General features: G+C 44.0%; 2 protein-coding genes across 7 annotated transcripts; one reads left to right on the forward strand and one right to left on the reverse strand.

Moving 5' to 3' along the window:
* The first annotated feature begins 12,283 nt into the window (after positions 1–12,283).
* ODC1 (ornithine decarboxylase 1) lies at positions 12,284–22,878 on the forward strand. 2 transcript variants are annotated; one of them, XM_058834808.1, is made up of 11 exons: positions 12,284–12,563; positions 15,561–15,709; positions 15,876–16,049; positions 16,215–16,387; positions 16,709–16,843; positions 17,001–17,082; positions 17,428–17,511; positions 18,789–18,951; positions 19,040–19,152; positions 19,415–19,629; positions 22,408–22,878. In XM_058834808.1, the coding sequence occupies exons 2-11, from the start codon at positions 15,608–15,610 to the stop codon at positions 22,547–22,549; spliced, it is 1,383 nt and encodes a 460-aa protein (XP_058690791.1). In that variant the 5' UTR covers positions 12,284–12,563; positions 15,561–15,607; the 3' UTR covers positions 22,550–22,878. The 2 variants fall into 2 exon arrangements, with proteins under 2 accessions (XP_058690791.1, XP_058690792.1); XM_058834809.1 differs by lacking the exon at positions 12,284–12,563 and adding an exon at positions 12,770–12,893.
* Positions 22,879–41,565: 18,687 nt separating this feature from the next.
* On the reverse strand, positions 41,566–106,675 carry HPCAL1 (hippocalcin like 1). Of its 5 annotated transcripts, none has more exons than XM_058834812.1 (6): positions 106,127–106,519; positions 90,486–90,532; positions 83,456–83,523; positions 46,983–47,385; positions 45,760–45,865; positions 41,566–42,780 (listed from the first exon to the last, which is right to left on the reverse strand). In XM_058834812.1, exons 4-6 carry the CDS (start codon positions 47,358–47,360, stop codon positions 42,683–42,685), a joined length of 582 nt encoding a protein of 193 aa, XP_058690795.1. In that variant the 5' UTR covers positions 47,361–47,385; positions 83,456–83,523; positions 90,486–90,532; positions 106,127–106,519; the 3' UTR covers positions 41,566–42,682. The 5 variants fall into 5 exon arrangements, 4 of the variants coding, with proteins under 4 accessions (XP_058690795.1, XP_058690794.1, XP_058690793.1 ...); XM_058834811.1 differs by lacking the exon at positions 83,456–83,523 and adding an exon at positions 105,429–105,676 and having other exon boundaries at positions 106,127–106,516; XM_058834810.1 differs by lacking the exon at positions 83,456–83,523 and having other exon boundaries at positions 106,127–106,515.
* Positions 106,676–144,179: the final 37,504 nt, after the last annotated feature.

Raw genomic sequence — 144,179 nt, forward strand, 5'->3', positions numbered from 1 at the left:
ACCACAACTAAGCATACTTTGTCCCTCATACATGTCATTATCTTTATTATGGCAGCATTTCATGTGGATTATAAAATGTCATAGAAACGTCATTGCTTCTTCTGCTCAAAGATATGTAACAATAATAAAAATCCCTTACAAGTTTAATTTTTTCTGTGGATGTCAGAAGCTCTTTAAAAAGGTCATCATCATTATCCTCCCTTTATGGCAGGGAAAAAAAAGACAAAGGCCAAGCTGTTCCTTCTAGCTTTAGGCGTCTAGGATCCTTCTGCCGTCAGTGAAGGAAGGCAGCAAGATAGTCATACGCAAGGAGATCTGAGTCCCTTTTTGCAAGGGACAAGTCCTCTCTGTGACTCCCTCCTACCCAGGAGTCACCTGGTGCCTGGCTGTCAGAAATCTAAAGTCTGGGGGGGTGAATTAGAGCCTGATCATTTGTGCCTGATTTCTACTCGTTCAACAACGGAGAATGAAACAGAGCCCAGCTCCTGATTCCCACCCTCGTTCTGTGTGCCCTCTCTTTCTGAAACAATGATGATGGTGTCCGTCCAGCATTACCCTGGCTGCCAGGCTAGCACAATGTGCTGCTTTTGGCTGGGGTAGAGTTAATTTTCTTTGCAGCGGCTGCAACGGGGCTATGTTTTGGATTTGTGCTGAACGCAGGGTTGATAATATAGAGATATTTTTGTTTTTGCTGAGCAGAGCTAACACAGAGGCAAGGCTTTTTCTGCTTTTCATACTGCCACAGTGGCAAGGGGAGTGGGATGGATGAGAGCTTAGGCAGAAAGACAGCCAGGACAGGTGACCCAAACTGACCAGAGGGAGAGTCCATACCATAGGACATCATGCTCAGTATATGAAGTGGGGGGAAGAAGGATGAAAGGGGAGATCTTGGAAGTGATGGTGTTTTTCTTCCCAAGACATTGTTATGTGTGAAGAGGCCCTGCTGTCCTGGAGATGGCTGAACACCAGCCTGACCTTAGGAAGTGGTGAGTTAATTCTTTGTTGCTTTGCTTTCATTCATAGCTTTTGCTTTACCCACTCAATTAACTTTATCTCAACCTGGGAGTTTTCCAGTTTTTACCTTTCTGATTCCCTCCCCAGTCCTGCTGATGGGAGAGTGAGTGAGGAGCTGTGTGGGGCTTGGCTGCTGTTGGGGGTTAGACATTGACACATAGGTCCTTGCGTAGACAAGATTTAAAGCTGGGTTAGTGGTAGAGCAGTTCTCATCTGCCCATGCCTGATGGTATAGTAGATAAATTACTGAAAGAAACATGCACTCAATGTACTCTGAAGCCCCACTTCCCCAAACATCCTAACTGTGTTAAGTACTTTATCTGAGAAACCTGAGCTCCCCATTGCTGTGTTACCTCTGGCAGTGGCTCTGTGGGGGAAGTAAGGTGGAAGCAGAGCTAACCAGCACGCTCCTGTTGCAGGTCCACAGCAGCCAGGTCATGACAAGAAATTCACCCAGCTGATAGCCTTCTCTGCTTCCACCAAGGACACTGCAAATCAGCTGCTGGTTGTGAATCATCATGAAGTGTGACTGTCTTTGGCCATGGAAATGTCCTTGAATTAATGTCTTCCGTTGTGAAAGTAATCCTAACAGCACCACATTTTAGTTAATTACTTTTTTCTTTCACAGTGGAGGGTATCAGCATTATTACCATTGATTTTACCCACAGCACAGGCTGATCTGGTGGTTTTTCCTGTGTGTTTCTGATATGGTTTTCCTTCCTGGGCCTTCATTATACTGTAATTCTCCTGATAAAATCTATCACATGTATCCTTTAAATTCTGCAACTTCCACACAGGAAATGTTTAAGAAACGTGATACTTATAATAGAGAAAATAGTGGAGTTATTCATATAATTCCACAAACAAATACTAGCATTAGTGTCAATGTGTTAATATAAATGTTAATGTAGGCAAATGTCAAATGCATAAAGGATTCTCACAACCCACCTGCAGAGAGGTGCTGTGCATTGAAGTTGCTGTGCATTTATGCACATTGAAAGGCACCCAACCTAATAAGATGCCTCCAAAGTTGGGATTTAGGTTATGAAAGCCACTTGCCTTGTAGCCAGCAATCCTGTCTGCCTGGTTTCTGTACAGGGTAACCCTACATGCAGGCAAATTCACTGGGCAGATCCATGTTCGGCCTGGCAGCTGTCTGGATGTCCATATCCAGTTTGGAGAACTCTCACTTTTTGATACTGCTAAGAGTCCATCTGTGTAGGGCACCTGAAGCCAAGATGAGTTAATTTTGGAGACTCCTCAGAAGTCAGATGGGTAGTGACAGCACAGTGTTCTCCTGCACACCAGCCAAGTGGAGCAGAATTTGTGAAGGAGGACTTCGATGCTGTGCCACAAGAGACCTCTGCTACTGCTATCTCACCTGGGAACACCCAGGTGCTGAATGAGGCTGAGTCACTGTGCGGCCAAATGTGAGAGCAGGCAAAGCAGGAAGGAGAAAGCCTGACTCTGGCCTTGTGATCAGGGCATTCCTCTGATGGTTTGGGAACAGGGAAAACTAAACCTCTAACAAAATACTCTAACACCATAGCTCAACCTACTTTGAGCAGGAGGTTGGATTGGGAAGAAAACTCTCAAAATGCTCTCAGGTTAAAAAAAAATTGAAGGTAAATCCAAGGTTTACTATATCGCAGTAATCAGTTTAATTTGTTGTTACCCATGGAAAGACAAGAAAATGACAGCAACTAGAGAACTTCAGTATGGTTTGCCTGTAGAGAACAAGCTGCTTATACTGATCAATTCTCTCATACTTCAGTACGTTAGTACTCATGGATTAACTCTCAAGGCATTTTTCCTCCTGTGCCACTCTGTGTCTGGGCTATAATCCAAGCACTTGTTAACAGCAGCATGCAGTGAAGGCCACTGCCCCAGGCCAGATGTGTGCAGCTTTACAGGGGACCACAGCACTGACCAGAAGGACTACTAGAGAAAAACCCACATGTTTCATTTTTATTCTGGTTTTTGTCTACTCTGTGCCCTTTTGTATGAAATAGCACATGAATATGAAAAGTTAAGCAACTATTGAAGGATATATAAGTCATTAAGAGTGAATATTTAGATTATTTTTCTCCTCCTGTTGAAAGACAAAACATTGTCTGAAGAGCAAGCTACAATTTGACATGGGTTAGAGTATAGTACTCAAGGTCTTCATTCCTCAGAATACAAAATACATTGGTCTCGTACTGAGGTGTAGTTCTGCTCTCTCTTGATAACAGCTTTGTAACAAGACTGATAACAACAGGCCACGTGCTGTACCTGTTGCACAGCTATAAATGCAATGAAAACAAAGGCCAAGTGTTACCAACCTTCACAAGGACAAGGTTGTTTCATCACAGTAGAAGAAAACATGTCCAGAATTTGGCTAAATGTGTGGCCTGATAACAGCCAAGTCCTGGCATTGAACTATGAACTACTGCAAAACAAACACCATTGGTCTACTGTGTTTAGTCATAAATAATTCTTATCTCTGCACCTCCGGAACTCTTTTCAATATCAATTGGTTGATCTGTGCAATCTACCAGTGGAGAAAGGGAGGCAGTGCTGCTCTGGAGTGCCCCAGGCTGACCCTGGCCAGGGGCCTGGGCTCTGCTCTGGCAGCAGACAGTGCTGCTGGCTTTGCTGAGGGCTGCTTGCATGGCCCCTGCAGTGTTCTGAGTCTGCTTGGGCCATGGGACCCACCTGCCTGCAAAAGGCAGACTGTACTTTCTTTTCCACCTCTCTTCTCCCTTCTTTGATGGATTTTTCAAAGAAGATTCATCCTCTTATCTATATCCAAAGGACTGTACCAGAAGTAGAGTCTATCTCACTCCCTATTTTGAGTAAAGTCCATTTTTTAATAAAAAATTACCACTGGATATCCCTGATGTCTCTATATCAAAAGTTTTCAACATTACAGGTACTACCTGCTGTACATTCCAACATACTCTTGAAAAATGCCTCAACAACCAGCTCATCACAGATTTTACAAAACCATTCTGAGTTATTTTCAGACTATTTTTCTTAAGTGCAACTTAAGAAGAGTCACCAAAACACAGCACCTGCTGGGCCAGGCAGTTGTGCACTGCGGACCAACACGTGGATCCCAGCTGAGAGCTGCAGCGTGGCGTGGGTATGAGTGAGTGAGTCTGAGTCATTCCTGCACACCCAGAGGTGAGGGGAAAGGTGCAGCTGGGGACCAGGACAAGGCACGGTGCTGCACAGATTGCCTCCATGGGCACAAGGTGCTCAGTGGCATTCCAGAGCAAGCACAGGGCACCTCAGCTGAGGAAGCATCCCTGGAGGCTGTACCACCCTACAAACACCTGAGTCATAATCCCCTGTCCTCCTCCTTCCTCTGGGAGTGGCAGCAATTTGCTATCCGTGTAAGCCTGCCAGAGAAAACCCCAATCAGAGGCCAAGGGACAAGCCTCCACCCTATTGTCCACCTACACTCACCCTCCTGTTTTGGAAGGAACAGGAAAGACTTTGGCTCTCTCCTCCACGCCTGGGCCCCAGGTCTGAGCAGCTCTGAGTTGTCAGGTGTGTTCTTTCCCAGGATGGTTTTCTTCCTTCTGTTTAGGTTGTTTGGGATTTGTTTTGCGTGCAGAGGAAGAATTTGTTATTGCTTTCCATCCACGTGTGGGCATGGTGCCAGACACTGGCTCTCAAGCAGATTTTGGCATCTTCTCCTTAAAGGTAACATTCCATCTACAACACCAAACAAATTCTGGGTCTGCTCATCCAGTCTTTTCCAAAAGATTTTACAGAATAACTCTCCACAGGAAGTAATATGTGGCTCCCAGTCATTTCCTCTTCATATCTGTGGATGAGTGAAGCTCCTGGTAAAGGATTCTTCCCTAAAAAAAAGCAGGTCACCCCCTGAACTCATCTAGTTCACCAGTTTTATAGATAATAGAGTGGACAATGAATGATCATTTATCACCTTGAATCTCAATTCCATCAAGTAAAGAAGAAGCATGTGTCTGTCCCAAATTCTTCATTTCCCTCCCCTCTGGACTAATGGAGTATGTGCATTAGTTCATTCAGAGATGTCTTTCTGGTTTCCCCATTTAACCTGCTTATCTTAAACTATCTTATCCTATTTGCTCCACAATTTCTAAAAAGATCCTACCCCAGGACAAGATCATTCTTGTGAAATTTTTGTGTGTCTTGGTTTAGTTTTGGCAAAGTTAGGAGGTAGTTAAAACAAGACTTATAATAGAAAGCTAGCTGCTAGCAACACTCCATAATACATGTCTACCTTGCAGGAGAGTTGTGAGGATTAATTAATTTGTGTTTGTTAAGCACTTTGAGATCCTAAGATTAAAGGTTCTATAGAAATGCAAATTGTTATTATAATGATAAATTCTTTATATGAGCTCATATGTTTTGCCTTAGAGGCACAGTCTCACCCTGAGTTGCGTAGTTATACACGTAAATCTTCAAACATTATGATGAAAATGTACCTCTGAAAGCCTGATCCTTCCTACTGTTCTACCACTTCATGCATAGAGCTGCCCTTGATTTCAGGCAGATCCCATCCATGGGACAATTGTAGGATTTAATTTGTTTAGAAGAAAAGACTGTTGTGTGCCTCCAGGCTTCACATTGAAACACATAACTTTCTGTCTCACTCCATAAAACCGCTATTGCTGTCAGTAGTTATTCCATTTTATTAATGAAAGGACTGAGCAGATTACAAAATCTGGATCTGAATTCTGACCCTTCTAAAACTCAGGTTTTCAGAGGTTTATTAAACCTGTTAGAGAACAAGGGAGGTAAAAGCCCACTAATGGATATAGGATTGAATATCATTCCTGACGCATAAGATGTGCCTGTTTGGCCCTTCCCCCATGTGATTTGGCAAGCTAAGGCTTTCAGGCACAAGTTGCCAAAGGACAACCACTAAAAGGGAGCAGGGCCACAAGCTTGGCAGACCCATGACCCCTTTCCAAAGATGGCTCTCTGCTTTTCCTTCCTCCTCTCACAGGCTTGGAGCACCACGCTGCCCATCCCCTGCCTGCAAGGGCGTTTGACCATCCTGGTCAGTGTCCTTGTTTGAAGCACTGGTCCAACACAGGAGCTGTGCAACAGACAGGAAGCAGGGTCCTGGGAGAAGTGGTCACCCATCTTCCATCACAACATGCCTCTGTGCCTTCCTTGCCACGTCTCTAGCACGCAGACACCTCAACTCACACCATTAAAGGACCCAGTCAGAAAAATGTCATGAGGTTTGTTTGCATCACCGAAGGGATTATCTGAGTGCAGAATACAGTGCCAAAAATACCAGCTGTAAAAGAAGTCTGCTGCCCAACCTCACACCCAAAGTAGGACTATCAGCAGGCACCAGATCAGGTCAGCCAAGGCATACTCCCGCTTAAGCTTGAAAATCTCCATGGATGGCCACCCCACCTCTGTCTCAGGGTTGCACTACTCTCCTGGAGTGTGTTGATGTATCTTCGATATCCAACCAGAACTGCCAGTGGCACAACTTATGGCCATTGATCTTCCCTATAATGTCTGACAATGCTGAGAATTTTGCACTATCTTTGTAGCTACCCTTGAGATAATCACCACTTAAACTGCTCTTCAGTTTGGGATTAAACAGTTCAGTTGGGATTAAATTAATCCCAAATTAAACTCCAGTCATAATCCAAAATGTGAGGCTTTCAATACGAGGTGTTGTTTCTTGGCTGTTCGCAGTGGATAGTGTGGAGGTAAGATTATAACCCATTCATTCTCTGAATATCAACTACAAATAAGGAGCTCTACCACTTCAAGTCTTGTATCATTTGTTGTGTAGTGTCAAAAGACTTCTGTCAAAAGCTTTTTCAGGAGTAGAATGTATGATATAGAAATGTATTATTCCCTTTCCTTGACATGAAAACCTTCATAAATTCTCAGTCTGGGAAGCTCTCTGCTACATGATATATATTTAGAATTATCACAGAAGAGAATGAATACTTGTTATGTTTAACAAATCCAGAATTTATAACCTCCTAAATTTTACACTTTCCTTCCCCAAATATTCTGAGCACTGTCACAGGTTTGATGCACTATTCAATATACTCACTTCTCCCATTCACATCATCAGTTCCTCCTATCAAAGGTGATAACTGAAGACTAATATTATCAGAAACCCCAGGATACCATGCTGACTTCTGATGGGCTTCTTAAAATTTCCACTGTGCTAAGAGAAAAAGATGTCCTACATGTTATTGACGCTCATCTATCTGAAGACAGTAAAAGTTGGAGGAAGGCTGTGAGAAAAACCAAGACACTGAGCTTTCCAGCCATCCTTACTTTTACTGCAAATCATTAGTGTGTACTCAGAGGTCGGCACTGGCACATACACTATGCAGAGGACAAACCTTTGTGAGCAAACGTCAACATGCACACATGAAGTCCAACAGGACTGGGCTCTGCTCACCAATACATGCTGCAGGCCACCATTGTTCCCTGTCTATTCACACCAGGCAGTGAATTCCCCACCAGCAACTGTGAGTTTGATAGAGCAGTCTGTAATCTCACTGTATTTGCACAACACCCTAAGATCTGATCCATGGGAGAGGTTTTAGGATTTAAATCTGCAAGATGTTAATTTCCGCAAATTGTGGCATATTCAGGTCCTGCTGCTGTTCTCATCAGACAGTATTCTCCTTTCTGAGTGGCTTTGCAGGATGTGCCAGAGAAGATACATACAGGGGTCAGATCCAGCACTGGCACCACCAGTGATCATCACTTGATTGTGATACTCAATGGGCATACAAGCACCGAGTGCTTCCTCACTCAAAACTGCTCAAACTTTCTGTCTGTTTCTGGAGTGAATCTTTAACAGGGTGGGCTCAGAAGCTGGATGTGGATTGTGTGGGACAGCAATGCCCCGTAGCCCCAGCAATGGCTTTGCCATGGCAGGAGACAGTCCTTCACGTGAGAGATGCAGTGGATGGGCTGAGCACCACAGTGCTGTGCCAACAGGACTGACCATTGCCTCCCCACTTGCTGGCTGCACACACAGGATCTGTCTGTCACTTCCATGGCTCCCTTTCCACTAATCCCACAGAACAGGCTGACCTCTGCTTTTCAAGCCAACGTTCAACAGCTTGCGTTCTCTTTCTTTCTGACTCTCAGAGAATTTTGACATTGTCTTTGCTGAGAGCAAGATGAGGAGTCTATTAAAATACAAAGTGCTTAAACTCTGCTATACCATTGTATATTGCCTACAGAATCCATTAATTAACTGTAACAATGCTAGAGTCAAATCTCATTATTTGGCTCACTTCTGGTGGGTGCTGAGCTCTTACAGAGGATGATGATACTCCAACACTGGATCTATCAAGTATATTTAACAACATGCATATGAGAGCACCAACTTTAAAATTTATTTTTCATATAGATCTATCTCAAATCCATAACCGTGAAGGGTTAGACAAAGCTCAGACCCAAAACTGGTGCTGTAATGTCAGAGTTATGTGCTTCACCTCATGGCATGTGAGGTTTTGGACTCGTTTTTAACCAGACAGGGCTACTAAGCCCAAAAAAGGCAAATCAAAAACAGACCCATAAGAATTTCTTGAGCTGAGCTGCTAAGCAAATTTTCCAGTCACTTCACAAGAATTTTGGTTACTTTATCTCCTTTAGTTTAGCTGCTCCAAGGAGTTATTTTACTTTGTTGTTCTGACTCAAAAGGATGCAACATCACATTTGTAGCACTGAGTTGCAAGAAACTTTATTCAAATGCCTAGAAAATGTGTGATAAAAGATGACAGAAAGTTCATCCTGGAAACATTGTTTTCTCTAATGGTCTTTATTGGATGACAGGGACAGTTTTTAGGTTTTCTCTTCTCTTCTCTGTGTCAATGAATTGAAAGGGAATGAAGAGCTGCCACCCCAAGAGAGCTGGAGGTAGCCCCATGAGATTCCCCTGTGCACATACCCTGCATCCCACAGCCCATATGGTATCTCTACCTCACATGTGCCCACATCTCAGCACACCCCTATATGGAATTTACTCTCTGCAATCCTTGGTAAGTCACTGAATCTTCCTCTGAGTCACTTTTTCATCCATAAAGTGGAGGTACTATTTACCAGCCTCCGTGAACTGTCACAGGGCTTAATTTCTTAAGAAGCGCAAAGACCCTGGATAGACTCAGAGGGAAGGAAAGCAGTTGAGAAATGCCAGGCATTACCTTGAGGTTTCCTCCAGCTGCTGTGGTGGGGCTGGCCACTTCATCTCTCTCTCACTGAGCTGCTCTCCCCACCCGGCCAAAGCTCAAGGAACCTGGGTCTTGGCTCCAGCTCCTCCTAAATTTGGGGGTAAGAGCTAGGACGCCCATCATTCAGTAGGGTGAGGGCCCACCAGGCTGCTGCTGCTGTACTGCAAGATGTAGGAGACACTGACAGCTATAGGGGAGTCAGACAGTCCTCCCCATCCCCTGTCCCTCCACAGCAGTAAGGGCCCTGTGTGGAGAGAAAGTGAGGAGCAGAAACATCAGGAAGATATGGCCACATTCTCCTACCAACAAATGCTTTTCCAGTGCCCTCTTCTGGAAAACATTTTTGGCCCAAGCAACTGTTTCATATACGGTAGTCTGAGACTGGTGGTGACTTGCCAAGATCTGCAGGAGCATCCCCCAGTTCTTCACACCCAGGAGCTGCGCTGCCCCTGAGATTGGTGGAGCTGTGCAGCTGCTTATACCCTTCAGAGCAGCTTGGCCAGACCCTCAGAGTACTGGCCAGGAAACAGGAAACAAAAGACATACCTCCTTTTTTGAACCTGACATGCCTGGAATCTTGACTGTCCTCTGGCATGGGGACCCATGGGTCCTGAGCTGGAGCACCTCCTGTAAACATTATGCTCCCCAAAGCCAGCCCTTGTCACCACCAGCTCTCAAGGATCCTCCAGAAACAAGAACTGGGAGGAGGATGAAATATTTGGTAATCCCATCCTTTCGAGGAGCTGATAAAACATTGCTATTAAGCATCTGCAAACAGCTAATGCTGCATCAATTCCTCAGGTAATTGCATCCTGTGGTTGTTTTTGTCACCTCTTTCCCTTGGAGCAGTCCAGCCTTTCCTCCCCAGCCTCGGGTACAGTTCCATTTTGTCTCACACCAGAGCAGTGCCTACCCACTGGCCCCTGGCCCAGCCAGGGTCAGTCAACTGGGACATGGCTGGGGACAGCCACAGGCTCCTCTCCAGCCCCAGCCAGAGGATGAAGAGGGAACAGCTGGTACCAGAATTGTGTGGGAGTGCTGGGAGCAGGTGATGACCATTGTCCTTATCCGGACCACAGCCCTTGCTTGTGAGCCAGCTCAGGGAGCAGCTGGCTCCTGTGGTGGTGGCACAGCCCTTCCCTCTCTGTCTGCTTTTCCAATGCTTAATTCCAACTCGGACTACTCTGTGATTCTGTGATCCCTCTTTGTTCACAGTCGGGAGAAGAAAAGTTAAACTATACCTGCTGCTCACAGAGCCAGCTCTAGAGGCATGTGAACCCCATTATTTTCCCTGTTAACTGGCAGGCGAGGGGGTGTGAAATTCCTCAGGGATTAAGATGAGTTAACTCAGCAAAGACAATGCTTGTGTGGCAGCCCTACTGCATCAGGGAATCACTGTCGAGGACAGGTAGTGTCCTGAGGATCAGCTGATGTAAGTGCTACACACTGGGATGGTTTCCCCCCACCCCTTGCTGTTATTTAGAAAACCTTCTGTAATTCATGCCTGGATGTGTGATGACATGCACACACACCAAGTATATATATATATATATATATATTTAAAGTATTTTAGGATAGGTTGTTCTTTCTTTCATTAAATTATTTTAGCCAAAACCAGCACCTCTGTCCCCTGACATTTCTTTTGGCTGTGTCCCAATCCATCTTTTGTTTATTATCTGTTTGATCTTGGTGTTTTCCTTTATGTCAATCCTTCAAGGGTTTCTTTTGCAGTCCCAGCCTGGTGCCCTTCACCCCCAAACCATCTCAAGAAGGCAGGGGCTGTGGGGTGGATGAGAACATCCCGTTTGTCTGCTTCTGCCTGAAATACAGTGGGTCTTCCAGCTGAGCTTGGTGGGAGAGGTGGGAGGATGGTACCTCTGAGGCCAGCGAACACAACCTTTGACTTTGGGTACCTCCAGAGAGCATCCCACGCCCCACAGCGTCCATTTTCCATCTCTTTTTCCCCATGTAGGACAGAGAGTTTTCTCCATCTTGCAGTGCTCGCTTTCCAGCTCTGCAGGATGGTAGGGGCTGCCCAGGTGTCTACTTTCAGAAAGCCATTAAAATAGCCTTCGGTGACCTGGAGATGGGGAGCAGGAGCACCCTGAGCTCTGTCCTGCAGCACGGGCTGCAGAAAGGTTCCTTTCCTCTCTTATAAACGCTCCAGAGGTGTAAAAAATCACCTTTTCAGCATGGCAAGGGCAGCTCCATTCTCCCACGAACATTGACAGGGCAAGGACTCAGTCCATCTACCATGGGGTGAGGCTCGAACAATTTAAAGAAAGGGGGAGAGGGGCAGAAAATGTCTGTCCTGGCAAGGGCAGAAAGCGCAGCCGTTCAGGGCTAAACCAGAAACGATTAAAAGGATCAATTGATACTGTCTTTCACCTTCCATCGACGCCCATTTTTAAAACGAGACAGCAATACAAAATAACCTTAGAGTGGAAACAGCTACCAGTGTCAGGGCAAGAGAGGATGGAAAAACCGCGGTCGGCGTTATGGGAAGTGTTTTGGATAACACCGTCGGTGGTCAGGGATGCAGTCAGGGATAGCACCGCTGAGAACAGCAGCCAGTGCCGAGCACAGGGGCTGCGAGAGCCGCACAAACTGGATGGCTCTGTCGGCCCACCGACACGCCGGCTGTGACACACTCCGGGTCCCCTGGCTCAGCAGCGCTTTCCTCCAGCATCTACAGAAGGCATCGCTTGAAGCCGCAGCCCTCCGGCCTCCTGCAGCCACTTTTTCACTGAAGTACCGAACCGGGAGTACGGACCCGGGGGTACCGAACCGGCGGCGGGGACGGCGCTGGCCATGCACCTGCTGGCAGCCGGCAGGGCTGAGGTCGCTCACATCACCCCCAGGTGGATCCCGCCCCGGGCGGCCCCAGGGGGAAAGGGCGTCGGGGGTGGGGGGCATAGCCCGCGCAGCGGCTCGGCACGGCAGGGGCAGGATCAGGGGTCGGACAGGATCAGGGGCCGGGCCGGGCCGGGCGGGCGGGGCGGGCGGGGGGCACCCGGCGCCGTGCGCATGTTCTGCCGTACGTCACAATAGCGGCGGTGGGAGCGCGCCCGGTCCCAGCCGATCGCGGCTGGTTTGAGCTGGTGCGTTGCCACAGCGACGCCGTGGCGCTATAAATAGGAGCGCGGCGGCCGTGGCGAAGCTTTGTCAGCCGCGGCGCCTCGCTCGTCCCGCCAGCCCCGCTCCTCCTCAGCCGGTCCGGCGCTCCCGCCCGGCTCCGCGCACCGCGCCCGGCTCGCAGGAGGAGGGGGAGGCGGCTCGGAGCGAGGGGATCGGCTGCCGCGGGGGCTTGACAGCAGCTCCGCTGCCCGAGGCGAGGTGAGGCGGGCGGCGGGCTGTGCCGGGGAGCGCTGCGGGCTGTGCCGGGAAGCGCTGAGGGCGGGCGGGCGGCGGGGCCGCGGCGGAAGCGGCCGGCTCGCAGCCACGTGTCTGCGGGGCCGCTGCCAAGCGGAGCGGCCCGGGCTGGGCGCCGGTGCTGCCGCCGGGCACGGGGAATCCCCGGCCGGGAGGCGGGAGGCTCCGGGAGGCTGTAAGCGGGCCAGACCGGCTCCCCGGCTTGCCTGGGGAGTATTGGCGGCAGTTCCCGGCAGCGGGGGAAGGGACGGCCCGCCGTGGCCGCCGGGCTGTTTCCGGGGTGGGGAAAGGCAGGTGCGTGGCAGGAACATGGCAGGAGCAGGGCTTGGGGCGCCCGGGCTCGCCCTGGGGCCGAGCGGCGCCGGGGCGCGGGGCGCTGCCCCCCTGCACACCCGGCGGGCACAAGCCTGGAACGGGAGCGAATCCGAGAATTACGGAGTAGTTTGGGTTGGAAGGGACCTTAAAGACCATCTAGCTCCGAGTCTGCCTGCGGCAGGGACACCTTCCGTAGCTCAGAGCCCCGTCCGATCTGGCCTTGAATACCCCCAGGGATGGGGAGGGAGCCCTTCTCCCGCGGAGCGCTGGGGTCCCGGGGTGGGGGCGCAGCCGCAGGTGATGTGAGCTGTAAGGAAGGTGCACCCCGGGGCTGACAGGCGCCTCCTCGGGGAGCCGCGGTGTCAGGCTGGGCGTGCGGTGCCCCGCTGCCGAGCCGGGCAGCGCAGCCCCAGCCTGGCTATGTCAGGCTCTGCTGCGGGACCGTGTGGCTTTGCAGGGAGAAGGGCGCAGGGCAGCCGGCCCCATCCGTGCCCACCGCAGCCCGCAGCGCTCTGCAGGCTCCGGAGGCAGCGGCGCCTCGGGCACCTTTTCTAGACGCAGCTTGGCTGTTTGAGTACAGAGCCTGCAGGCATGACTCAGCTCTGCCTAAATACAGCTGCTGAATAGGGGAATGTTCTGGAGAACAAATTCTAAATGAGCATAAATTGCCTTTCTTCTGCAAACAGGGGAGCTGCAGACACTTAGCACACGGTCCAAATAGAAACTTACTTTGGGAGGCTACAGTTAGCACCTACGTGATCGTGTTCTGTCTGTATGCTGCGTAGTTACACTGTAGTTGAAATTGTGCAACGAGGTGGAAATGGAAAGCTTGCAAGAACTTTTTAACAAAATCTGTTGTGGCCAGTAAAAGTAATTTCCCTTTTGCATGTTAAAAGGAAAAGTGCTTTTCATGCAGCGCTCTGCAGAGGGGAGGTTAAACTAAATTTTTCCTGATGCTGTTCACTTCTTTTAACCACAGCTGAAGTCCCTGAACTGCTTTCTGCAAAGCTGCAAGTCTGTGATGAGATGCAACTTCTTAGTAACAAACACCTTTCTGAAAAGTGTTTAATTTGCTGTTTCTTATGGTCCTTTCAAAGAGGCTTTTAAGAGGAGACTTTAATCCAGCTTGTGGTAGAATTATCACTGCACGTGAATGAGAGCAGAGGGAGAATAAGGCTCAGTGGATTGTTGGGTTTATTAGAATCAAAGCTTAATCTAGTTTGCATCTCAAATTTGATTTGTCTCTGATAAGTGAGATGATCAAAAGATGTGACATGGTTCTTGTTGCCATATGTTTCTGAAGGTTGAAATTAAGTATAATTGCTGATGTTTCAAAGTAATTCAATAAAATTCAATGGATTTTGTTATATACATATGGAATGAATGATTCTATTGGTTTAAGAACCTTGTTAATTTGTAACAGCTACAAAACATCATTTTTCAATTGGTTTGTAGCCAAGCTTTTTGAAAGTAGAAAACAGTAGCATAACTTAAAATTAGTGAATAATTCAGAGTTTGCATAATTTTCAGTCCTAGTCTGCATGACTAGTTTGAGTGTAAAAATTGCTGAGAGAAGGAAAAGGGCTGGACCTCGTTACATGAAACCATATCTTTCCTACAAGTGACTTGCAATGCTGAGGTCTCTGAAAGCTAGCACACACTGCTTAACAGCTTGATGGAGAACGCTGTCGTTCTGTATTTGGACTACCCAGTAACAGGGTGGCACCCATGGACTTCATGGGTGGCAGAGGAGTGTGCTTTTGCTCTTTAGTGCTAGCTTTCAAGGGAGTTTCTACTTGGCACCTAGATTTCTGCTAGCAATGAAGATTTCTAATGGACTGCTGTAAAATCCTGTTTAAAAGTGCTACTTTGGGTCACTGTTAAGACTTTGTCTGCAGGTCGGAGTTACAAACCAGTCTTAAAGTGTGTATCTGCCACTCATGGCAGCTGAGGTTTTCACGTAACTTGGAGGTCATGAGTAGAACAGGGAAGCTCTAACTTACCAACAGAGCAACTTCAAGGAAAGCCCTGTTCTCATGTGTGCTTTATGCATAATCTGAACTCTATTGGGAATCCATATATTTTCCTGGCTTGGACCTTATGAGAGTTGTTACTACTCACAAGTCAGTAGCAGTCTTGGGTTCAATTGGTAATAACAAGTAAACCCTTTCTTCTGAAACTGGTGAGCTAAAACAGTGCTTAGGAGTTGTTTTACAAAAGAAAAGTGGTAAGTAGACACTAGCCATAATATTAATAGCTCTGATGTGGAGGTAAAAAAAAAGTCAGCAGAAATTTCCAGAGAGACAGACTAATAATATTTGACAGTATTTATTTGATTGTTTTTTCTTTGCGTAGATTCAGTGCATTTTAGAGTTGTTGAGCAGAGGAGAACTTGCCTTCCAGCTATCAAGATTATTTTGGCCTGCCTCCTTGGTTGTGATTATATCTGTTCTGTCATCATGCAAATGTGTAATATATGCAGCTATTAGTGATCACTGTAGGAGCTGTATAATTGTAAATGAGACAAGCATAAAATAATGGTCATATAATGACTTTATGAATCTAAGTGAAGTATTGAATGTAAGCTATAGAAATTCAAATTAAGTAATTAATGTTGGGTTTTTTTTTGTTTGTTTGTTTTTCCAGCACTTCATACCCAAGTTCGTCCACATAAACCTGAAATCCTGGAAGTCATGAGTAACTTCAGCAAAGAAGAATTTGAGTTGACCTTCCTTGATGAAGGCTTTACTGCCAAGGATATCCTTGACCAAAAAATAAATGAAGTGTCATCTTCTGTAAGTATAATGGGAAAACCACTACATTTCATGATGCTACAAACTTATAAACTAATAGAACAAGTTGTCCTTGCAAATGATCCACAAGACAGCCCCCTCAAATGCTGACCTCTAGGCTTATCCTGTTATCTGTTGTTTGTAACGTTAAGATGTATGTTTGCTCTAGGATGATAAAGATGCCTTCTATGTTGCTGACCTTGGGGACATTGTGAAGAAGCATATACGGTGGCATAAGGCCCTTCCTCGGGTGACCCCCTTCTATGCTGTAAAATGTAACGACAGCAAAGCTGTTGTGAAGACACTTGCTGTTCTTGGGGCAGGATTTGATTGTGCCAGTAAGGTGAGATCTCAACTGTCTTCTGATCTGTGACATTAGTATCTCTTCAGCCTTACAAAACATGTTCGTATAAAATTAAGCATTACTGAGTGGTGTTGCTTTTGTTCTGATTACATTAATCATCCTTCTAGAAGTATCTTCTACAAGTGTAATCTGTTCTTTCTTCAGACGGAAATACAGCTGGTACAGAGCATTGGTGTGCCTCCTGAGCGAATAATATATGCAAATCCCTGCAAACAAGTATCTCAAATTAAACATGCTGCCAGCAGTGGTGTGCAGATGATGACATTTGATAGTGAAGTAGAACTAATGAAAGTTGCAAGGGCCCATCCAAAAGCCAAGTAAGTAACGCTAATTGTTCTATAATTCTTCCTTGGGTTCCCAAGATACAGAAATACCTGCTTTATCTGAAACTTGTTCTTCATTAATTTAAGGTAGTCTGCAAAACTGTGAAATAATAAACATACTTTTAACCAGTGAAATCTAATCTTGTAGAGTTTATTGGCACTTTAGGAAGACATACACAGAGCAGCTTGTATAATATCTTTAATATTAGTCTCAAATAAAATGTCTTTAAGCTTAGTCTCATTCTGAGATCATAGCTGCCTGATGATGATGTCTGTTATAGTGAAACTTAACTCCTCATGTTTTCCTGTTTCTAGGTTAGTGTTGCGCATTACCACTGATGACTCCAAAGCAGTCTGTCGTCTTAGTGTTAAATTTGGAGCTACACTTAAGACTAGCAGGCTTCTTCTGGAGCGTGCAAAAGAGCTTGACCTTGCCATTGTTGGAGTTAGGTGAGCTGACAGTATCAAAACGCAGTCGTATTGAATAAGTTTTCTTTAAATGGTCTGCCTGACAATAGAGATGCCTTTGCATGTGATGACATGAGTTTATACAAAACTTCTTGATTAATTTGCCAAATAGCAACTCATATTTGGTATCTTTTTGTAGTTTCCATGTTGGAAGTGGATGTACAGACCCAGAGACCTTTGTTCAAGCCATTTCTGATGCCCGCTGTGTGTTCGATATGGGAGTAAGTCTAGTTCTACTTTCTCTGGAACTACTGCTCAACTGTTGTGGCAAAACTGAATGAAGTGTACAATTGCTTTGGGGTTAAAAGCTAGCTAAGTCACTGGCTTCATGTTGTTGGAATTTTTTAGGTCTTGTTAGCTTGCTTTACCAGCTTGGCAAAACTCATCTACAGATGCAACTAAAATTGGCAGCTTAAACTCAAATGACTGTTACTTGAACATGTGTTAGCTCTGTTTCTAGTGTTAATGAAATTACTTCACATTACTTTTTAAGATAAAATGATAAATTATAAACTGATATAAATGATAAACTTTTCTTGACAGTGTTGCTTTTAATCTCATTCTAGGCTGAACTTGGCTTCAATATGTATCTGCTTGATATTGGTGGTGGCTTCCCTGGCTCGGAAGATGTCAAGCTTAAATTTGAAGAGGTATAGCTTTGCTAAGAAGTTCTCAGGTTGTGGAGTTTGCTTGAGTGTTGATCTGGATTAAATAAAATCTTGCTTTTTCTGTTTGTATGTGGCCACGTGCAAAAATGTGTCTGCTTGGTCAGAAATGTAATTAAGGAGAGGAATTAATCTGAAAATTAAAAATTAGATGACCTCATTAGATATGTAGCTAAATGACTGCACCAACATGCAGAAGTCTCAAAAAAGTAAAGCTAGTTCTAACTACAGGCTTGATTCCTGCCGGCATAGAATTCTTCCAGTCGGTGCTGTACTTCAGACTGAATAGATTGGCACCGCTCCCAAATAGGGTGAAAGGGTTGTCCTGAATCCATGTGGTCCTTAGGGGTGGCACCATATGAGAGCAGTGTCTGATTTTATTTAGAACTAGCTTTTGGATAATTTTTAAGTTGTTCAGTGTTTTCTAGTCTGCTTTACCTCAGCAATAGCTCTGCTTTCAGAAGGGTCAAGAGGGCTGAATATTTATAGGACTTCCGCTTAAAGCAGCATTGTCAGAACACCTTACCTCCTAACCCAAGGAGGTGTTAAATGTTACATATTAACACAAGGATACAGTAAGTTACATAAAAAGAGTTTTCTTATAGTAGTGTGAACTAACATTGTAGCACTTTTGGTACCTCCTAATGAAGTCTGGCTTCTCATGGTGCATGTATGGCATACATGAGGCATCAAAAGCAAATTACGTCATTGGGCTCCACGGCATGAAAGAGTCGTGTTGCAGTTAGAGGCAGCTTCAGGATAACTTCAGAACCCGGAAATAACTATGCATGAAGGCAATTGAATTTTCAAGTATAATGGTAAAACCCTCTGTATGTTTATGATACCATGAGATGACATCTTTAGGATTTAGTAAGCTGTGGAATAGTGCATAAGTAGCAGCACTACAAGTGGACTTCAAGTCAAATTTGAAGTGTGGGGACCCGCAGAGCATTAATGATGTTTTAATGAGGCTAGGAGGGGTAATTTCCTTCAGCCTCAAACATGACCTGTTTTGTTACTTAAACTTTAGGCTGCAGGTGATGTCTGCTTTTGTTGCTTTGTATAAATTTAATTGCAAACAAGATTTTGAATGAGGAAAAAAAGCAAAAGCAGTCAATAGAAATTACAGTAGATGTTAATAGATGTTACATGTTTCACTAGTGTATAATTTTGAATTTGAGCTTCTTTTTTAATCTCAGACTTTTAAAGTAATACCTGAGTAACTGCTGAAATTTTAATACTGGCATCTGATTTTTCCCTAGATCACTAGTGTAATCAACCCAGCACTGGATAAATACTTCCCTTCAGATTCTGGAATAAATATTATTGCAGAGCCAGGAAGATACTATGTTGCATCCGCATTCACACTGGCAGTCAACATCATTGCAAAGAAAATTGTGTTAAAGGAGCAAACAGGCTCTGATGGTATGTAAATTGAGACTTAGTCTTAGATCTAGCCTGCTGTGTGTTTCTTTCCAAGACTTTTTCTCACTGGTGTCACAACTTCTTCCAGATGAAGATGATGCAAATGACAAAACCCTTATGTACTATGTGAATGATGGGGTCTACGGATCATTCAACTGCATCTTGTATGATCATGCACATGTTAAGCCAGTCCTGCAAAAGGTATGCCTGTTCAAATGTATCACATATCATGGATGTAGGAAAATCCTTGTCACAGCAGTCACTTCTCAGTTCACTGCTCCCTTCATCTTGCCAGACTTTGGCATTTTAATTTATGAAGCGTGCAGTGGAATTAACTTCAGAGGTGAAGAAGAACCTGCAAGTAGCTCTTCCTTTTCTTCAGAGGTGGAATGCTACACTATGATATTACTTCTGGAACCTCTGTTTTGATAGTCAAATAATTAAACTCCTCTCTCTTCTTTAGCGGCCTAAGCCAGATGACAGCTGCTACTCCTGCAGCATTTGGGGACCAACCTGTGATGGCTTAGATCGGATTGTTGAGCGGTTTAATTTGCCAGAGCTGCAAGTTGGTGACTGGATCCTATTTGAAAACATGGGTGCCTATACTGTTGCAGCAGCTTCTACTTTCAATGGATTCCAGAGGCCAACAATTCACTATGTGATGTCCAGACCAGCATGGTTAGTATCTAAATATCTTCATCTGTCAGTACTTCTGATATCACTGTAATAAATAGCTCATATTATCAGTTGGCTATTCCTTAATGAGCAGGGGTAGTTTGGGTGCCACAGCTCTTGTAAAACCACCTGGTGTGGAAGAAGGCAGTGCCCCTGAAGGTTTTTGCTGTGTGTTTAGAAAAATGCTGGTGCTACTAATTACTTTTCTCTGTTGTACACACTTATAGGAGAGATGCTTTTAAAGGGGCAATGTTAAGAGTCTTCATTAATGTGTATTCTAGCTAGTGTTTTCACTATTGCACAGCATACAGAATCATTATGAATTCTTGACCTTTAGCTTCTGTGACTAGTAATCAGAGACCAGACAATCACAGTTATATGTATATGTCTTCTAAATTAATAGCCTGCTAAATCCTGACTGCAGGATGCAGGGGCATTCAACAGTGTTGCTTCACAGTATGATCTCTGAGAGCTATTCCTTGGTTTAGGCTGAGCTCTGGCTCAGTGCAGAGTGCTAGATCTCCATGGGAAGTTATTAAACAGATAAGCAAAGAAAGCAGGACCTTCTAAGTGCAAGGATACTGTGAAACTGCAACTTAAACAGCAGTTTAAAGTAATGGGTGCTCTGCAGTGCAGCACAGGTTAATGAATTGTGCCTTCTATAAAAGCGGGGTTTCCTGTAAGAGGAAGCTCTTACTGCTCTGCTGGTATCTGCCTGCTGAACTGGCAGAGGGCTTTTGAGCAGAAATGTTACCCTAAAGCATGATTAGCTGTGCTATTGGGTTGGTCTTGAATTTATTGAAAATCTTTTAAGTTCAGGGGAATTCCTGACATAAAAGTAAGAGGAAGCTTCCTCTGTTCCTCTGCTAACCCTGCCAGTATAAGGAGGGCTTGTGTTGTTGCTTTCCCTTAGTGAAACCTCCAGTCCATTGAAGCATTTTTAAAAACACATGAAGCTTTTAGACTTCCCTTAACACTCCAAAACTGTCTAATTGAACTAAAAATGGCTCTGTGGGAGAATAATTAGCGTTTTCACTGTATCACTAGGCTGCTGTTAAATTTTAATACTCGGTCTGAGGCATGCTGAGCTTAGTTATGCAAATATAACTCATGCAAGGCCACAGCACAGCCCTCTTTCAGCCCTACGTGTGTTTTCTGTTTTGGTAAGAGAACTCTGTGATAGAGGCTGGCCCTTAACTGAGAGGCATGTGTCAATGAGATTATGGTGCAGATCTTTCTAGGATGGGCAAGCCTTTTGTAATATCATCTACATGTTGTAAAGGTGTACAACTAAATTTGTGGCTAGAAACTGTGAAAGATAAAGGACAAGATGTGATTACATGTGTCTAAGTAAAAACTGGTAATGCATGAGGAGCCATGCAGTGGCACTACTGTTGGCCTTGCATACCTAAGATAACGAGAAGATGACACCAAGCTGAGTGTTGCTGTTGATACACCTGAGGGATGGGATGCCACCCCTCATCTGAGGGACCTGGACAGGCTTGAGAAGTGGGACCATGGGAATCTCATGAGGTCACAAGACAAAGTACAAGGTGCTGCACCTGGATGCAGGCAACCCCTGGTATCACTCCAGGCTGGGGGATGAACAGATCCAGAGCAGCCCTGCTGAGAAGGACTTCAGGGTGCTGGTGGATGAGCGGCTGGTCATGACCCAGCCATGTGCCCTTGCAGCCTGGAGAGCCAAATGTGCCCTGGGCTGCACCCAAAGCAGCGTGGGCAGCAGGAGAGGGAGGGGATTCTGCCCCTCTGCTCTGCCCTGGTGAGACCCCACCTGCAGGGCTGCATCCAGCCCTGGGGTCCCAGCACAGGAAGGACATGGAGCTGTTGGAGCGAGTCTGAAGAAGGCCACTAAGTTGATCAGAGGGATGGAGCACCTCTGCTATGAGGAAAGACTGAGAGAACTAGATCTGCTCAGCCTGGAGGTGACCTTAGGCCTTGGGGTGACCTTATTGCAGCCTTCCCTTACCTGAGAGGGACTTGGAGGAAAGATGGGGCAAGACTGTTTGCAAAAGCACATAGTGAGAGAATAAGGGGTAATGGCTTCCTACTGAAAGAGAGGTCCCATCCCTGGAAGTGTTCAAGGCCAGGCTGGATGTGTCTCTGAGCAACTTGGTCTAGTTGAAGCTGTCCCTACCCATGTCAGGGGGGTTAGAACTAAAATGTCATGGTCCTCTTCCAACCCAAACCATTCTATGAATTTTTGAACTAAGTCCAGAAACTCAAGTCAACTGAAGTTTTTCAGAGGTTGTGTTTTAGTACAGCCCTTGTCTGATTATAGAAGGAGTTGCATGGTTCTTACTGATCTGGTCAGCTCCTTTATATTCCTAGTCTGTTATCCATAATTTTTCTTGATTCAAGTTGCCCACTAATGTGAGGGAGTGGGATAAGTGACAGTCAAGTTGTCATTGATTTTCACATCTGAATTTCTGAACTGTTGAGCCCTAAGTTAGCAAATCTGTATAGCATGAGGTGTACAGATGTAGTTACAGGTATATGGGTACATCTTTGCAGACCTAAATCCTACACAGAAATGGTAAAATCAGCTTGATATTGGCACTTACCCTAAAGCCTAGCCAGCCACAGGGATCCTGCATGGATTCTGCTTTTATTTTTATTTTTTCCCCTATGATAATAATGTCTGGATTGCAGGTGATACATAGAGTTAATTTCATGCTTACTGGCAATTAAAAAAATGTACCTTATTTTAGGCAGATTGTAATGAAACTATTTATGACTCACTCTTTTTTTTTTTCTTTCTAGGCAACTAATGCAGCAGATCAAGGAGCAAGGGTTCCTAGCTGAGGTGGAGGAGCAGGATGTTGCTAGTCTGCCAGTTTCTTGTGCCTGGGAAAGCGGAATTGAATATCCAGCAACTTGTGCTTCAGCTAGTATTAATGTATAGGTAATATTTAGTAACTAAGTGCAAGGTTAGTAATTGAATTTAGGGCATTTGGGGGACTGTTAACTTAATTCTTGGTAGAATTTTTAAGTGTTTTTTTAACATTTAGGTTTGGCAAAAGACAAATGACTAGGAGATGGGTCACAATTATCTGTGTTCCTATGGAAACTATTTGAATATTGTTTTATATGGATTTTTATTCACTTTTCATGTATGCTACTAAAGACTGACCCTCAACTGTCAAACAAGTATTTGTAGCTTGTGTATGGCAGAACGGGCTAAGCTTAGTGCTTTGTGACCTACCTGTTTTAAAATAAAGTATATTGAAATAACTGGTCCTGTGGTTCGTTAATCTGTAGAAAATTAATGTGTCAGGGATGGCTCTTACAGCAACATGCTGCAAACCCCAAACTTATTAATAAATGGATCTCCCCTACCCTTTCTCTCCCAACTGAAGTGAAGGAAACCCTCAGTGGGTAGGGAAACTCAATTGTCTTTTTTCATATGTGATTAGAAGAAGGTTGACTGTCAACGAACACTGTGCGAATTCCTGTGAATTCACATTCGTTTTTCACTACTGGACATGTTTGTAAGAAATTGCATATTGCAGGTTCGGTGCAGTGCTGGTTTTCTGCAAGTTAGTCTGCAAGTGCTGTGGGCAGTGCTGATGGCTGTTTACAAACACATCTAGGCATTAATGAGAGAATACAGCACAGGCTCCACAACTGGCACACTGCTTCTGTGTGCGAGAACTGAAATATGTTACAGAAAATCCCAGGAAGCTGAAAATGTGTAGCTGACAGGCTCTCTGACCTGTGTTGCCTAGGGCTTTAGTATAAAAGAGATAAGAAACAGGACTGGACATCTTTTGTATGTGCAATACGATTAGAAGCTCTTATTTAATATTATGAAAAGATGTGCTACCCTTCTGACTTTGGATTAAATGTGATCCCTTCTGACTTTGGATTAAATGTGATAGATGACACTAAGTAGTAAGTATAAATACTAGGACCTAATACAGAGGGTGTTGGTGATAAAATAGTCTGCTTGTTGAAGCAAATCATTCTGACTTACGTTTAACCTGTGCTAGTTTGCTGCCACTTTTTGCACTAAAATTAGAAAATGTTTCTGATAAACTAATTGGTCCTAGAGCTGGATTTGATCTGTTTGCCAGAAGGTCCTGGACTGCAGGCATGCCATAGCAAACACCTGATGTATAAAGAGAAAGATCTTAATGTATCAAGAAAATAGGTAAAGCTTAAACTAACTTGGAATAAGTGTTAAAATTTGAAAGGCTGCCCAAAGGTTGGCATTCCTGACAGAAATAGTGACCAGGTGAGAAATAAAGCTGTTTTCATACAAGCAGCTCTGAAAGGCAATGTTTAACCTCCATTGTTTCCAGCAGAAGCTCTACATTAGCTGAATTAGTAGGGTAAACAAGAGTGATGGTACCTCATTAGTGAGTCTCTTGAAGCACACAAAAGTGACTTTAAAATTTGCTTTATTCCCAGCTTCAAGTTTTTGTGATTGAAATAGCACTTGCTTTTATTCTTATGCATATGGCAAACTTCAGTACATACACATAGTGGAGCCATAGCCTTAATCTCATAGAAACTCACTGCATCCAAACCAGGGTTTCCTTTGGCTTCTCCAAATTCAGCTGGAAACTTAATGATTCTTACATGTAAACAGAGATAGTAAATGGTAACCAAATCTTAATACTGTAACAATGCCACATCTAAATCTTTCTCTGTGAGAGCAGAGTGCATTTGAACAGGTATGCAGAAAATATACTCTGAGAAGCTGCAGTTGTCTAAAGGAAATGTAGCTACTTTTTCAAAGTGTGTTTTTGAATGCTGGGGCTGTTTTCAGTCAGAAGGGAGTTCAGCTGTAGTGATACCTGCACTAGCACCTCGTGTCCTGCTGGGCAAATGGCACAGTCTGCCTTCCTCTACTCGCAGCCATTGGAGACCATCTCCAGCAGGTAGTTTGAAGGCAATCACTTACAGAAACTAGTGAGTTTCACTGAGAGGAAGTTGGCAGGTTGCCAATTATTTTTTTTTCCTGCATTTAACTTGACTGGTTATTTTAGCTATTTCACTGAGTTTTGTCTCAAAAATCCAAAATTTACGTTTCTCCTGGAGGCCAGGGGTGTGGAAACATGCTAAGCAGCATTTTGATCAATATGATGCTCCCCAAAAGAGAAGTGGCTGACTGTAGTTCTTTACCTTTCTCTCCTATGGCAGGTATTCCATAGACTTGGCTGATGCACTCTAAGCCATGTCTAACAGGTGTGACAAGTGTTTAAAAAGGAGCTAATCTGAAGCATCTTCTGTGTAAAAAAAAACCCAATGGATTTTGCCAAGGGACTTTTAGTACTTTCTGAGGGTAATAAGTGTTTACAGTGGTGCTGGTGTGTCTTTAAGCAAGACATAACTTTCTCAGGTTATGCTGAACAGATGTTCTGGGCTTTGGGATACATCATCTCACAGCTGCCTGGCTCCTGGCTTCCACGGAATCTTAGTTGCCCATTTGTTAATTGATTTTAAAATACCCCAAGTGACAGCATTTGGTCATAGGGTGACTGTGGGTATTCCCTACAATACACAGTAGGGAAATTTGTTTCTTACTGGTAGCTAGAGTGAGGACCATGTAGGATAGCAAAGATGCAACAAAGTAAGCTGTGAGCTCATATGGTTTAGTTTGACCTCCCCTTGATGGCCTTTTCGGACATTAAAACCTTTGCTCTGTTTTGCTGTGTTTATTGATCAAATCCAGTTGTTCTAACTGCACATCTTAATTATTCCTCCCTGGGGCAAGGTTGTCTGATACAGGAGGAAGGGAGGAGCTGCATGCCAGAAAAATTGAGATCAACTGCATCTGTCTGATGTAATTAGCTCAAAAAATATTTAAGTTGGAGCCAAGAATAGCCTCTGCCTTTCAGTTTGTTCCTCGCTTGCCTTGCCTCTGTATGGTGCTCTGTCTGTCTCACAATGGGCTTTGCTGGCACATTAGCAGAGGCTGTGGCATCCCTGCTCCAAATGTCCCTGGTGCTCACTCCACTCGCTGGTACCAGTGCTGGTGATGTTGATTCTCGTGGGATCACACGTGTAAAAATAAAGTTATATATGAGGAAAATACCAAGACATCTGTCTGAGATGGCTTTCATCACCCCATTTCTCTTTTTTGAATAGTGAAGATGCTTGACATCTGATTTGAGATCTAGCTGAGGCCTTATGTTTAGTCCCAACACATGTAGCCAGCCACACATATTCTGTTCTGGGGTTCAGCTCACATTTGACATTCTTTGCTGCAAAGGTACTTTCATATACTAAAAAAAGCTGAGAAACATTTGTCCTCTGGAATTATATCAGATGGAAAATCAAAGGTGGAGATGTTTTAGGAGAGACTGGAGAATACTGACATAGAGTGAGAGGAAGTAAGGGACAAGGGGAAGTTGCTGATGGCAGCGTACCATGGGGCAGGTACCCCTTGTCCTACTGCAGGACCATTTCACTCATGTTTTACATTTTAAGCTGCTGTCTTCTAGGCTACCACATAGGCCTTGCAGACAAAGTGCCAGTGCACTGTTTGCTGTGGCAGAGTCAATTCTGCCACTTTCATCAGCAGAGAAACCAAGAGCTGGGAGCAGCACTGAGCAGGAACCTCATGACCACCTGCAGGAGCAGAAACAAACCTGGAGGTGGTGGAGGGAGCTCTTCTGCACAGACCTCATCCCCAGAAACTACTATCCTTTAATTTTTTCTATTTATAATATTATATTTATATTATATAATTATAATATATATTTATTTACCATATTATATTATTTTTTGTGTTTTATAGCTAAACACAGCATCAATTTGCAGTAAGATTTCCAGATCAAAACCAACCCTCTTCCACAAAAAAAAGTAAAAATATTTCATTATCCACAAATATTGCAAGAGGAGCTTAGATGAATATTATTTAATTGACAAAAAGAAAAATATCATCAATCATTGCAATAATTATTAATTTTTATTTTCTCTTGAAAGAAGCACTGATCAGTACCAAAATAAGTGAGAGTGACTTGCTTTGGATAGTGTCCCTGGTTTTGATTGCATCAGCTGATTTTCTTTACAGTTTGAAGGCAGTTGGTATCTCCATGGCCATGGTCTGGTTTCAGTACCCATGTCACAAATGCCTGCAATTCAAATTTGTCTTAAGCTTTTTAAAGTACTGTATTTTACCACCCCAAAATTCCATTGAGAATAGGGAGCATATATTGAGGCTGAGACTTGGGTTTTGGTAAGCTTTGCTCATCCTCTCCAGTTGATTTTGTAGTTCTCAGTACAGGAGGTGTTTAGAGCAACTCAACCACGGTGGTGCCACTTTTGGAAAGCTGATGATGAGCACTCAGAGGGGCACAGCCACCCCTTTGCACCCTGATGCTGCCCTTTGCAGGGTGAGTCTGAGGGTGAAGGTGAACACTGGGCATGAACAATACTGGCTCCCTGAGTCCCCTCCACTTCAGCAAGGAGAGGCCACAAGCATTACAGGGAAATCACTGGGAAGTGAAGGGAGCTCCCTCAAGGGAGCACACTGCAGTCTTATGTGTCCATGTAGCCTTGCAAGTATTGCTACAGTCCAGTAAATATTAGATGCTTTTTTGCATGTGTTTCTTGATGCTTACACAGCAGCAACAGTTTTTCTCTATGTGTTAGTCTTTGCCTGAAGACAAAAGCATTATCATGCTGAATTCAACCCTTCTTTTTGTCACTCATTTTAGGGAGCTGGTCCCAGTCTTACCTACAGTATTCCCACAAAAACTAAGTGCCTTCCAGTTATAGTCTCTTCAGTTCATGCTCTCAAAGTGCTTTGCAAAGGACTAATTGGTTCACCCTGTTTTGTGGTACAGAGCCAACTGCCACGTTCCAGTCCAGAGCCAGAAGACAGCAAGGCTGTGCAGCAATTCAGGAAGGACAGAAAGGCAAAGACACTTTCAGACAGTGATGCAGAGAGCAGTGCTCCCAGCTGGGTTGTTACCAACACCTTATCATTGCTTGGGATGAGAAGGCTCAGAGTACCTTGAGAACTCAGAAAGCTCTGAGTTTCTCAGCACGGAGCTGAGAAAGGGCAACTGTAGCAGCTCAGTACAAAGAATTCCCAAAATACAGGGAATTATTTAACCTACCCTGAGATAGCAGTTCCCTACCATATGAGAACAGGATTTGGACATTCAGTTGGCTTAAGCATCACCTTTTATATTTGGCTACTAAGCTCACTAGCTGGAAAAAATAAGATGCTGGCAATCTTACAAAGCACAGGATTGCAATGCTTGGAACAGGAAAACATGTCAGTAAGAACAGAAGTGCTGCCCTTACCGTGAGGATAAGAAGAAAATAATCTATTGCATTGTTATATTAAAAAAAAAAAATCCTGCTTAAGAACTCAGTTTACTTGCTGTTAACTATTGTTCATCAGTAGCAACAGCATTTCACTGTAACAGCTCAATAAATATTTCTCAGCAATGGTTGTCCCACTTTTCTGCATGTCACACATGCATGTCATGGTCAAGGCATGCATCAAACAATTAAATCATCTAACTGAATTGAAAAGCAAAAGAAAATCCAACTGCTAGAGACTGCTGATTTAAGGGAGGGAGATTTCTCCTGCACCCCACTGGAATGGCTCCCAAACTCCTTTTGAGTCAGGTACTATGGGACTCACCTTCTGCCATCTGGGTTTCATTCCCCAGTGGGTTATTTGGGCAGCCTGGTCTAGTGGAAAGGTGTCCCTTCCAGGGGCAGGGTGCTGGAACTAGTTGGTCTTTAAGGGTCCCTTCCAACCCAAGCCATTCTCTAACCCTGTGATTGATTCTATGATTATACCTGACCGCAAGCAAAACAGGGAGGTGTTCCTCTGACTGGAGCCAAGGGAGATCCTCCCAGAGATAAGGATGTGGTGACTAATTAGCCACAGAAAAGCCCACAAGATGGAGCTCAGCTCAAAAAAAAAATGCACAAAGAAACAGTCGGTCAGAGCCAGGGAAGGAGGAGGAAAGGAGTGAAAGGGAAAGCTTCAAATGAATCCCACACTCACGATGTTAGACTACAGCATGAATGAGATGCTACTAGAGCAAATAAATGCAAATAAGAAAGTACAAGGAAAAAGTATGTGCAAAGTAATAATTAAGCTATTGCACAGCTCAAAAATGCCGCGACTAAAGCTCTCATCCCATCAATTCACAGAGAAACAGATCATGTGAGGGTTTTATTACACAAAAAACTTCAAAAAGCACTGGAGTTCTGTCGCTCTGTTGGGAACGGCAAGAAGAACAACACAGACTCTCTTGTGGAGTTGAACTGGAGAATTTTCTCTCGGTTTATTACCTTAAGTCTTTTTTACAGACCGATGCGTGAAAAGTACAGAAAATAAAACTCTTATTGGTTAGTAAACTAACACATCACCATCATTGGTCAGTGGGGTTTACCACTCCTCAACTTTCTCTTGCAAGAAAACAAGGAACAGACAAACAGCACCTGCAAGGCTGCTTTATATCTCTGAAGATTGTTTTAATTCCTCCCTATGATTTCCCAGGCCACTTTCTCAGGCAAGACTGAGAAAGTTATGTGGCCTATTACTCTACAGGCACCTTGCTCTCTGCTTCACAGTTAGCATCCATAGAGCTCCTTTATGTTCTGTCAGCTTCCAATTTCCTGCTTGGAGCCCAGTCTGAGGCTTGGTTCTTTCAGTAGCTATTTCTGTGATTTTTTTTATTATTCTTTCTTGCTGGGGTTGATTTATGTTTGCTATTGTCAGAGTTTTTGGGGGGAGGGGTTGATTAAGTGCATGGAACTGATTTATGCTGCCTTCTCTGGAGCAGCAAGTGACAGTGGACACAAGCTGAAACCTGGGAATCAGTCTGCATGCAAGGAGAAACTGGCTTCATGGGGACAGCCAGGACTAGTGGGGTTGGCCAGGCTCCATCTCTGGAGGATTTTGAGACCTGACAGATCAAGGTGTTGAGCAGCCCTGAGCTGACCTTGCAATTAATCCTGCTTGGAGCAGGAGCCTGGGCTAGAGACCACCTGAAGTCCCTTCCAATCCTAGTGTTCTTGTCACTGCTCTTGTGACCTCCAATCCTTGGGACTTGTGACTTCCAATCCTAATGCTCTTGTCATCGCCCTGCTCCCTAGTGGGTCTGGGAGTGCCTTGGGGCTGAGCCCTTAGCTCAGTTCCCTCAATTCAGCAATGGGGTTTGCCAACACTACCAGCCCCTCTATGGGGCTCTGCTTGGTGAGGGCTTGTGCTCCAGTGCTAAAATGGATCTAAACTGGGCACCAGCCTCTGAGGAGCTGATGAAGGGAGAGGACCCAGTTCTGCCTCAAAAAAAGGAAAAAGTAGCAGGGGAGAACTGGTGATGGATGTTAAACCAAGGAAACAGTGTCACTGTTGGAACAAAGGGAAGAGTCTCATCCTGCTCCATGGCGTGAAGATTCCTCACCCACCTGACCCTTATAAGGTGGCCTCTCAGCTTCCTAAAGCAGATTTCCTGTGTCCCCAGCTGAATGTGCTGATCGCTGTTTGCTTCTCCTCCTGGGAGAGCTACAGACATTGGAGGGAGCAAATGGCTTTAAAAGCCGAGACCCATTCCCAGCCCCAGGTTTATGACGCTGATGGTGTCCTTAGGGCAGGGTCGTGGGACAGCCGCTGGATCCAATGCCCGTGGTAGCAGCAGGGCACGGGGGGTGTCCTCCCCCAGGAGAGGATCTCGGGGAGGAAGGATGTGGGGCACAGCCCCGTGGGGAGCAGGGCAGGGCTGTGACCGCCGAGCTGCCGCTACGGCTGCGCTCTTGGAAAGGGTGCACTGAACAAAGAGACCTTAAAAGATACCTTCTCTTGGTGGCTCAGAGGAGGACAGCTGCGGAAAAGCAGCAGTGTGGGCAGAACAGTGCCCAGGAAGGTGAGGGCTGAGAGGCACCGTGGCTAGATGGCAGCAGCAGCCCGCGTAGGGCCCCGCTCCTCCCGCACCCTGCTGCCTCCAGCCCCGACCTGCGGCTCTGGCTCCGCAGCAGCACAGGCCCCTCAGCTCCGGGGCCTTCCCAAGGCTCCGGTTACTGCCCGCACGCCACGTTTTTGGGAGAAGAAAGGAAATTTCTTTTTTACAAGGGAATAAATTGACAGGCACTGCTGAGGCAAGCTGAGAGGGAATCAGGACTTGCAGGTAAAACCTAACTCCTTAAACCTTTGGCTTTTGAGCTCGAGGGAAGAGTTCAGAGCAGGGAGGCCCAGCACACCCTGCCCGGGGTGCATCCCTCCAGTGGGTTACCAGCAGCTCCCAGCATTCTTCTGCTCAATGCCACCGTGTCCAGGGGTTTGTGGGACACAACAGAGACTCCCTGAAGTGTCTGCAGCCGATGAGAGATAAGGGAAGGCTGGTAGAGTGAGGGTTCCCTGGAAACCTCTGCAGGAGATGAGTCCAGCTGTGCCCAGCTCCCTGACCAAACAAGAATCCCATGGCTTAAGGAAGGCTGGAGACATATCTTACAGTGCCTCTTGTATGTGGGAGGTGGAGGCCACCCTTTATCCAGGGCTGGACAGCTTAATCTGGGTGTGCCCTTGGATGTACCCCAAGACATGCCCTGGGAGAGACCCTGAGTTTCTGTCACTGCTGTTGTCTCCTGCAGAACACCACCCTGCTTGGGCAGAGGATAGCAGTGGGACTGCAGCAAGGCAGAGCACATCCCTGCTGCCCTGGCTTATTGATACTGCCCCCAGTAATGCACAGGGACACTCTGCAACCATCCTCTGCCATCCTGCCAGCCCCTCTATTCTTCCTGAGAGCCTGTGCACTGGCAAAAAGGAAGACAGGAAAGAAAAAGTGAAAAGGGGGAAAAAAAGCTACCCTGGTCATTATTTATTACTATGAGTGTGAAGTGCTGAATTGCTGGTAGCTAATGAGTTTGTTTTCTGTCCTGAGCAATACCATGCAATAAAGTACAATTTATCTTCGGGAGAGATGGATGCAGCTGAGCCGGTACCAGACTTAGGACAAAAGAGTACTGACGTCACCCTCAGGAGTCCAGCAGCAGATGTTTAACATCGTCTCCAGCCTCAGGCCAAAGGTAAAAGCCTGGTACACAAATTACCAAGGCAGATTTGCTGGCCTGCATTAGCTGCAGGGTCAAGAGGGGCTGATCAAAATGTTCCCTGCCTGCATTAGGCAGCTGGGAAGCCTCTTGCCACTGCTCTGCACGGGTATGGCTGACACTGTACATGATTTAGCCAGGTACCAGCTGCCATGTAGAGAGTTTGAAGTTTAAATTGTCAAGGAAAGAGCTAAGGGCATAGAAACATGGGCACGCAGGCTACACAGGGGGTACATGCTCTGCCAGAGCAGGGGTGGCAGGTCCTAGAGGCCCGTGTAACCACATATAATGAGCACAGTACCCAGGGAATTGTTTTACCCAGGTCAATAACATCCTCAACTGTAAGTCTAAGTGTCTCCAAAAGGTTCTTTTTCTTGTAAGGTGAGCACTGAGCTGATATTTTCAGACCTTTACCCAAAGTGATCCCAATACCATTTAAATTTTCATCTCAAAGTATAGGTATGGTTAGAACCACTGTTTTTTAGCCTTTGTTTTTCTTTTAGTTAATATTAGATAACTAAGATTTAGTTAATGGGTAGTAGCTTTGCTGCCTCAAAATTAACATGGAGAAAAAATTCTGCAATATTTTGCCTAATCTCTAATGATCCTAAACAATCCTGTATCACTAGTGAACTTCTTTATATCTATCCATCCATCCCTTTGCAGACCATTTAAGAATGTGTTATCTCTTCATTCCTGCAGAAATCACAGATTTATCAGGCACAACTTCCATTTGTAGGAGCTCATTTTATCTCTTCCCTTTATACATCACATTTATCCTAGCATCTGTGACGCCTATACTTTACTAAAGTTTCTACTGATTTTTTCTTGTCCTTACATGGGGCTTACTGATTTGAACTTCCTTAGACCATGTCCTGGCACGATTAAAAAAAACCCAGCTAATAATTCAGTATCATGTTTGATGGAGGCTGAATTAAGGAAGAAGTTACACTCTCATCCTTCTGTTCTTTGGGTGCACTTAGGTGGCTACTACTTGATACAAGCAATTTCTTACTGTTGATTTTAGCAGGCTGCTGGAAAGCCTTTCCTTTGGCATTTTGAGTGACAGCAGCTTCTCAGCCTGGGTCACTGTCACCCATAGCAGTGGTTGTAACTTTGGTTAAGGAAAAGCAATTAAATAGCTTGGCTTCTCACTGCCATACTGGTGGCATAAAGAGTAAAATATCACTATTCTGGGGTAAAAAAAAAAAAAAAGCTTGCTATAAAATACATGGATAAAGGTAAAAACCTGCCTGGGTCAAATATATTCACTTTAGCTCTTCTCACCTCTATGAAAACCCAGTTTACCCAGATACTCACTGTGCAACTCTATCCTCTCTTCCAGGACACAACAGGGCATGCCTGTGGGCTCCAACTCATTGCAAATCACTAATTAGTCACCTGAGATGGCCAGCCAGCCTGGTAAGGCTGTGATTCATTCTCTGAAGTACCAATAGTCCTCTTAATCCCATGGGCAGAGCAAGTGAACTTTGAGCTTTGTTTCCAGATGCAAGACCACCATGCCAACCCCTGCAACCGGGTCTTAACATCTCCCAGCATCACTCTTTCTCACATTAAAAATAATTTCCCCTATTTTTAAGGTAAAGGCATGACTTGGAGGATAAATTTCATTGCTGTTCAATGATGCAGGTGGCTACATCCCATCAGTGAGAGCACATTCCCTCTCCTTTCAGGGCTTGATTAAGCACTGAAATCTCTGACTTTCAGAGGGTGCTGGGCCATCCAGAAAAATCTACCCACCCACTGTGGCCATGAACTTCTGGTGCAGGTGAAAAGAGGATGCAGACAGGGATGATGACTACAGTGCTCTGGTAGCACCCCTCCCCTAGCACTCAGAAACTCTTTCCTTCTGTGTCATTGTCGTGCACAACATGGGAATGTGCCATTTTTCCTGCTTGTGACCTTTTCCATCATACACCCACAGCAGAGAAACCAACTGATCCAAGCTTGGCAGCTGCTTCTCAAAAACCCACTCCAAACTGAACCCATTTCCTAGAAGCATGTTTCTCTTATTTAAGCTACTAATTTGTCCTTATTGCCACAAGGTGAGGAAATGACTAGTGATTGAAGGGTGATTTAAATCACATTACTGAGGAATCAACTTCAGCAGTCTAGCTTCAAAAAAAGCCTTTAAGACAGAGCTGTGCTGCTGATGGAGGTGAAAATTTTGAAGTGACTCAGACTTCAGGACAGAGGTGGGAATTGCTCATTCTAGGGAAGAGCAAGGCAACCCCAGAGGCAGGACATTTAGCTTTCTCCTTAGGAAAGTGCTTGTGAGTGTGAAGCAGCACAGCAAGGAACCGCACTGTCAGTGCCATCAGCTTTGTGCACTGCTGGTGGCGTCAGCTGATGGACATTTTCAATAAAGTCCCTTTGCCAGAGGTGGCTGCTGCCTGCCCACAAGTTCAGCTGCAAGGTGGCTTGCTGGGATTTGTGGGACACCCAAAGCAAGCAAGCATGGGCTGCTGGGGGAGTTACCGTCAATTGGTGCTGGCTCAAGCATGAAAAGGAAGTTTAAAAACACACACCACATAAGAGCACTGAAACTCGTAGCTGACTGGAAGAAGCCTAACAAAAGCAGCTGGCACAGAAGAAACTAAAATTAGAAAAATGATGGTGTAAATGCAAGAAACAGCATAAACTTTGATGTTTGATGGTAGAATCATGGAATATCCTGAGTTGGAAGGGACTCACAAGGATCCTCGAGTCTAACTCCTGGTTTTGCACAGGACCATTCCTAAGAATCACACCATGTTCTCAACAACATTGTCCAAATGCTTCTTGAACTCTGTTAGGCTTGGTGCTGTGAGCTTTGTTTTGAGAATCAACTACAGGAATATGGAAATTCATCATAATTGTCCTTCACAGTCCTCTTTGTTCATTTCCTTCTATTCTAAGTGATGCCAAATTCCACCAAAAAATGCAGGGGAACTGCAAAGCACAAGTGCTTTGAGAGTAACTTTGCCAGACAATTGCTAGAATGGAGAAGAGAAAGAGAAGACTTGGGTCCCTTCTACTGCCTTGGTTGCCAGACCATTCCATGCATGGTTGCACTCATGCTGCTGGGCAGGGAATGTTTTGTTCCTTTCAAGCGTCCTGCCCAGTGTGGATGCTGTGAGCTGTGCAGAGAAGGTAAACATTGGGGGCTGCAAAGTCACCCAAAATAGATAGTGGGGTTTCAAGTAAGTTGCTTTGATTTGAAAGAAAAAAAATAAAAATTAAACTCCTGGCTCCATTTTTTGTTTCCATAGCAACTGAGATGTCCCTGGCCTCTGCTGTGTGGAGAGCATCATCTGGATACCATGTGGTGGGCACTGGAGGGCCCACATGGAGATGCAGCTAGGGTGACCAGCATCTCCCTCACAAGCACCCCAGGAAAGCATCACACTCAAAGGAAAAAAGGGAAAATACCTTTTTTCTTGCTTTTTTTTTTTTTTTTTTTTGCTTGCCTTTTTTTCCCCCCCAGCTTCTAGTAGCAGTGCTATTCAAGGTCTGTGCAGGCTTGGAGTTGGTGAGTTTCATCAAGTGAGCAGTCCTGAAGGTTTCACCGATGTGGCCCATGATACCTTGGTTCCAAAAGACATTGGGATCCTCATGAGACAGCTGGAGTCCCACGGGGGGCTGCTTGAGGAGCCCTGCTATGCACTGCAGCTGTCAGCAGGTCCCACAGGGAACTGGTGGTGACATGCCTGATGCATCAGCAGCTCAGTGAGAAGTGGATGTGGAATTCCCTGCCAAGTAATTCAGAAGGGTTCAACAGCTGCTTAAGTCAACAGTGACTTAAGCCACTCCTGCTTAATAGCAAAGTTCTTTTACACACGATTATCTTTAGCCCCCAGGGCTATCCAGGTGGGGCACAGCAAGGCTATGAAAGCCAGCTCCCCAAAGATCACATTTCTCCAGAGTGCTCAGGGTGTCTGACAGCAGCAGGCCCCTCAGGCATCGCTGCACACAATGCTGGTGAGGTGGAGGATGGCACAGTGTGGGGTAAACCCTGGCACCTGAAACCCATTTCAAACACCAGCACTGTCCACAGCATGCAGGCAACCCTGCTCCTCTGTGTCACCACACAAGCACAGTGGCACTGCCTGTGTCCTTTAGCAGGCATCAAACCTGCTTGTCGTGAGCCTCACATGTATTAATAATTCATAAGGAAAGCAGCAAATGAGTAGCCATGGCTGTGTAACACTAACATCTAAATTAGCTGAGCTTATTTTATTTTGTCCAAGGAAAGTGTCTGTAATGTCTGTGTTTTGTTCCTGATCATTAATGGCATATTAAGGCACAGTCAGTGCACTCACCTTTTCCCTGAGGAACCAGCTGCCAGCACCGCGCCTGCTGCCCGTGGCATCCACTCAGCAGTGGAATTTGTCCTGAAAGGGTCCAGGAAAATATTGAAGAAAAGAATAAAGAGGAAAACCACATGAGTTCAGTCATTGCTGCAGCCCCAGGAGCGGGGTGTTTGCTCACACCAGCTGGGTCTGGTGGGAGGAGGGGTCTCTGCTCCCACCTCCGCTTTGCGACTGAACCTTTGTGCTGGAGAGGGGAGGCCAAAGCTCCCACACAGCAACCCAGAGGGAGCTGGAGATGGGAAGCCTGCTGCTCTTGTGAGCTGCAGCAAATGAGGTCTCAGTGTCCCCAAGAGGATGACGCTCCCAGCTTCATGCTGTGATGCTCAGCACATGGCATTTCCCCTAGCTGCTCCCAAAACACTTTAAAAACCATTCACAAAGACATCTTGCTCCCGAACAACCCAAATGGAAGACAAATTCTAGCTTCAAGCAGAGGATTGTCTGTACCAGCTCTGTTTATCCCTAACCCAGTCCTGTTTCTCCATAAGAGGGGATGGGCCAATATCCTAGTGAGTTAGCTGGCACTCTCCTCTGAGCCTGGGCATCTCAGCATTTCTTCAAACAAGCCTGATTTCACTTACTGCCCATTATTCATGTTTAGTTTAAGACCTGGGCAAGGAACACCCCAGCCTTGCTCCACAGATCTCCAGCACAGAATCTCACAGCTATGTGCAGAAAGTGTGGGATGGGCTGTCCCTGCAGCCACCGCCATGGTGAAGATACAGTAGGACTGTTCAAAGATGCAGTAGAACAGTTCTTAGAAGCAGGAACAAGGGTCCTACAGAGAGGGAAAGTAGAGGCTGCCTGCCAGATACCTCCTTTGGAGTTCATGAGTGCTGGTGCAGGCTCAGCACAGTACTGGTTACAACTCAAACCCCACATGGGAGGAGCAAGGTGTTTCTTCTTGCATGTACCCACAATGGAGACACCAGTGGGACACAGCAGTTTGCATCTTCTTGTGCAAACAAGTCAAGGGAGGATTAGAGGTGCTTAAATACATAGAGGAAATACATGGCTGCTCTTGTGAGTGAGGAAATACTGGAGCAGAATCATGCACAGCCACAGCACAGTCACAGAATTACACAATCATTTAGGTTGGAAAAGACCTGTAAAGTCGTAGAGTCCACCACTAAATGACAGCCACATCTACACATCTTTTAAATACCTCCAGGGATGATGACTCAATCACTTCCCTGGGCAGCCTGTTCCAATGCTTGATTGCCTTTTCAGTGAAGAAATTTTTCCTAATATTCTTAAGTTTCCCCTGGTGCAACTTGAGGCCATTTCCTCTCATCTTGTTACTTGTTAGTCATCCCCACCTGGCTACAGCTGCCTTTCAGGTAGTTGTAGAAAGTAATAAGGTGTCCTCCCAGGCTACTTTTCTCCACACGTTGCTGAAAAAAATCTGGATTCAATCCTGTCTCAGTGTATATATACCCACATTAGGCTTTAAGGATAATACTCGGAAACTAAAAAGCGAAATGCAAATAGTGACTGGAAAGGTGTCTGTGTCCTGACCTAGGAAAAACTGCAAGTTTATGTTGTGTGTGACTTTGACATGATGGGACCCTTAGGCAGGACTTGTCCCTGCTCCTGTTCTCTACTGCAGTGCAACCCTATCCCCAGTGCTGGGAAAGAGAAGCCACAGCCAAGTTCCAGGGAAAAACAGCTTACACTTCATTTCCTGCAGAATGGCCTGGGTGACACTGCAGAGGCAAATTTCACCCAGCATGCAATTTGCTATATTTGCTGCAATATATCTCTAACCAACTTGGATTTTAGGGTGTGACCTGCCTTCTGCACTAAGTTCCCATACCGCTGCATGGAACAGTTTATGCAAAGGTAAAAAAAACGTTAAGGCAGAAGAAGCTGCCAAAGTCCTGAGTTGCATTGCAAAGAGTTGCATTGTTTTGGAAAGGTAAAAATAATGCTGGGTTGGGTGCACTGGAAGCACAGCTGTGAGCTGGCAGTGCCCAGAGATTTAGTGATGCAGTTCCCAGTGCCAGGAACAGGGTAGAGAAGACACTAAAGATGTGTTCAAAGCTACAGTCCACAGGCAGGGAGGGCTTGAGAGAGCTGAGCATGACACACCCAGGCCCCAGCAACCAAACATCAAGGTGTGGGAATGTGCGTGGACAGGAGCAAGGAGGGGATCCTGCTTCTCACCTTCATGTGAGAGACAATTCCCTCTAGTGACAGCCCAATCAATACAGACTTTGTGATAAATTGTTCCTCCATCAGGAAGAGCCAGCTAGCTCTTAAAATAATCCACCCAACTAGTGGTTGTGACCTTGCCTGTCTGTCCCCGAAGACACCAGGCAGCTGTCATGACAGTTCCTCCTTCTGGCAGTGGTTTCTGCCTCATGTGACATGGCTGAAAGCCTGGGATTAACCTGACCCTCTGGGATGCACTGGTCACCCTTCAGCCACAGTGAACATGAGTGTTCAGAAGTGTGTCTGCATCCAAACCATCACACTGGATACACGTGGACAACAGGTAAGGTCTGCTTGCAGGCACGCTGCTCCCAGCGATGCAGGCACGTCTCCAGAGCTCCTACACAGAGAGATGCTCTGCCTCTCCCACCCTTTTCCTTCCTTTCAATAAATAAAGCATCTCTCCTCCCAAAAGAGATAACAGCAATTATCAGGTTCATCAGCACTGTATCTGCCATGGTGCAGCACAGGGAGCTCAAAATGCCACTCTGCCTACTGGACCATTAAAGTCGATGGCTGTTCCTAACCTTTAAATATGAATAGAGCCCTGCATAATGGATTGAGGACTATCCATGGAGACCATCTGCCCCGTGCTTGCAGAAACGTTCACGTTGTTCTTCACAGGAGTTTATTACTCAGAGACGAATGCTAAAAATACATTGCAAAGGGCCTGATTTAAAAACAAAGGGCCAATTCAAACTTGGCAAGGGAGACACCCAAGACTGAATCCAAGCACCTCCATCAACCACATTGGAGTTAGGCTGCAACCAGACAGACTTTATCTGAAAAGCAATGACATAATTCTAAATTAGCTTAACAAGACCTGCAATTCATACAGAAAAGCCTGAATTTATGTAGTAATTAGCCAGAGATATCAGTGTTAGGCATCTCCATGGTGAGAAAATAATCATATAGATTGTTAAAGTGAGGTAAAAATGGGCACAGTGGTGAGCTTTTCTTGTGCTAAACTACTTTTGCTAAGCTTGACTACATTTTTAACTAAAAATACAATTCACAAAAACACTTAGACCACTTAACAAGTTGAAGTTTTCTATCAATCACCTGGGCTTAATTTCCCAAATTATTAACCCCTCTACACAACAGTCCCTTTATGAAAGACATTCCTGGGAGCCCAACAAGCAGTAAATCTCTCTTATCTTTTCATTGATTTCTCCATTTGTTTTGAACTCTGCCCGGATCAACGTGCAAATGACATCCTGGAGAAGGAGCATGGAAATTGTTCTCCCGTCTGAGTCCTTGTTACCAGTCAGGAAAGCAGAGACATCCTCTGAGGAGCTGCTCAAGCACAACCAAGATGATCAAAGTGACTGTTGATGCACAACCTCAACCTCTGAAACCTGTCTGATTTTAAGAGAGCTGCTTGACAGCAGCAGATAAAACCCTTTCCAGTACTTAGCTAGCCTTTTAATTAAAACGTTCCCTGTATCAGAAGCCACCTCTGAAAAGCTCAGCCTGGTTGGGCTTCAGAGCATCTCTCATTTCCCCTGGGACTACCTTTCCTGGGCATCTTCCTTCCCGAAAGGTAAGCTGGGAACATCTTACATAATTTGTTCCAGTCCCAGTCTGAAATGAAATCATCTTGCCCTGAAAAGAAGAAACTCCTTACAAGCTATGAAAACAGTGAGGGATAACTGAAAAAACCTCTAAATCTGGGATTGGAAAGTTTAAAGAGGCAAAGGGAAAGATGGAAGAAATTGGGTCTGATGAAGCAGGACACAATCCCAGCGTCTGTACAGGGCTGTGAAGGGGCTTGTCAGACTGGCAGGCAGCAAACTCCATCCTGGATACCTTGGCCCATTTCAGAGAAAAAAATTGTGACATCAGAGAAATGGGAACTTTCTAACCTCTAAAATTTAGATTCTTTCACGTTCTTTCTGCAAAAACAAGGTCAAAATAAGCTTCTGTAAGGAGATGATTTTTTTTCCCCCAAATGAGAAGAGTTTGGGCTTTGTTAAACAACTACTTAAATTTGCTATTCACTACAGACAGCAAAGGAAACCAGAAGAACTGAGATGCCAGGAGGCAGTAATATTACCACTTAGAGGAGCAAATGAATGATGACAGAAGAACTGCTGCTTTTATGAATGCTACAGCAAAGCATTTTTCACATCTTTGGTGCCCACAATATCATGCAGTGCTTGACTGAAGATATGGCTAACTCATTTTAAGAATGCACAAAAAAGATTCAAATGTTGTGGTCTAACTCAGAGGTACCACCCCAGGACAAGGTCAGAGATATTTTTTCACACTCTCAGAATGATACAGAAATTATAAAGCCCATGGTGGCAAATTCACATCTAAAAAGCTGCTTTTGGACCCAGCCCATTCACAAAGTGAATTAGTGTAAGAACATCTGCAGCATGTCCAACACCCCAGCATCTTCTGGCAGACAGACTGACAGCGTGAACACAAGCAGGCTGGAGATGGGCTATCAGCAACCGTAGAATTGCATTTTTTTCAGTAGTTAGGCTTTTTTTGCTGGGCTCAGCCTGGGAAAACAGGCAGGCTTCTGATTAACATCCCTTTCAGGATTGCCTCATCAGCAGTGTGTTGTGGTTGAAAGGTCTGTTGGTTTAATTGCTCAAATTTGAATTTCCAGGGGAAAAAATGAACATACTCTTTTGCTTGGCAGCACTGACACAACTTTGTATTGTAGACCAAGTTCACTAAATGTATTTCCACTTGGATATTGCAAGCATTTCTCTCTTTCTTTTAATATTAAAGTATTATCATGTAACCACTACCAGAACATTCTACACAGCAAAAATCCCTTCATTACATACTCAACATTAACTTCAGGACCAATAATTTTTTGATACTTTATTTTGTAGAGAGGGTAGGCTCATGCAGCTACTTGCAGACCTGATGAATGTGGAGAAAACTGCTTCCCATGCTAACAATGTCAAATGTTAGTCTAACAGCAAGTACCTGGTACCTGACAGGAGTTTTATTTTGTAAACCTGTGGTCACATAAGACCAGCCAACAGGGCCAGCAGCTCTTTCTTCATTGCCTTGAGCTGTTCTGCATCCAGCTGAAATTGAGTTGTCACCTTCCTGCCATCTTTAGCTTGGATTCAGCTGGGATGGAACTGGATCCCACAAGCACCAACACCGCTGTGTTACCCAGCCACAACAGCCAGCTCCCAAAATCTCTATGTACTTAAAAGGCAGCGTGTCTTGGACAAGACTGGGAGATGTTGTGCAGGGAGCCATCCTTGCCCTTCCCCAAATACCTGACGCTAGGAACTTGGTGCATGGCTTAGACCAACTGACAAGGCAGTGACAAGAAAAGTAGTCTTTTATTTCAATTAATATTTCTTGGCATTAGGCAGATATTAAATAACACTGGAATGCACAAGACTATTAACATATCGACAGCAAAAGGGAGGAGGTGTAGCCAAGTCGAGAACAGCAGTGCCAGTCACGTCACCTCGGGGCACTCAAAAGCCATTTAACGCAGCAACCACCAGAAAGTAGGACTCCACTGAGAAATACAAAATGAGGATGAACTCCTTTCAGGTCTTCTGTTAATACAGTAATGCTGGAATGACTGACAGTAAAAATGAACAAATATTTGCATTCAGGAATTAAACAGAGTGAAATACCCACAAACTGCTAGTCATGCATTTCTTTTGGAACAGCAATTTGCTAATGCATAAATATCACAAAAAAACAATCTCCAAGATTTGAATAAATCACAGACGACTAGAAGAAACAAAGCTTGAATTCTATTTTATGCCTTAAATAGATGACCTAAATATTTAAAATTTTACTTCACCATATATATATAATTTATATATATATTAAAAGAAAGTAAAGACCATTAGATAAGTGCAAGCAATTTTCCTCAAAAAGAAAATTGGAACCATGCCCAGGAAAGCTGCTTTTTTTTTTTTTTCTTTTTTCTTTTTTTTAACTTTCTATTCCATTCAGTCCACTTTTTTTTTTCTTTTTTTTTTTTTTTTCAACATAGTAATTTCTGAAGCAAAATAAATTATCTACCATCTGCTACTTTGGGTAAAAGTCCTACCTAGCATCTTCTTGGGAACTACAGGACCATCACCTTTCTCACGGACTAAGTGAAGTGGTAGCTCACCAGCCATTGAACTCTCTCGTAGCTGCATGTAAACATACCTTTCAATTAATGTTTAAAATGTGCAGAGTGAATCGTAACATTACGGGGAAGCAGAAACGGAGCTGCCGCAGGAAAACTGCACTGGTGTTAGTGGGGAGAGCGAGGGCTGGTTCGCTCGGACACACACGCACACACACACACGCACAATCTGGCAACGGGATCTTATCCGCGAAGTGTGGAGGGATGGTTGAGAAGGCATCCGTTTGCGAGCAAAGCTTGAAGGACACAAGCCGAGATTCTCTGAGCACACTGTCCGCTTTTATCAGAATTGACTCGCGCTACTGGGGTCGCACTGTAACAACCGCACGATGGAGGGATCGCTCTTGGCACCTTTGATGAACTCTTCCAGCGACAGTTTACCTGACAGGGAGGAAAACCAAAATGGAAATCATTTTTTAGAAGTCAGTTGTTCCTGTCACTATGGCTGTAGCAAAAAATCTCTCCTCACCGAGGCAACATAGCATCTATTTAATCTATCGCAAAGGCAGCGAGGGGAATTTAGTGCAATGCACAGCAGCTAAATCCTACTCAAGCCTTTAAGCCCAAATGCATTTTTCTTTGCAAAACAATCCAGCATAATAATTGCTATTTTTTTAAGAATACAGTCCCAAATCTAAAAACAACTGTTCTAATACCATTTGGCAGCTTTTTGCTCAGAACCAGACTATACAAATAACATGACACATGAACACAAGGTATGGTACCTGAACACATGTATGCTTTGAAATTATGCTTGTAATACTACAGCACTTTAAACCCAAATATTCCAAATATCCCTGCTTTGTCCTCTTCTCTGTTGTGACACATAAGGCTGAGCAGTCATGGCTTCTCTGGCACCTACAAGGTTGGACCGGGGTTTGAGCAACCTGATCTAGTTCAAGATGTCCCGGCTCATTGCGGGGGTGTTGGGCTAGATGACCTTCAAAGGCCTCTTCCAACCCAAATTTATTCCATGGTTCCATGACTCTGCAAGTCACCTTCTGTGCCCTGCTGGGTGTACAGGAACAGGATGGGGTTTGTTTTTTTCTTTTTTTACAAGCAAAACCAGCCCTGGGGCACACACCTACTGCTACGTGTTGCTCCTGGGCACTTCTGGTTCATGCATCTTTAGTTTAGGCCAGAGGAACTGACTTGGATGGACCTTGGATGGACAGTCTGAGGATCTGAAAATTGATCTCTGAAGGAGCAACCACCCCAGCGTCCCCTAGCTCAAACAGTCCCATGGAATGTTTCAGCATGGAGGAAATATTCCATCTGGTCTTTCAGACCTCATCATGGGCCGACCCAGCCCCCTGGCAGGTAGCTAGCACCAATACTCCCCTGCTCCAGCACTCAGAACCAGGGCAGAAATAGGATGTGGCAATATTAATGAAAAATTAAACAGTTTTCCCTGTGAAAAGGAGACAAAAATTTGCTGCATCCCAGACATCATCATGTCTAGTGATCTCCCATTTAGCTCATGCTACCCTACGTTCACACAACAGCCCAGGGCTGTCCTTACCCACCCCAAACTGCTATGCTCAAGACAGGACCCACACACAAACATCTTGCACTTGGGAGGTACCTGCTGCCACCTTTGGCCACATGCACCCAAAGAGAGAGAGGCACCAGCTCATTGTGCCAGTCTGCACCAGCCCAATGACACTACCAGCCTGTTGTGGGCATGCAAGAGGAATGACCCTGGTGGTCAGCGCCCTAAACAGGTTGAACAGGGAGGAACTCCTCTCCCAAGTAACAAGCAATAGGGCAAGAGGAGATGGTCTCAAGTTACATCAAGGAAAGTTTAGATTGGATATTGGGAAAAATTTCTTCCCCAGATTGGTTGTCAAGCATTGGAACAGACTGCCCAAGGCATTTAAAAGACGTGTAGATGTGGCACTTAGGGACATAGATCTATGATTCCATGAATGAGCAAGTCTTCCTCTTGTAGAAATTGCAGAAGCTCAAAAACCTGTGGCACATTAACTTCCGGCTTTTAAGCTAATGTTCCCAAACCAAGTGTTTTTAACAAAAGCAGAGGTCTCCTAATTATCAGAATATTATTAGTTAGCCCCTTGCCTTGTATTACTTAAAAGCAAAGCCCAAATCAAAGTCTATTTGCAATGCCCAACAGTCAGATGGGGAAGAAACATTTTCAGCCACCAGACACACACATGCAGATGTTATTCCTTGGCACTGCATGGCTTGCAGGGCTGATATTTTACTGGGAATAGAATGATTTTATTTCATCAACAAAGTGCAACAGATGGAGGATGCATATATATAAATGATTTTGGGACTGCTACTCTGTTACACATCTGCATGCACTGCTACTTTCTGCAGACCAAAAATATTGTAATCATGTTATTTTAGGACCCTCCACACGTCAAGCCAGGGGATGAAGTGCTAGTTTTGATGAAGTCAAAGGTAAAATACTTGAGGACTTCAGCAAGACCAGGAATTTTCCCTGGGGGCTGCAGCAGCAGACACCAAAATGCAGCCATAAAATTCTCATAAATAAAACCCTTTCTGTACATATGATGGTATTTTTTCAGGTCTTCATATCTCAGTGCTAGAATCAAATATTTGCTCCCACTGAGCATATCAGTAGGACACAGCTCCTAACTTTGACGTGGGCAGTTGCCACCTCAGCCTCTGACAGGTAATTCCCAGGCAAAAGCTCCACCTCAGCTGGGAATAGAGAAAACATGTCATCAGGCTGGTGAGAAGAGGAAACTGATAATTTTTTGCCTGTATTTTTCAAGCCCATGGTAATGAGCCAGCACAGGTGGAGGGGTTGTGATGGCTACACTGCCAGATAGTTTATCAGGGAGCTTCACAGCCTGGCCTGGGAGCTGCTACATCCCCCTGATGCTCATAGTGCAACAGAGGTATGTGACCATGTATGTGTACATGCCATAAACATGCACAGAAAATAAGTGTTATGGACCATGGGGAATTTTTGCTTTCAGGTGCCCAGCCACATTCAGGGCTCATGTTACTGATGACAAGCCCAAAAGTGCAACCTTATCAAGGGGAGCAGGAGCAAAACCTTGTGCCAAGTTTGTGCTATGCCCAGAGAAAATAACACAAAGACGATGGACACAGGAATTTCAGAGGAGCCTTTGCAGAAGGGGATTCATCCATGAAATGTCAGGGAAGGACTGCTCCCCTACCAGTCCCCCAGCAGGAGAATTCACCCTATTTGTGGACCAGAGATGCTCAGTGAGGCCAGGCAGAGACCAGAGGCACCAGTGGGGACATCCCTACCACATGTCTCCAAATTCTGCCATCTACCAAGGCTGGGCTAGAAAACCTCTATTTCTAGAGCTTAGGAAGGGGTACCAGTGGCAATCCTACCGTCATTGTTCGTGTCCATCTGTCTGAAGATTTTGTCTGTTCGCTTCTCAGGAGTGGATTCATCCTCTGGCATTTTCATTACTGATGAAACCATTTTGTAAATTGCCTGAGTATTAAAAAAAAAAAGTTTAAAAAGTGATATAAGAAAAACACAACCCAAATGATAAGGCATGGGACAGAGAAAATAATTTAAGCCTATAGCAACAGAAAAAGACAGCTGACCCTGGCAGGCAGCTGCAGGACTTTATAAACCAAAATGAATAGAAATTTCTGACTGCAGCTTTTTTATTTTTTTTTCTCACATTCATTCGTGATTCAAAAGAAGCGCTGGGTCAGTTTAAATGAAAGTCAGAGTCTAGATTAATATATGAGCAGGACTGAGCTAAAATACAGGAGACAATGGTGTGCAACCCTCTCTTCTGCAGCCGGGCTAAGCCATCGCCTCTTTGTCTGGCTCTAACCCTGCACCCACTTACACATGTGCATGCAGGGTGCTACATGCACTATGGTGAATATGAATATACAGCAATAGGGGTTGTTTTTCTTTGTGGATGGGTAAGCAAATGCATCTTCAGACTTACAAGAATGTGAATAATTATAAGACCTCTTTAGAGTATCTGCCATCCAAACCTTACACCTCAGCCATGAGGACCAAGTGTCAGGCTGATGTATGACTCCCTTGCACTGCACAGGACACACATCTCAGCTGCACAGTGGGTGACAAGCAGCCACTGCCAAGGCCAAACCCCTGCCAGCATGTGGGGTAGGGGCACAGGGGACTGCACTGCCTGCCCCCAGTACAGCCTGTGGTCTATATGTCCTCTGCCTTTGGGAGACAAAGGCATGCTACAGCCTTTCATACAGAGTTCACACTGACTCAGATTTGAAGATTCAAAGCATTACTTCTGAGATTAATTGTGTCAATAGAATTTGCATCTAGGGTTTTTTGATCCCATGAACATCACACTAAGAAACCCCCAGGGAGAGCTGCAGAATTCTGGCTGTAGGCCAGCTGCACAAGTGCCTTGTTCATATCTCAGGCCCTTTCCTCATCTGCATCTCGTAGGTCCCATTGTGGGTCCCTTTGGGGACCATTGGCTCAGGAACCTCCCAGGGGCAGCAGTGACCCAGCTCAGCACATCCCTCATCTCCAGCTCCAGCTGTCTCATGGTGAAGACGTTACAGCAACACAAATAAGACGTCCAATAGAGATAATGCCTCACCTGCACTATTTCTAGCATTTCCCCACGGCTGATGTACCCGTTGCCATCCAGGTCGTACATACTAAATGCCCACTTCAGCTTCTGTTCCAGCTTGCCCCGGGAGGTGACGCTCAGGGCGATGATGAATTCCCTAAAGTCAATCGTCCCGTCGCCGTTAGTGTCAAAGGTGCGGAAGACGTGCTCCGCAAACTTCGACGCGTCGCCGTAGGGAAAAAAATTTGCATATATTTTTTTAAACTCTTCTACAGTCAAATGCCCCGTGGGGCAATCTTTTAGGAAGCCCTTGTACCACTCCTGCAGCTCGTGGTCTGTGAACTCGGTGTTCTCACGCAGGTCCTGGAGCACCTCGGGGCGCAGCTTGCTGTTCTGCTTCCCCATCCTCTTCTGGGTCCGGGTTCAGCAGCTGCAAAGCAAGAGAAAATCTGCCTGAGCTCCAGGCACACTAGGCAGAAAGGGGCTGGAGAGAGGAAGAGCCCTGTGAGAAACAGAGAATGCCTCTGGGGCAAGGGGGAAAGAGGAGAAAAAGGATGCTACAAATCCCCAGGAAAAGAGCTCATTTAATTTGGCTTCCTTTCCTCTCCTTTAGGGTCGCCCAGTGACAAATACACTGTGGAAAGGAAGGTAGTTCAGGAGGAAGTATTTGGGAAATATTAATTCTTATTATTAATCCTTAATTGATGGGAAATAACAACGCTCAGTATTTTAGTTCTCTGCTGCAATCCCACTCCTCCATCACATGGCTTGTGATGCCCAGCTCTGCATCCCTACACAGGCTGATCTGCTGCCATGGCTGAGCGGGAGCGGGCAGGGACAGCAGCAGTGATGGAAAGAAAAATTCTTCTATTCAAAAGTGAAAGTAAATGCAGCTGAACAAGAAGCAGGAAGGGCAGGTGGCTCTGTGCCAGTCACGTTTGCATTGTCCAGATGCTCTTTGAAACCCTTTGGCTTACAGAGCTTCTCCTCTCTCTCTGCATCCCTTGCCCCACAGCAGTGGGAGCTTGCCCCTGTGTGGTGGGGCTTGGTTGGTGTTCCTTGTGGCACCTGAGGGTCACAGGAGGGTGCAGCAAGGGTAAGCTCAGCACAGCCCATGCTCAACAGCAGCACCCCAAAAGACTTCTCCCTCTTTTTCTCAGCCATAGAGGCAGCATGAGCAGATGGATCACTGTGACAGCAGCACCAGCACAAGGGATTTAATCTTTTCAAGACCTCCTACAGAATCAGAGAATAAGGTTTTCTAAAGTAAAATGTTCAGCAAAACAACTCTTTCCAGGTTTACTGGGGTTTATACAATTAGAGAAGCTTATTCAGTAGATTCAATATTCCCCCACAAAGGCCAAAGCACTTTTAAATTCAAGATTTCATCAGGATATCAGGAGAGGACTGGGTCTGTCCTCTCTCTTGACAGTTCCCACGTTGTGCCACACAAGGTGAGACTGCCCAGCAACAGGAGAGCTCCTTCAGCGAAATAAAAGATGGTCAATCTGCACTTAGGCAACAACAGGAAAAAAACAAAACCTTGATAATTTCTGGCTTTTATCCCTTGCACTCTTCCATGGCTACCTAGCAATATCAAACAGCGTTGCCAAGCTAGAGGTTGAGCTGCATGCTCTTCCCCAGTTTCAAGAATTTTATTCACAAGTGTGCACAAAGTCACATCCAGACCCCAGTGACTGGTTTGCATAAATGGTATTTCTCTGCAGACTGTTGTGCCTGTTGGATTTGCTCAGAACCAATGCAGAAGACAGTTGGTTAGTAATAGGCCAACACTGCAGACTACCTGGAAACTGCAAGAGCTGAGCTGCAAAGCATGCAGAGACCAGGAAAAACAGGGGCTAAGCACTTCCCAGAGAGTAAAAATTCCAAGCATGCATAAGAACCCAAAAAAATTTAAAATGCTAAAGGTCAGCAAAAAATAAGTTGTTCTACAGCAGAATGTAAGCTTGCTTTATTTGTATTCCACTAAGTCTGTGCACTGCCTCAGCAATGTAAAAAATCCACATCCTGCTCTGTGGCTTAATGCTCAGAGACAAAACCCAGCCAGCTGCTCGTTAGTTCCATGCACCAAGCTTAAGAGACAACTATGTTATCACTAGCACTTCTGTTTCCCAGAAAAGCTGCCAAGATTTCAACTCCAAAGCTTTATTTTTGTCCCTTATATTGCAGAGTTTTCTCGACCTACCTGACATACCTCTGCTTGCTCCCAATATGCAGGGATGCTACAGCTCCTGGTCTCTGCCAGCATCACCCCTAGGGGAGCATCAGGCTGCCCTCCAGTCAAACCACTCTCAGCTACTGCCACTGCCTTTCCATCTTTGAATCTACTCTGCTCCAGATAGTCATCCTTGCAGTGCCAAGGGCATAAAATACGATATTCTAGTCTGCTGAAGTCAAATTGCAGAAAAGAGCAGCTTGGAGCAAAGGGGTCAGATGTGGTCCCTCCCTTTAAAGAGCAGAAATTGTAACAGTATGTTCCTGTCCTTACATGAGGAGGCGCCTGCAGTTTCCAGCCTTCAGTGAGGCCCTTCCCTTCATGACTCCCAGTGCTTTGTAAGAACTAGTGTCTGGGTCAAAAAGCAGCCCCTGCCTCACCAACCACTGCCTCAGAATTCCCTGGAAGAAGCGCAGGAGGAACAGTAGAGACCACTTAACAAAGGAGCTGGGCTCTGAGCAGAAACTACCTCAGCTTTATTGATTTGCAGGGTTCAGGACTGCAAAACTTTCAACTGGTAGTTAAAAGAGGTCTGAAAAAGTTTGATTTCTCCCTCTTCCTAGAATACCTTTATTATTCCTTTTCTCTTAAAAATAGAGACCCCTAGACAACAAAGAGGTACGGTAATAATTCCACTTACTAGATTTCACTACTTGTCCTAGTGCTAGATACATCCTGTTATTTGAAGAAATGCTCATTAAATATCAGCTTCAAAAGCTTTATATTCAAGCAATCTTTGCATTCAAAAGATTACAGGCCTTTTAAACCCTTCCTCCACTTCTACATCACTTTATATCAGAAGATGTGCAATGCTCTGAAGACAACCTTTTTCTGCATATGAGCTTTCTGAAAGGCTTCATAACGTGTTCAGCCCAAATGCAATCCTGCAGTTGTAACCAATTTGATGTGAATAATTAAATAACCAACATTAACATTAATTTATTAAAGCCCATCTAAAAAAAAACAGCTTTGATGTAAATTGTGTTGCAGGTAGCTCCTTCAAAATGAAATGCCTAAATATCTCATTAATCATGACAGCAACCCCTGCTGCTGGCATCCAACTGACATTTCATTCGATTGCTATAAAATGCTTTCATCAAATCACTTTCCAGAGGCTCAGCAGCTGATTTAGCCACAAGACCACTCAGAGGACGGCTGCTAATGGAAATCACAGGGAGCAAGGGGATGCTCTGGTCAGTCCTGTGATTAGGTCTGTGTTTTGTTGCTTTTTTAAAATGAGCCTTTACCAGCTAAATCACTTGTTGCAGTGGGTGTAGAAGGCAAGGCAGGAGAGACATCCTTGCACCAAACATTGCCCTGGGCTGTTAGCAGAGACCTAACTCCAGCACAGCCTGCCGTTCCTTCATTTCCCATCACACCAGGGTGAGATCCAGGGAAGCAGTGCCACATATACTGCAGTAAGGTCTGTCCCTGCATACCCTGATGAGCAGAAGCCCTCAGAGCATCTGGCACTATCATAGCAGTAAGAAAAACAATCGCAGGAATGCCCTTGAGGTGATCAGACAAGGAACAGCTTGGTAGTCTAAATGCAGAGCTGAGGGCTTAGCAAGTCAATCACTGCTCATGAGAGATGCTGGGCCATGTAAGGCTTAAATCGGGACAAATGCAGGTGCACTTTTGTTCCAGTTTCACACCAAAGTTTTTGTTAAAATTATGTGGTGCTGCTACCTGCTCTAATTAATTCTAGCCAGGCTCAAAACAGCTGCCAGAGGACTCCCACCTGAATGTAACCTCTGTCCTTCTAGGCTTACAAAAAAATCAGTAATAATCTCATAGCAAAGGCCTAGCAATGAGCAAAAACATCTTTAACTGAGACCAAAACACATGCTGGTGTCCTGGTTTCAGCCGGGGAAGTGTTCATTTTCTTCCTAGTAGCTGGCACAGGGCTGTGTTTTTGATTTAAGAATGAGAAAAATGTTGATAAAACACTGAAGTTCTAGTTGTTGCTGAGTTGTCAAAGACTTTTCAGTTTCTCATGATCTACCAGTGAGGAGGTACACAAGAAATTTGGAGGGAGCAGAGCCAGGACAGGTGACTGGAACTGAACAAAGGTATATTCCATACTATCATGGTCAGAATATAAACTGGGGGGATTGTTGGGGCAGGGGCTGGTCACCACTCAGATGTGCACAAGGCACTGGTCAGAGGGGATGAGCAGTTGTACTGTGCATCCCTTGTTTCTCTTGGATGTTACCTCTCTCTTTTTATTATCTCCCTTTTCATTACAATTTTTATCATCATCATTATAACAATATTTTATTTTATTTCAGTTATTAGACTGTTCGTATCTCAACCCACGGATTTACCTTGTTTCTCCCAGTTCTCCTCCTCCACTGGGGGCTGGGGTTTAACCACAACGTTGGGTTATGCAGCTCTGGGGTGCCTAACTGCAGCAAAGTCTGAAACAGCTAAAGTAGCAATTCTGTGTTTTTACCAACAGATGGACTGGCTGTCAGCATCCACGCACTGAAGTATTTGAAACACTTGTAACAAAGCTCAGTGCATCCCACTTTTACAAGAACTCTCTGCCAACCACCAGTTACAGCCACTAGGACCGTGCTTTGACCATGCAACCCAGAAAGCCAGAGACCAAACCAGCTTTGTACTGCAAAGCTTCTGAAAGCAAAACCGCCGTGATGGGATCATCTCAGTGAATCAGTTACGGCTACAAAAGGAGAAATAACTCCTTAGAGATGTATTTCCATGTGCAAACCCCCTTGGATACTAATTTAGTGCTAATAAAAAGAGGAAAATTGATGAAATGCCTGTCTGTAGGACAGAGGTGCTCTCCAGCTGAGAAAGACAGTGAACAGAGAAACAGAACAAATACTCTTCATATTATCTGAGCTATCTGCTTTGCGGGGGAGAAGTGTAGCACCATTTCTCTTGCAGTGCTCACATATGAAGCAGAGTAAGTGTATCAAATGTGTTACAGTCATGAAGCTGAAGCACAGCGCCTCTCAAATCGCAGGAGCTCAAAGAATATGAACCGCATAAGCTGGGCAGCAAACACTGCTCTGGGTTATTCTGAAATGCAAGAACCATTTCAACAGGGGTGGAAGATTTTTTTATTAAAATACCTAAAGCATCAGATCAGTCACCGAGGCTCTATTTTTAAAAGTTTGATCCTTGTATTAAAAAACCAACCAAACAAAAAAGCAATCAAAATCCCCAACAAAACCTCCACAAGCGAACCACAAAAGAAACCCCACAAACAAAAGCCCACAGAAAACTCCCCACAGGTAATCCAAATGTGAGCCTCAGCCCCTAAAGGTCTGTGTTGCCCCAGCTCAGGAGCACACCCTCGAGAACACATTTCATGCACCGGTAGCACCAGCTCACACCAACTCAGCCGACACACAGATGTGCTTAGGAAACCTCCAGCTCCTCTGTGCCATGCTGCAAGAGGGAGATGGGCTCCCAGACACCCCAGCTAGTGACAAATGTCTAGGTAAAAAATGATTATGCAGCAATAGGCTGCAAAACAGGATGATAACAACAGCCCCTGGAACCTGTTTCGCCGAGGGCTGGTCCGTGGTTCTGCTCTGAGCAGGGGAGGGAAATGCGCACTTACATGGGCTGGGACAGATAATGAACTCCAGAGTGAAGAGCAGATTTTGTTACATGTTTTAATGTCAGTATCCTAAGCAACGAGCGTTGCAAACAGACAGGGCACAGGATATACAAATACGTTGCTATAGATATCTGGTCCTGCCTGGTAAACTCATGTGAACTTCTTTCCTGCCCTGCGGCAAAAGCCGACACCCACATACCAGCCACTGCAGCACCTGCCTCGTTTTCCCAGGCTGCAGATACGGGGCCAAAAGTAACACCTTCTGATAAAAGTCTGAATTGCAAAAAGGAGTATCTTCACCTCTTGAAAAGCTAATAATAGAAGCAGTGAGACAAAAGAAAAACCTTAATCAATAATGCTGCAAAAAATTCAAAACCTGCAGGGTTTGAGATGCAAAAGGGTCGTGTTGAGAGGGGCTGAAGCTGCTTCTGCTGCTGATACCTGACATGTGAAAAAAAGGCCACTCTAAATAAATAAATGGTCTTTTTAATTTTTTCACTTTCAGTGACTAATTCTGCTTTTATTTATATAAGAAACATTGCTTATTTGCAACTTACTTTCAAGTTCCATCCTTTTCAGAAGTTTATTAAAAACAGTGGGTGAAGGGGAAGGACCACTCCATGTACCATCCACATTTCAGTTTCAGGAAACTCAGTAAGAATTCACATGTGCTCATTGAATGTCCTTTGAAAGGTGGAGTGAATTGATAAAGGTCTTGAAAACCTGACTCCATGTCTGGGATGAAAATCCATTATAAATAACCATCTATTCCCCACCTTGCCAATGAAGGATATAATTACAAATACTCCAACCCTGCAAATGGCTATGTGAGACAAATATTTCCAGGCTGGCATGTTCATTTCATGGAGTCAGCTGCAAAAGCTGAAACAGAATAAATTCGCTTACAGGTGTCTGGGTTGATCCCATCTATTGAAGTCACTTTATTCAGGATTATATTCCTGATTTACAAGGAAAAATCAGTTACTCACTGACATTGAGCATCAGTACATTAACCTGAGAACCATTTTACATTCGGATCACAAGTGTGTGGTGAAGAGGCATTTGCAGATCACAGCAACAGCATCTTTCCAGGTGCTGGAGTCACAGTGAGGAGCCAGGCGATGCTGACACCTGCTGCACCCATTGCTACCCACTGTGCCCACCAACACTGACCCCCACCAGCAGAGGAGAGTTTGCCATGGATGGTATAATTACAAACTACTGAAAAGAAGCAAAAGCAACACAAGCTACCCCCAAACATTCATGAAATGTTGCTAATGAGCAGTAAATGAGACCCATGTTGGGACCAGAAACATGGCAGCTCTTTGGAGAGCTCTTCATGGTGTTCTCCAGCTCAGGGAGGACTGTACTGTAAAGGGCAAATATTACCAATGCAGTGAGAAAAGCACAGAAACATTTCAAGTAAATTAGGATACTGGGTTAATTTGGGTGGGAGCAGTTTGGGCAGTAATGTAGCTTGTGATTGCAGACAGGAAAAGAAAATCATGACTGGATTTTCCTCATCTCCTCCCTTTGTCCATTTTTTTTAAACAAACCCAAGGAAGAAGCAGCCAGTCCTATTTTTTTCAGACAGTGTGCAAAGTTGGCAAGGCTTAAAATAATTAGTTTGTTTACACAATACTGCAGATCAAGGAAAACATGTCTGCACAATGTCTTTGTGCACAAGGCCTTTTTCTGAGAAGGTTGGGTTGCATGAGAAAAAACCCACATCATGTTCACTGAATATAGTATTGTAATACATAATTTAATAATAAATAAAATAATAATAAAACTGAGTGACTGCTGGCCTGCAGAATAGGGGAAGGTTCCTGATGGGAACTGGGAAATCAGAGAGAACATTTTTAGAAAAAGGGAAGAAAAGTGACAAAAATTAGCACAAGGCACTGTGTTGTTAATATAATTAAAACCACAGAAGTAGCACAGTTGGGCTGTTATGTCATCAGATTTTAGAAGTTTCCTATGATGCATTTATTTAATTGATGAAGGTAAATCACGGAAAAAATCTCTACAGAATAATCACAGCCTTGGGAGAAAGAAACCCAGATTAAATTTCAGAAGAATTAGTCAAACTCTGGCAGTAACAAGAGACAGCCAATGGCACCTGAGCAAATTCTGCAGTATCAGAGCCACTCCTGTGGAGAAGACGGAGAGTTTGGGAACAATGACAGATGATACCCAGCCCTTAGGCATGGTCTGCAAGACAATCCTCTCTGCTAATGATGCCTAAATAAAAACAAGGAAAAGAGCTGACATCCTTCCCCAGCTGCAGGGACTGTGCTGAGATACAGAGCTTGGAGGCATCAAGGGGATTTCAGGGTAGCTACTTTGAAACAGAGCAGGGAAGAGAATTGGGTTTGCCTTCAAAGAGTGAAAAAACCCTTTTTTATTTAACTTAAAAATCATTCTTTAGTGGGTGTATCCTTGGTGAAAACTATGCCTAGAGAGGCTACCTGGAACAGAGGCTAGACAGTGTTAAAGGAATAAAGTAGGTATTTATTAAAAGGCCTGCAAAGGATACACCTTGGGCAGTACAAGAGCCTGGCCAAGGCTACACCCAAGATGGATGACCAGTCACGAGTTTTCACACTTTTTTAAGTTTTGGTCCAGCTACATGTTTGGGTTAATTGTCCAATTACAGCTTCAGGATATGAAGTCCCATCCTCCCAGATTGCTCTCCTCAATTTGTTTTTGTTCATATTTTTTGGGCCTGAAGCTGCAATGGTGTCTTTGGTTCTTGGGCTGGAAAAGGATTGTTTTGTCTAACTAAACTGTTAGGAGGAGAACTTTCTAGCACCTTATATGAAGTTCAGCATTATATACTAATGCACTACAGAATATGGTTAGAATGAAAGCTAAAACTTAAGGCATCAAAAAGATGCTCCAAAATGTGGCTTTGGAGATATGCCAACCAGCTGCCTCTAACAAAAATTCAACATTGACTAAAAGTATTAAGATATACTGGGGAAAAAAAAAAAAATCAACCAGAAGAGAAAGATTCTTTGTCACAAACATGTTCAGCCTCCAAATACACAGCTATTGCTAACAATTACTACTACTACTAATACAGAGGTTGTTTTAGTTCCAGAAATATTAAATCTATATGCACCCATTTATTTTATTAATCTAGATTTCTAAAGTACCTTTTTTTTTAAATTGATCGTCACTTCAAAATAGCATAAAAGCCACTAGCTAAATTCCTTGTAAAAATACATTCCACTAAACCAAAATTTTTCTTAAAACAGTGTTCTATTTCCCCTTCAGTGGTATACACTAATAACAGTAATCAGATTATTTCACACATTTATTTTCCTGTTTGTTGAATGAAAAAACACTGAAATTTAATAGCAAACCTAGAGTTTAACTTTTCTGGATTTTTTTCCTTACAGAGATGTGAATTAAAAACTGAGAGTGAAATGAGAACAGCATCCCACCCATTAGGAAGGAACCTGGTTCTGCTGGATGCAGCAATTCAAGGAGCAGAAGACCAAATTAGCTGGTAGGAATCAGCCCCAGCTTTAGAATAGCTATTACTCAAGTTGGTATATGTGGTATATCTCAATCTCACAGAGTTTTTTAAAAATTCACATTTAGAATCAAGGAGCCAAAATTACAGTGAATCCTATGCTGTGCAGGAAAGCCATGGATCCAGGACACATCCCAGACCAAAGTGTCACACCAGGAACATGATGCAAGGTTTGTGTTCAGGTTATTATCAGGGCAGCCCTCGTGCCTCACAAACACAATGGCAAACACCTTGTGTTGGATTGTAGCAACATTTATGGTGGGATGTGGACACCCAGTTGTCCTGCAATGTCCTCCCTGGGTGGCAAGGACTGCCATGCCAAGGCACACCCAGGCTGGTGGCTCCCCACAGGCAGCCACCTGCAAGGGCACTCATGGGCGTTTGCCCAAGGCAGTGCCTTGATGGTGTGAACTCCTGACCAAATGATCACAGGGATGAGCACTGGTGTTGCTGTCAGGTGGATCCTGAGCACAATGGGCCCTTGTGACCAGCAGTGATATGACAGACCATCTCTCTGGCCATGCATGATGCTCAGGGATACAGTAATACCTTCTCTCACCTCTCACTTCAGCTTCCATCACTAAAAATGGGAGAGTTATCTCCAGAAAACAGCAAACCATATGATTTTGTGACTAGTTCTTCTAAAATACCTACAAAAATGGGCACCACCCCTTCACTGAGCTGTCAGAGACAGCACTGACTGGACTCTCCCAGCAGCCAAGAACAAGGCAAGAGGAGGCTGGTGCAGCAGCACAGCAAGACACCTCCAGTCCCAGCCCACACATTTAGTAGCTGCAACTTCCATTAGTCCTGAACACTCGAGAGTTTGATTTGCTCTTAAGTGCATTTGCTATAAATTATGCAGAAGAACAATATGACTGTCTCCAAGAAAGGGACTACTCCATATCAGAGGAGAAAAAAGAGACAGTGGTAATTTTAGGGGCACCAAGGACAGGCCTATGAAAATCCTTTCTCTCTTCTGGCATTTCTGTGTAGCATTTAACACTTCAATGCAAATCATCTTGGAAGCAAATCATGCAATCTGTACTCAAGACATCACTTTTCTCATTAACCTCCACCACAGGGCTCCATCCCCAGCAATACCCACACCAAATGTATTTTTCTAAGCACTGTGGGTGAGGGCTGCCTGGAGCTGAGCCTCTGTTAGCAGGCTGGGTAAGAAACAAATAGAAAATCAAATCACTCTGAATTTTATATTTATATCTAATTGCTGGCAGTAGTGGCCAAATGGGTGTATTTTCTTCCCTAACTGGGTATAGTAACAGGAAGGAGATGTGATAGTTTTGAAGCAGGAAGCATCCCAACAGGCGTGGGATGAGAAGAGCTGACCTCCACCTGAGACCACATATGGGGCACATCCTGTCCCACCGCCTTGGTGTCGCATCGGTGAAGGTCTCGATTGCAAAAACAGGAAATGTGCCTTCTCTCAACAGTGATGTTGAAGATGGACTCTCATGTTCACATGAGGAGAGGTGATGAGGGACTCTACTCCTGATACCCCCTTAAAACTGCACTCTCAGGTGGAAGGATCTTCATGAACTTCATTTTAGCAGATGCAAAAAGAGCACCTGAGCTGTAAGGTTTTAACGTCTCAGGCCATGGACAGACAAACTTTCCTGGGTATGGCCAGACCACGTGGTCAGGATACTGACCAGCCATTTTGTAACCTCTTAATTTATCACTCTGGTCTCTGAAAAGACCCTAAGCTACACCTGGTATCAACTACCAGTCTGCTTCACTTCTAACAGGACTAAAAAAATCCCACTAAATCAAATCCTGCAGCTTTTGCAAACCAAGATCCACACTAGATCCACACCAGGCTGGCATTTTTGGTTTTGTTTTTATTTCAGTTTCCCTTCCCCAAGGATAACATTATCTATTTCCCTGGAAGCTTTCGGCAACTTTTCTGCAGGAGGAGAAGGTATCCTGTGTGAGAGACCATGTCAACAAGATCTTCCCGTAAATGCAACATTTGCGTAAGATCAACACAATAATTTATCATTTATTTTTTCCTCTTGAAAGAAACAGGAAAAAAGTGTTTAAAGGCTGTGGCAGTGGTTAAAAGGAGGGCTCTGATGGTGGAGGATGGTGCAGGAATTGAGAGTTTCTGAAGTGATGCCTTCTCCTGGGGTGTGCACACATCTTTCAGCACACACCGGCAAGGCCACTTCCCCTTGCCTTCAAGCCTGCTAACAGCTCTTTGTTGGCACTACATGTGTTGAAAAGGGAAGGCCAGCAAATGTACCACCCTCAGGGTCAGAGGAGTCAGTTCCACAACTGATATTGGTGTTTGGAGTCACACTGGCACTGGGGGAGAGGTTTCTACCAGAGGAAGAAGCTTTATTTGCTCAGCTGAAGTGAGTCTGGACCATGGAAGAACCAGGTAAATCCTCCAACTGGCACTCTCCCCCACATGAGCCTGTCATTCAGACTCTTCTTACCCACCCCTGCAAGCACAGGCATGATCCTGCTGCTGGACTTCTCTGAGATAACTGCAGCATAACAGAAATAATCCCATATTTCCCCACCCCTGCTCTGAAAAGAGTAAGCAGTAGAACCTTAAAAGCATTTTAGGCACTCACATTCTTGTGGGTAACACTACTTTTTTAGCTTCTTGACCCACTGTTGCAGAGATCATGACTTGTCAGACCTATTTTGAGACCTTTAAGTTTCACAGCTACAACTCCACGGCAAGAACCAAATAGCCTCCCAAAGAAAGGTCAACCCTTGTATTTCCTCTGCAACTGGCATTTCCAACTGCACAAGGATGGTGGGGCAGGGTAGGCAGATGGGCGTTTATACATCCCATAGCCCAGGACAGAGCTCTTCAGCATTTTGGTGCCCAGACTCTGTGTTTTAGAAAAGGAGAGGAGCCGCAGCTAAGGATGACCCTGTGGAACAACAGCACACAGCCCTGGCGCGCTGCGTTTTGGAGCAATTCCAAGCAGGGTGGGACTGCAAGAAAGTGGACAAAAGCTTTGGATAGAGATCTACAGGGAGGAAGCGCTTCCTACTTCCTCCACAGAAAGGACCAGAGCTTTAAATAAACCTCCTCATGAACTCTGCTGAAGACCAAAAGGGTTGCTGCTGGAAGAAAGTCCTGTCTGACTGGGACCCAGCTGAAGGCTGATGGGGCTCTCCTAGGGAATTCTGCTGCTCTGCTGAAGTTTCCAACACGCTGATGGGAACTGGGGGAGGGCTGGGCTGCCCACAGTCCCATTGTGACTGGCATCAACTAGACAAAAAAGCCTATAAAACCTCAAGACAGGGCTCTCAGCCCTGCCACCCATGGTGCAGAGCCTGACTTGCGCGTCAAGCACATCTTTTGATGAAAAGGGTAAATCAAAGCATACATTTACACTTTGTAATGGCATTTCAACATCATGCCATTTCTCAGACCCATTTACCTTTTAGCCCTTTCTTGTATGGCCTATGAGGCTGCAGCAGCACCTTTATTCTGCTAAACAGAGATATTCAATCTGCTCCATCCCCCTCAGCTCCTTTCCACCCTCCCCACCCTCATGGGATCTTGCCCCCTTGCCTCCCTCCTTCGTCTCACATGGTCCCACTCACAGACCATGAACATAGGAGCCAGGGTTGGGCAACAATACTGATGAGAAAATGACTGGCACTGACAAAAAACCATCCCTTTCCTAACAAATACCAGTGGAATATTTACTTTGCTTGGATGTAACAGAATCAGACCCTAAACACAGTCATACATACTTGCAAACCATCCAGATCTTTCCTCTGTACAGTACCACATCAATTATGTCATCCATCCATTTTAGTGTACATATTCAGTTGTAATAACTCGCATCTTCCCTGTTCTCCCCCTGAGCATCAGCCCACAGCAGGAAACCTGTTTGTTGTTTCTCAACCTGTCCTTAGTCTGCTACAGCACCCATTGCTTACAATCCAAAAAAAGACTTGTGTTGTGCAAAAATTGATAAAATCTACATCTCAGATATTTCCAGTGGTCTGGAAGACTTAATAACAGAAAATAAGAGATAGAAGGAAGGAAACCACAGGTTTGAAAAATATCAGGCTAGACAGATTAAGAAGCAATGTGGAAAAAATATACTCCAAGTGATATTCTCACAACAAAAACAAAGCCATAGGTAGGTCAGAAAGCACTGAGTTGTGCACACATTTCTGCTACAGTAAGAAATGACTTTGCTCTGTAATGGGATCAAATAAGCAAATTTCACATTCCAGGAGGAAAAAATTATTTCATGAATGGCTTTGCGCAAAGCAATTATCCACCAGTTTGGAACAGACATCTGTGATACTGACCTGCTGAGACATCCATTGAAACTGCACTTGGTCCAGATTTGAGAAAGTTTTCAACTCCTGTCCTGCTTTACAAAGGAGTGAAAGATTCAAAACTACTTCTCGTAGCAATTATCTGCTAGGCTCTGGCTTCACTGGATAGCAAACTGCTCTCAATAAATGTACTGTTCTTATAAAATTCCCAGATTTTCTCTATTAATTCACACCCCATGACAATCTGGTGAACACTCCACTGGGAAGGTGACTCTGTTGGGCTGAAATAAGGCAAAGTGCAGTAAGAAGCAGCCCATGTCAACACCAAATTTGCAGCCAAGAGTGAGAGGGGCAGACCTCTTTCCATATCCCTGGAAAGGCATATCCACCACTGGCATGCACTGAAGCTGAACAAAGATGCCACTGTTCCTGCAAATTCAACATGGCTATTACAAGTCATTTCTCTATTTCTTATAATTTCCAAGCTGTCCTAATATCCTATTACCTTTGTTACTCAGCTTTGTCCTAATGGCTTCTGCACAGAGCTATGTCAGAACGGATGTATTTCAATATACTTGTACTTTAATGCAGTCAACACTCATTATTTTCAACATTCCTGAAGACGAGCTGCTCCTTTCGGTAAAACTATGTTCAGGCCCTGATATGGCAGATGTAGCATCAGTCACTGACTTTATTCCTGAACTTTATCCCAAAAGCCAGCCAGGCTTTGCTCCTACCACCCCAGTCAAGGCCTCATTCCTCTACTGGCTCAAAAGCAACTTCTAATTTGAGCTCAGATGTATTCAGTGCTGGTAACCCAACCAGACCATTTGCTCTGGTCCCAGCACCGTCTTCTCTGGAACTTCCCCTCTGCTACACATAGGGATAGAGCCATCACTCCCACATCAGCCTTGGCTTTCCTGGTTTAACTGACCAGGTTCTTCTTGCCTCCTCTCAGACACAGAGTGTCCTTTCCCTGTGTCATAGAAATCCTCCCCTACAATTAATGCAGTGACAGCCTCCTGACCCCTGGCACTGCACGCACCGTCTCAACACCAGGTTTCCTTATCTGCACTGGGAACTCCTCCAAGAAGGGGATTTGCCTTTTGACCTTAGTGCCTTGGGTCAATCTGTGTTCAGCTCTGCCTGGGCCCTTCTCCACACTTATAGTGAGCAGCTTCTCCCCTGTTCAGGGACAGACTACCCCTGTGTTTCATGCCTTTCCTGTTCCTGCCATCCTCAGGGGTACCCTGCTCTCTCATAATGACATCCTGGTCTTTTTCCAAGCTGATGGTAAATGGCAGTGTCATGGCACCAGATACATGACCTCTGCACCCCTGAATCTGAAGCTTCAAAACCCATCTGCTGAGAAGGTCTAATGGATGAGATGTAAAGCTCAGAGGAAAAATAATGCCAAGAAGTAAGTGAAAGTAAGTGATCCAGTACATTACTGGAACATTTCTACAAGTAAAACCTAGTAGTGTAAGTCATACAAGGATTTTTCCAGTTTCTTCTCTAGCTCTCAGCATCAGGTGAATGAGTAGGACCACGTTTATCCCTCATCCAGTGCATGAACAGGGAATAAATAACCTATTTGTTTTAAAAGCAAAGCAGTAGGATTGTACAAAGCCAACCAACCAACCAACTGTAACCACACCATCAGCCAAGGGAGACCACAATCACTCTCTATTTGCTGTTCAGTAGGATCTGTGTATTACACACATATATTTCTATTTTATTCAAAATAAAGGTGGTCTTTGTTCCACATAAAGGGTGAAATTCAGACCTGGCACATCAGAGGAACAGCTGAAACAAAGAGAAGGGCCACCAGGCAGTTTGCTCTGAAAATACAGTAAAAAAAATCCCCCCTTACTAAGCAGTGAAAAAGGTGACTGAAAACAACCTTGAATGCTACAAGCAGGCTGTAGCGCCCTTGGAGTGTGAGAAGCCTCAGGATCTGCTGTAGGGCCAGCAGAAGCAGCTCGGCAAATATTCCTGCACACTTACAGATCTATGGTGCTTGTATTCAATGAGTGATTTGCTGCTGAGAAAAGCACTTTTTTACCCTTTTTAAAGAAATTTTACATCAAAAGAAGTGTGTCTTTGCTGCTCAAACCCATGGGTGGGCCCACAGGGATCTAGCACAACTCTTCCCCTAGTTCCAAGCAGCAATCACACCAGAGCAACACAACGTGACCTTCTGCAAACCAGAAATTCCCTCTGGACTGGATCACTGTGCAAGCCAATGGATGGGGAGAAACTGTGCAAAAACACCCCAAATTTTACAGAACTCTGGGCTATGCCCTGATGGCATTTGGATGTACACTGGGGCACGCAGGCATCTTTGGCCAGGCACAGCTCTGCCCAGCTGGACACTCGCTCCGATGGCGCATCACTGCTGACATGTGAGGCGTGAAAAATGCTCCAGCATGCCACTGAATAAAATTTGTATGTGCAAAAATCCCCCCATCCATATTGACTTTTCCTATGGAAAGTGACTGTTTCTCCACCAGCACTGCTCTTTTCAGCAGGGAGGAAGCTGCAGCAGTGTGTTCCTCAAGGCTGCACCACAAACTCACAGGGGCTGCTGGGAGCACCTCAGGCAAAACTCACAGAGCTCCTCAAAAACAGCACCACTCTCTGCCCACAAATAACCTCACTAAAACACATCCAATTTCTTGACACTGCTGTTACTGCCAGGATTTCCAAGCCTGCAGCTTTCCAGGAGAAATCCATGGCATGCACATACTCCAGACCGTGCTACATTTGATATGAGTAGTCTGGTTTCAAGCATCCATACAAACAGTGGGAGCTTCCATTTTTTTTCCTAAGAGCACATCTTAGGCTAATACAAGTTAAAGTTAACCAGTGACAAAGCCTACTGCTGCAGCTCTGCAAGGGGGAACACCTGCCAGGGGCTGCCCCAACACGAAAACAAGATGCTGAAGGGCTCCTGCTGCGATGCAGAGAAGTGGCAGCTGAGATCTTGCTTCTACTGTGCCAGGCACCATGTACTGGGCCAAAAAGAGCTTGCTGCTGTGCCAAAAAGTGAGTAATTCAAGCTGAAAGGCAGCTGATGGGACTTCCCTGCTTTGCCAGGCAGCTGGCTGCAGAAACACATTTTGCAGCAGCAAACATCACCCTGCACTGATGAGGTGCAGAGTCCTTTCAAGTCAGTCCTTAGCAGGTCTAAAGATGGGTTAGAGATAGAGGAGTTGCCTGATAAATAGCAATGCTTGGCAAGCAAATAAAAAATATATAGGCTTCCTCTCTTCAAAAGGTTATCGTCCTTTTTCCTACTGCTTCCTCCCAGTCCATTAAATAGCATTAAATTTACCGTGACTGAAATTATTAGCAGTCTCGTGTCTTAAACTTGAACATTTTTTCCACTCAGAGGAATTTTGCTTACCTTCATCAAGCAGTAGTGCCAAGGGCTGTTAAAATACAGCACAAATATTAGCCCTTGCCAGTAAACAAATGCAAATTTTGGCACCAGATCCAACTGAAAGAATCACATCATCACAGAATGGTCTGAGTCAGAAGGGACCGTTAAAGATCATCCAGTCCAACACCCTGCCATGGTCAGGGACACCTTACACCAGGCTGCTTAAAGCTCCATCCAACCTGGTCTTGAGCACTTCATGACATGGGGCATCCCCAACTCTGGGCAACCCTCACAGTAAATTTGTTCCTTATGTCCAATCTAAACTTACCCTCTTTCAGTCTAAAACCATTGCTCCTTGTCCTGTCACTACAGGCCCCTGAAAATACCCCATCTTTCTCCATCATTTTGTAAGCCCCTTCATATTAAAAGACTGCAATGAGGTCTCCTTGGAGCCTTCTGCAGGCTGAACAGTTCTCTGAGTCTTTCCTCACAGGAGAGGAGCTCCATCCCCCTGACCATCTTCATGACCCTCCTCTGGACTCGATGCAACAAGTCCATGTCCCTGCCTGTGCTGAAGGCTCCTGAGCTGGACACAGTGCTCCAGGTGAGGTCTCTCCAGAGTAGAGGGTCAGAACCACCTCTCATTCCTGTCAACACTTCCCACGGAAAAGCCCAGCTGGAGAATACAAACAGGGATTGAGCAAACCCACCCGACAGACTGAAGAGTATATGCACAGCTACACCGAACCACAATAGTTAGAAACTCCATTTCCATGCTTTATTTATTTGTATTTAACAAACTAAAAGCCTAAGTGTCAAACTGAAGGTTCAGTGACAACTCATACTAAACAAATTAGCCACTCAGACCATTAAAACACTCGAGAGATGCTTTACTTCCTTCTGTGTATGCTCCACTAATCTTTACACTTCTCTCAGTCTGATAAAGCAATTTAAAAAATCCATTTCACTTTCAGTTTCTGAACAGAGAAAGCACCATGGGTTCACAAGCTACCAGGATTATTTTTTAAATAAGAAATGTTATTCTCCATATACTTTCAGTAAATATCCCAGTGAATTTAGGTATGAAACAGATCTGCAAAACAAAATAGGCAAGAATGTAAACTTCCTGCCTCAAAACTCTTCTAGCCTCACCTAAGGAGTGACTTAGCTGGAAAGCTATTTATTGGAACAAAGAGGCCGAGTGATGCAGGAGTGCTGAAGGCACAGCAAGGAGGGCAGGGAGTGTAATACCTAAGCCAGTTATGTAAGCAGGGAAGCACGGGGTGAAAGGACAGGAGGACTCTGCGGGACGCGTGGCAGCCAGCCTCGGAAAGCTCATAAGGAGCTTTGGCAGGACGCGGCTGTCCCGCCGCTGGGGCAGGTGACAGAAAGCAGGCTCCAGCACCCTGGCAGCAGGACCCCAGCCAGCACCCCGAGCCACAGACACAGGTGCTTTGCTGCTGGGCTTTGTGCTCATGGCCCACAAGAGTGGAGCCTGTGGGATGCTGAGGAAAACAACAAAAGGGCTTTGGTGCTTTCTCTGTCATCTATTTCAGGCTTTAATGGTGGTTTTGCTTTTCCCACCCCCTGGATTCGCTGCTGAAGTGCCCACAGACAAGGAGACTATTGAGCATTTACTACAGCGTGAGATCAGTTTGGGTTTCAGTTTCTGCTGAGCCAGCTCATTTCCTTCCACATTCTTGCAGGAACAGATGCTAAAAAATAAAAGGGCAGTCAGCATCATAAAGGCAGAAAAAGGAAAACCCTTTATACAACAGCATGAAGTTAAAAATACTTTTTCACAGCTTTAGCCAGAGCCATTAAATAGTTTGCTCTGCCATCTAATTACATTAGAGAGGCAAGAGATTATCATTTTTTCTTAAGAACAAAAAAACCACAAACACATACACACCTCAAAATAACAAAACGTCCACCAAACATCCAACAAATAAACTGGCCAGACTGGTTGGATTAAAAGAAGTGTTCAAAGAAGCTAAATAGAAAAATTATTTTTGTCACCTCCCATCATGCATGACTGCAGTGCTGCCTTCAGACATCAAATTCAATTGCTGCAGCAATTAGTCACAAAATTCAAGGTGAGCTGAAACTTCCAGATACACCAAGAGCATCCCTGTGCTAGAATCAATTTTTCCCCCACAGAGGCAAACCAAGCAGATGGACAACCTGCAGCTCATAAAAAGCCACAAGCCATCCCTGGGCTGGAACAGCAGCAAAGACAAGGTGATGGCAGCCCTGGCCAAACAAACTCCCAGGCCTTGTGCCAGCACTCCAGTCAATGCAGGAGCACCTCTTCCCTTGGAGCATCTCCTCCCTGGGTGCTTTGGTGCTCAGTGGCCACAGCCCAGAGCACCCCCACGGGGTCATGCTACAGAGGTGGAGCCACCAGGACTGGAACTTGCTTCAGGGAAATAATATGTAGAAAGAAACCCAGATTGTCCAATTGCACAAAAGTCCAAGTATGGCAAGATGCTTCTCCATGCAGCTCTGACATTCAGATGCTTTGCCAGCTAGATGGGCAACCTGCAACCCCTCCAGACATTGTTTAAAGTACCTTTTACAAACAGATGTAATATCCATTATCTTCTGATGCTTTTAAAATGCTTCTCATTAGCCACCTCAGATGTGCAACCCACTGCTTGGCAAGCCCACACCTTCCTGGTGCCACTCCACCAGCCCACAGCTGAACCTGCCAGCACCACCTCCTTCAAGCTGTGGGGAAAATACATTAATATAGGCCAGAAAACCGAGATCACAAAGGACCAAAGCCACTGATTACCCCATCAGGTTGCTTCACTGCTTGACACAATTTTTTCCAGGAGATTTCTAAACCTCTGAGCACAACCAAGCTGTGAAGTATAAACATGCAATGTAAACACAGAGACTTTGGTAGGATTAATGACATGAAATCACTGATAAAATTTAGGAGGATTTTCAGACAAATCTTTCCAAATCATTAGCTTCTGGATTTAAGACAATTGAGAAGGTTCATGGAGGTTCAAACAAAGTGGAGCAAAACAAATTTAGCTCACGTGGATAACACAAGTGTCCCTGCTGGCAGGTTGGGCCAGAACCAGGCTCCACAACACCTTACTGACTACAGCCTTGGGGAATTTCAATCCTGCTTGTAAAGAGCAGAGAACACAATACAACTTCCTATTGATCTTGTCAGCTTATTCATAAACATTTCAGTATTATGAACATTTTAATCACCTGTGCATTGCCTACACAGGGTCATTAGGTTTTCTTTCAAAACAAACAAAAAAATGTAGTATCCTTCATGCAAAAATAAACTCCCAGGGCAACACTTGACAAACACAGCTGCACCGTCCCTTCAGCCAGGAGATGCCTTTCTCCCTTCCCTGCAGCTCCCCCAGAACTGGCTCAGCAAACCACCCCAGCACCGGCTGCTCCTCCCTGGCAGGAGAGCAAAGCCCCCTGCAGCTGGCACAGCTGGCATCACGCAGCGCCCAGTGGCTCTCAGGCCCAGTTTTGGCACCAGCTACACCACCCTATCACCACACTGCTGTGTTGGCACAAGGGGCTGCCATGACATTACACATGCTTGATGGCTTCACCGTTTCTCTGCTCACTCTCTGTTTCACCTCTAAGCCATTCCACACCTCTGAACTACTCTCTGGGATTTAGGGTTTAAAGCCAATCCTTCCCCTCACTGCCAAAACATACACTTGGGACTAATGGAGGACCTAAACATTCGCCCCACAACAAATATTTATGGTTATAGAGGAACTTCATGCAGCCATCCCAAGTGGGACAAACACCAACTGACTGCAGTGCCACCCGCCAGCACCCAGAGAAGGAACAACCCCCCATCAGCAGCTCCACTCCTCACAGCCCAAGAGGGTGCTGGCTGCCCTGTACTCACCCCCTCACCTCACCTCACCCCCCCAGATACCCTGGGCTCAGGCAGGAGGGTCTCCAGGCTGGACTGGCCACTCCATCCCTTTGGCTGCTCCTTCACAGCCCTGTGTGAACCAGGAAGTGGAGGCAAGCCAGCAGTTTAACTTTTTTTTTTTCTCCCTTAAATAAAAAGCAAAACCACATGTATAAACCACATGTTCGTGCTCACTCCACCCAGTGACGGGTTTTACATTCTGCATCCTTCCAACACACAAAAATTCCTGGACAGTGATGTAGAACAGACATCACCCCACAGATTTCCATGATGCCCCTCAGTATCCCCATTCCTACACTGGCAAAAACACTGAATTGAGTCTCTCCAAGAAGCAGGCAAAGCCTGAAGAGAGAGGTCAGTGAGGTTGACTCTGCTCTCAGCTTGTCTCCCTCTTTTCCTTCTTCCCAAAAACCATCCAGGACATCTAGGAGCACTGGCAGAAGTTGCAGCTCACATTTCCAAAGCTCCACTGCAGACTCTTTGGAGAAAGAAGAGCTAGTGTGGGATTATGAGTCCCTTCCAATGAGTTCAACCACAGCTTTGAATCCCTACTAACCACAAGCTGGCTCTTGCTTCTCTTCTGCAGCTCCTCAGGTGTCAATACTTGTAACCTCTTTGAGTGTTTCAGATAAACAAGTTACAGGATCTCAAGTGACTCCTCAAACTTTAGTTTCAGAGGTACAGGCAGGTGGAAAGAGTTAAAGGGTTTCCCAGCAGCAGATAGTTTTGCAGTCCACAGGTTGCATTCTTGGAGCTAGGAGGAGACCACCCATGGGAACTTTTGGTACAGAACTTAGCTTCCCTCAAAGTTAAAATAAGAAGTTGAAAGATCCCCTGTTTTTTCCAAAATGTCTATTTTTCCAAAATGTCTATTCCTTTAAAAGAAAGGGGTGTGCTAGGTCAGTACACACATATCTACACCTTGAGCAACAACACTTCTGAATCAAAGCGACAAAAACTTTCAAGGAGCAAATGCATTAACACAAGACCCAGTTTGTGCCCACAGTCTGATGTGGCTACATTCAGGCTCTAATGGCAAAATTACCTGTTTTCAACTTCTGTTCAAAGAGAAACGCCATACCAGCAGAGTGCCACTTAGACATGAACATTATTAATACAGAAATGCCTGCTTCAGAGCTCTGAAAACACTAATTAATCACAGCACTGGCTTTATGAGTGATCATTTGCAAACACCACAGCAGCTCTGCACCACCCTAAGATTGCTGGCAATGCCTTATCCCAAGCAGAAAAATGACCTCACTGCTTTTTGAACACTATACTGCTTGGACAGCAAGTGTAAGCCATCAGTTTTGATGAAAGCAAACTTGAGAGATAAAACAAGGCACTTGAAATCATAAGAAGGCATCTGCCTCAATTTTAATATCTCCCTACTGACTTTTACCTCCAAGACAAGAAGAATTTGGTGAGTTTGCATAGCAGCTCAAGGATGGACTGGACAGCTTCAAGCATTACAAGACCTGAAGGCATAAGCTTTTCTGCACAACCTCAACAATAATAAGATGTTTGTGAATATAAAAAGGTGGAAGTTAAGACGGTTGGATCGCTCTGTCCACTGTGTTCCTCTACTCTAGGATAAAAAGTAGATTCAGTGCAGCCCTGCAGACACCTTAATTAATTCAAAAATCTACTGGAAAAGCTGGAAACCATTTTTGTGTATTTTAGGAAGCAGAGCTAAAGTGGAACATCTTCTCCCAGTCTAACCTAACAAACACATGGTAAGATGTTGGCTCTAGGACAGCAAATTATGTTAGCTAATAACCATCCCTTGCTTCACTCTTGCTCAGCCCTCTTGGCCCATCTCAACCAGCCAAACTGGGTTTTCAGAACAGCTCATTGTTGGTTGTTGCAGGTGTCATTAGCCACCTTTTCCATGCTTAATCCAATTATTTACTGTGCCCAACCAGCAGCCTCTGAAAATGCACCAAGGTGCCTGGTGCCAAGTCTAATTATCCCCTTGCTTGAGAACAAACTGCAGGTTATTTCACATGGAGCAATGGAGAGGTGTATTTGCTGGGTGAAGAGGAAGCTTTATACTGTGCCCCATTTCCTGGAGGAGACTTGAATTTAAACCTACTTAACTAAATAACTAAACGTACAGTGCAAAGAGCAGTGTGCTTATTGTTAGGATGCATCGCAGAAACACCACAGTCAGCTACAATTTCCTTGCTCTGCAGAAGCAGCATATTCCCTTTCCCACTGCCTGAGGCCCCACTTCTTCACCAATGGGGTAGATTTGAAGCTGCAGTAACACCAGCCTCCTGCTCCCCTCCTACTTAAGACCACCCTTAACAAGGCAGGGGTGGACATTGACACCCCACAGAGCAGCACCAGAGGGCTGAAACATGCTGCCAGCCCCCTCAAAGAGAGCTGGCACTGAACCCTCAGGTCAAACATCGTCAAGTTCCCAAAGAAAAAGCATTCAAGTGTCAAGAACTCTCCTTCCCAGACTCCAAAGAATCCTACAGATTCCTCCAGCAGCCCAGCTGACTGTGTTTATTGCTGCATCCTTCACTTTATAGTTCAACATATACCAGAGAGCCAGCAATTCTCAGCTAATCAGATTTCTGTGCAGACTGACAAATGGCTCCCAATAAGAACATAAAAACCCAGTAAAATCAAGAGTCTCTCCAATCAACTCACTTGATACAATGCAGTAAGCCTGCAGAAAGCTCACACACTTTGTTAACACATTGGATTGCACTTTGTAGCAGGATCTCCAGGGGCTGGCAGCAGTGGGGGGACCCCAGCCCAGGCCAGCTGCTGGAAGGAACGTGTTCCTCTTTGTTCTTTGTGCTCCACTCAATGCTATGTTATTTTGAAACTAATTCATGGTTATTCCTTGACATACCATTAGTGTGCTTGCCAAATCCCAAAGCTTAAAACTGGAGTGTGAACACACACCCATAAAAGAGGTTCTTGCTCTGCCACTGGATTATCCCAGCCTGGAAACTTCTAATAGGTGAATCCTTCCTATCTCCCCAGGCAGACCCAAAAAAAACATGAACAGACATTGCCAGTGGGGTGCAAAAATCATTTTCCTATGATGGCCAATGTTACCAACCCCACAGCTCTGCCACATTCTGTCCTTTCAACCTCCTGATCCTCCACACTTTACCCCACAAAACTCACTCATCACTGAGAAGAGCGTCCGAAACATAATGACATCACTGACATATACATGGTACCCCTCCTGTTCCCACAGCAAGGCTCATGGTGACAGCAGGGCACTGCATGCCCCAGCAGCCAAATGGCTGAAGCCAGTCAGGAGAGGAGGAGATGATGGGCAGAGAAACAGGTAGAAAATCATGGCCTCCTCGTCCACAATGGCCCTCAGCTGCTCTTAGGAGATGATGAGGATTTCCACCTAAAACGCTGGGGCTCTCAGAGGTCTGGCACCCAAGCTGCTGAGCAGGTAAAAGGGATGGCGAATCTGTCAAGGTCCCTGATTAGGTGTGAAAGGAAAGCCCTGTGCACCCAATACTCTTACTGAAGTTATAAATAGTTCCCTCTGCACCAAAGTTGTGCATACTGTATTGACACTTCTGACTTAATAGGATTTTCTAGGTAGCCTGAACCAGCTCGGGCTGCTGAGCCATTTTCACGACACATGCATTCTGCTGTGACTGGGGGGAGCATAGGGGATAATCCCACGTTTTCAGTGTCCTGATCACACTAAGGGAGGAAAAGACTCCGAAAAACTCCTAGAGGGTCGTAATGAGTTTGCATGCACAGCATAATAGGGAGAACACTCCCAGGATGGCCTTTTTGATGCAACAAGGTTATCTCCCAGCTACATATCAGAACTTACTACAAATGCAATTTTTGTCTTCTTTATATTCATCCTTTTTTCCAGTGGTAGAGAAAGATAAGAAACAATGTTCTAATAAAATATATAATGTCATTTTTATATCAAATAATGTAAAATATTATTTTCCTATTCAAATATGTAATTTCAGTTCCTGTAAGTAAATGAAACCAGTTCTCCCACTAATGGCTTATTATTGTCTTCAAATACGTAAGACAAGAATTTGAACATCTCTTATACTACTTTATTCCTTCTAAAGATATCTCATTGTTTGAGTTACAGTCTGTTAACCAAACAATCTACCATAACACTTTCACTACATCACTTTTGCCTTTGTGGTGTTTAACAGCATGCCAGTGGAGCTGGGAATCATGTCCAAGTTTTGCCCTGACCCTTTGAGCATGTGCAAGGTGTATCGCCCTGCCCTCGGTCCTGAGGATGAGCCACACTGCTGAGCTTGTGCCCGCCTTCCTGGGTACAGCCACAGTATTGCTTCACCTGCCCTGCCTCATTTCTTCCATTACCTGATAAAGCACTCCAAAATCTGTCTGCTCATGTGCTGTGGAGAATGCTGACCCTTTCATGCTCAAAAGGTGCAAGTACCAAGGGTCTGACCATAAGTACCTGACTGCAGCCAGCTACCCCACTTTGCACGGCAGCTGCAAGGGTTGGGCACCACCTGGCTGAAAACATCACTCCAACATCTTGGGACATGAGTCCCAGACTAGGAGGCAGCAATGCTGTACAGATGAAGAATAAAAAGATGTTTTCTGGTACCTCATGTCATTCCCATCATCACTGCCTCACAGACAACTTACCTCAACAAGGAATGATGTAGGACAGCTGCCTATTGTATATTCTCTGCCAGCCCCACTTTCCTTCAGCTGCTCCATCACCAAAAGCAACACAGAAACCACGCAGGGGAATTGTGCAAATCCATCCACGTGCTAAATACTGCACAACACTGACCCACCCTTCTCAAGAGGAGCTCCCAGTCGTGCCTGTTGTCCCGGGCATGCTGTGTCTCCAGGGCTTAGGGATGCAAACTCTCTGTGCAGCACTTCTGTGTTTTTCTGGAATGACATTTGGTTATCTGAAGCACTGGGAATTTGTAACACAAGAAGAAGAAATAATAAAGTTGACCTCAAGCTGGTTCAATACACTCATTCTGAAACTGAAGTAGCTAGAACATGGTGCATCATTTTTTCCTACCACAATCTTAGCTGTTATGGAAAATGCAGCAATGAAGAAAAGAGCTGGCCCATGAGCTAACATTACCTGTCTGCACCTCATCTGCTCCTTCAGTATGTTCTGTACACCACAGCAATCATACACATAGTGCTTGCATGGCTAAGAACCCCAGGCAGAAGTGATTGCAAGAGAAATGTAGTTCAAAATTTCATTAAAGAAATGGCTATAATACAATCACAAGCCACTCAATGCACTGGAGGCTGAATGTTGCTAAGGAAAATTATGAACCTCCTCCTGTAAATATCCTTATCTGCCCACAACAGAGAAAGAGCCAATAGTGTAGCAACATCTATATTCAGCACAAGGACTAGACAAGAATAAGGTGATCATTAAATAGTTTAAAACAAAAAAGATAGCAAAATGTAATGAGCCTCAACAAACCAAATGAAACAGGGCTAAGAGACTCTACCAGCTGTCTTGCACTTAGGCACCTCTTAGGAAACCTTTTGTAGGAAATGGAAGGACAATCTGCTCCCCAAGAGCTTCCACACTGAATGGATGATAGATGGGTAGCTCCTTTTGCAAAACCCATTTTTTTTATTCTGCACAGTGGATAATTCAGCTCAAGGAAAAGAGAAAAAAAAAAAAAAAGGGAGAGGGGGAGGTAGGGAAAATGCTTGAATGCTAAAAAAGGCAAATTACTGAGCTAGAAAATCTAGATTAAATCAAGCATTCCTGCAAATGTGTAATAGAGAAACAAATGGCTCCCATCTGGAAGCTCAGAAAATTAACTTGGATCCTGGTTAAGACAACAGCACCAGAGTCTGCTTCCAGAAATGTAAATATCCAGTGTGCATTTGCAATCTGATCACAGGCTAAAAATATAAGAACTTGGAGTGGAAATCCGATTTTGTGTATACCCTCTTAATGGGAAATAGAACAATAATTCTTTAGACATTACAATCTGGATTAATTTTTCCTGCTTGGACAGATGATGCAAGATGTCTTTGCACCAGGAAAAGTCTTCCAGCTGCTTCTGATTGCGAGGGTACAGCTCATGTGTTGGAGGCCTGACTCTTCTCCATCATATTCCACTTCCCCATCTCATTTTCCATTCTGTGTCTCCTGACTGCTCCACTATACTGCCCTCAGCTCTCTGTTTATTTACACCACTTCACTTGATTCTTCTTACTAAGAGTATTCTGGTTCCTTTTTTCCCCAGAGTATTATCTCTGGCCTTCCAGTAAGAGAAGGGCTCTTGGTCTCAGTGTGCAGATGGAGAACTCAACCACAGGCATGAACCAGGCTCAGGACTAAATTTAGCCCAGAAGAGGATAGTCTTTCTGCCGGTAGACCAGGAAGGCAATTTGGAGCAGAAGCCTGTTTTAGATGCTCCCTGGTGGTGTCTGTCTCTCTCTAGGCTATATAGAGAATCTGAGGAGACCAGCCTTAGACTCTGAGCATCATCCCTGAGGACCTCTTGATGCTACAAAAGGAAGGAAAAGCTATTACAAGTTAATGTCATCCATATGGTCCAAGAGCTGACACTGGAAGGGAAGTTTTAGGGTGTTCCACCAGCAGAAGGCATTAATGGAAAAAAAAGGATGCTTCTCTGTGTATGAGATGTGTCCTTCTGTGATCACAGCAGGCACAGCCAGGAGCTGTAAACTACAAAAAAACCCCACCTCTAGAGACAGGATAATCAGGAAAATCAGTTAATTCCCATATCTGGTTTTAATAAACAGATGGGGGGGATTGGTAAATGTGAACAAAAAGCACACAATACCCAAACTTAGGAGAGCAGAGAGCATATGAGCATTAATAGCAGCAGTCAGATAGGATGTTAGATAATTAGCCAGAATTCACAGATGATGAGTAAGAAACAAGAGCATGGATTAATATACTGATACCAAGAGAAAGAACACTGCAAGAGAAAACTCAGGTAGAACAATAAGAAGCTCCAGAGGACTGCAGTGATATGAGGTCAACAACATTGCTTGGAAGAAGGAGGGGTCACATCACAGGTTGTCCTACACCCTACAGAGTCTGCATGGCAGTGCAGTGCAGATTGCAAGGTTCACAGCAAGACAGAAGTGCCAACAGGGCTTATCTTACTGTGGGACTGCAACTTCCCAAAATACTCAACTGAAGAACCCACTATTAACGTAAAGAGCTGACCACAGATATTCCTGGAAGCAGAAGACAGCAACTGTAATCCTCCAGCTGCTGAACTAGAAAAGGGCAGTTCTAATTTAGACATTGCAAGTAGCTGAAAGTCCTCAATGAAAGCAACTCTGGAGGCAACTGTAATCATGGAGAGGTGATTTAGGGAAACACAAAAATTCATCTTTTCAATTTCCAATAAGATTTGAGGAACCTAAGGAGCTCAGAAGTGAACGGGACAGAAGCACTCAAGAACACATTTGTAAGAAGCTTATAACATCTGCACGGCAAAGATGAAAAAAATGTTGGCACTGAGAAACCCCAAACAAAGTAGGGGAGATATCTAGGGAATGAGTCCCTATCTAAATGGAGAAAAAAAATGTCACCAAAAAAGGGATTTTTAGGGCGAAGCAGAGTGTATGTGAGGAATGGAAAAGAAGGGCTGCTCATCAAAGACAGCTATGTCAGAGGTCAGGAAATGAAGGGGAAAAGAGAAATTGACAAAGTCAAGCTGAATTAGGTCATACAAATAAAAATAAAGAACTAGGATCAAAATGTTCTTAAATTATACAATTTTTTTTAAAAAAGTACAGAAAGTGGAAACTAGCAGCACTCGGCTGATGTATGTTAAAACAAAAGTACAAGAAGGGAGAGGAGCTTTTGTTGTTACTACGTCAGGATGGGGAACTGCAGATGGAAAAAAATTAACCCACAGCACTGACAAAAAACCTGTTCAAACTATTAAACAGCCCATGATCAAGTGTAAACTGAAAGTGTTTCTGTTCAGGGTGGAGGTGCACAGCCTATCCCCAGGGCAAGCACCCAAGAGGAGAGCAATTTGTTTGAGCTGGAGTCCACTACCTGCTCCCTACATCAACACAAGATTGGGCTTTGCAATTAACACAGCCACACGAAATCTACTATTTTGAAACATGCTGACCACAACCAGCTCACAGAGAAACTTAAACAAGAGGATGATGAGAGTGTAATGACGTGTGATGATGGGTGTGTAGAAAAATATCTTAAAAATAAGGTTAAATGGGATCAATTGCGATTTGTAGCCTCATCCCACAGCACCTAGAGGCAAAGGTGTTCTTGATGCTCTCCTTGCATCCCTTTTCTGACTTCAGCACAGGTCTTCCACACTTGGAGGTTGAGAGTAAGGGAGACTGCTTATTTATAAGCACTGGTCATTTGAATAATTTCTGATGAGGCACCAAAGCTTCCCCACCAAAACAATAATAATTTGTTGCTGGGTTGGAGCAGTCTGTCTCACCTTTACCTATTAAAATTTGGTAGCAAAGGCATTAAGACCAAAACCAAGCTTTGCTCTGAATAACCTTAACATAGCACAGATATCTCCCCAGAGCTCACTCACAAACTTTATCGTACTGAGCAAATGGAAACGACATAATTTATAAGCACTTCATGACTGTTTCTTCCACTCTATGGAATTAAAAAAGGTGATTCATGTACCTGAGAAAGCTGGGACTGTAAAAATGGGCAGTAGGAGCCAGTTGCAAAATTTTCTCATTCTCCAATGAAAGTGTCATTGTCAGAGCACAGAGTTGTCTTTAAGGGTCAAGAAAATATTTCCAAATGCAGACAAAATGTGCTATAGCTTCATCAAGTCATGGTCAATCATGCACACAGCAACTGGCTTTGTGCCTGATTATTGAGAGCTAAATGCAAAACCTCCGCAACAGAACTGGCATCACACGGGCCAGAGAAGCAAACCTATTATTGTCCAGAATTATTATTACATTGTATTATTAACCAAAACAATTTAAGGAAAAGGTTAAGAAGCTGTGAGTAACTCCATGACTTACACCCAGCTCCACTGCTGCTCATGGGCTCCAAGCTGGCTCAAGGGGGCATAGAACCAAATGTATCATTGCTATCCAGAGTAATGAGGAACAGCTTAACCTCTGACCTCAGGTCACATTTGAGGACATCTCTTTAAACAACAAGACAATTAAAACCAGAACTAGTACATAGGCATAAACAGATGTTGGAGGGTTCCACTGAGTCAGTTGTCTCAATGCAGCACAGTACAGTGTTAAGGCTTGTAGCTGTAAAATAGTTAAAAATGTACAAGTTTGTAGAACGCATGAAGAACCAAACAGGAATCTTTTCTGTGGTCTTGCCTTTTCTCTCACAAACTATTGGATTTTACAGTGTTTAGTCACATCCCCAAATTCAGCTGCAGATTCAGCTCCTTAACTAAGCATGAAAAGTTCTTCCTCTACACTACATAGCCGAAAGCAGAGACCTTCTGAGAAGAAAACCAGAATATAAGCAGAGATTCCCATTACAATGACTGCTCCAGACAATGAGAAGACCAATATGAATATTTTCACATGCTGTGCACCTACGCCACTAGCACAAAGTAAAACACTTGTGACTTCCCATCAACAAATTCTTTCAGGTACCGTTATTCACCTGGATTAAGCATGCACTTGCACTGAAGTGCACAAATAAATCTGGCAAACCCCAGACAATTTAAGCATATGCCTCAAATGAAATACAAGACTGGATGTTCTGGCTCAGGGCAGACTTCAGATCCTTTCATTACACACTTTTCAATGCAAGACAGAAGCCCAATGCTAAAGTAAAGAAAAAAGACTGAAAATGAAGCAGGCCACACATCACAATTTATTTTATGGTCAGTGTCTCATCATTAAATCTGACTTGCAGGGAAAGAACAGCAGAGAAAAGGCTTAAAAATTGGTTCAAAGACACTACTGCACTGGCTGTCTGGTAGTAGATTAATCATTTAGTTGTCAACCTTGCAATAACAATAATTGTTTTGGAAGACATTCATACTGAAAAATTGTAAGCACATATAGTAACAGCGAGTCAAGGCAAATTTAACCCTTCTTCATTTTTCATTTGCTTTAGACATGTTTTCTCCAGTACAGAAAGAACCAGCTTAAAGGGAAAAAAACCAACCCATCATGTAGATTAGAATTTATTGATTACTGAGACACTAATTCCAGCCCAGCTCTTTGAGATCTCTCCAAGGGGAAAGGAAGAGATGGTATTTACAGAAACTGCTTCTAATGAGAAAACCTTAAGGCAAGGAAGGTGAATCTGAGAGCAATGAGTACCAATTTTATAGAATATAAACAACTGTTTGCTCTTGTAATTTCATTTGCTTTTCTAACTACAGTCTCTGTTCTCTACTTTTCTCCAGAAACACCCACTACTAGGCAAGGATGGCCAAAGCTGGATTACATCACTATTGCATGTAACTGTGGGGAAAACATGCTATGATTTGCTTAAGCTCACTTTTTTTCAGGGAAAGCCTTAAGTTTATCAGTTTTTTAAAAAAAAGCTATAAAATCAGTGTCACAGAGGAACTATCGCTTTTCCTCCACTGATTTGAATGAATCTGAATGAATTTGAATCACAGTGTTGAATAGAGCTCTATGATGAAGGACTATTTTATTTCTAAAACAAAACCCAGTATCCCAAGCAGCTAAGTTTAGAGAGGGCACCAAGACTAAGGGAAAAGAAAAAGAAAAAAAAAGAAAAAAAAGAAAAAAAAAAAAGAAAAAGAAGAAAAAAGAAGAAAGGAAAAAGGAGAAAGGAGAAAAGAGAAAAAGAGAAAAAGAGAAAAAGAGAGAAAGAGAAAAAGAGAAAAAGAGAGAAAGAGAGAAAGAGAGAAAGAGAGAAAGAGAGAAAGAGAGAAAGAGAGAAAGAGAGAAAGAGAGAAAGAGAGAAAGAGAGAAAGAGAGAAAGAGAGAAAGAGAAAGAGAAAAAGAGAAAAAGAGAAAAAGAGAAAAAGAGAGAAAGAGAGAAAGAGAGAAAGAGAGAAAGAGAAAAAGAGAAAAAGAGAAAAAGAGAGAAAGAGAGAAAGAGAGAAAGAGAAAGAGAGAAAGAGAAAAAGAGAAAAAGAGAAAAAGAAAAAAGAAAAAAAGAAAAAAGAAAAAAAGAAAAAAAAAAGAAAAAAAGAAAAAAGAAAAAAGAAAAAAAGAAAAAAAGAAAAAAAGAAAAAACTACTTCTTCCAAGTCTTCTCCTGACAAGACAATTTTGTTGAAGGTAATGATGAAGTCTCCAAGTCTCCTTTGTTGACTGCAGACCTAAGCCAGCAGGACCTTCACTTGTTTTTCTGCAGGCAGAAGACACTCACTCCTGCAAAGCTAATCCCTGTTAAACTCCTGTGTAATAGCTACGGGCTGCCAAGGGCACTGAAGCTCCAACATCAGGGGTGAGCAAGGAACCCCGACCACACGACTGTCACACCTTCTCTAACAGCCCTCGGCTCTGCAAGTCCTGGGGTTGCCTGCATCAGATGTGAGGTACCTGCAGTTCCTCCACTGCTGAAGGAAGGGAGCCAAAAAATAAACCAAATGAGCATAAAGCAACTACACTTTAAAGAGTACTCTGAGCTGAGACACAGCTGGGCTTGCATGCGAAGAGATCTGGGTTTCATGGACAAGCAGCAGTGACAGGAGAGTAATCAAGTAAACAGACATTTGCAAAATACAACTTTCAAAAACAATTTGTCAGAAAATGGCAGCTTTGGTGGAGTGTAGGAATAGGATGCAATGGACATTTTCATAGCATCACATTTTTATTTAGAGAAGACAACCAAGGGAAAAAAAAATATATTTTGCAGATGGCCTGTCTCCAAGTGACCCCAATAAAAGCTGCTGTGCCCTGACTCTGGGCCAGCCACATTCCGTCTCCAACTGCATAGCCTTCAGAAGCATCAGCAGTAATTAAGAAGAGCCAACACAGTGATAAGCCAGATGTCGATAAAAAAATACATGCTGCACTGATACAGATTGATTTTTTCTTTCACTTTTTGGTGGACCAACATGGTACACTTCTTATAAAGATATTTTTCAAGTCCTTCACAATTATTCCTCCAATGTTGACTCACTGAATCCCAGATGGGACTCTTGGCATCACTCATCCCAGCAGGTCTCCAGAACAGCACCAAAGACTTTAGGTGTGGTCACCATGAAGATACTGCTCTTTCAAATTGCCACACAAGTGCCTTAAGCACAGTTCTTGGGAATTCACTGCAATTTCATAAAAAGCATTGAGAAGCACTGATCTAGTCTAACACCTTTTCATTCAAATAATTTCTCCAAGAATTTTGGCACCCAGCCACCACCCATTTGGCCTATACCACCTGTTTTCAAAAGATATGCAACCCTGACCTAAAAGCCTCCAGAGAACAAGAACCCCCCATAGCCAGAAACAATTTTCTTCAAACAGTAATGTTCTTCTACTATTAAGCAAGCAAAGGATGCACAGTTTTTGCTGTGGTAGAGGTAGGATAGGGGAATTTGGTCATTTTGTGTCATCTCTCCCTTTGTACCATATATAACTCAGTGCTCACTTGTGCAGCTCACTGAAAGATTAGTTGGCTCGTTCAGAAAGGCCAGGGTAGACTCCTAAGGCGTTTAAGTGATTTGGGGCAGGATGATCATCTGTCTCCTCCCTGCCCACAATTAACTGTTCCGTGGCCTGTCTGAGCTAGGGCTGAGCATGCTGGGGAAGTGAGAAAAACAGAAGAGCTGAGTTCCTTCTACCATGACTGGGAGCATTTCTTCTCCCTCAGCCTTCAGTGGTTTAAAGGAAGTTGTCACAAAGGGAGCCAATCCCATTGATGATCCAGGATCTTGCTTATTCAACCTAAAGCTCAGTGCTTCAAACAGCACTGAAATTAAACAAGACAAAAAGCTTTGTGGTAAGCTAATAAATCGTTGTGCATCTATGCTCAGATGGTTGTAAGGAGCATGACAAACTTGAAACAGTCTGCAAATTTCTAAAATTAAACAGTTCTTGGTGTTACAGAGGTCAGCCATCTGTTCAAATGCTCATATTTTAGTTAATATAACTCTTCTTCTTCCACTCTTCTCTCCCAACTCAAACATAGGAACAATCTTCTTCCCTAGGAAGAAGAGAGTGTAACGCCCTAGGAAGAGGAGAATAAGGCTGAAGTCACCATAACTAGACAGCCCTTCTCCTTCCAAGAAGAACTGCCCACAGAAAGCACATTTTTGGTTAGGACAGACTAGGGAGGCAAACAAGAAAAGTGGTGGAAAGAACAGTGAATTATCCAGGTCTCCCAGGAGCACCAAAGCCTGCAGAGAAACAGGATTTCTGGTGATGTTTGCACGAGAATCTGTCAGGTTCTGAAAGCTGCACTCAACATCCCCGACTTGTCAGGAGACCTCTGGCCCACCCTCCATCCCATACTTCCTAACCTCTACTCAGTCTTGCAGGGCTCCAGAAAACATCAGAGAGCACTTCAACATTCAGCTTTAAACTGCCATCTCATGACAGGGAAAAGTGAAATATGACTGCTCTCAACAGATTTCACATATGTTTGTAGTGGAACTGCTTGCTTTATAAAAAATTGGAATTATCTGGAGTTATTCAGCAAGCTAGGCCAGCCCCAGGCTGAAGCTGAATTTATAGAGCAAGAAGTGGACTCCAAGTTGTATATGGTATGAAGAGATATGATACAAAACAACCAAATTCTGCTGTTTGACATAATTTCACAGTCTGGGTTATTCTGTCCTCTCCTCTGTTCCTGGTAATAAAAAGGAGGAACAAAAAACCCATGAGTTCTGATAAAGGTGAAGAATGAGGGGACAGGAAGACAGAACCCAAACAAGCACTTTCAGGAAGAAACCAAACTTGGGCAGGGGAAAAGCAAAAGTTAAAAAGATGTGGAAGTGATTGACTGAGAATAGGTTGGTCCTCTGCATCAACCTGCTTAAAATGTGCCTTCAAGGAAACTGGCCAATGCATTTCAGATATGGGTAGCCATTGTCTGTTGGGACATCTGGCTTGAAGGAAAAGGCAAAACATGCATCTTTAAGCCTTTGGCTTTAGGCTGGGAACAATGTCCTCAAAGGAGATAAAGCAACATGATACTTTATTGTACATAATTTTAAACTAGCAGGAGTTGGAAGAGGTTATGACAAAGACATTTGGATAAAATTCTGTATAACAGAGATATTGTGCAGGACTACCCACTGGATAAAACACTAAGCTGAATTTAGATGGAGAAAAGTGTGCCCATACTCACTTCTAAACCCATCTTGGAACAGGTGTGAATCCCTGGTATTGCACCTGGCTTAATTCAGGGGAATAACAGTGAATGAATTGGTGGAAATATGGCCATTCATTATTTTCTAACACCTCCAGTTTAAAGCCTAGCAAATGCTACACAGCTTGACCTTTGGGATGAATGGAAAAGCAGTACTACAGCATGAAAACAAAATATTTTCCTGCTTTTTTTTGAAGTCAATAGGACCTGTATTATTTGAAGAATGGTAGCCTCAGGGAATCTGTTTCACTGCAAAGCCATTTAGGAAGCTGTCATTAGTTTAAAAGCCCATTTTTGTTTAATGACTGCTGTTTCACATACTCCCAATGCCATGCATCGTAACTGTCATCCCTAAACCTTAGATTTATGAAAGCATACAGCAGCAGCATTATACTCTGGGGTCTGCTGATATTCCCATTATTAAAGCACTTCTTACAAGTTTTGACTTGTGTTTAGCCATAACAAACCCTGTGTTCTGTGTGGGTGCTGTCATGGAGGTGGATGCTGCTCAATTCCCCCAGGATGCCTGGCTGTCCAGGCAGAGACATCGTCATCCCCAGCTGGGGTTGCAGAGCTTGGGAGAAGAATGTTTGAGATGCAATGAGAAATAAAAGAAACTTTTGCATTTGTTTAGATATTCTTTATTGTCATGGGAAGGATTCAGAAGGGGGGGAAGCATGATAAGGCCCACTCTCTTACTAAGTAACACTTTATCCAGGGTGCAGAGAAAACGTGGCTGGAGGGGAACACTACCACAGTGTTGTTAAACATCTGGAAACAACTGAAGAACCAGATAACCTGCAGAACTGAGACCTTTTTCCTAGAGTCCAAAGCTATGATCTTTAGAACTCACTGATTCAGGAGGACACTCTGAAGTAATTTCCCAGATACCACACAAAACACATTATTTAGTACCTGCCTGCTGTGAAATTAATTTTGCACCTGCTATCTTGTATCAGACCTCCACTCAGCTGCCACTTTGCAGGTAAACTCACCACCCACTCTTTTTATAGTGGAGAACAGGGACCATTCAATCCTCTTACCTCACTCAGTGACTGTGGGGCTGAGTCTATGAACTCTACATGGTCAAACTTAATAAAAATAACCAACCAAAACAAAAGAAAAAAGCTGTGTTCTTCAGATTCAAAACATTCAGAAAACATGAAAACTCAGGGAAGGTATTCCTGCCATATACTGAAACCAGTCAGCACAGATTTTACATTCTCAAGTTTATATTTTCAGGCACTTCTATCAACATACTTATCTATTGTGCTCCTTGTTGCAGTGTTAAAATATTTCATTATCATCCAGAGAGAAGGTATTTTTACCTAGAAAAAAAAAGGACTTATAAATAATCTGCCTTAGTGGTTCCAATATAAATTATCAGAACTAGATAATTGACTATTCTGACAAATAGGCTGTCATGGTAAATTACAAGCAATGAGACATAATATACACCCATAAGGATATATGTCTTAATATTGATGTGCCACAAAATAATTTATTGATGGTAAACACCTAAAATGAAATTTCCTCCCCAAATTACAAAAAAATAACATTTTCCTAAATTATTTTGCCTGTGTCATTTTCATAAAATGACAAATTATATTCCCTTTGAAATTCAGTGAAGGCCAAATACAATTTTTTTGGTGGAATGAAAAATTCAGTAGTTTAATCCACTTCATTTTTACTGTAACAGATTTACTACACTCAATTTACTGATGAATTCAATATTGAGATAATGAATTCTCAAGCTTTAGGGTATAGGATAGCCAGCCAGCAAGCACCTAGCAAAGAAAATCTCTCCCACCACTCCTGCATTAAAGCAGGAACACAGCTACAGCTGGGAGCTACAGCCCAGTCTTCTTAAAGCTCTCCAACCCTGTCTGCACTTGAATAGAACAAAGTAGTTCAGCTGGAAAAAGACCCAGAGTGCTCATCTAGTCCAGATGCATATCCCAATGCTTCTTTCCAGACAACAACAAAATCTAGGCAAGGGACTGATGGCCATGTCTGCTTTTCCTGAGAATTCATGTCAGGTCTCTGGAAAGGAACAACTGGGATCTTTACTGCTAAGAGACCAGATTTTATGGTAGCACAATGGTGATAATTATAAATACCAAATGCATAGGGAGAAGGAAACAAAACTGCCTGACTAAGCTGACACTCTCCTTGTTCACACAAAAAAGTTTGCACCCCATCAACCCCACCGATGCTCTGCTGGAAGTTCACCGGAACATCATGCAGGAGGAGAGCAATGTCTGGACATGTCAGCAGATGTACATGCAACACTTGGTGGTGTTGGGGGAACTCCCTTCTCCCATAAAATTCCCAAATGAAGCCTGCCAAACAAAACCATTAACAAGGCAATGTGCACCCTATGTCAAAATTATCCATATATTTTGTGAGGGCAAAATTGGCACTTTATGTTCCTCTATCCTAAATGCTGTAATGGAGACCAGACTTCACCAGCTGATTTCCACACCTACTGCAAGAGCTCGTGGTCAGCAGGGAACAGGACTGTGCAAGAACCTGGCTGTGGACCTGTGCTGGCAAACCCACAGCATCTCCTCCTCCATTCACTGGGCATGCTGTGCTGCCCACACCGAACCGTGGAGCATCCAGGGGGTTTTTCTATTTAAGGTAGTAATCAAGCAGTAATTTAATGTTATTCTGCATTCCTGGTAATTAAGAAGAGTGCTGTAAAAAACCCCATATTAAATGTCTCCTTAATTCCAAATGAAGGGCTGATGGGGATGGAAATGCTCTTTCTGTCTCTCTGTATGCTCATACACAACTGCAGACCACACTCTAGACAGCCATGGCTGCTTCCTGCTGCCTTTGGGTGCCAAAAGCCAGTTACAGCAATTAAGCTGCTCACCAGCCAGGCTGTTCCAAGATACAGAGCCCAGGAGGATGCCCACATTCAGCCTCTCTCTCAATCACCTCTCCTTCCGAATGCTGATGAAGGCCAGAAAGACTCCTAAAAACTCCCCCTCAAGAGACAGTGCTGCAGTCGCTGCCCTGGAGCAGCCCCCATCCCAGCGAATCCTGGAGGTGGGAAGTCTAGGAGTGGCAATATCCATTATATTGAGTTCCCCAGAAAGGGAGCTGCACCCAAGTAGCTTATGGGAAATATTCCCTGGGCTACTGTAAATCTGTTATGCAATTCCTAGATCACCAAAGCAATGTGGTGAAGCAGTTTTTGCACCCATCATCTTTTGCAGACCATATTGACTTTTAGTGGTAACCCCACTCAGACCCATTGCAAAGGAACTTATTTTGATCACCTTCATATTTGCCCCAGTTGAGGAAAATTACACCTCATCTCACTGCATTCCCTTTTCAAGAAAAGCCAGGATTTTTTTCCTTCCCCAGTGGCTGGCAGTCTATCCAACCTGCAGGCATGCAGCTGGACAGACATGCTGCCTGTAAATATTTCTGACTGCATCCCTTCACCAACCTCAACCCTAGGATGCATGTTTATCTTTGCCATGGTACCAAGCTGCTGAAGGGTAATGAGGAGGAGCTGAGCAAGGTAAAGATACAATCCAAATTACCATTCTTTTAAATTAAGGCTGGTGGAGCCTCATATAAGAGCCAGCAAGGTGGACAGACAGAACTGCTGATCATGGCATTTCTTGAATTAGAAGGGTCCTCAAGGATTCAGGTGGGTGAAACCCACTGTATTCCCTTGGTGACTGCCCAGGTAGCTCCACTGAGCATCCCCAAACCTTGCTCCCTCTTACACCAAAGCTTCTCCCAGCAAGTATCAAGCCCCTGACCATAAGCCAAGGCACCACCTTATTTTATTCCTAGCCTTGCCAACATGATAGAGGTCACAGGAAAATTAAAAATGTAACAGCTCACTGTAGAGGAGAGGGAGGGAAAAAAGGTGTTGAGTTCATGACTAATCTTTGCAGCTCTTGCCATGGACAGGATTTGTACAGACATGTTGATTTTTTTATAAAAATAGTAAATCGTATTACACCCATGCTGCAAGACCAAAGATTCACAACGATACCTTAATACAGCTTAAATAAAAATAGTACTACCTGAGTCAATCTGAGCATGATAATGCTTTGTAATCCCACACTCTTAGGGGATGAACTGTTGTATAGCAGTGAATCAACACGAGATACTTGCATTAGGAGTCACTCCTTTTTCATGCTGTATAGCAACATCTTTGCAAAATGGACAAGGAAGGTGCTGTTTGGGGGAGCACAATGTGGAAAACAGGCAGTTATGGAGCCCCACTATCTTCCAGCTTGGAAATCTTGGCTAGGAGTTTACTTTTTTTAGAAGGAAAGCCTGCTTTTGCTTTTCCCCCATCACAGTAAAGAATTAAGGAAAAAGTTTGAATTTTAGAAGTTTTTGAAAAGTGAGCAATCCCAAAACCTGTGAGAACTCATGCAGAAAATTCATTCATAAAACAAACACAGCTGAACAGCAGTGTTGCACAGTCATTCTGGGTTTTTTTCTTAACATCCTTGAATGAGCAAACAGTGTATATGGAAAGCAAAGTGCAGTACAACATAGAAAAGTCTCAACAGAGGACACATCAGTAAAACCTATTTATCATAAGAATGTAAAAGCCAAAGACTCAAAGAGCTATTTTTAAAGGCGGTTAAGGAAAAAATCGGAAGCTTTGATTAAAGACACGTTAAACCATAATGAATTATTTTCAATTACTTTGTTACATAAGCTACTCACAAAAGGTACTTCATTTGCTATTATGCTTCCCATTTGTTCTTTTTTAAGACACAATTTCCAGCTAATTGCACTTCCATCTCCCCTCCCTGTACCCAGGTATAGTTTTATGTATGGCAGATATGTGGCCCTCACAGCTCCCTCCAGACAGCAGGGAAAGGTAACAGGAGAAGTTAACAGAACCAAAAGGTCTCCCTTTCCCCAAGAAGACTTGAGTTTTAGTTCTGAAACAAGGCAGATTTTCAAGGCTGTAGTGCAGATGATGCCTAGGGGAAGGAGAAAACAGCCTCAAATTCCCACTTATCTTGCCTGCTTCCTTCTCCCTCTCTGCCCTGGTGCTCAGCCTGGCACTGCTGCTCGGGTTTTTTCTTCCTGCAGAGCCTGAATGATCACAGGAAGGTTGATCCCATCAGACCCCGGATATGGGGACACAGGTGGGTTATAGAGAAGGCAGGGAAATGCTGAAGGGCAGTAGAGGCAGAACCAAGCTGAAAGGCACCAGGACTCAAGGATGAGGAGATTCTAGGGAGGGGGGATGTTCTAGTGATGGTCAGAGCCAGGTCATGGGGAGATGCCCATGGCCTTGCTCTGTGCACAGAACACACAGCATATTTCCAACAAATTTCTCAACACCAATGGCAAGAACATTTCCTGATTTCCGTGTCCTGCCACAGGTGATCCTGAGATATTTTCAGAAGTTCAGCACTCCAAAATTTCTTGCAACCTCCCATTCAAGGGGACCCTCCTTCCCACAAACACAAAGGCTACAGAGGTTTCAACTCAGCTTTCAGTTTAAAAATAGAATGTATCTCAAAGCCAGTTTGGTAGGACAGATCTGTCAGTCTGGCTTCAAAAAGTTTCACTTTAATGTTGCATCAAACACACCAGTTCTGGACCAGAGAAGCGAGGAGCCTTGTTCCAGACTCAGTGCCCCATGTCCAAGCAAGCAACAGGCAGTTTCTGAAATGATGTTCACACCATCTCACATCCCATCCTCTGCCTTTCCTGGCCACAGGTCACAGCCACTTATGTGCTCTCCTAGAACAGCAATGCCACCACCACAGCCCCCCTGCACTGCACCTGGGGCAGAGACAGCCCTCCTGACCACATCCCAGCTCCAACCTCGCAGCACAGTCACCCCAGCAGCACCCTGAGACACGCCAAAGGATGGGATCCCTGACCCAGCTGTCCATTCAGGTGTCCTGTGCGGGGTGGCCTTGACGGGTGCATCTCCAATCATGTGTCTGGCTCCCTGGTGTCCCCTGCCCAGAGCTGCTTATGTGCTTACAGGCAGAAACACAGGTAAGCAGCTTGCTGCATCACACCCTGTGGTATCCCAGCAGGAGAGAATCCAAATGCCAACTGCCCCCTTCCATGGCCAGCACCCTCACTTCCAGAGAGTGTTGCTGGGATAAAATTCAAGCTACCTTCAGGCATGTCCATACACATTTTAGTTTCATACCTTGTTCTGAAGCCATCTATGTGCCACTGGCCACACTTTACATTTTGGAAAATGCCCATCAGGCTCAGCATTGGTCTGCCTTCAAGTCTGTCTCTTACTACACATTAAACATGAACTGATGCAGCCAGACCACTGTAAGGCTCCATACAGCAGCTCCAGTTACACCCTGGAGAGGTAACTTCTCCTGGTATAGATCACATAAATTCCCAAACTGAAATCATGGACACACCTGAACTTGAAAACGTGAGAAATATAGACCATTAAAGCATCAAAAAATGTGATGTACGAACACCCAACAATTTTAATCACTGTTAGCAAAAGTGCATCAGGAGCCCAAGCTCCGCCAAAAGACCATGGGAGCTTTTCAAAGCACTACCCAAAGAGACTACTCAGGGGAAAGACATATTAACAAACAGTCTAGAGTATCAACAAGTGGTTTTTCACTTATACATTGTTCAGGTGTTACCTGAAACAAGAAAACTAGAAAATCCAATTTTAAGTACAATTAAAAGAGACAGTTTAAAATTGCCTGGATTTTACACACATGGTACTACTGTCATCCATCTCATAGTCCTCTCAAAATCCTCAGAGGATTTTATTTCATTTTTCAACCTCTCAAAAAAGATCCACTGAATATTCAGGTTCCAATACAGAAATTAGCAATACAAGCCCTACAGGTTTACAATACAGATCCCATCCAAGCTGCAGGGCTGGGGAAGAGGAGGGGTTCATAAGCTACTGCTTACGGGAGCATTTTGGTGAAAGGCACATGGGATTTGTGATTTGGGCCTGTAAAACTCAAGTTTTAGGAGCATAAGCCTCAATACAGAAAATAAGGATAAGACAGCTTACTAAGAAAGGGATGATTTCATTGATGGAAGATGTAGCTGATGACATATACATTTAGGGGGTGTTAAGTAAGCCCCTTATAAATACGAAGTAACCATTTTCTAGCACAATGAACACATATTGAGGTTGACAGACACACCAAACTCCATCATCCTCCCCTGCCCTGAGAAATTAGCAGTGCAGATGGCCACATTTCACCTCTACAGACAGTGGGACCATATGTATCAAAAGGCATCTGATCTATGGGAAATACACAGATTTGGAAGACAGAGAAGTCCATTAGAGATTTGGGGCACTCCACCATAGTTCATTAGTCAGCCTGAGCACACAAGAGCTCTAATAGCTTGTATCCTGTGCACCAGGGAAATGCAACAAAAGAATTAACTTCCTGAGGAATTAATGGGTAATTATATAATTTGGTTAATCTCATGGGAAAGAAATCTAGAACTGAAAAAGGAAACAGAGTATGTATTTCTCTAGAAACAACAAAAACAAACAGCAAAGGGTGTTAGAGAGCAGAGTCTCAACTGGCACCATTGGAGAGACCAGCTCCAGCAGGGGAAAAGAGATTGCACTGATTGACATCAGCATAAGAGGTGGCTTTGCACCTGCAATGGCACCACCTCGGCAGTTCTTGGCAATCTCATCCTCCTGCAGCTCTTGACTGATTTAATGTTTCACTTACTCACAAATAAGAACCTAATGAAGTGCATACAAATGAAATACATGGAAGCCTTGGGTGCAGGCAGAACAAAATCAGTCACATGTGGCAGAGATTAGCATGGGTCGTGCAGCTCATTTAACTCTCTGGAAGTTGCATTCCTTTAGATTAACACTCTGGACAGAAAAGAAGGGGAAAAAATCCTAAGGTTTCTGTCTGACACAGAAAACACAGGCCTAGTGGGATGTGTAGGATTTTAGTGAGAAATACAACATAATTTGTACAGCTTTTCCCTAAAGTCAAGTATTTTTTAAAATGTAACAGTTCACTCATTCAACCACAGGAAATTATTTTTAGTGCAAAGGTTATTATTAAATGCAAAGCTTAACATTTTTACAACAAACCCCTGCTCAAAGATTAGCCCTGCCAGCTTTAAAATTAAAGCATGCCATTAACTCAGAAAATGCAAACTTCTGCACTCAATGCAGAACCAAAAAAATACTTTTTTGATAAAAAATCCAAAGCTTTCATTTTCTACATCTCATTTAGTTTTACCATTACTAAATTAAAGAATGCCTTGAAAGGAGCAGGCTCTGCAAAGTACTCACCACCTATTTTGGAATCTCTTATGAGAAAGTTCACAGGGCTTGATTACCTGGAAGAGAAGACACAAACCAAACATGCTTTACATTACAGCTTTTCTCTAAGTGACAATCTTCATTTTCCTGTAAAAGCTACCATTCCTAGTTTAAAAAAACCTCAGAAATAGTCTAAACATGCAAAAAACTCTCCTCCAGTTCTTATCATACAATGGGAAACAGCTTTGTTGTGCATTTGCATTTTATTATTTATCCTAAAAAAAATAAACGTTTCCATGTTGAAAAATGCACAGATTTGTCTTGAATTCAGACAGCAAATTCTTCTGATATTCAATAATCTATTGAAATCACACTTCCTACTTTAAATATTTTTTTTGTAAAATGTCATCTTTCAAAATAAGCAAGTATCAAGTTCAGATTCAGATGGTTTGCTTGACTCATACCACAGAATATTGCTACACCTAGATATAAAAAAAGGAACAAAATAAACAAAAAATGAGAGCCAGTTCCAAGTTTACTGCAGCCACTAAGCATTGCTCTGAAAGGTTAGAGATCACTTTTCTTTCACTAAGCATGTTTCTCAAGGAAAAAGAATAATTTTCATCCCATCAGCATCTGTCAGCTCTGAATGCTGAGGGCTCATCAGCCTTTAAAGAGTCACAGATAAGAGCACCAGGAGCAAGGTTCACCTTCTCCCATGATTCCTAATCTCTCAAAATCAGTGGATTAGAAAATCGAAAGCAAGTGACTTGCTCTGATTCCCTCTCTCATAGAGCTGACCATAATTTTCCTCCACCACCAGGGCCAAATTCAGCTGGGAAGAATTCATCTTCTTCAGCCCCATACACCAACTTCTTTTCTCCCAAATCCCTGTCTGACCCAGTAACCCTGTAACTTCTGCAAACAAAATCCCACCGTGTTTAGCTCCCAGGTGCCTCCAGCCCACACCTGACACGGATGTGTGGTCTGCCCAGTCCCAAACACCAGCCACAGACATCCCAGACAAATCCTCCCTACAGTCTTCTTTGACACTTCACCACCCCCACAAGCAGAAATTACTGATTTTCATGATACCACTCACATTCATTTCCACTGGCCCTAACCCCTACAGATAAAGAGTTTTATATTTCTCCCCTTACATCAAGCTGCTGCTGTTTGCCGACAGTGTAAACTCTTTGTGCCAATCCTACACTTTCTCTCCAGACCAAACACCCTGATTCCTTCACATCTTTCCTCTTGAGTCCTGCCATTCAGACCCTTGCTGGCCTTTTTCTTTTTTTTTACATCTTCTGTCATATGTAGCTCCTCTTGCAGGCTTTAGTACTCCAGCAATACCAAAGCACCAGGAGATCCAATACTGGACACAAAGTCCATCCCCCTGTTTATGGAAGCATGTGTCTGCTGCTGTTGGGGCAGGACGATGCTGGAAAAGCGATCTATGACCCACCAGAACCCCAGAACACTTTTCAGTGGAGGCCCTCCAGCCACCCCTGAGTATTCTGTACAGCCAACAATTCACCAGAGATAAATGCAAGCCCACACTAAAGCCTTTTGGTGACAATGATGGCCCCTCCAAGGTAATCTTATAGTTCTGTTCAGAGCTACTTGAAAATCAAATTACTTTCTCCCTCCAAGTACTTGTAACATCCCCTAGTTTGGTGCTTGTTGAGTCTGAACCAGCATTTTATCAAATGCATCAATAACAGTGACCCATGCCATAGGGTCAACTTTTGGAAACCCTCACCCAACACTGCTTCTGACCTTGATCACACACAGAAGCTCTCTGGATCACGGTCAGCACACTTACATTGTAATATCCATAAGTTTTAACAAAATTTCTTTTCCTTAGTTTTTTTTCCATTAATATCAAAACATCACCAAATACTTAACTAGGATTGTAGTAAATAATATAATTTGGGTTTTTTTCTACCTACAGGACCTGTTAGCCTGCTCCAGAGAGTAATTAGGATGTCTGACATTATTTGTTCCAAACTAACCCATGAAAACTGTTACTCATAAGCACCCAGAAGATGACCAGGTGGGAAATAATTTATTAACTTCCAGAAAAAAACACTGTAATAAAAGTCAGAGTGACTGTACTGCAATTCCATCTGCTCCTTTTAAAAAATTCAGCACTACATATTTTGCTTTTTGATTGTTATGGAAACCTCACAATTTCTCTGCAAGTTTTCAGAAGTAATCACCAAGAAGAAATTGAAAAGAAGTCAAGCAGCCAGCTGAAATGCAGCTCCTTCTACAAATCACAAGAACAAAACAAGTGTAACAGAAGTGAGGTCAGGGTATCCTGCCCTGCCGTGGGGCCACCAGTCATCCCCTGAAGGTGTCCTCTCCCCTGATCACTGGTGAGTGATGCTGGTTGAATAGCTTGTACTGAAGACCAACCTTCCCACATGCACCTTCCCATCATCTGGGGAGAAGTTTCAAACAAACTTCCCTAAGGCCCAAAGAGCCTGGAAGGAAAAATAAAGACAAAGAGAAAGCTCCTTAAGTGTGTGCCTACTAAATGACTGTTCTTATTTCATCCTGGTAGCTTCCCTCGTCAGTGAAGGTTTTAATTACACCAATGTTCTACTCCAAGGAAGTAACTTCCAATAAATTTGCTATTATCATGAAATTTTCTGTTACTCTTGAGACCCCTGTGCAGGCACTCGTAAGTGTTGCAACCTGGCAGCAACAAAAACATTTAAGCAAATCATTTTAGATTCAACATTTTTTATGACAGATACTTAGTATCCTTATCTTGCAGAGTGATGGATGTTATTTCTCCAAGCTGCAAAACAAACGAACCCCAATGGGAAAACAAGATAAGGACTGAACTTGGTTGATGGCAAAATAGGAAACACAACCCACAAACTCTTTTAATTTCTCTTCTGTGTTGCTGCTACAAAATTGTTGTACATTCCTCATCCAACAAGCCAAATAGTGCAATATTATTTGGCCATATTTACATGCTCGAAGTAAATGGAATTTCACAGTCCAGATGCTGGATTTTGGCATCCCAAATAACTTTCAGGGATGTCTGAAATCATATAAAATCTGCGGGAGTAGAGGGTAACTAGATAGCACACATTAATTTCTATGTTTACAGTCCATGCAGTATTCAAATTTGCTGACAATTAAAAGTATGCTATAAGTGAATTAGCAGAAGAAACTCATAGCAGAAATTAAATTACAAAGCAGAATTAAAGGAAGAGATGTCAGAAACTTTTGGAGGCTGGGCAGGAAGAGCTGAGTGCATCAGTCTACTATTTTCAGAGCTGCTAGCAAAAAGCTTAAGAAGATGACTGCTCCAAATAACCATGTGTAAAGATCCTCCTTACAAACAGAGCTTAACTGAGAGACCTGAGAAACCAAGGTGACACATTATTTTTTCAGAACATGTTTTGATCTGACAGGGGTAAAACTCTCACTGAGGGGTCAGATATCACCCACCCCTGCTGCCCCACAGGCCTTGCGGCTCTGCCACATCCTGCAGAATCCCTGGACAGGCCTTGGCTTGCACCAAAGACAATGCACACACCTTTTCTTTTGCCTCGTTTTTCAAAGTGATTTTAACCCCATTCCTTTACTTTCGGTCATAAGCATTACATTTTAAGCAAATTTCTTTCTGTTCAATGGAGAAGCCTCAAGTGCTGTGGGCACTTTTCTTCCTGTACTGGTCACTATTTTACCCTGCCCTGGTCTAGCCTCCATTTGCTCCCCTTTGGCTGATACTATCCTTCATCAATCTTGATGCCAATTACCAATAAGGCCCTCCCACACCTCTGAGGTTCAGCTTTCATAACTGCATTAAGACAAATCAATACTGTTATTAATATTGTCACATTTGTGGAAGCCGTGACCTGCCTGCAAATGCCGCATGCAGCAGCAGAGATACTCCCTGGACTACGTTAGGTCTCTGCACTGCCTTATTTGCAATTTCTTTTTCAAGTAGACTCTGCTATTTTATACTTATGGGGTGGGGTTTTTTATCCTTTTCTTGTAATTGTAAACTGATGAAGGCTTGTAGGACACACAATTTTGCCATTTCCTTCACGTGTGGGTAGCAATACTCCATGGACCGCCAAGAGCTAATTGTCCTGTCACATGCTTTGCAGTTGGGCTCAGTGATCATCGTAGGATCTTTACAACTGAGCTGTTCTATTCTGCTCTAAGTTCCCTCCAGTCCCCCCCAGCCAGCTCACTCATCACCCACCACCACACCTCAGCTTTGGCTGCTCACTTCTGCACATGCTTGTGGATGCATCCAGACAGCACATGCAGCCATGCCAGCACTTGTGCTGGCTGACCAGCTGCTCTGGAATGTGCCCACTCACCCCTTCCTCTAATGCAGTCTCACGTCTCACCCCCTTCTCCTCCCCATCTTTCACACCATGCCCAGAAGGCCACCATGCCTGGAGCCCACCTTGACAACCCACAATGCCAGGAAATTAACTCCCTGGCAGAAACAGAGCCCTCTCGGCCCCTGCATTGCAGCAGAGCTGTTGGGCAGTCACTACCCAAGAGCACTGCCAACCTGGCTCAAGAGAGCACAGATGCCATTGCAGCCCAGTGCAGGCTCCTGGGCAGGCTTTCCAGCCCTTCCTGATCTCCAGGGTGCTCTAATTAGGGAATTAGACACTGACTAAGGCAAAAGCTAATTCAAATGTTCTTTTCAATACCCCGCTGTGGCTGCAGTGCAGAAACACCTCGGACTGTACATCACCTGAGAGGCTGAGAGAGATTAATGCTCTGTCCACAGCATAAACTGCTTTTTCTGCCTCAGATTCCTCTAGTGACACCTCTCCATTACCATTTCACCTAAGCAATGTGCTTGCAACATCCTCAGTAATTCAATAATAGTAATAAGGCCAGAGCATGGAGGAAACACCAAGCACTGACAGTGTCAGGAAACAGCAACAGGGAGGAGTTCAAAACATTCCTCAGAGGCCATGTATTGCTCATTTGGAACACCTTCTACACCTATTGACTGAACAGCTTCAACAGGCTCCCAGGCTGCTTTGATTTCACATGCTGTAAAGCAGCCTGCATTTTTAGCAGGTGTCCAACTCCTGCCAGCTCTCTGCCTCCGGGGTTTCCCTTCTGCGGTTTACTTAGACAATCTTCCAACATAAATTTTTGCAACCTGAAGCCTTTTGCTGTATCACTGGTACATCTGTTCACAAAGCCACCCTGACACTGCTTGGTGAATTTAACCCGTAAGAGTGAAGTGAAATGCAAAGCCAGGTCCACCCCTGAGAAGCGAAGAAAGAACCAAGAATTATGGATGTAGAATCATAGAATAGCTTGGGTTAGAAGGGACCTTTAAAGGTGATACAGTCCAACACCCCTGCAACAAAAAAGGACATCTTCAACTAGATCAGGTTGCTCAGAATGCCCTCCAACCTCACCTTGAATGTTCCCAGAGATGGGGCACCTATCACCTCTCTGAACAACCTGTGTCCATGGTAAAAAACCTGCTCCTTACATCTAGTCTAAAGCAACCTTCCTTCAGTTTAAAACCATTACCTCATATTGTACCACTAAAAAAACAAACAAACAATAAAACAATTGATTTCAACAAAAAACCCCAACAAAACCAGCTTAAAACAAAGGACTGTGGGTCTACTGGGTGTTGCAGGGATGGTGGTATCATCTCTGCCTTGTTTCCTTCACTTTCCCTTGGCAATCAGTCTATCAGGTAAGTCAACAAGTCCTTGAGAGCACAAGAAGATATTCACCTGGGAGCTTAAACAAAACTCTCCAAGTGAGTAAGAGACCAACATCTTCGTCTGGAAGGCTGTGACTTATACCCCTGCCCAAGCAGGAACATCACGCCTTAGCTGTGAGACATCAGAGCTGAGCTCACAGAAGCCACAGAAATTCCACCAGTTGAACACATCTATTGCCTTAGACTTTTCCTGTGGGACTTTAGAAAATGTTCCATGCTGCCCTATACATGTTGAATGCATATCTGCTGTGCTGGAGCTCTCCTTACAGCACAGAAACACTTGGAGCAGACTCCGAAAAGGTAGGCCCTACATTAGTAGCTTAGGTTTGCAGTGACTAACTGTTGTTCCACACCTCCAAAAACCCCATTCTGAGAATTCCCAAAGGTTTATTTATTGAACACACCTGCAATGTGGTAGTTAAACCATTGACAGCCTGAAGCCTTCTGCACAAGAATCTTATCTCTGAGTGATGTTATCATAACAAGCAGTGATCCCTGCCAGATTGAGGGAAACAGCAGGGAAATCAACAGAAGCCAGAAGAAGCTTGTGCAAAGGAGAAACTTGAATGCCAACCAGGCCTTTCGTGAAATACATGATGGGCTACTTCATCCACCACAGATTCATCCTGGTGGAGGCAGAAGCAATTTCCCCAACCCAAATTTCCAGATTGTATTTCTGCATTATATGTCAGTTTTGACTCCCATCCCTCCTGACTTCCCTGACCAAATCACAGAGGTGTTTAGATGTTGGGATTTTTTTCCCCAGAAAAACTATTGACAAATGCCACATACTGCCTGGTCTGACTTGCACATTTGCAATCAGCCTACAGCCAAACAGGGTACATGCAGTTGGGGACAGAACAGTGCCAGTTATTTACCCTATTTCCTCTTAAACTTTTCCAATACAATTAACTAAATTGTGCAATTACACATTCATTGGCCAGGAAGCTTCTCTCTTCCTCTTTTTAGCCTTCTTTTCAGTTGCATTTCCCTGCTTCACAGGATGCTCTAAACTAAACATCACATTCAAGTTACACAATAAAGATTTTGGAGTGATATAATGAATGAGGAAGGTCACGGGAAGGGAGGTATCTGCTAAAATAAGATTTGCTAAGCAGCTACACAGGACCTAGTGTCAACTGCCTTTTATTACAGGAGAATGTAATTTATATTAGCTAAGATACCAGATGGAGGGATATAAGAGATCAGTAGTTGAAATAGTTCGAAAACTTTCCAAGGGCTGAATGAAGCCTGAATTAATTCAAAAACCAAATTACAGTGATATAAGCTGTTATGGCAGTGCCAAGGCGCCTCACATAACCTTAATCCTCTCTGCATATTGAGGCTCTTTTATGCTACATAAAACCACACTGAAGCTACAAAATACGCAGCTGCATTTAAATTAAGTTTATCACAAACTAGTGCTCCTGGGCAGATCATTTATTCATTTAAAAAAATTTACACACTCTCGTCTTTATAAGGGGAAAATCACCTTGGAAGCAAAGCAAAAACCAGATGCACCAGTGTCTTGTTAACCTCCAGAGAGCTGGAAAAGTAATGTTAAGCACAAAACTTCCAGCACACATCAGTCATGGTTTCATAGTCTGTAAAATATCAACCTCAGGTGACAAAGACTTTTTTTTAAGCTGAAGGGTCTTCCCTGCTCTGCCAGGACATGCTGACACTTCCTCACAGACAGCTTTCCTGCAGCCCATGGTTTACTTTGGCACAGACTGTCCCAGCACAGCCAGGGCACGTGTAGATGGGTTCAGCCAGCAGCAGGACTGTCTGGAACACAGCTGGGCAAACTCCTCCTCAGGAGCCACAGGGACACCTGAGTGACAATGCTGGAAGTCCCCTTGTCTTTTTACTCACTGGGACCATGACCTGAGAGAAGCCAAACTCCTGGAGAAGTTTGATGGTGACCACCTTGACATCTTTGCAACCTGTCACTGTTGCTACTCCAGTCAGGGATTTTCCCCTCTCTTTTCACCTACTTCTGACTACCAGTTAAGAAATGGGCTTAAATGGAGGTTGGTATCATGGAGCCTGGCATCTCCTTGGCTTGATGTGAGCAGCAGAGTGAGAAGGAGGAGGAGAGGACAGAAGCAGTGACAAACTGGCAGCCTGCAAGCCCTACGGCACAGCAGCCACAGGCTGTGGCCAGGGACACAGGAGCTGGCACAGGGACATCAAGGTCACAGAGAGAGGTGGCAGTGGTGGCTGGCCTTGAGTAGCTCAGCCTGTGGCACCACTGTGCCCCAGCACCTGCACATCTTCCTCATCCTTGCTGCATTCAAGCACTGGGCGTGACACAGGGAGTGTGCTCGCGTGGAAAGCAGCAGGCACAGCATTAAACCCCTCATGCCACCCACAGCTCGTCTTTCTGTCTAAGGCTACTCCACCTCAAGGCACACTTCTCACAAGCCCTTGAGGATCCATTAATATTCAATAGTCAGCCTGGACTTTTGCATGCATACAGCTTAAGAATATCAAAACTTCCACCAAAATGTTTTTGCAGTGCTTTCCTGGAACTGAGAAAGCAGTACTGAGCATTTTTCTTAGAAACGTGTCTCCCCACCAAGCATAAAATGCCATCAAACCCATTAGTCATACATAGAAGACCCTGGCACCAGCAGTGGGCATCAAGCATCTGAAAACAAAGCTCAGCACAGCTAACTGAAAATGCCCCAACACAAATGGAACTAACCAACACCTGGCTGTGAAGCCCCTGCTGCCTGGTAGGTGATGGCTCAGCCAAATGCTGAGGAAGATCACCCTTGAATGTGTCCTGCAACAAATAAGAGCTCTGGAAATGGCCAGCAAGTGCACCTTCATTTCCAAACTGTACTGTCTGAATGACACCCATAAAAGCAAGCATTCAGTAAATTCAGCTGTTTCTGGTGCTATCAGTTCAGAACAACTTGCCTCACTTAAGGGACAGGACTTCTGGGAAGCTACAGCACACACCATGTGAACAGCCTGCCAACAGCCCCCAGCAGGGGCCACGAAAGACAGAGTCAAATATCAGATCTGAGAGAAGAGAAATCACAGTTGGTGTGACTGAGCAGATCAGATCTGGCAAACCCTGTGTTTACCAAGACATTTTGTCAGAAGAGGGACGGGGAGATCCCCCAGTGACAGGCTCAGCTATTGCATCCATCCTCCGCTCTGGACAGTCCAGCAGTACCTCAGCAAGTGTCAGCAATGGAATTTTTCCCTGCAAAGATTCTTCTCTTCTTTGTGACTGGTAGAGAAGCATTGCTGGAGTCACAGATTATTCAGCCTGAAACTGCAAGCTGCTTTGGAGGGCTGTTCCATCTGAATAAGATAAGACAGACTCTTTGCTCCCTTACAAATCCCACCAGGGTCAGGAGGCTTCCCATGGAGACAAACCTGGCTGGGAAATTCAGCCTGCAGGTTCAGGGAATCCTTAAGGAGATGGGAGACGAGGGCTAGAGAATGAATTAAAATTAAAGCGTGATCTTTTCCTATCTCCTGAGACAAACACAGCTCTTTGTAACAGAGCTTTAGGGCCAGATTTAGGAATGAATGCCATTTTAAGAAGCGTGACACAAGCAGAACAGAGAGTTGTGGCTGCAGTCTACAGAGCTGAATCTCATTTACTTTCAGACCATTACCACCACTTCAATTACCCTCAGCTGGAATGAAATCTAATTTCCATTAAAAAAAAAGATAAAATTATCTTCTGATGCATCTTCTGATAACCCTAGAAGAAACTCTGACTGGTCCTGGCAGAGCTGCTGCTCCTGGGATGAACCTGGCATGGAGAAGCACAGCACCTCAGGCTCACACTGGGGGACAAGCACATGCAGTGACCAAACCCTTGACATCAGAGAAAGGGCTTCAGCCATCACTGAGGGTGCAGCACCCACTGAAACATCCTCAGCCAATGAGCAGGGGAACCACCTGAAATGAAAAGCCTCACACAACTGATTTTAGCCAGTTTGCTTCACATCATGCCTAAGGCAAGGGAAATAATTTGCCATGGGATTTGGGGAAATCAGGCTTCTTACATCAGGGGTGGTCCTGGACTGCCATCCTCCACCTGGATGCAGCCATCCAGGGTTCATTGCACAAAGCCACTAGAGAGGCTAGACACAAGCATGTGCTTATTCCCATTTAAATGATTCTGACTTTCAGAAACACATGTGATTCCACAGCTGTCAAATACCTGTGTTTCCAACCCACGTTTTACTTGGTATAAGTTCCTCCTTTAATAAACTCTTAGACACAGGAGCACCCATTTTCTGGGAAGCCTCCCAGAACCCCTCTGAAGCAAAGCTGACATACATGAGCTCAAGAGCAATAAAACTCAGCCCAGTAAAAATCGTGGTGACTAACCATGGAGGGCTTATATACTGACCCCCCTTTCTTTCCACCCCACCATGTACAGCGGCTCCAGCTCTCTCAGTACAGGAGCTTTAGGAGGGTGGACACCATGGAGGGGAGATCAGAGAGATGGCACAGGACACGGGGGTATTGACTGTTGAAAAAGAATCTTGAATTGGAAGCTAGAAGGAAAAGCAGAAACCCCAGCTTGTTCCAGGACAGTGCTTTGATCCCTCCGCAGAGGATGATGAAAGGCAGCTGCCTGTGATACCCACTGGCCAGGCAGCTCCTGCCAGGCCCCTGCTTACAAGCCCACGTTTCAAGCTGCTGCCTTCCCTTCAGCTCTGGCGAGGGAAATACAGGTTTTCAGGTGTCTTCTAACATATTGAACAGATGTTGCTTCTTTGTTAGATGTTAGGCCCTTTCCTAAGCACTGTGAAGTATGGTTGCTTTTATTTTTTGAACACACATTTCATAATCAAAGTTGGTTCTAATGGCTGTGCATCCACAACATCTTCCCATGCAACTCCCACTCTCCTCTCACACACAAGCAGCTTTCATCCAGCAGCCCCAAACTGCTCTACAAAGCAAAGTCTGCTTCTCCCCAGATAAGTTTTAAGAAAGAGAAAGTGATTGTGTTTGGAGAAACAAAATTTGCCTGCTAAATAAGAAAAGCTTTATTTAAGAGAAAAAGGAAAGGATGGCCTGCAAATGCTAATTGGCTTTGACAGTGGCTATCTGCATTGTGACCAAACCAGCAAGCTATCTCCCCTCACACAGTGGGCGAGCTGCCAAGAACAGAGCATCCTGCGCATAATGCCCTTTTGAAAGAAAAAAAGAAACCTGAAAAAAAAGTCCTGCTACCTCTGAGCAAGGAGAAGCTCCTTTGTGCACAGCCAGGCCAGGCTGTGAGGAGCAGAGGTGAATGAGAAGCGCGGAAGGCTGGCGAGGATGCCTGCAGCACGCCCACGCGCTGGCTCCCAGCCCCCTGAAGGCATTTCTTTTCCTCCCTCCTCCCACCGCCGCCCCCGACTATTCTAAAATGACTTTGCATGAGCCACACGTCAACTTCTAAGCACAAGGCACCGTGTATTTCCTTATTCCATGCCCAAGCTATGCCATCCATCACGTTTTTATTTTCAAGAGATTACAAGAATCTGGGGTTTACACACAGGAACACACAAGTGTACATGCTCCCACTCCCAGACAGTTCGTGTGAAATGCTTCTTGCCCTTCCATTGCTGGGAAGTACGTGCCCGATGCTGGTATGCTGCATGGTTGGGGAATCAAAAACAAACCCCTTTGCCACTCTGACTAGTCCACCGGCTAATTCATTACGATAAACCCATTGTCCAAAACAAAAACATTATTTAATTGCTAAACCAGCTGCCCAAGTTTAGCTGTTGCTCTTGGCAAACATATCAGGATCTCAGTACGCCTGTTTTTCAGCAAGTATCTCTCTAGGTGCAAGCCATGCCTTCCACCCCTGAAATCTCTGAATGTCCCTGTCACCAATCCAGTGCTTTCCAACCCAAGTGGATATTTAAAGGGATACCATCAGCTTAGACACCTCTCTGAATACATTAACATTACAGCAACTGAAATACTAGCAAGCATCCTTTTTTTTCCCCCAGCTGCTAAATGTGCAAGCATGCAGCTGCATTCTTCCCCATCAGGCAACCCGATTTTTTTCAAAAACAGAGGGCAGAAAAAAAAAAAAAAAGGTTAAAACATATTTGAAGGTGTCACCAAAAAAACTGGCAGAAGGTCTCAGGGGCTGATGCCTGGAGTATATGCAACTACAGCTATGTCTAAGTTTTCTTGCTGTTTTTCAAGTAGATTGTGCCCCTTCAGACAGGCAGCTCAATCACTGGGAAATACGTTGCATTCAAGGGAAGAAAAAGGCTGGCCAGGCTTTTTGAATGTAGCTGGCATCTTTTGAATGGAATGCTGCTTGGCATGGGTTTCCGAGTATCTCAACTAACACTGATCACCAGGGAGAATTCCTTAAACTACTTGCTGCTTTCTTTGATTTTAAAAAGATACACAGCTACAGGACAAGAAACACTGAAACAACCCAAGTATAATTTCCATTTCTTTCACACTGAATAATAATAATAATAATAACAATAACAATAACAATAACAATAATAATAATAATAATAATAATAATAATAATAACTTTCTTGCAGTGCAATCCAGAAGAACTTCAATATTTCTTAGACTAAAACACTGATCTGCCCTCCCCCCCAGCTCCTGCCTTCTAATTCCAACACAATCAGAGCAGGAGAATGCATAATTCATCCTGCGGTCGACCCTGTCGTCTCCCAGTCATTAAGCAACACCAGACTTCCAGAAAGGTCACATTTCCAGGAGATTCAGCTGAAAATTCTCTCCTATCCACTGAAAGACTCTGAGAGGTAAAGTAAGGAGCTCCTCATGGAGCATTTTCCCCCACTGTTCAAGGATTCACAATTACTTTGCTAGCAGAGCATGACAACAGGCAGAGGATATTCATCTGGGTAAGTCGAGAAATGCAGAAATCAATGGGTCAATTAGCAGGTTAGCAAAACAAAACTGACTAGTGGAACCTTTCATACAGCAAAAGACTGATGAAGTGAAGATAACTGTTTGCATTTGTTATACACTCTGGCCGGTAGAGGATTATTGGAACAATGGAATTTTAGGCACTGATTGGGAACAAGTTCTGTTCATTAAAGCTAAACTTCAACAATTTTGCAAAAGCAAATCCTTTCATTACGCATGGGTAGGATCCCATACAATACAGTAACACAGTTAACACAATATAAAATAAACCTCTTGCCAAAAGAAATTTAACTTCTGTCAAGTTAAGCTCAATGAAGATGCAGATGTTGGACACAAAGAATTTTCTAATACAGATAATAAACAAAGAAACTGATCCCACATATAGACATTATGGAAAGCATCCTAGGAACACGATGGAAAATACATTAAAAAAAAAAAGTTTATATTTCTTCCATTAACTGGAAAACACATTGCATTTTCTCCTGAATCTGACCTAAAAGTCATGCTTGAAGGAAATTCCAGCAGTTCTTTGGAAATGTGTGCAATCCACTTCCCATGAGTGAGTATCAGTGCATCTTGCACATGCAAACAGTGCAACACCACTGCTTATAGTTTCACATCACTAAAAGGCAGTAAAAAACCCTAATGATATAGAATTTGAATTCACACTGCCCCCTTGGTCTACCAGCATTCTTGTCTCCCCCATGACAAAGTAATCAACACTCAAAGGATTGTTACCTTGCTTGTTAAAAAAAAAAAATCACATTGCATGCTTATTTTTAACTGCAATATTTCTAAACCTAAATTATGTGCTTTCTTTTTTCTTTTTTTCTTTTCTTTTTTTTTTTTGTGGAGTCATAATCCAAGTTTAGTGTTGCTTAGGCTACAAATTAATCTCTATCCCCAGCTCCCAACAACTGGCCCATGTTACTTCCATGCCCATGAGCTCGGGTGGTAGGACGGGGGCACCACAGTGCCAGCTGCGACACGCAGCGAGCAAAGCATTGCCTGCACCGACAGAGTGGCAGCCTCATCTGAGAGCTAGAAAGGTTCGTCTACACAAGTTCCTGCCGGTGCAAGCAGCCAGCTGCAAGAGCAAACCCTGCTCCAGCACCGTAGCAATTCCCTGAACAGTCTAAGCTATGCCAACAAAAGCACTTTTTTTGCCAGCAGAGCTGACTCCTCAGCAGAGCTCCTGACAGTGTTGCAATAGCCACTCTATAGTGGCACCCATTTTTTCCCCTCACAGTTTCCTACACTTCCACCTCTACACAGAGAAAGGCAAGAAACAAACAAATGCAGAGAATAAATGTGAGGATGAGGTGATGTGTGTCCGGCTGGCTGGCCAGCATCTCCTCACCCAACCTAAGGAAAATGTGAGATGATCTGCCCTCTTCCCCAAGCCCCACCACAATACATGAAGTCAGGCACACTCAGCCCTAAGATACGTTCACCTGAATTAAAGGGTCCAATCCAAGCATCTGAGAAGAGCTGAGGGGTAAGAAGTGAGGTAGATACTTGACCCTGGAACAAGCAGTGAGGCTCCTCCTGGCTCTGCTCCCTGGCAAAAAATACCCAACAATGCTACTGGACCCCATGCAAAACAGCATTATACCACTGGATATCAGTGGCTGCTGAAATAATCCCCCAGTGTTTGCTCAAATTTAATCTCAGGCAAGAAGAAGCTTTTGAACCTGAAATTATGACAAATGGCTCCCATTGGGAAAAACGGGAAATATTTTGGGGAAAGAGTGATTGTTTCCTCCTTTCTTCCTCCCACAGAGAAAATTTGATCTTCCTACCAGATTTTCACTTGTGAATGGGATTACAGGACAATGCTCAGCTACAGTGCTTGCCTAGAAGTATTCCTGTGAAAAAGCTCAGGATTTTGTCACATGGGTATAAATCGCCCAGCTATGAGCAGGAGACACAGACCTACTGAGCACCCAGCTGTTTTTCTCAGCAAACCTTTCATTCCCCACATTACATTAGATGACCTTTTTGCAAACCAAGCAGGAACTTATTTAGATACAAACTCAATTGTAAACACACTTGCCTTGTTTTATTTCTTATTTCTTGTAATTCTCCCGACTTCGGCAGCTGGCGTGTGCCGGAGCCATGTGCTCCAGCAGGTCCCCCAGCAGCCTGATGCAAGCAAGCTACGGCTGGCAGATGCCTTTGCTGCCACAACCTCACAGGCGTAGGGTGTCCCCCCTTGTCCGGCTTTCAGGGAACTGGGGTGACCTTGGCTGCAGCCATCCGGCCTCCAGCACAGCCCCGGACATCTCCCAGGCGAGGCGACAGAAAAAAAGCCAACTCACCAGAGGCAAACACCAGCATTTTTTAAAGGTCGTTTGGGAAGGTTGGCAATAGGAAGTCCGGGTCTGTAGGAGTTGACTCAAAGGGCCCTGCAACATTCATGCGTCGGGAACTTCTCCGGGTAAACCATTAACCACCACAAAGCAGAGCCGCGAAGCGCCCCTCGCCTTCGGGGAGGCTCACACACAGCCGAACACACACGCGGGCTGCACGGGGATACGCACACACAGATGTACAGATATCCATACACCTACAGATACACAAGGACACAGATACATACGGCTTGGGGTTTTTTGAGGGCAGGAGAAACGCTGGCAATTCCCTCCGCTCGGGGCGAGGCGAGCGCTGACACCGCAGCCCCTCGGCGGTAGAGGGGGGATCCTCTCGCATCCCCCGGACGCGAGGAGGGCGCCCGGATCCGCTCCGCATCTCCTGGCGCCGAAAGGAGCAGCCGCCCCGCTCCGCGCCCCGCGGGGATGTGAGAGATGCGCGGAGCACCCCGCGCCCGCAATCCAGACGGGACGTTTTGAGCCCTCTCTCCCCCCAAATACCCACGCCAAAAGCCAGAAATCTCCCCCCTCCCTCCAGCTTCGCTCTCCGACAGTCCCCGAGGCATGAGAGAGGACGCAGACCTCCCACAGCCCGACCGAAGTTTCCGCGCCGCTCCGCGGGCGGCGGCGGAGCAGCCCCGGCTTCTTACCCGGCTGGCGGAGCGGGGTCCCGGGGCGGCCTGGCAGCGGCGGCGGCGGCGGCTGCGCGGGGGCGCGGCGGCTTCCTGGGAGCTACAACTCCGCGGCGGCGCCCGGGCGAGCCGCGCGCCTGCGGAGCGGCGGCGAGCGGGGAGGAAAAGAGGAAATGAGCGGGAGGCGCATTGGAGGGAGGGAGGGGGAGGAAGGAGCCGTCGCCGAGGGACCGGCGAGAGCGAGGGACAGAGCGCAACTTCCCCGGCGGGGCAGCGGGCGCGCCGGGGGGCGGAGCGCACCGCACCGCCGCTCCGCGGCCGCCCCGCGGCGTGCGCAGCGCCGAGCCCCTCGCAGGGGCCGCCCGCTCCCGCCGCTCCCGCCGCTCCGGACACTTGGTATCGCCCTGCCCGGCCTCGGCAGGGCCGCCGCCGCGGGCAGGAAGTGCGGGGCCGGGGCGGCAGCGCGGAGAGGCGGCTCCGCGGGGCTGCGCGCCCGCGGGGAATTGCGCCCGCCCCGCTGGCGCTCGCTGCCGGCCCCACCGGCACCGCGGGCGCGGCCATGGGCAGCGGAGCGGGAAAAGTTCCGATTTTTGATGCTGGGGGGTTCCCTCACCTTTTTTCTTTTTTCTTTTTTTTTTTTTTTTTTTGTGGTTTTTACCCGCAAAACAAATAAGGGGATGCCGGAGTCTCCCGCAGCCCCAGCTCGCCCCGGGCCCCGCACGCATCCCCTAGCGCGGCTGACAGTGTCCAATGCCGGCTGTACGGGGACGGCGGCAGCAGTGGCCGCTTGGAGCGGCCGCTGGAAGCGAGCGCAGCCGCCTCCCAGCACATGGACCCCATGCTTCCCTCTGAACAGGGCAATGGGACAAGCCCCCTGCCAGCAGAGTGCCCCCATCCCGTGCCGGCAGCGGCCCCCAGCAGGGTGGAGAGAGGCACAGGTGAACTTAGTGCCGTCGGCTGAGTCTGCACGGGCCGTCCCCCTGGCTGGAGACAGGCGCCCACCCTTCGCGCACAGTTCTGTGCAAGACATGAACTTGCAGAGCTTCTCCACGTACCTACCCCGTCACAAAATGGAGGGGATTTAGGGATTGATGCAAGTCTGCTTCCTGAGCGAGGTGATTGGAAGCATTACTCAGAAATACGGCGTGTAGCACAAAGAAGTGAATCTTCCTCTTAGGATATTCTTCCCCGCCTGCCCCCTCCCAGCTCCTGCCCAGCACATTTTCAAGTAAAAAATATATGGAGAATTTAATGTAGTTGTCTCTGTGCCTTATCGGTAGCTTTCACTCTGCCTCCCCTCTTAGGAGACTCCATGAGCACATTCAGTGCAGTCTTGAGATAAAAACTGAATAGAGCTGAAATCAAGGCTGCACCAGGAAAAAGATACTAAAAGATCTAAGCGACAAAACGGGGAGAAACAAACAGAAAAATTTCACTGCCACCAAAGCAGTTTTTCAAAGCTTATCTTTACATTAAGTCCAACAGATTTTCATAGGGACAGGGCAAAATAAAAGAAACCAACAAACCAAACAAACAAACAAAAAATACACAAAGAAACCAAACCTTTCACTTGTACTCCAAAGCTGGAACACCTTGAAACTGGATACATTGATGCAAAGAGAAGAAAATGTTACAGAGATTAAAATGTTACTTAACAATAACCACTTTCTCCAAGGCCCTTCAAAAATAGTTGAACCATTCCGCCAGTTTCAAAAGAAAATAATAAAAATGTGAGCCCAAGGAAAAGAACAAACTTGCACACTAAAGAATCTGAACAGTTTAAACTAGCAACTCAACCAGGAACATATAATGGAAAAGTCTATCTAACCACCAGCTCTGCCAACTTCACCTGCTTGAAGCTGGATTCTCCTCGCAGGAGATATGTGAGTAATGGCCTTGATTTCCCAGCAAACCCTTCCCTGTGCCAGCATTGCCGATGTGAGCACGGCTGGACTCAGGGATGGGGCCGTGGCTCCTGCCGTGCCTCTCCGGCTGCTCTGCCACCGAGGGCAGGGGCACAGGTGACAACACAACTCCACCCAGGAATAGGTGGCAACAGAGCAAGTACCTGCTTGAGGCCTCCTCCAACATTTACAGCCCTCAGGGCTCACATCTGGAGAGAGAAAGCAGTTTATGGTGCTTAACCCCACTTTGGTTATTAATGGGGTTGCCACCCGGTAGCCCGAACAGCAGCAGGTTTCCCTCTGTGTGGCACTGCCCCGTGACCTGTGGTGGACAGGTTTTGACAGGAGACCTGCAGCCATTTCTGAGGCTGCAGTGGCTCTTCTCCAGGCTGCCCAGGTTCAACAGGCATTGGGAGATCTGTCTGTTCTGTTTGGGGAGATCCTCAGATGGGTCTCTGTGCTGCTCGACACTTGGCTCAGCACAGCTCTGAACGTGTCTGTCAGGAACTGCCTGTGTTGGGAGGCTCAGGGACATTCTGTGGTCAGCGGGTACTTGAGAGGTGCCTGCAGCTGCCACTCTCTTTGAGCCCTCTAATACTCTGTGCATTATCCCACAAGAAATTGAATAAACACTAAAAATAATTCTGTATTCAACTATTGGGGAACACACAAAAAGATGCAAAGAGGTGTTGCTATCATTTATGCCCAACCTTTTTCTTCAAGAATTACAGCTTTCCAGCATGCAAGACTGTTCAATCCAGATAGACAGCCAACCAGAGAAATACCACCAAGATGTCGGATGATTTGGAGTTCTAGTGTTTGCTAATGGTCAATTCCTGAGCTACAGAAATCCCTGGGGAAATAAAGCAAAATGGTCATAGAAAGCTGACAACTAGTCACAAGCAATCTGCGATGAAAAGAGGCTGTAGAAACATTCCTGAAATGAGTTTGTGAGGGCTGCTTCTCCCCTCCCAGAATTGCAATGGAGCTAGTGAGGGGTCTAGAAAACATCTTATGAGGAGGAGCAGCTGAGGGAGCTGGGGTGTTCAGCCTGGAAAAAAAGGAGGCTTTGTGGGGGGCCCTATCACTTCCTGCAAGTACCTGAAAGGAGGTTGTAGCTAGGTGGAGGTCGATCCCTTTTCTAGGATAATAAGTGGTAGAGTAAGAAGAAATGGTCCCAAGCTGTGCTAGGGAAGGTTTGGATTGGATGTTAGGAAAAATTTCTTCATAGAAAACATTGCCAAGCATTGGAATGGTCTGCCCCGGGTGGAGTGGTGTAGTCACTGGTATAGTCACCATTCCTGGAGGTATTTAAAAGATGTGTAGATGAAGCACTTAGGGACATGGTTTACTGGTGGACTTGGAGCTGTTAGGTTAATTGTTGGACTTGATGATCTTAGAGGTCTTTTCCAACCTAAATGATTCTCTGATTCTGTGAAGGCATTTGCAAAATTGGTCCCATTGGGTATATTTGTCTTCTTTGAAGTTCTTCTTTTGATGGTGTATATTTGTTAAATCTATCTGTAATAATCCCTTGATGACCCAGCATAGACCTTTGGAAACTTAAATCCATGAGTGCTCTGGCGTCTCACTTTTTGTTTGATTTTTCTTTCTGCTTTTATTCTGTTTCCACAGTCAGGAGTGAGAAACAAAGAGGGATTAAATTAGATTCATTTGCATCATTCCAACTATGCTAAATTTGAAGATAACGTGTGAAGTTTTTTTTTGCTGTCTGGGGTTTAATCATCAAGGGATTAGATGGAAACTAAGGTGTTTGGGGTTGTGGTTTTTTAAATTTCTCCGGTAATAATGTGAGCTTCATAAGGCTATTGCTAATCTTGAATTACTATCTGCCTTCCTGTGGTTTGCCATGATTGACTGGAGGAAGAGATTAAAGAGGTATTTACCTTTTCTGAGCAGTTTATCGACTTGACCTGGCCAGCCCAGCACCAAAAAGCAAAGGAAGAAAATGCTGGCAAGGATTAAGGATTGAGGTCCTCTTTTCCCATTGGTCTTTTGATATCTGTCATGATTTCTGGGATGGAAAGTGCTGGTGGTGTCCTTGAAGGTGACAAATCGCCCCAGACACAGCCAGGCGTCTGGATAGGACAATTGTTGTGGGTCAGGCTGGCTCTGAGCCGCCTCTCCCAGAAGAGCCAGGACTTGCCAACAGCAACAGCAAAAGCATGTCTTCTGGTTTTGAGCTGGGGACATGGTCATCCTGGTCATCCCCACACTGTGGTCCTGGAGGCACATGGCACTTCCCCAAGGGAAGCTTCTGGCCAGAAATTTTGCCTGTGTAGGAGCTCCTGCCTGGCTGGGCCATTTGCAGAACAACCTTGCAGGAGGGGTTGGAGGAGCAGCCCTGAGACCCCCTCCATCACTGAGCTTCCTTGCAATGTACGTTCAATGAAGAAGAAAGCAATGTTTCAAAAGACAATGTAATGTTTTTTTTTAAAGCCTCTTTTAATCTTGTTTTTGGAAATCCCTCAATTGAGGGATCACTTTAGAGAAAGTCAAATGAGAACAGTAATGGAGACATGAGTCAGTGTTATTTACCTGTGATAAAACCAAGCTGGTTGGCAGGTGCTTGGGGAAATAAGAGGGAAAATTGTTTATCAGAACTATTTTCTTTGATAAATTTTGAATTCCAGTGTTAAACCTCTGGATGCTCATCTATAAAGCCTCTTATTTTTGCTACCAAATGCTGGGGCTTGAATCTTTGCCCTCTCTCTGTTTAAGAGGTTTAACCCCTCTCTGTGTCCCTTTGCATTTCCAAGTCAGACTAACCAGGCAAACATAACTTGGAAAATGCCAGCTGCATCCATGGGTTTTCCCTTCTGTATGGGCAAGCAGCATCACCTGGACAGGCAGACCTAGTATTTACCTAGTACTACCAAAACAAATATGCCAAGGGGTCTTGCCAGTCATCGGGATCACAGAAACTGGAAGTGAAAAAGAGCAGGTAGACTGTTACAATGCATTTTCCTGCCAAAGCAAGATTGTTCCCTGCAGTATTTTCTAGTGTACTTCCCTGGCCTATTATAGATGACCTTGTAGGATGGGGAGAGGCAGAAGGGAATCTGCTAGTTACCTCCAAAGGTTCTTTGTCTTGTTTGAATAATATAACATAGAGCAAGGGAAAATGAGTGTTTAGAAAATGTAGCTACAACACAATATTTAATATAATTTTTGCATGTTTTTTCATCTCCAACCTACTTGCTATGTCTACCACTATGCCAGTAACATCAGACAGATGAAAAAAGAAATTAACAAAAATAGTGTCAATAGTCCATCTTTGCATGATTGCTCGTCTTTCTCTTAGCAGGATTGTCTTGGGTGCTTTCTTCCTCTTCGAGGAAAAATAAATTGTAAGAACTACAATGATTGGCAGCAAGCCTGAGAACAGCAGATGTGAGCATGCACAGCTGGACAAATACAAAAGAGTACTTTCTACCTACATTTGTATTAAGGTTGGCCCTGGGATACCCCAGTGCCTAAGGGGGCCTTAGTATTTGAACAGTCAAAGCCATCAGGCACATTTACATATATGAGAACACTTGGTATCCTTTTCAAAGTCAAAAAGAGCAACAATTAAACCAACATAAAGGAAAATTGGCTGCGTGGTTTTTCTCTCCCATAATAGAAAGACTGAGGGTGGAGATATTAAAAAAAAACTGGGCTTGACAGAGGTGAAGAATTTATGAATTAAACTGACACGTTTTCATTTAATTTACTGTTGTCTACCCTTTTATTACATGGAAACCTAAAAAGGACCTGATTTTGCCTCCCAGGCTGCAGTTGCTATGTCAGACACTAAAGTTGGGTGTTTCAGACAAGATTTTAATATTAAAGTTTCATACGCAAAAAGAGAAAGACTTTGCTAAATAAGGAAAATTTGAACGCCTCATTTCTCGCTATGGTACTTTGCTAGAGTTTTTCCATTCTGGGGTTTGCCACAATATTTGCTGGGATTCATCATCAAACAAAATTTGGGGCCAGGGGTATTTTATCTACTAGCAAAAAAAACTGGAATTCCTACACTCCATAGGCTGCTCCTGATTATTTCCACCAGCAACCCTGTTGTCCCACGGGGTCTCTGCATGAGGATACCCACCATCAGGGCAGAGCAGCAGATCCTTGGGTGTCTGCCCATGATCCTGTGGCATTCTCACCTGGGCTTGGCATTCCCACCCAGGCTATTTCCTCATGCTGGCAGCAGCAGCAATTTCTAAGCACAGAATGACATGTCTAATTTGTCTGAGCAGAAAATAACAGAGAGCCCTTGAAATGGATGAGTTCCCACAGAGAGAAATAGCCATTGAAAAACTCGTTTCTGTGAGATATAACAGAGTGAACCCTGCTTTTGTCGTTCAACATGGCAAATTTATGCTGAGAAAGGGGGAATAGAGTAAGAAGACTCAAGTGTTTCTGTGCACCAGAAAGTATCAATACTCTTACTTGCTTCCATTCTGAAAGATGACAGGAGAATGTGAAAATCAGAAGATAAGTATGAAAAAGATACTGGTGTGTCTAAATGAAAATTAGCTTTACCTTGCAAAGCTTTTGTAATGCCAAGTATTTTTGTTCAATCAGGGCAATGAAAAAAAATATTCTAAGCCTGGTATTTCCCCACAGCAACTTTCAGTTTTGCTGAGACCACGTTTTTTTCATATGGCTGAACAAAAGAGAAAGATAAAGAAATCTGACAGTGCTTCCTGGGATGCTGGAACCAGCAAGATGATACTGTAGTGCTCTTCCAGCCTGCATACTCTGGGATGCCCTCCAGAGCCCTGCAAAAGCCAGGGCATTCTGTACACTGGCATCAGGATGCTGCTTCTCCAGCACCCTGGGGCTAGGGGTCTTTGCCCCGTGTTTGCGCTTCTCATCCAGGGCTCAAACCTTACTGCTGGGACACCCATGTCCTCATGCTGCATGAAACCACCCTGAAATGCTTATTATTGAAATGAAATTCCATACTTAGGGTGGGCTTATAGAAAGATGAGGGCAGACTTTTCAGCAGGGTGTGTTGCAGTAGGACTTGGGGTAATGGTTTAAACTAAAAGATGGCATGTTCAGACTAGGTGAAAGGAAAAATGTTTTACAATGAGGATGGTGAGATACTGGCACAGCCGCCAGAGAGGTGGTGGATGCTCCATCCCTGTAAATTTCCAAGAGCAGGTTGAATGGGACTCTGAGCAACCTAATCTGGTTGAAGACGTCCCTGCTTATTTCAGGGGGTTTGACTAGATGATTTTAAAGGTCCCTTCCAAACCAAATCAATCTGTGGTTCTGTGAAAACAGTGCCTCATAAAGCAGCAGTTCCCATGGGGTTGAGGTCTCCTGCTTAGTACCTGAAGGCACAGCCAAGTGGATCATTCAGGGCAATTTGGAGAAAGTTTAATTTTGACACTGGCAATGGAGCACTCTTGTATTGCTCCTGTTGGTAATTAAGAGAAAGCAAATCACAGGGGAGGACACTAAAAGTATTAATTAACAACATTTTCAATGAGAAAAAAGTTAGCAATTTTGGAAAGGTTGCTTTATGCCTGAAGAAAATACCTAAATAGGGCAATCACACTGTTGGGCACTTGACAAATACACACTAGTAAGTAAATGGGGATATTGATTACGCATTTAGATAATCACCAGATCCTCCATGCTCTTGTGGGCATATCCCAGTTCTCCTGCCTCGAGCTTTGACTTCAAGTAGTGAAAAACACATTTTATTCCAAGTGTGCAGACAGCCACGTTCACCCACTGGCCTGAAGAATTCCCGTGTGTTTCCCGTCAGCCGGGGCACCCCACATGCGGTCCCACAAAGCCCCGGTGGCCGTGGCAGGCACACAGGAGAGCACATCCCCTGGTGGGACTGCCCACCCAGTGCCATAGGACAGCCAGGAGGAGAGGATTCCTGATGGAATGGCAGGACTTCTTCCCAGGGCAGGCTGCTTTCCAGCCTTGCCAAGCATCCTGCACTACTTTTGCCACAGCACTACCAAAACATGCTTTTTTTTTTTTATAAAACCAACAGAGAGAGGCAGCAACTTTTTGACTAAAAAGGCTCACAGTTTCCGTGGATGTTTGGTCACCTTTTATCACAACACAAACCATGAGGCAATCTCCTTCAAGCAGAGGATATTTTCCTCTCTCCAAACAGACAATAATCCAATAAAAGATCCAACTAGCAGGATCCTGGACAATGTGTGACACTGTGTTGTTATCAGCATCCCATCGGTTCTGGCGAGGTACAGCCACCCTCAGCTGATCCTGTGACAGCATTCAAAGGCACAACTTATTGGAGCCACAGCAGCTCCTCTGAGCTCCAACTGACATGCAAATACCACCAGATTTTTTGTATTATCATGATACCAGGTGTCCTGTTTCATATCAAATTATATCCAGGCAAGTAAGATAAATTCAGTGATTTACTCCATGCTGGTGGTATCTGAGCAAAATTTATTCTGACAGAAGTTTTAGAGGCCTGCCTCTATGCTGACAGAGACTGAGAAATAAGAGCACCTGATAAGTTCCTAAACCAAATGTATTCCTAGAAGTGCCGTACTGGGTCACCTTTCCTGTAAGAGTTTCAGCACTGATTAATTACTGTACAGTTTGTCTTCAACTGGGCAAAGACCATGTTTCTGCTCTTCCACACATGAACTCCCGAGAATGATGCAATTGCTGCTTTTCTTTGGGATCCTGTCAGAAAAAAAAACACCTTTAATGGCACATAAAATTTAATTTTTGGTAACAAAAAGTTAGGTAAACTAATTACATTTGCAGGGACAGAAAGCAAAAGCAGGGGTTCTGGAGCTTTTGGGGTCTTCCAGAGTCTTTCTTTTCTGGCCTCTGCTACTTATACTTTTCTTTCACACTGACAATGCATTTTTCCATTGGCAAAAAGGCTGCTTCGTTTGAGTCATCACTGCAGGAAATCTCCTGTTGTAGTGAGGTTCCCTGTGCTTGGCATCTGTGGCCAGTGGCAGCCACCCCTTCCTCAGGGCAGGTCCTGTCTCCCAGTGGTGGCATTGAAATAAAACCACAGACATCCTATTAATAGCTAAACTGTAGACAACTCCAGATGTGGAATCTGGTTTCTGAAATTATAGATCCAACCAAGCCAGTCCTGAACCAGTAAAATTCAGTTGTGTTTCCTCTGACTCATAACTGTTTTTTCAGAGAGGTTTTTAGCAAAATTTCTTCAGCAATTCCTCTGTTGTTGCCTGACTCATACTGAAACACCAAAATCATTATTAAAGTGAAATCATAGCAAAGGGGGTGTGAATACTTGGTGTTTATCAGTTCAAAATGCCTTAAAAAACATATTTTGGTATGAAACGTGTTTTGTCCAATAATTAAATACTGTATTAGTTACAAAAGCAAACAAAACTCTCTCATATAAAACACAGAGAAAGAAAATTTTACTTATATCTTATGAAAGAAAATTTTAATGTAAGATTAATTTATTCTTCAATAAAACTTCTTTTGTCTTTCTGGCACCTGTGTAATATTTGTGTTCAGCTTCCCACCTGCTTTCAGTCTGAAGGCCCATCCACAACAGCAGGAAAGAGGATGCTCAGTGTGAAATATGAGCTGTTCAGCTGTCCCAGGATGAGCAGTATTACAAAATACACAACTGTGAGCAGTGGCTCCTGGTCATGGGAGCAGAAATACATGCAGAGGTGGGGCAGAGGTGTCCTCACAGCCCCACTGCCAGGGCAAAGGGATGGAAGAGAGGAGTCAGGCTGGTTAGCAGGTCATTGGGGCCTTTGCTCCCGAGGAAAAACTCCAGACCTGCTGTGGTTTGTCTCTGTCAGAGGGTGATCTGCTGCAGGAGGGTTGGTGGTATCGTGCAGTCCACCACTCTCGCTGTGGGTTTGCAGCATGGAAGCAACAACCCTTTGCCTGATGGAATGCTGTGCCTGGGAATGGCCTGGCTCCAGCTGCAGTGGGAGCCCTACTAACCCATCCTGAGCTTTGCAGTGCCATAAAGCTCAGAGGCCTGTGAAGGTGGGCCTCAAAGGTGTGTTTTGGTGGATAAAATCATTGCAACAATGATTTGTTTGCTTTTTGAATTTAAACTCAAACTGTTGCTGCAAAAAAAGGGACTAAAAAAAATCCCCCAAGTCTGGGAGCTCATATTTACCTTCTTACCAGCTCTGCAGATACTTAATTTGAATGTTGCTTCATCTCCTGTCTCCCTCATGTATCATCACTAATTAAAGTACACACTCTGCATTTACCCAAAGGAGGATGTGGGAGGCAGAAGAGGCTCAATCTCATTTGCTGGTGCTGCTGTATTGCCTCTGCAGAGCCAAATGCAGGGAAACCAGGGTCCTGCTCGGAGCCTGGCAGCTGCAGCACAGACCTTTCCCTTCACTGCTCTGTGTGATGGAAATCTCCAGTGAGTGAGTGGCCTTTCCAGGGGAAAGAAGTGCCCAGAGAAAGAAGGGGCTGCAACTCCCTGGGAAGATGGGGTGAGAGTGGTGAGGGGCAGGAGCAACACCTCAACGTGGGCACAGCTCCCCACACCTACTCTGGGGACTGCTCAGGCCAAGATGAGCAAGCCAGAAGAACTGTACCTGTAGCAACCCCAATAGTCTGTGATTTGATGCCTCCACAACCTTCAAATATTCCTACTAACTTCCTGCTCAAGTGAAATTCAAACAATGTCTCCCCAGCCTGCATCCCAGAGACACCCCTCTCACATGCCCCCAAGGGCCCAGCCATCCCCAAAAATACATCCACTCACTCTCAGCAGCAAAATGAGATTGCTGACTTATCCCTAGCTTCTGGTTCCAGGCTAGAAGTCTGTCTGCCAGTCTCCACGGCACCCCAGCTTCACCTCACCCCCATGCCAGCCAAAATGGGGAGGTATTTTTGGCAGTGCTCAGCTCTGCAGCCACACTGGTCCTCAAGCTCACAGCAGCCCCACCTGCCCCACTGTGCTACAGGTGGCATCAACCTGTAACAGGAGCAGGGAGACCTTAAAGCCTAAAAAAGCCAGGGAGGGGATACAGATGCTTTTAGCCTCAGAGATCATCTATGCCTCAGAAGATTCAAGAAGATGGTATCAGAGGAGGACATGCTGAACTCAGAGTGTTTGACATTTGGACAAAGTCTTTCCCTTGTCCCCATCTGAAGTTCTAGTGCATGCTCTGCTCTACATGAGTGAAATGCATCCATGTCCATAAAAGCTATGGAAAAGCACTGCTGAGAACTTCTACAGCTCTGAATAATTAATTCACAGAACTATAAAAAGCTACAAGGGAATGAAATTTAGAAAAATCTAGTTTTAGGATAATTATAGTTCAAACCAGGAGAGCACTTGGACCCAAGACAGATGCATTAGTAGGACAACTGAGCATAGTGGATCAAATTCAGTCTTGGCAGAATTGCATAGTCATGGACAGCTCTTCCTGGGGTGGGCAGGGAGAGAAATCAGCCCTTACAGATAACTTGATGAAGTGAGTAGAAACCTAAAATAACACCTCCTAGTAGGGAAGGCATAAAAGAAAGGAGTACAGTTGTTTCAGGTTAGCATTCACGTCCCCGGGTGTAAATAGGGAGTGATATTTTCTGAAATATTTTGTTATATGCTAATTTAACCTGTTTCCCTTCTACATTGCTTCCACTGTCTTGACTACTGTGTTACACTGGTTCATAAAATCCCAGTTTGTTTGCAGACCATATCACATGTAGGCTTTTTTCAAAGCCCCAGGTGCTGGAATTCATGTGTTGCTTGCAGACACAGACCTTTCCTAACCATTTATATTTCTAGTCCATATTTTTCATGGCAAGTTTGAAAACATTAACCCTGAGCCCTGAGTCACCAGAAAGCAGACACAGAAGTTTTCTTTCATTTTCCTAAGTTTAAAGCCAGTCATTAGTGTGCCTAGTTAGATGTTGAATCTTTGGGGCTGCCCATTTAACTCACTCCTCTCAGGTAAGGAGATGTGGGAATTTTATAGTTTATGTACTAACAGATGTAGTCAGGCTGTGCACTGGGCATGTTTGAATTGAGTGCTGGAGGGCTGGGTGACTGGTTGATGGCAGACATCATGCGACCCCAGAGCCCTCAGCATCTCAGAGGGCTCCACAAGACTCTGCACAGGATACCCCAGACCAACTCTGCCTTTACTTGTTGTTTTCTGGTAAAAGAGCATACCCACAGAGAGGCAGGAGTTCACCTGAGAATTCAGTTTTACGCAAGCCAGAAGTGGCAGGCTACTCAGAGACCAACAAGGAGATTATCACTGTTTCAGAGGAGCTGTTTCAATGTCCAGTGTCCCATTTGGAGCAGGACCAGGCACTTCCAGTCATACCTCCTGACCAAAGACATATGTGAACTGGCAGAGGGGTCTGTCCTGTGTCAGCTCCTGTTCCCACAAGCTCCCTGTTTTGGCATTATTCATTCCCAGTACAAAGTTATTTGGCACTGCCATAGCACAATTATCAGACACAGGCACTTTCCATAGTGATGAACTGTGATTTTGTAGACACTTCATTTACTGAGAGCATTGGCACCTTCCAAAGCAAAAGGCTCTCCCATATGCCATTGCCATTCAGTGTGCACAAGAGGGGTATGTATAAGATACAGATAACCTCTCCTTCATATGCAAGTGCAGGAATTATTTGACACAACATGAAGCAACTGGAGAGAGGAAGCAGGAATTACTGTATCAGTCAAAAATGCATCCAGTTCTGCTGTGGAGTTCCTGCTCCAAAGGGAAACAAAATCCATTTTTCTAAAACTCAGCCTTTTAGAGCTCTGAAGTGGGTGGCAGGTAAAGCATCACATACTTTTCCCTTGTGTCCAAAAACATTAGGGTCAATTAAAGAGAAGAACATGTGCTGAGGGTTCAGGTGATGGAGAAATGGAGATTATGCCTGTCAGCTTATGGATAAAGCAAGCAGGTGGGAGCTGTGGGCAGGAAAAGGGCAGAATGACAGCTCAAAACAATGATGGAAAGATGGAGAAAAGGCCTGGGAAAAGGATGCGGTTCGGTAGAGACGCGTGTGAGGTAGGCAGGAACAATCAGCTGTGCAAACATAGCCTGGGTTCAGCTGCCAAAAAAAGAGATGAGAGGGTGGTTGTGGATTGCAGAGTGAACATGATTTAACAATGTCATGTTGTTGTGCAGAACATAGAAGTTCTGGTGCGGATACAGTAGGAGAAGGGCCCTTACAATGGGAAATTACCTTTCCACAGCAGACAGAGTGATGTGCTGTCTTGAGGAGTGGAGCATGCAGAGAGCCCAGTTGCCAAGCAGTGGTGGAAAACACCCCAGGAGCAGAGGCTGACTGAATAGGGGTTTAGCCTAAATATGTGAAGCCTGAAGGGAAACATAATCCTCCATCTACATAAAATGTTGTCATAAATGGATGTCTGCCATAAGCAGGAGCAATGAGCTTGAATTTTGCTTGCAGGAGCAAGCAAAAATTCAGAGCATGCATGGGAAAAAAAAAATCCTGCAGGTATGGACAGCAGTTAGGGAGATTGAACTTTCCATCATCCTACATACAGGTCAGACAGGGGGTGGTTAGAAATGATAAAGTGGTACAACCTGCCTTGAGGCTGGAGAAAAAATTAAATGAGCCCTTTCTAGCCCTGGTTTTGTGTGATTTATCAGAGAATTCACAGCGGCTGCTTTCCACATTTTCACAGTTTAAAAATGTAGTCCAACACTGCAGTGGAGATGCCAGGAGAAAGTGGAAGCCCTCTTGTTTAAGCCCAGTGGCACCTCACCATTTTTGGAGCAAAGCCCCCACAAAGTCACCAGCAGGCTTTTCTCTGGAGTTGAGAAAGTAATGCTTATAGCTTTTCTCTCTGTTTCTGAGGAGCCAAAATATAAACAAGAAATTCCAGATGGGTCAAAATAAGAGCAGTGTTTCTGTTCAGCTTCCAGGTTGTTTAATCCATCTTCTTTCTATCATTCCTTGTCAATCTTTAAGTCTCTGCAAAGTCCAGATTAAAGAAAACCCCCTCAAATTCCTGTTCTGGAAGTGCCAATGCCAAGCTGTTCACTTTTGTGAATTTGTTCTGCTTTTGCAGCAGAAATGATTCACAAATTGAGATTCACATGGCCTTTCAGTCTCCCAGAAGCTATTATGAATATATTAGCTCAGGTCTAATTTCTTCATTTGCTTTTTTGGAGGGAAGCAGCCTCCCACTGCTTGATAGCATGGTGGGTTACAGGGGAGGACAAAGCATTTCAAAAGGTGCTTTACCTCTTCCCAGATACACTCCTAAAAGGAGAAGGGAGATCAGTCAGAGATACAGTAGGGGAATCAAGCAAGACATTTTCATCATGAGGGGGAATAGTCCAGCATGGGACATGTTACCCATGCAAAGTTTTCTCCATCCTAGAGTTTCAAGATTCAGTGGAATGAGGGTGTGGACAATATCACCTAACTTTTAAGTTGGTCACACTGTGATCGGAGGTGGGACTAAGACCCCGGAGGACCGTTCTATGATGCCAACAGAGTTAAACCAGAAACTTCCTAAGTGCCAGCAGAATTTCCCATAGTTTTTCATGCTTAGAACATACTTTTCCCCTATATTTATGTTGCCAATGGTTAGAGTATGTTTCCAGGCTTCCCCAGTTGTACCCAGTGCCACCAAGCAGCTGGCCCAGGGCTTGTGCTGAATCTCTTCCACACCACACCCCACCCCTCATCTCTCTTTGGCTCACTTCTCCTGCTGGATTCTGTCTGGAGGCTTGTTAATAAGGAGAAACATCTCATTTCCTTGCTTTGTTTCATGACAACAGATCCATATATCAATATGGCTTTTTAAAATAAAATTTAAAGAAAAGAAAAATGAACACCCTTTCTTTCATTGCTGTGCCACTGCACCATGGGAGAGAACAATTTATGCCAACTCCTCTCACTTTTTTATAGCATTTCTTGGGGCTTTAGGGCCAAATGTCAGCCAAAGAAGACACACCATAGCAGAAATGGCTGTAGTCAGAATAATCTCAAAATGCACTTTGCAAATACTGAAAAGCATTCTCCCTATCTGAAAAAAAGAAAAAAACCAGTGAAAATTGCCAGAGTGTTACTCAGATCAAAATGAGCACATATTTTATATAGGCTTAGCTTACAACTGCGCCAAACAGATTTTGCTTTCACTGGATCTGCTGGATGTCTATCTGTGATTACAGGTCACCAGGAAGGGCAGAAGACATTTTGACTTTCAGAGCCTGGGTGATTTGGCAAAATAGGGCTATTAGGAGATGACTGTCTTGTAATCGAGCCAATTTTAGTGCAGCTCTGGAAGCTCTACACTGATGCAACCATGACTGTATATGTAAGGAAACCACCCTGTCTTCTTGCAGCACTTTTCTGCCTATTTTCTGCCTAGATAATACATTTTTAGGAGTGTTCTATTTCTTTGCACAGAGGTCAGATATCTAAAGCCAAGATGATGTTTAAATCCATCACAGAGACTTCTTGGTTAAAGCACTAAAAATGTGAGCAAAATGAACATACCTTTACATCTACCATTGTAAAGGAATATGCAGGGCTGCCAGGGCTTCCCCTATCTCCATGGTGTGTCTCTCCTGGAAAGAGGGGAGCTCAGTCGTAGGTGGTGCTAAAAGAGCCTTTCCGGGTGCTTGTGTAGGCAAAGGATGGACGAGACAATCGATCTGCTTGAATTTAAAAAGACAGATTTATGAAGAATAATTGCCTTCTAACTTGGCAGAGAAGCATACTGCCTTGAAGGGACTCACAGCTGTGTCATGTTCTCATGGAGTTAACTGAGCTTAGAAAAAAACATTTGGTCTATTCTTCCTGCCTTAATTCAACATAGCTGAGAACCTCCCAGGATATTTCTATTTGAACTGCATCAGGCTTTCTGTTTTGATGTGTTGGCAGTGAATATCTGTCACACTGATGGCATTTTCTACATGGAAAGTATCACCAACACTTACAGTAGACAGTAGCACATACATCACCCAAATGGCTGACTGTGTGTTGTAGGAAAAGCAAGATGGGCTACCTTAGACTACTAATGCAGGTTGCCTTGAGCAACATGAGTTTTGTAGACAGAATCCCAGATTTTGTACCATTTCTGAGCTAGATTGACAGCTCTGGCATTTAGCTTCATTTTAAATGAAGCCACAAATTAAGTACATAACAAATAGATCAGGCAGCAGCACCACTCATGTTCATAACAACCTTCCAAACTTCATCCATCATTTCCTGCAACTCTGTGCAAAGATGTTTGGCTCTCACTTTTTAAAAAGACAGATTTTTCATTTTTATTTTCATATTTGCTCAGTATTTGAACACAGCTGGAAAATTCCTGCATAACCTTCTCCCCAGGGAAGAGGATCCCCTGCAGGAGATCTTGAAAAGTAGCCACAGAATTAAATGAGTAATACAAAAACAATGAGCCTAAAAGAAGAAATAAAAGTAAATTTCATCTCCAAACTGAAGCTTTTTTCCTTCTCTCAACACAATGTTGCTTCATTAGGCCTATGTTGATGGTATCAGCACAGCATTTATAGGAATATGATGTAGCCACCCGGAGAACCAGTTTGCAAACCCTCTCAAGTGTTATCTCTCTGCCCTGACTCAGACTCTGAAGCTCATGATTTATGTTCTTTTCCTTACATGAAGAACATGAGTAAAGTTGTAGAATTGTATCTCCAAGGTAGATCATTAGAACTCAAAAAAAAGTCTGTCCCATGGAAACTGTCTTCAGGAAAGTGTTACTTAAGGATGACTTCTAAGTTCTCTGTCTAGGTTAAGACATTATTTCTTGACTGAAAATGTGTCTCGAGGCTGGTTTCTTTAATGCAGACCTTTGCAAGGCAATAAAAAGCCCATAGTGCTACACACAATATCTGTAAGGCTCTGTTGGATGGAGAGGGAAAAAGGTCCCTCTGGTTCATGCCAACTTCTCCCTTCAGTCTGCAGGAAGGAAACCCTGAGATTAGTCCCAGCCTGGGGACAGAGACTGAAGGGGACAGGGCCAAGGAACTGCCCCATTTCAGTCTCAGTTCAAGTCCACATGAGGCAGCACTCAATATCTAATTTACATTTATATATTGTTAACATTAAATTGTTAAATTATATGTTTCTGCTAAATCCAGTATTTGAAGGTTTTGAAACGTGCCCAATTTTAAAAGTAATACCCCAACACATTTCTTTGTATTGATATGGTGATCAAAAAGGGCAGTTTAGGCCCTTTCTCTGCCAGAAAGCATTGCCCTTGAGGGAAACTTTTCAGTCTTGCTTGAAATATCACTTCATTTCCCTGAGAGGCCATCCAAAGGTCTGTTTCATGACCTGCATATTCAATTTCTTCTGGCACCTTCAAGACATGCATATGCTAAATGCATGCAGATCTCAAATAAGGCTTCAGGAAAAATTTCCAAGTAAGTAAATTCAATTAACTGAGTTTGCTCTTCCAAATTCTTTTTTTTTTTTTTAACGGTCTACAAACAACCATTCAGTGACCATGGGATTGTATTGCATCCCATCAAGGTGGTCAAACTCAGGATGTAATTGGCAGCACAGGCGAGGTTCCTTCCCTGTACAAATGTCATAACTGCACCCAAGAGAGGTCTGAGAGTCAACAGCTCCCCATCTGCTGCTCTGGGGTCTGCTGACACTGCTCAGTGGTCTCCTGGCTCTTGTTCCCCAACAAGGGTGCACCTGATCTCCCTGCAAGGTGAATTATCTTCCACAAAATCCTCCTCAGTTGGATTTGAGAGCACTGATCTCATATTGGAAATGTACTGCTCTTGCAAATGTTACATCCAAAAAACACTTTGCAGAGATGCAAGGCTACTTCTTCAAACCAAGTCTGCATCAGTCATTCAAAACTGAAATACTGCTGCTCACATCTCCCTGGCACTGAATGGAAGCACAAAGCACACCCCCCCTGCCATCCTCCTTCCTTCATGACTCAGCTGCATATCTCTCACTTCTTTGCCAGCTTTTCACTTCTTCTCCCAGCCAAGGTATCATACTCAGTCTGTGCTCCAGCTGCAGGACTGTCACTTTGCTGTGATCTATGCCCTGTGGCTACCCACTAATTTTAATACCTGCCTTGTCCTTTAATTATGTCTCTGCATCAGCCCTGCTCAAATGCTGTCAACCTTTCACAGTCCTTTCCTCGAGGAGAAAAACAGACCCTTAACCCAGATGGCAGTAAGTGCTAGAGTTCACTATATGTGGTGAATGGATCACTTCAGATTCAGCACAGAAACACACAGAGCTCTATTTTCTGCTGTCAGGGTTAATACAAAAGCTATTAAATTCAGTATATCCTGTCTCCTGTACTTCTCTCCTTTGAAGTGTCATGCATCCTGCACTATGATGTGCTCTGCCAATCTGTCCCAGTTCTCTTGATGAAGCTTGGAAAAGCAATTCATTCCTTAGCTGATATTATACAAGATATCAGAGTGTTCTGAAACATGTCTGCCAGCATTTTGATGGTATTGTTCAAACGCTATCACTAGAGACTAGTCTGCTTAATGTGGCAGCAGTTCTGCTGTGGTGACTTGTCCCATAGAGTGACTGAGGAGATCTTGTACTGAAGTGTCTCAGTGCTTTTCTGTTTCCCTCCGATGCATTAGCCCGTCATCTCTTGTGAGATGGTGAACAGTATGAGGCACCTCAGTCACATCTATGCTCCACCCCAAAGCAGTCCTTTCCCCACTTGCCTGCTACGATCTGTGAATCCTTCAAACTCAGCTCATGGAGCTGACAGTAAAACCTTGCCTTCTATGTAGGAGGACATTCTCATTTTACTTGATGGTATTTCCAGTCTGTTTGTTGGGGAAGATGCTGAAGAAACTCACCCATCCTGAATCTGATCTTAGAAGAAAGTATGTTCCATTGGTTACAAACCCACCTGCCTCCCCACCATCTTCTCTTGCTTCATATCCCAGCTTCTTACTGTGCTTTTCTGCCCTGCTCCTATTCCCTGTCTATCCCTACATCTGCTCTTCACTCACTAGTCTGTCTCCACCTGCTTTTCACAGCTTGCCTTATGCATCCATATGCCTAAACTGCAAGTGTGGCATTCCTTCATCCTTGGCTCCAATTCCCAATTATAGGGAGAGCGTTCCTGAGACTATGTTGGGGTGGAGCCTTAAGTCCAGAGATGAAATCATCTGAGAACTCGCCCGCAGCACCATATATCTAAAGTGTAAGTGAAATAGTGATACTTTTTTCAGAGGTTTATGTGTTGGCCAGATTTGAGGAGAGGGAAAAATGAAAACTGATCCAGTTGCAAATCAAACCCCCCTGCTGAGTTTCATTTCCTGCTCCAAAATGAGGCAGTGCAATTCAGGCTAAAGAGCTCCAAGAATTCTGACTAAAGGAAATTAAAGTGGTTTGTGTGAAACTTTTTCCAAATTTGATGGATCAAATTTGCTGAAGCTTGCAAAGCCACCAACTTCTGGGATAGGTAGTATAATATGTAATTCATTTGGATTCAGTCTTATTTAACAAGGCAGAATCAACTGAAAGCAGGAGTTGAAAATGGAAATTTCTTAGTAATTCTAAATTCACACAGCTATGAAGATTTAAATGTTCTTTTCCTCCAAGAGTCTTGAAGCACAGAGAAAATGTAATGAAATACAAGTTACTAGTAATAATCATGTTTAGTAAAATAAAAGCTTAGACACTAAACAAGGTTTATCTCTAGTGCCTCAAATTTTGGTGCCAGCAGTCATCTTTAGCTGCTCCTAAATGCCGTTAGAGTTTCTGAAAGACAAAACAATGCAAGATTAGAAGCTGATGGAAGACCTTCCATGGTCATGTGTTACAGCTCCAGGATCCCATGCTCAGTTACCCACAAAAGGTGTTTCTCTGTATTACCCTGCACCATACTACAGAGCATGACATTTTCAAGTAATTTGGGCCTTCCATGGCTTTAGTTTACCCATATTTAGAAGGGAGTTCTTGCCTCAAAGCAAAGCTGACATTTGTTCTTATTTGTTGATGGCAATTACATATTTACCCAGCACTCAACAGAGCAGACACCCAAAAGTTGCCCTCTGAATGTTACAACAATATGAATCAACAATATCACTGCTCTGTCACCAGCACAGCTTTTCCCCAGCTCACTCTTCCATCTCCATGGTTCATATAAAGCAGGTGCCATTAGTCTCTCTCCAGCATCAGTAATAGCTGCACTCTCTGGCCTCATTCCCACCCCAATCCCAATGCCACAGGATGCTTTTCCTAACCCAGCCCTCTTTTACATGTGAATACAGAGACAGTGGTCTCTGAACAAGAGTGAGAGCTCTGTCTTTCAGAGTACCTGCAAAGAGACCTCACTGTCTGTTCAGTGAGTACCTGCAGCTCTTCTCCAGAGGAGGCCAGGGCACAGGCTTTTCTGGATTTGGGGGTCTACCGTACCCATCTGCCTATGGCAAATGAAGAAAACCCAATACCTCTGTGTTAGGGATCTGCTGGACCTTGTTTCAGCTCTTTATGCAAACCTTTCTCCTTGCAGATCACAAGTGGCTGGACTATCCCCAAATGCATGTGCCTGAGTTTGCTCTGAACGAACCTCTTCGCACAGCACAGCCCCTGGGCAGGTGGCTTCATCCCACCACCCTCATCCTCAGCCCCACACATTTTCTCCAGCTGCTGTCACAGCCTTAGAGAGGACTCCAGCACTGCAGAGTCCCCTTTGTCACTCCACCTTCACGACTTCCTCTGTCCTGACATCTCTGTGGTGCATGATGCTGTTCCTGTTTCTGACAATAAACCCTTGTGAACACCCACCTCCAAACAGCCAAGCAGGGTCAGCTACAGATGGCCCCTTGCAGACCCTCACGGAGTCATAAAACTTGCATAGCGTGACTGCAATATCTATCCAGCACATTAGCCACATCTCCCACTGCACAAAATTTTAACACAGAGAGCCAGAGAGCATCTTCAGTAATTTACCACAAAGAATGACACAAACTTTAAAGAGAAAATACAGCTGCAGGTTTCAGTAACCCAGAAGAAAATATGCTCTTTCAAGACTCCATACATATATCTTCTCACATTATGTAAAATTAATTTCCGTATCAGACAAAGCCGAAGAATTATTAGGATGAAAGGTCACTTAAAATGATATGTGTTACTGATTTTATCAGCCACTACTTACAGCTTAAAAAAAGTCAATGCTGTCTAATAGTGTCCATATTTCATCTGCTGAGAAATCTAATACTCTCAGAAAGGAAGCAATATCAGACTGCATGGTCAGTTTACATGGAAGAAAAATACAATTCTGAGAAACAATAAGAGAAACAAAATCATGGAACCCAGCTAATATGCTGCATTTATACACAGAAGGAGAGAAGAAACAAAATTATTGTGATGAATAGTGAGAACATCTTACAAATAATGCAGATGCCAACATAAGATATCCTTTATTTCTGGAGTTGGTAATGAAAGAGATGAAGATTATTGCAATGTCACTCCAATAGTATGAGAGCACTGTCAATCCTGTCAATAATCCCAGTTTCAGAGTGGCATGTGTATGCAGAAGGTATCAGCTTCTGAAATTCAGGAGCGCAATTGTAGATGTCCCATATTAACATCTCTTTCCCCCAAATTTTATGTTGTGCACCTCCACCCATACACTGCTGTTGACCCTATGGTAGCATCCAGATGTCCTGACTTGGGGTCCTGCTGTGTGAGAGGCTGTAGTTCCAGCTGGTAAAGGCTGTGGCTGCTCCCTCCAGGCACCAAGATGTGGGTGAAGGGCAGGCAGGGACACACAGTGCCTAGGCAGCAAGAGAATCCTGAAAAAGGAGATGTGTTTTCTTCATTCAAACATACTCACAAATGCAACCACAAGGAAACCTAACTAGATTTATCTAATAGCAATGAAAATCTCTCTCCCAGGGATAATCTTACCTCTCAATTGGCAGCATTTGTGGCAGAGCTGGATTACTCCCTCACCTAGTTCAAGGCAAGATCATGCTCGCTTCCATGAACTGTATCAAGTGGCAATAAAAGCAGAGTAAAGGAGGTGCTTCTGCCTCCTGTCAAAAAGGATGCAGCTGTGGCACATCAGGGCATCATATGTGGAAAGACAGGGCATGTTTCTGCACTAGGACAGGTAAGCTCAGCACCGGGCACCAAGTTGCCTTGGTTGCTCCCAGCTGCTGTGGCAGATTGTCTGCACTGGTGTGGACACAGAGACCTGAGGCCTTGATCCACCTTTGCAAAGCACTTCACCTTGTCATCCCCAAGGGCCAAGCCATGTGCAGTGTGGCCAGCTTGGTCCCTTTGCCAGCAGCTGTCCCCTCCCTGCCACCATCTGCCAGGGCTGAGAGAGCTGGGCATGGGAGGTGTTTCCAGCTGTGCTCCCACCACAGCTGTGATCCCACCTGTCCACACATCCATTTACCCATCCTCATGCACTTGCAATTATCCCTTCCTGCTGCCTGGTGGGGGTTGTCCCCAGGGAAGGGCATGGTCCTTTCTGAGCCTTTCCAAGCCACCCAGACTGGCAGAACCTGTGCAGAAGTCTAGCCCTTACCTCATATTTTATCCCATGCCATTACTTGTATCTGTTTTGCATTAAGAGACATTTTTTAATCCTCCTCATTTAATATTTTTAAAAAATCAGCTTTGTCAGTGTTCTGCTGCCTGAGCTGTTGCAGGAGCCCTGCATTAACTCAGGGGGCAATGCTACCAACACAAGGTTTGTTTTGAAGCTGGTAATAATTAATAATAATAATAAATAAATACATTACAGGTATTTTGCTTTGGCAAGTTTAGTGCATGAGATTTCAGCATTTAACATCCTTTCTTCACATTGTAGTTCTAGTCATATTCTCTTTGCTTAAAAGGTGGGGTTTTTGTTTCTTTTTTTGTTTTTACACATTCGATCTGCTTTTTAAGAGAAGCTCCATCTCCTTGATCTGGTCCATCCACAAAAATACTACACTGAAAAGAAATCTGCCTGATTGTACTACATCACCGACTTGGGGTGAGAACATCTGCTCTCAGGTTCTGCCTCAAATCAGCAACTGAGATACTATCTCCCTAATCAGGCAGTCTCTTTATATCTCGCTTTAAAAAATTATACGTGACAAAAACAAGTCAGCTGACTCCCTGAAACTTTTAAATTATTATCTACATCTGCATCTTATGATCCAATCTAACATGTCTTATCTGAATGCTTACCACAATGCCTTGTTATCCCAACTTAAATCTAATTAGAAATGTTATTCACAATTGTTATTATAATAGGAACCCACTCCTAGAATTACCTGTCTGATTAGGACTTCTGTTCAGTGAATGAATTTCATGGTCTTGTGGAATTAGACCTTATATTATCACAATTATGTGCAGAAATTACATGACCTTGTTTTTTATTTCCCTGACATGAAATTTTGTGTTTCCTATTAGTTCCAGATTTTTGTCTGATGGCACAGTGATAATTTCTTCCTGAACACAAAATATAGTGTATTTGGCAATTACAGACTCAGAAAAGAAGCAATTATTTTACTTACGATGCTTTATGAATTAAGTTCACAAAGGTTGAGTCATCTATTCTCCATACAATCTGATATTTGCATGTTAAATGAATCCTCCTCCAGGAAGGCCACCCTGTTTAGCTCATCAGAGAAGAAGCAAGAAAGCTAATTCATACCTCAGAGGAGTAGATAAAAAAAAGGGCAGCCATTACCAATACGAACAATTACCAAGATGAGCAATTACCACGTTTCTTTTATATTAGAGGTAAAACACACACGTGCATAAACAAGGCTCAGTCCATAGCTGCTGCCAGTGGGCCTCCTTTGCAGTCAAGGGGATTATGTGGACTTGTGCTGCCTGAGAATCAAACCAGGGCTGAAAGAGTCCAGGAGGAGCCTACAGAAATTAAGGAAGCTCTTAGTGCCAGACCTCACCCCACAGAAGCTGCAGCATTTGATGGTCATTTGCATGTCACTACCAAGGTCACTAAAATTAAAAACTTGCCCAGGTTCAGAGTGTTAGAGGCATTACCAAGCAGGGAATACCTGGTTTATTCCAAATCAGGAGACCTCTGTTATCAATGACAAAGTTTAGCTGGAATAGCTGCTAAATTTAGCAGATTTTTGAATCTTTAAATTTAAAGATTTAGCCAGAATATAGCCAAGTACCCAGCCATTTGCCTTTATTTTAACCTATTGCCATAAAGCAATATTGTGTGTCACTCTCTGGCTCTAGAGGTATCTTGCTCACAGACTTGGAAGCAAGATTATGAGATTAGGACACCTACAGTGGCAGCCCTCTCCTAAAGGGTGGTCTCTGACCACTTGCCATTTTCTTCAGAGTCTGTCAACTTCAAACTGAAACAAATTAATTGTATTCATATCTTGCATAAATTACTTAAACTTTAAAAATAATCATTCATATTTTCTAGCATTCACCAGGATACAACATTTTAAAACTTAATAAAAGATTGAGATACATGAGGTACTATCTGAAGACTGGTGGATAAACTTTATCTGTACATCTGGCTTACAAGTGTTCATTGTAGCTCATAAATTCCTATTTTAAATAAAAGTTGTAGATTTGTTCTTTGCGTGTGACTTTTTTTTCCTAAGTAATTTGGATCAAGTTTGTTTGTCTAAAAATACAGAGACAAAGCACAATAGCAACTTAAAAATAAAAACCAAACAATTATTTTCGTTGTATAGCCCTTATATCCTGAATGAAACATGATTGCTATTGAAAAAGTTTTTTTTTTATTAACACAGGAATTTTCTATGGCAAATTAATTGAACTGGCCATCAGCAACCACAGGGTCTGTCAATACATTGAAACAATTAAAACTGCTCTCCTCACATCCCACTTCTGTAAGAATCCAGAAAAATCACACCTGTTTTTTCCTATTTTGAAACAGTTTCCAGTTAATTTGTCTTTGAGCTCAACTAGATGAACATGCTGGAAAAAACTGCACTGAATTCCTGCTGAGATGAAATAGCTGTGAAACTGTCTTATTTTGAAAAAAAAAAACAGCCTTGTTTTAGATGCTTGTGTGGTGACTTTTATGATCTTTATTTTTCTATTTTTATTTCTTTGAAAATAAGCAATGACATTCTTGAATAGTCTATTTCATTTATATCAACTTAAATTCTCAGCTATATAGTAAGTTCTGCCCTAATATACTTGTCATAATTTCATGTCTCAAAACAGATCTTCTGTTTCATTATTTGCTTCTTAAAAAAAAATCTGGTTTAAATAAATATCTTCTCTTTTTTAAAGCAACATCATCTTCTATAATGGAAAATTAAATTCAATGTGGATAAATAGATAAGAGGACAGTTCTTGCTTTACTTCCATGATAGGGGTTTCTGAACTATCCATTACTACTCAGGAAAAGGATGCTGAAGGTATAATAGATGTAATGAGCTATAAAGAACTTGAATAATGGTATAAAAAAATGTTGCTGCTGACAGAGACTTATTTAGAACAAAAAAATTTGAGGAATTTCAGAAGGACCTCACTGAGCAGTACTTGGGCAGCAAGCTGGTATGTAATTAATGGAAAAAATACGTAGTGAGACACATGGAAAAATTCTAATCCTGCCTAAGATGAATTTTAAATTATTTTTTCCATATGGCTAATAGATGGGATAGCATTTGAAAAATTCAGCATAGTCACAGTTAGAAGCAGTGATCAAAAAAAAAAAAAGGAGAGAAGCAAAAAAATAGTAAAGAAATTGTCCCAGTGGGGCTGGGGCTATGCAGAGAACATCTCCAGGTCATGGTGAGTGGGTCAGGTGCCCTCCACCTCCGGCAGCATTGATGAGCTGGGAGGACACGGGGCAGGGCAATGAAGGTTCAGGGCAGTGATCATCCTCAGGTCAGTGAGGCACCACAGAGAGCTCCAAAGTTCAGGTGGGACAGAGAAGACAAGCAGGGTGATAATTCCTCAGCTTGTCTCCTATCAGCTTTATTTAATGCTCTCCAGCTGGACAAAATTTTGAGAGTGCAGAAAATACTTGATTACGCAACATCTCTAGAGCTCCTTGCCACAGGTTATGAAAAGCTTGTGGGTGCAAAAAATGGAGTTACACAAATCTGGAGGAGGACAGGAGCCCACTGAAGAGCATCAACCTGGAGAAATACCACCTGTGCCTCTCAACAGATGGGAGGTGCAGATGGAAAGAAGGTGTGAACATGTTACCACACGCTCACTCTCTTGCTTCACTCCTTTATAACTTTGAAAATAACCGTATTTCTGGGAAGGGCTGGATCATCACCTGGGCTGGTTTATGCACTTGAGCAATTCCATGTGCCTGAAACTGTAACCTGTATTGTGCTATGATTATTATTATGTTTTGCCAGGCAAATCCATTCTCCAAGCACGATACCAGCATCATGCAGATACCAGCGACATCTCAGAAATTAAATAGGAAATACTTCTAATGGAGATGCAAGCAATGTTTACTTTTCATTTCTATTTAATATGTTTAATTCTGGTATTGCAGATAACAAAATCTGTGAAGGTGCTTAAGCATTTGCAATTGCTGAATGATTTCAGAAAGTAATCAGAAAACTGAATATATTAGTCTGATTGCTGCAATAGGAAGAAAAGATTCAGTTATCAAATAACTCATAAAAATTCAAGTATCCTTGACCACTGTCTGCCTCCCTCGCACAAAGCACATTTCAGTATCTCCATGGATCAGAAAATAACCCTGATACTCAGCATCCAAATGGGACCTTTACAGCTTGACTGGAACTCTGCCCACATATGGTATTTAAATTTCCAAACTGACAGCAACTTAGAAGGAACTTAAAACAACAGAAATCAACACTGCCTTTCACCTACCTAGGCATTAATATTAACCAAATGGACAGCAGTACATTAGGAGAGCTTTTAGCCATAGGAACATAACCCAGCAATATTGCCATGGGTTTGCATCTTTAAATTACCGAGCTATTTCTATATCTTACCACAGCAAGCACTGGGACACTTTGCTGCTTAAGGATTTGTAGTGGTGTAAGTGCAGCTGGAGACACAAGAAAATCTTCCATATCTAGGTCTCATTATTTTTAAAGAATGTTAGAACCTAGTTTTGATTGATGAAAGTGTCTTCATCCAGCCTCTTGGGACAGTGTGGCCAGCAGCAGCCCTTGCTGTGTCCAGCTGCAGTGGCTGGACTGTGGAGGAGGGCTGGGCAGCCTGCCAAAGCCTGCAGCTGTTCGCTGGATGTGACACGAGGGCAGCGAAAGATGGCAAAGAGAGAGGGTAAGGGACAAAAAGGAGTCCCCCGGTCTCTCAGCTTTTTCTGGTTCCACATCTTGTTCACAACGTTAACGATATCACCAGGCCAAATTTAGCTCTTTGTTTCATCAATTGTCAAGCACTTCGTGTAGAGGCAGAGCCTCTCCCCCAGCCCTTTTCTGCCAGGGCATTGCACCACCCTGCCCCACCCAGGCACTTGGTGACAGCCCAGCTTCACATCTTCCTCTCTTAAAGACTTGTGCTAAGAACATCTGCCAGGAACAAAACCAGTGTTTATCCAGCAGGTTTCAAGAGCCAAAAGGTTCCAGATTTAAATCTTCCCAAGCGTTTCCCTTCCCACAAAATTAGTGTTTTGCTGTCAAGGAAACAGACAACTGAGCACTGATCTCTGCACTTTGGTCTGAAAAACAAGAAGCACTTGCCTGAAACCAATTCAGATGAACTAGACTGTCCACCATTGGACACAGTTCAGATGTTAATAATGTGGGGGTGGATATATGGGAAGAAAAACATTTCCTCCCCCTTCTTTGCCATGACCTTGCTTTCCTGGCAGTTTGGGAAAGGGGGCCCTGGGACAGTTGGGATGTGAGTGAGCTGGGGTATGTGGCCCCCCAAGGAGAGCAGGAAAGGGATGTTCATGGTATACCCAGTCCCAGACCAGAAGTCAAACAACCTCTGATAGCTGCAGAGCAGCCAGATTGAGGAGGATTTCCCAGGTGTTCCAGCAAAGAGTCATTCAGAGAAGCCTTTGCATGAAACCAGATGTCCCTAAAGAGTCCCTCACTGTGGGACCATGCCAGGAGAGCTGACCCAAAAATGCAGACAGATAACCCCAGCCCAGGGAAACTGCTTCCTGGCTCCAGACCAAGACAATGCCCTCTATAATTTCTTAGTTAAATGTAGATGGCAAATCCATCAAACCAAACCAGACAAAGGTCACTTATGTCCCAAGAGTATTGTGCACACATTATAGTGAAAACAGATGCTATTTATGTTATTATTAAAAACCTGATCATTATGACCAAACCTGATGAGAAAAAAAAAAAGCTCCTAAGCAACTAAAATATTACAGGTAGAGAAAATGCTTTTCTGGGGATATTTTTGAAAACACTGGTGTTGTATCAACAAGACCAATGTCCAGGAGCCTTCAGCATCTTTCCTGTTGCCAGTGAAACATTCCCACCTTTGAAAGAATTTCAAGCAGCCATGATCAACCCTGCCACCAGCTGTGGCTGAGAATGGATATTTGGGAAGCCATCTTCAAACCTGTCTGAAAACCAGCATGGGCTGCAGTGGAGCCAGTGGATTTGACTGCTCTTCATCTTGCAGAATTGGACTCCCACTGACAGTGTATTTGATAGATTGCCAGCAAAAGTGGAATCATCCCAGTGAATGATGCTCTCTGTATATCATTTGAATTCCAAAAGGCCTGCTTCTTCCCAGTAATGACAGTCAGCAAGAGCATGGTAGCTCTGAAATATTGAATGATTGCAAATAATATTTTGATTCACAAAATATCTTTCATCCAAAAGGGCCATCATAATTAAAATTATCATGAAGTGACAGTCTGGCCTATAGCACCATAGTCTTGGTTCGGTCCCCACTTTAAAGCGCCAATGAAGTTCTTGAAGGAAATAGTGATTCACAAACCTCATTTACTATTCTGTGCCAGAATTTCACTAATAATTAATAGTATTACTGTAGCAGTGTCCTATTACACAAATTATTTCACATGCACAGAAGAACACACTTGCCAGCTTTGGTGAATAAAGGATCCACATCTCATAAATAGAGAAAATTTAGATCCAAATGCTTAAGGCACACTGAAGTTAACCAGAAAGTATCATTGCAAGTGGAGTCAGGCTTATAAAGTTATCTTTAGTGACATAGACCTACCTGATTCAGAAAAAAAGTCTGTGTCAAAGATAGGAACTGATATCTCTGATTTAAGACCAAGGTTTTAAGGACTTGGCAGCACAAGTCCACAGCACAAGAGGTACTTGATGCTTATTTGACCAGAAAAGTTCACCCATTCCTTCCTGGAGTAGAAGTTCCAGTGTTAGTCCCTGATGTTCCATCTGCTGCTAGAGCAGTCAAGCCCAGGGGCTTTAGCAATGTCACAGAAGCAGAAGGGACACCCAGGAGCTGGCCCAGGTTGACCATTCATTCCAAAGGCAGTCCTAGGGATCAAGACAAACACAGCCTAGCTTTCTAAATTACACAAGCAATTTGCTGCTTATGTGGAGAATAAGAATTTGGAAAAAAATTAATTTGCTTCCACTGAGATTATTTTTGTATCCCAAGTTCCACAGAGAAGCTCTGCCACTTTGCAAGGATGGAGAGTAAATAAAAAAAACAAAGAGAGACAGAAGAAAAAAATCAACATGTACAAGCTGGGGTAGGATGTAAAGACACCTCCAGGGAGGCAAAAGAGCTGGAGAACTTTGGAAAGGTCAGTGAGAATTTTAGTGTGGAACATCACAGGACCACCACTGAAGGACTCCCACAAAAGCCATTGAAGTTGCTACCATGACTACCATGGTAGTGCTTTAGTGGGAGCAGTGCAAATCTGAATAGCACTGCATATATTAAAAGATATGGCCATGACTTAAATCTGTTGGGAAGAAGTCAGGTAGAACCTGGGTAATTTTTATTAATTCAGGGATCTTCTATCTCTCATTGTACCAATGGACACACTAGTAAACCATTCACTGTGAATAAAACATTTTTCATCCAAATTAAAAATAAGAAGTAAAATCCTGTAAATGTTCCATATTTGCTATATAAGAACCTTCATATTTTATGATCCCATTTATTTTTACAAGTGCTGAATTCAAGAGTTATGCTGATGTAGAAACCTTAACCAGTTTAATCTTCCTGTGAGCCAGAGGATCTTTGATACAGCATGTCTACATTAAGAAGACTGGTATTATATTTTTCCTCTCAACTTAATTAAAATCTTTTTTATGAAATGCTACATTTGTAACTTTAACTTGCTTTCCCCTTCCTGAAATGAGCTATCTTGTCTGGTGCAGTAATTACAACATCATTGAATCTGTATCCATAGTCTGTTTTTAAAATAGCTCCCTAACTTCTGATTAAAGGCTAAAGGTGTTGGTGGGTAAAAATGCTGATAAGATGGGTCTCTGTGGCTATGTTCAGTCATGGATTACACAAGCACACCCTTTAACAGGAAAGCAATTGTAAGCCACCAAAGGATGACATCCTCAAAGTTTGCATTAGAACAGAGCTGCCCTCAGCCCTGCCAAGCTGCCGCTATCCCCAGGATGTATCCCCACAGGATGTAGCCAACCATTTTTTTCCAGCTGGAAGTTATAGTTAAAATCCATCAATTCAAGAGAACTGAATGAATTGCATTGGACCCTCCAGAGCCAAGCACCCATGCCAGCCCTGCAACTGACTGATAGCACAGCCACAAGTGACTCACTTCATCTCCTTGTGCAAGACTTTCCTCTCCAGTATTTGCCTCACATTTCATTACATGAGGAAACTGAAGACATTTTCTTGTGGAAGAGAGTGAGCTAGTTTTCCAAAATCTGAAAACAGCTACACCCACAAACAACTGTTGACATTAAGAAAGCATTGTGCCTTTAAAATGTCATTCTGTAAGTCTGAAGATTTCCATTTCAATGTTTTAGAGAATTTAATAAGGGAAAAATTAGTTTAAAAAGGAGCATCACATTTTAGGTGAAAACTTTTGACCCAGTTCTTCTCTAAGCAAATTTAAATTGGTTGTCTTCATCAGTTTCTCGAGTTTAGGCAGGTTACAAAAAACCTCAGGTTTTCAAAGAGACCAACAGAATACATTACAAGAACTTTAATGTAAAGAAGCAGGAATTTGTCTGACAAAAATCTACAGCTATCAGATTCAACAGATATGGATGGAAAAATGATCAGTGCTTGAAGAAGTTGTTTTAAAAATAATTTCAAATTCCCCAACAACTTAAAATAGTTGAGGAAGATAATTTATTCTTTTTCTGTAAAAGCTGTTGTTGGCCTGCAGTAACTGAATCAAAACCTACATATCCTGAATTATTTTTAATTGGCTCAGCATTATCAGGCCTTTAACAGAATGCCAACTGCTCACCCCTCAGCCACAGATACATATACATATACAGAAGACTTTTCATCTTCTTTGATGCAGTATTGCAAGTAAGGAGGATAGAAATGCCTGACATTTCAACCCTGCCAGCTCAGATCAGCACCAGACTGTAACATCATCCCAGTGAGGAAAGAAAATGGAACATTTATAACGGAATCACACTGTCAAAATTGAAACAGGAGTCACCTCAAGCCATGAACTCGGTTTGTTATGATTTCCAATTATCATTTTTTAATTATTCTTCCACATCTCCTTTCCATATTTCCAGGACTGCAGTTGCTTTGTTCTTTAAGAACAATATTTTCAAAAGGAACCCAGATGACCACAGAAACCACTCATATATAGGAATGTCAGCTCAGATTTGTACAAGAATGCCAACTTACATTAAGTACAGTACATTTAAGAGCTGAAATCCTGCTGAAGATGGCAAAATGAGGGACTTTACTGAGCAGAAGGTGGTCCCAGAAGGTTTTAGTAATACATGGAAGTGGATATTCAGCAAAAGCAATGGAGAAAGCCCAAAATGGGGTGTTCCTCTGGGAGATTTTGTCTGGGCTTTGTTCCCCTTCTTTCCTCATTATTATATGGTTCAGGGAAGACCCTACATAGGTTTTGCAGAAAATACCCTTCATGCAGACCTAGGTAGAATTTTGTCCACTGAGCTGACAACCTGCATGTTCACTAGATAATCCTTTTTTGCTCTGCTCAGTGACCCAGCACATGCAGTGGTCAGAAGTGCAAAGGACACCCTTAGTGTGCAGAACAAGTTGAGATGCTCTAGGGCATAGTGTGCTTGGCATGGAGAAATAATGTGGAAGGACCTAGAGAGAAAAAAATTCTCCATAATTCCACTGCATGCTTCCTGGTACAACATGAAAACTTGGACACTGGAATATAACTTCCTAAAAGACACAATGACAAAATATGTGAGTTTGGTCTGAATTTTTAGAAATTGTTCATTCTGGCCAACTTCCACTTGGTGTACCTCAATAAACAGTGAAAAAATCCCCAGATTTCCAATGACAGAGCAGAATGACCATAGGGAACCCATGCAGAATGTGTACACTAGGAACCTTGTCACCAAGGCACAGTGAAACCATTCTCTCTCCCAGCTGAAAGCAGCTGTGCTCTGCTGCTGTGCATCTTCATGCTATGGCTAAGTGGCACGTGGAGTGAAACCTTGCAGTGGCAAAGCACTGCTTCACCACAAAACAGTACAAACTAAAAGATAGATCTCAAAACCAAGGGAGTGTCTACTCTGAGACTCAGATTGTATGTAGCAAAAATCAACTTTCATGTAAGATGCCAGACAGTATTTTCCTTGCCACCATGACCTTGCAGGGCAGATGATTAGAGGAAGGAGTACCTCTCCTATAAAAAAAGGCTGAAAGAGCTGTGATTGTTCAGCCTGAAGAGGTGGTCCTGGTGTGACCTTATTGCAGCCTTCCAGAACCCAAAGGGGGCCTACAAGAGCATTGGAGAAGGTCTTTTTACAGGGTCATGCAGTGATAGGACAAGAGGGAATGGCTTCAGACTAGAGGAGGTTTAGGGTGGATATTGGGAAGAAATTCTTTACTGTGAGGGTGATGAGGAAGGTGTTGCCCAGAGGGGTTGTGGATCTTTGTCCCTAGACTAGTTCAAGACCAGTTTGGATGGGGCTTAGAGCAACCTGGTCTAGTGAAAGGTGTCCTTGCCTATGGTAGGGGGGTTTTAAATGGGCGATCTTCCAATCCAGGTCATTCTGTGTTTCTGTGATTCTATCCCACCCTCTGGGCTAAATTTCGGTCTCCTTGGCAAGGCTGTTAGTGTGCAGCGTGTGCTCCGAGTCCTAAGGAAAAGACCTTCTCTCCTCTCTGAACCCAGCTGGAAGCATGCTTATCTCAGTAGTTGCCTGGTCTCTTTGGCCACTCCTGGCTCTCTGTGAGGCTGTGCTGAAAACACATCTCCCTTTCCTGGGTGCAGGCATGCGGGTCCTTTTCCAAAATACAGTTCCCACATCACCCAGGATCAGCAGCCAGAAGAAGGCACCCAGGGAAAGTATTCCTGGTGCTTACTTTTGCCCTGCTGACAGCACACAGAACTGAGCACATGAAGATACAAATCAGAGAGCACCTGCATATTCCCCTGCCCGTGGCCGAGCTCTCAGGAACAGCGAGCTGGCTCTCCCTGCCTGCCATCTGACAACAAAAATGCTTTTTATCAGGTTTCTATGGAAGCAAGGCTTAATGCTTCCACAGTTCCTTCTCATCTCCTTCTAATAACTTCTGAACCCTTTGGCTCATCCCAGCCAGAATCTGACAGAAGAAGAGAAAAAATGCAGAGGTATTCTAGTTCCTTGCACAAGGCTGAGCAAGGGGTGGAGAGAGAAAACATACTGTAAGTTCCTTGACCAATGGAAAAGCTGTAGTCCAAGCCCACAGCTCAATTCCAGCTACATAAGCCTTTTTATGAGGTCCCTCTGTTCCCTACGGATAAGACATCCACTGGGCCAGCAGGCTACTGGCAGACAAGTACACTGGAAACTAGGCTTCATCAGTACCTGTGCACGCAAAATTGCTTGTTCCTTCTTATCATCCACTAGGTAGAAATATTAGTACTTGATTCTGGAAATCCTGAGAAATGAAAGATCAGTCTGATTGTCACATACTCTTAGACAGGGCTTCTCCTCTTTTTTTAACCCCTGCTTTTCCTCAAGGTTTTTATTCAAATTTTGGAATTCTCTTTTCTATATCAGTATCAACATTTGCAAGCAAACTTTCATACACACACCCTTTCTTTTTCTATAGTGTATAGACCAAATATAGTATAAGTATCTATATAGTATAGACCAAATGATTAAAACTGGTAACATCTGGATGAAAATCTGTAAGTTGATCCTGTTCCTATATTGTAAACCTAGCTCCAGCTGATTTGGAAATTTTATCACAGCCTGTAATGGGCTTAGAATTGCAGTTCTGCTGTATAAGGTTCAGCAGTATTCACACTTACTGCTTTGGAAATTGCAGAATTCATTCCCAAATGAAGTAAATGTCATTACAACCTGCTGTAGAAATAAATCTGGCTTCACACAAAGGTTTCTAATTTTACCAACATATAAAATCTTATTTTCAGGTGAGTGAGCCATGTCATAAAGAATATAGAAGGTCATACTGGGGGCTTTTTTAAACTGTGTTGTTCACCTGGGGATGCTACAAAGGAATAAGGACAGGGTGTAAGTGGTGTTTTCCCCTATGGCAGGTTCTCAGCTGATGGAACAACTAGAGCGTAACTGAACAAAGGCATAAAAGCTGCTCTAGGAGCACAGGATATTCTGCTTGTCAGTAATTTAGTGTGTTTGAAATGAAGGATCCTTTCTACATTAGGAAAAAAGATTACCAGCTTGCCAAACTAAAAGATTCAAGGCTTGACTGTTCTGTGAACTCCTCCTGTGCTGGCCGAATGAGAGCATCCAGAGCACCAGACCCCCAGAAGTGCTCAGAGCCACAGAAACTGCAGCAGTGACTGCCTACAGCCCCTTCCATTAGCAGCCTCAGGCATAAAGACTTGCCTTTGGCTAGCAAGAGCCTAAACTGAAGGCTTGCATTTTACAGTGCTTCACTTTTTGACTGCTATTTGCATTATATGAGTTTCTATATCAAGCCGCAGGTACAGTGCTCAGAGGAGCTTCAGCAAGAGCCTTTCCCAGCCCATGCCACAATTCATGTTCCTCATCTCAATTGTACCATGATTCACTCCTTCTCCTGCACCCTCCCAAGAATTTGTGTTATGCCCTGTTGTGTATCTTGCTAAACTGTGACAGTCAGGGCAGGCTTTTATTCTTGCACCTTGACAGCAACATTAACAATTTAGCAGGGATACACGCTATGCACAGCAAAAACAAAGACCCCAAAAGGTTCTCCCACATTCAATCATAAGAAAAAAAACCCAGTCTTTCCTCGTAAATTTTGCTATAACATTGTTACACTGGGTCACAGACATTAGTCTCATCCTGGCATCCTTTTTTCCCACAGTTCCCATACAAACAATTCACTGAGGTCTTGAGAAATCAGCACAAATGAAATACTGTCTATGAAATGTGATATTTTTTTCCTTGGATTTACTCATTTCTACAATATTATCGGAGGAATATCTCAAAATAGTCCCAGATCCCTTTTTCCTTACTAGCTTATTTAAATTGTCTCTGGGGTACCCTAACCTACTTTCTGAGACTATACAACTGCCTTTCCTTGTAGCACGCTTGCTTTGCAAGTTTTCCCTTTAAAATAAGGTTGAGTATTTTACTCTCAACTCCTTTGGCTTTTGCTATCTCCTTAAATAGTACTACAGGCATTGAAATACACAATCTGTATCCTGCCTTATGTCACAACCTAAATAAAAAAAGCAGTAGGCTGGTATAAAAACATAGATAGATTACAGTGCAAAATTATCATTAGAGGGAGAGGAACTCAATTCTCCTGCAGTAACATGGCAATGTTTTCTACTTCATAAGCTTCCATAATGTTTCCATTGAAGGAAAAATAAAGCAGTGCATTTTGACCTGAGAGTATGAAAGAGATTTACATTATTCTTACTTTGAAGATGGATGAAAGAACCTAACGAGCTGCAATTCAGAAACAACCATCTTGCAGCGGTGTTTTGCTGGGCTGATCATCTTCCCTAGACTTTCATGACCTACTGCACAAGTATTTTTTCTGTCTACCTTTCCATTAAGCTTCAGTTTATTACACTCTTGTCTTTTCCCTCAACTGCCTTCTGCCCAGATATTTTCATCCTTTGAAACTCCCTACTTTGTTTCCTCTGGAAAACAAAATCAACTGTTATGCAGCTATTAACAAAGATCAGGTATAAAATTTTTACCTCCTGCAAGTCTAATCCCTTATGAGCCAGATAATCATCAAAGTTTTAATTCTGTGGCATATGAAGTAGTTAGAAGAATTTTTAGTTGAAGTTTAGTTGTTAGTTGTTTTACTCAACCAAGTTATATTTCTACAGGAAAGAGATTTTAGTGCTGAGTAGCCAATGTCATGCAAAACAACACAGCCTTTTTAGCAACCATACTGTAGTAACTTGTGCATTAAGGATACAAACACCAATAGAGTTTGTAGAAGTTTTCTCACTCTACACGCACTGTAAGCATTCTTTAACAGAGAACAAACCAAGGCCAAGATTTGCCTTGTCCAAATTAAACTACATAACTAAAGCAAGGTGATTGACAGTTTAGCATCTACCCACTGTTAGAAAGCTTTTGCCAGTATTGGGAAAGCAAATTGAGCATCTCTGTGAGATGGTGAAAATGTGAGGCCTAGTCACCCCTGCAACTTCATAAGAGAAAAATATAATATCTGGAGTGAGGATCAAGCAGAAAAGGGCAAGGAGGAGACGGGGGACATCTCATCCAGAGCCTCCTGAGAGGTGAGCAGTGCATTGGGCTGTGAGGCAATTACCATTCAGAGAGTGGGAATGAGCCTTCTTATGTCACAGGGGCACGTGTGTATTTGGATCTTGTGGGGGAGCAGAAGTGTCAAGCATTTCAGGAGCTGTAGATTATCTGCTATTTTCCAGATTCCACTAGCTGGTCGTACTGGTACAGCACCTAGCTCTGGGGAGTCACCTTCTACCATCAGGGCTCACTGGCACTGGCACAAAATAAATACCACCACTTTGCAGGTGTAATAATGCTCAGTCATGAAGGATTTCAGGGTTTACAAAGCAAAAATGTCAGCTAACTTGGTGGGAAAATTTTCTTGTCCAGAATTTAGTGAAAGTGAAGCAGGACCCCAGGACTTGGAACATGAGTTTTTAAGTAAACATGGATGCAGAAGGCCATGGAGATGTCTCCCTAGCCCTCAGTCTCATTGCAGAGAGGAGCTGAGAACAGGGCTTAGTGGGGAAAACTTGATTTTTAAACTCTGTTAACTTTTTCAGATGTTGCCTGAAGCCATTCCCTGGCTCAAGGACCATATATGGCTCTCAGCTGCCTGTTTTACAGTGAAGCTGTGTATTTTGGCACAGATATGCCATATCTGCACCTGCTGACAATTCCCTACTGCACTGTATGCCCACAGAACTCTTTCAAGGCCATGTCTGAGAAGGCTTCAGTATCAGGACTGGTGTAATTCCAACCTCTGCTTCTGTGGATGCATGTTCTAAACCCCACAGGACCTATTCTGAGGAACTGGAATTTAACCTACCTCAGCTGGATAGTTGGAACTAGACCTTCTGCAAGAAAGAACACCTCACCCTCACTATTTTATCTCCAGGTAAATGACAAAATGATTTCTTTGCTCAGGAACTAGCCAGCTTCTGGTTTTCAGCACCTGTATGGAGCCCATTCTCTCTCTGTAGACTCTCAAATCCCTTTAGCTCTTATCTGACCTTTTCATTTAGTAGCTTCCTAAGCAACAGGCTTATTTTCCCTTTACTGTCATCCATAAGGAGATCTGACTTCAAATCTTCCAGCCAGGGGATCCAGGAAGCAGCACATAGAAACAAGCACTAAGGGAAGGGAATCCAATGCCATCATTGAGAGCAGTTGAAAAAGATGGACAATTGTGTTTGCACTAAAGGAAAGGCAACCCACGGAGGAGACATCTGGAATCTCCAGAGACTGTGTCAAGAAAGAGGGCTGGCTGGTCACCAGGGCAATGGTTGGATAGGTGTTGTGGTTTTAAACTAGTAATTAATAAAAGGGGAAAAAGAAAAAAAAATTACTTATTTCTTGCTGTGAGATATGGATTAAATCAAGAGCAAACCAGGCATAAAACTTAAAAGGAATAAAGAAAGTTTATTGACAAACTACAAGAATAAGAACACCAGAATA

The sequence above is a fragment of the Poecile atricapillus genome, chromosome 3, assembly GCF_030490865.1.
Source record: "Poecile atricapillus isolate bPoeAtr1 chromosome 3, bPoeAtr1.hap1, whole genome shotgun sequence".
Classification (NCBI taxonomy): domain Eukaryota; kingdom Metazoa; phylum Chordata; class Aves; order Passeriformes; family Paridae; genus Poecile; species Poecile atricapillus.

What these genes read in the sequence shown, in the direction of transcription:
- HPCAL1 (XM_058834812.1), bottom strand. Translation starts at nt 47,360, where the DNA reads ATGGGGAAGCAGAACAGCAAGCTGCGCCCCGAGGTGCTCCAGGACCTG. An exon ending in AAATGCTAGAAATAGTGCAG is followed by an intron (nt 45,866 to 46,982) that starts GTGAGGCATTAT and finishes TTTAATACTCAG; the next exon opens with GCAATTTACAAAATGGTTTC. An exon ending in GATGGACACGAACAATGACG is followed by an intron (nt 42,781 to 45,759) that starts GTAGGATTGCCA and finishes CCTCCCTGTCAG; the next exon opens with GTAAACTGTCGCTGGAAGAG.
- ODC1 (XM_058834808.1), top strand. Translation starts at nt 15,608, where the DNA reads ATGAGTAACTTCAGCAAAGAAGAATTTGAGTTGACCTTCCTTGATGAA. An exon ending in CTTGCCATTGTTGGAGTTAG is followed by an intron (nt 16,844 to 17,000) that starts GTGAGCTGACAG and finishes ATCTTTTTGTAG; the next exon opens with TTTCCATGTTGGAAGTGGAT. An exon ending in TCAAGCTTAAATTTGAAGAG is followed by an intron (nt 17,512 to 18,788) that starts GTATAGCTTTGC and finishes ATTTTTCCCTAG; the next exon opens with ATCACTAGTGTAATCAACCC.